The sequence below is a fragment of the Nymphaea colorata genome, chromosome 2, assembly GCF_008831285.2.
Source record: "Nymphaea colorata isolate Beijing-Zhang1983 chromosome 2, ASM883128v2, whole genome shotgun sequence".
In the NCBI taxonomy this organism is placed as follows: Eukaryota; Viridiplantae; Streptophyta; class Magnoliopsida; order Nymphaeales; family Nymphaeaceae; genus Nymphaea; species Nymphaea colorata.
In genome coordinates this window covers 26417553-26560435 of record NC_045139.1, presented here as the reverse complement: position 1 = coordinate 26560435, position 142883 = coordinate 26417553, and the positions used below count along the sequence as shown (strand labels likewise).

The 142883-nt window shown below is 38.0% G+C and overlaps 11 protein-coding genes and 1 long non-coding RNA gene across 18 annotated transcripts in view; 9 read left to right on the top strand and 3 right to left on the bottom strand.

The window, feature by feature from the left end:
- LOC116249117 (peptide chain release factor PrfB3, chloroplastic) overlaps positions 1–1022 on the top strand; it is a 10652-nt gene extending 9630 nt beyond the window's left edge. The window contains exon 6 of the mRNA XM_031622255.2: positions 460–1022. Coding sequence (XP_031478115.1) covers positions 460–746 — 287 coding nt within the window. The 3' untranslated portion in view covers positions 747–1022. The remainder of the gene's footprint in view (positions 1–459) is intronic.
- Positions 1023–4592: 3570 nt separating this feature from the next.
- Positions 4593–13645, top strand: LOC116248466 (kinetochore protein SPC24 homolog). 4 transcript variants are annotated; one of them, XM_050076187.1, is made up of 7 exons: positions 4608–4893; positions 6741–7002; positions 10855–10994; positions 11086–11186; positions 12730–12803; positions 13001–13071; positions 13257–13645. In XM_050076187.1, exons 2-6 carry the CDS (start codon positions 6825–6827, stop codon positions 13039–13041), a joined length of 534 nt encoding a protein of 177 aa, XP_049932144.1. In that variant the 5' UTR covers positions 4608–4893; positions 6741–6824; the 3' UTR covers positions 13042–13071; positions 13257–13645. The 4 variants fall into 4 exon arrangements, with proteins under 4 accessions (XP_049932142.1, XP_049932141.1, XP_049932144.1 ...); XM_050076186.1 differs by lacking the exon at positions 13001–13071 and having other exon boundaries at positions 4615–4893; positions 13268–13645; XM_050076185.1 differs by lacking the exons at positions 12730–12803; positions 13001–13071; positions 13257–13645 and adding an exon at positions 11433–12720 and having other exon boundaries at positions 4593–4893; positions 6718–7002.
- Positions 13646–20462: 6817 nt separating this feature from the next.
- LOC116248323 (uncharacterized) lies at positions 20463–23889 on the top strand. 2 transcript variants are annotated; one of them, XM_031621059.2, is made up of 2 exons: positions 20463–20994; positions 23504–23889. In XM_031621059.2, the coding sequence occupies exons 1-2, from the start codon at positions 20505–20507 to the stop codon at positions 23524–23526; spliced, it is 513 nt and encodes a 170-aa protein (XP_031476919.1). In that variant the 5' UTR covers positions 20463–20504; the 3' UTR covers positions 23527–23889. The 2 variants fall into 2 exon arrangements, with proteins under 2 accessions (XP_031476919.1, XP_031476918.1); XM_031621058.2 differs by lacking the exon at positions 23504–23889 and adding an exon at positions 22724–23156 and having other exon boundaries at positions 20465–20994.
- Positions 23890–27487: 3598 nt separating this feature from the next.
- On the top strand, positions 27488–37076 carry LOC116248112 (U4/U6 small nuclear ribonucleoprotein PRP4-like protein). The gene is made up of 5 exons (XM_031620720.2): positions 27488–28656; positions 31082–31535; positions 31726–31923; positions 36270–36351; positions 36488–37076. The coding sequence occupies exons 1-5, from the start codon at positions 27752–27754 to the stop codon at positions 36583–36585; spliced, it is 1737 nt and encodes a 578-aa protein (XP_031476580.1). The 5' UTR covers positions 27488–27751; the 3' UTR covers positions 36586–37076.
- A 1145-nt stretch (positions 37077–38221) lies between these two features.
- On the top strand, positions 38222–40228 carry LOC116247216 (methyltransferase FGSG_00040). Its single transcript, XM_031619242.2, has one exon. The coding sequence runs from the start codon at positions 38241–38243 to the stop codon at positions 39828–39830; it is 1590 nt and encodes a 529-aa protein (XP_031475102.1). The 5' UTR covers positions 38222–38240; the 3' UTR covers positions 39831–40228.
- Positions 40229–47450: 7222 nt separating this feature from the next.
- Positions 47451–68044, top strand: LOC116247219 (glycosyltransferase-like At2g41451). The gene is made up of 11 exons (XM_031619246.2): positions 47451–47930; positions 49241–49390; positions 49499–49551; positions 52526–52634; positions 54805–54939; positions 55019–55063; positions 62404–62591; positions 62714–62855; positions 66077–66123; positions 66400–66487; positions 67384–68044. Exons 1-11 carry the CDS (start codon positions 47574–47576, stop codon positions 67672–67674), a joined length of 1605 nt encoding a protein of 534 aa, XP_031475106.1. The 5' UTR covers positions 47451–47573; the 3' UTR covers positions 67675–68044.
- A 666-nt stretch (positions 68045–68710) lies between these two features.
- LOC116247220 (uncharacterized) lies at positions 68711–75267 on the top strand. The gene is made up of 4 exons (XM_031619247.2): positions 68711–69004; positions 69153–69233; positions 69325–69382; positions 74889–75267. Exons 1-4 carry the CDS (start codon positions 68763–68765, stop codon positions 74934–74936), a joined length of 429 nt encoding a protein of 142 aa, XP_031475107.1. The 5' UTR covers positions 68711–68762; the 3' UTR covers positions 74937–75267.
- Positions 75268–79673: 4406 nt separating this feature from the next.
- Positions 79674–80801, bottom strand: LOC126409804 (uncharacterized). Its single transcript, XR_007572581.1, has 2 exons — positions 80323–80801; positions 79674–79898 (listed from the first exon to the last, which is right to left on the bottom strand). It is a non-coding gene; the product is annotated as an uncharacterized LOC126409804 (long non-coding RNA).
- Positions 80802–85943: 5142 nt separating this feature from the next.
- On the top strand, positions 85944–88013 carry LOC116248582 (uncharacterized). Of its 2 annotated transcripts, none has more exons than XM_031621459.2 (2): positions 85944–86283; positions 86873–88013. In XM_031621459.2, the coding sequence occupies exons 1-2, from the start codon at positions 86202–86204 to the stop codon at positions 87619–87621; spliced, it is 831 nt and encodes a 276-aa protein (XP_031477319.1). In that variant the 5' UTR covers positions 85944–86201; the 3' UTR covers positions 87622–88013. The 2 variants fall into 2 exon arrangements, with proteins under 2 accessions (XP_031477319.1, XP_031477318.1); XM_031621458.2 differs by having other exon boundaries at positions 86870–88013.
- A 19462-nt stretch (positions 88014–107475) lies between these two features.
- LOC116249332 (uncharacterized) lies at positions 107476–110377 on the top strand. 2 transcript variants are annotated; one of them, XM_031622581.1, is made up of 5 exons: positions 107476–107550; positions 107645–107762; positions 109358–109452; positions 110108–110162; positions 110253–110377. In XM_031622581.1, the coding sequence occupies exons 1-5, from the start codon at positions 107476–107478 to the stop codon at positions 110375–110377; spliced, it is 468 nt and encodes a 155-aa protein (XP_031478441.1). The 2 variants fall into 2 exon arrangements, 1 of the variants encoding a protein (XP_031478441.1); XR_004171122.2 differs by lacking the exons at positions 107476–107550; positions 107645–107762; positions 110108–110162; positions 110253–110377 and adding an exon at positions 109115–109205 and having other exon boundaries at positions 109358–109526.
- A 10925-nt stretch (positions 110378–121302) lies between these two features.
- LOC116248936 (hexokinase-3-like) lies at positions 121303–127080 on the bottom strand. Its single transcript, XM_031621975.2, has 9 exons — positions 126364–127080; positions 125673–125823; positions 125361–125540; positions 124762–124836; positions 123124–123279; positions 122930–123028; positions 122704–122831; positions 121980–122061; positions 121303–121875 (listed from the first exon to the last, which is right to left on the bottom strand). The coding sequence occupies exons 1-9, from the start codon at positions 126633–126635 to the stop codon at positions 121519–121521; spliced, it is 1500 nt and encodes a 499-aa protein (XP_031477835.1). The 5' UTR covers positions 126636–127080; the 3' UTR covers positions 121303–121518.
- A 15020-nt stretch (positions 127081–142100) lies between these two features.
- Positions 142101–142883, bottom strand: part of LOC116248183 (acyl carrier protein 2, mitochondrial) — a 4651-nt gene continuing 3868 nt past the window's right edge. Inside the window, exon 2 of the mRNA XM_031620831.2 lies at positions 142101–142698. Coding sequence (XP_031476691.1) covers positions 142522–142698 — 177 coding nt within the window. The 3' untranslated portion in view covers positions 142101–142521. The remainder of the gene's footprint in view (positions 142699–142883) is intronic.

Here is a 142883-nt window from a genome sequence, read left to right as displayed (position 1 = left end):
CCAAGTTTTGGAAAATAGAAACTTTGATGCAGCTTTACGTATATCTATATGTAGGCACATCTGCAGAGAGAGAGAGTGAGAATCGATATTCATGTTCAAAACTGTCCCACACTTCATGTTTTCAGAAGTGCGCATCCCATACTTCGATGTCTTTAGAAGTGTTCATGTAATAAAGTCGATTAGATTCATCTTTTGCTGTTAATTCCTTTTTTTTTTCTACCTTTCTATTTTGATGCGCTTGTAAGCAATGGAGCTAACTTATCAGAGAGCCTCCAGAAAAACTGGTAATTGAACTTCTGGATTGCGCCTTTTTTAAAATTTGGTCAATCTTTAAGCACCAAATCACAAGGTTTATTGGATGCAACATGCATAGTAAATATTAATGGATGCAGCAGTTTATTGCATTCTTGCAAAGCTGCTAGAATTGATCGGCTTTCATGTTACATGTCTTATTTGTAGGTGAAAGGAGTCATTTTGCTAACAAGATCAAGGCTCTTAAACGCTTGAAAGCAAAACTACTTGTACTTGCAGATCAGCAGGAAGTATCTGATATCACTAAGATTTCTAGAGATGGCATTTTTGATCTTTGGCAGGAAGAGACACGGAGATACATGTTCCATCCATACAAGCTAGTACATGATGTCAAAACAAACACCCAATTACCAGATTTGGTGTCTGTTTTGGATGGTGGTCTTGAACCTGTTCTTCAAGCCCATGTTCGTCACCGGCACACAAGAGACTCGTAGGTGGTCCTCCCACTTTGACATGGTTTGAGTTATTGTGGCTAATATTTTGTACTTTTCACAAAATTTTCTCAGCTAATCATGGGTATATTTGTAAAAGTGTCTTCTTTTTTTTGTGCAAGACGTCCTCAGGCTGGCTATATATATATATATATATATATATATATATATATATATGTTTCTAACTATTCAGAATCACCCAGCCGAGAGTCGTCCGTCTGAAGCAGATGAATGGTTGAGGAAAAAACAAGGAAAAAAATATGTCAACTAATATTAGATAATGAAAATGTTTATGTTTTTTCTTCTTGTTTTTTTTTAACCATCTACCATGTTGGACTATCATGTTGGATTGGACTAAATAGTCATGTTGGATTGAAAGGTTGAATAGTCCTGGCTGGGTGATTCTAAAAAAACAAAGTCACCATCTATAAAAGCACCACTGCTATTGTCTATTGAAATTGGCATGTGGATTATGATCATTACTTTGAGCAACAGACTCTGAGCAACAGCACTCTGCAACATGTTCCATAACACAACAACTAGACGGATGAAACACAAAAAAATGATGCTACTAATATTCCCGGAAAACATTTGGATTATGTTTGCCAGGCGATGAATCCATTGTAGAAGTGGGTTTCTGATCCTAGCTTTTCAAAAGATTCAAAACTCCAGATAAACACGGGATCAAAATCTCGATTTTTCGATGGAAAACCTGGATTTCGATCGCCTTGCGCGTTCGATCAAAATCCCTTGACTTCTTTTTTTTTTCCTTAAATGCCGTTGGCTTCCGTTTGTCTTCCTCCTCACAACTTCTTCCTCTTCTGCCAGCTCTTAGTTAGCAGCTTGGATATGCAAGGCGTAGGGCCGTAGCTAGCGTGAGACTGTGATCACACGGCCGCACAGCGTGGCCGTGATACCAAAGTAATCCTTACGACAGGGCTTGAGTCAAGCAGCTCTAGTTATGAACTACAGCTCTGCCAGCTTACCCAGTGCACCTTCGTGCCAAATTGAAGAGGTAAAGTTCGGCAGATGGAACTGATTGCTCAAAGCCTGAACTTTTCCTTATGCAAGTTGTAACATGGATCTTTTCAATCTCATTCATTTCAGTCCAAGTATCTCCGTAGAAACTCGATTCATTTATAAACTTAAACATATGCAACAGCACTAGTTAAACGTACATAAAGCATTCCTAACAACTTCTCACTGGCCAATCTAACAATCTAGCTGGGAGAGGGGCAGTGACTTCAGTCTTCATGTAGTAAATCCTGCTTATTTAAGAGAGCGTCTAGAACTCGGCATCGTTGACAGGGGCAAAGCCAGAAACTTTTTATGAAGGGGGCAAACTAAAGTTTTTAAATTTTGATTAGGGCCAAAATATTATTTTTCAAATTTTTTATATAAACCAAGTGAAAATTTCTAAAATTTACATGTAATTTTAAAAAAAAAAAAGGTGGGGCCAAGGCCCACGTGGGTCCCTACCTTGGCTCCACTCTTAATCGTAGAAATGGTGCCTGATTTTGGTCATCTTGGGCCGTGCTTCTAAAAACATGTCCGCTGAGTAGCCGTCTGAGATACTATGATCTACGGTGCAAGAAAGAACCATTCCTCCACACTTGAGTTCAGTAAACTGTTCGAAAGTTGTGCATGAACGAGTAGGGATGCCAATATATTCAATTTGAAATAGATAATTTGATCTAACCGTTCCAAAAAGATTCGATGTGAAAAAAAAAATTAATATCCGATTAAAAAATTGGATCAAATTCAGATTTGAGAAATGACATCAGTTTGGACTCGGATGTGGACATACATAAATATCGTATATTCAATGTTCACACATTTTGAAAATCAGCTGGATTCAGTTGAAATTTTGCATTTGAATATGAATGTAAAAATCAGATTCAGATTGTGATGTCAGATTTCGGATTTAGATTCAGACTTGGTTCTGTGAATCCGAGTATATGAATATCTAAGAAAGCAGATACCGTAAAAGTAAAAGTATATTCAATTGATATATATATATGCCATGATTAGGCTGTAAATTATACGTAGGATGATGATATACAAAGACCAACACCATGTTTAAACTGTAAATATTTAAGTCATAAGATGAAATACTAGCACTGACACCAGCAACCAAGCCGGTATGCCAGGTCCAATATTTCAGTAGGGCTCTTATATACTCCCCCAAATGAATTGAACTAAAAATCATTTTAGGTGAATTAATACATTAATCGACTTGACCGAGGCTAGAGCTAAATTAAATGGCGGGGCCAGCGCACAACCTCCCTCAAATTTTCAGATTACTGCATCGATTTTTTTTTTTTCAAAACATATTTTTAAATTAAATGTGTAAAAAAAAAATGTGGCTGAGCTGGTTGTATGTATGCATTAAACGCATGTGCTTGTAATCAAAGCTGGTTATATGCCACTACCCATATACGTACAAAATACTGAGAATACCTGAAAAGCCCTCAGACAAAATTGAAAAGTAAACAAAAAAAAATCCAAATTAAAAATTCATCATGGTTTTTTTACAAAGTAAAAAATGCGGCAAAATCCTTTTTTTACTTATGTGTTCCAACATTGGAGGATCTAAGTGGTGTTTTCCTCTAATTAAGTAAGAAAAGTATTTCATCATACCACCTGAAACTCTATCCTTTTCTTTCATTCCCGCAATTTCTTCCATTCCGGCAATTACCACGCCTATGTCAACTATATGTGCCCATAAAACTTTACTTATCAAAAATATTTATGTGCCCTCAAAATCTATATAAAAAAATTATATAGATCATATTTTAAATGACATCATTTGTTGCCGTCGTTTTAAAACTCAGCTGTCTGACGATATGACCGAACAAGTACGAGGGATCTCCATTCTCCAGTTCCTTATATTTGAACAACTCCCAGTGCAAACATGCTGGTGATGTTGGCTCCCTTGAATTTAAATAACCTTCTCCATCCAATTATGAGTCATTGTGAAAATTTTCATTTTCATAGTTTAGTAGGAGTCGTATTATATTTAGGTAAACATCCAACCCATGCAAATACAACTAATTAACACTAAACAGGTGGGTGGCTCACAGTACCTTGCTTGGATGTCAAAATGATCAATATAACCTTAAGAGAGAAAAAGGAAAAACATCTATCTATGAGGGCAAAAAATGAAAAAAAAAAATCGTGGGTGTTTGACAATAGAAAGACTCTGTGAGTTTTTATGAATCTACACAAACAATTGGGTCAGTTTCGTAGAACAATAGTTTTTAGTATTTTGTGAATCTGTCTCAATTTTTGTGATAGAAAACTTACCTAGTCTCTCCGATGATAAACAGCCCACAGACTTGTCTGTCATCAGGCTAGCTGGTATGTATATATATATATATGTAAGTACAGTCAAATCTTATCTTTCATATGTAAAATGTTGCCAATTATAAATTAAAAATCTATTAGTAAAAGGCAGTCACTACCCCCATTAATGACATTTTGTTTGTAGCAGCAGCACACGATACTTTTAGCAACAATCTATGGTACTTTTAACGACAGATGTTCAGTTTTTAACCATCCCGCCAGTATCCAACTTTCGGCATATTTGAATTTCAAAGAGACAGATACAAATGTGTGTATATATATATATATTCAAACTTAAACGGAGCTTAGTCTTCACATTAATCAGCCAAATTGGGCTGACAGACTCGAACCATACGTAGATCTTTAGGCTCCACCATTAAAAGCAAGTCCCGGCGGAGCCCAACAAGTGTGAAGCGCACGCCTCGAAGCGCATCCGGACAGAAAACGCATCGATGCGCATGAGACGCAAACTAGCCTGATGCGCGCCCGCCCGCCCGCATTTCAAAAACACATGTTCAGAACATTTTTTCTTTTAAATTTTAACGAGATTTGCATCCTCTTTCGTTTTTCCAGTTTTCCCCTCGTCGAGAAAAACGGGGCTTCTCGATCTCAAGCCCTTGTCATTCTGTTCTTCCTCCACTCAGCAACCCTCTCCTCTCTCTCCACCAAACACCGGCGACCATCTATCTCCCTCTCTCCGGTGCCCCGGTCTCTCTCCGTCCGGCGAATGCTGGTGGCGCTCTCACTCTCTGGCGAACGTTTATCTCACTCTCTATCCGGCGAGCCCAGATAAAGACACGATCAGGTGAGTTTATCTTTCTTTCTCTCTCTCCCCTTCTCTCCCGGTTGAAGGCTTCCGGCAGAAATGTCAAATTCGCCGCCACATTGCCTCTCTTAGTCGCTTTCTCTTGCAAAGGGTGGGCGGCCGACCGGCAGTGGTCCTTAAATCCGTCTATCTTGTCTGCAACAGGGGCTGCCGGCCGGCAGCTCTTGCCTCTGTTTCTGTTTCATTTCTTTGAGTTTTTTGTATCATGTTCTTACTCTGCTTTTGGTCGTTAATCAAGATGTGTCTGACTATTATTGTGATTTCTTGATTTTAGCCTAGTGTTAATAGACTTCCAATGAATGACCAAAACAGCTGCTGTGTTATTTCTATTTTCGATATGACCACGGATGCCTTCTTTTGGTTCTTAGATCAAGATGATGTTAATTGAATGAAACTTGAGTGTCGTTAGATTTTGGTGTGTATTTAGGATCTCTTGTTATGCTTGGCGTCAAATTAAATGAGGATCTTTATTGTCGCTTGTTTGCTTTCTTTGATGTTGTGTGTAGTTAATTTTATTGAACAAGTTTTGCATCTTAATTGATGGTTCCTTCATTGACAGTTAAGGAGAAGTCTGTGCAGAACTGCTTGTTGAGTGCACATGAAACTTGTTCCCTTCAAATGCTAGATTATGTATATGTTTTGTGGATCTATACATGACCTGTGCATCTGCTTTTGTGGAATATTTACACTTAATCTAAAAACTATGTTAGATCGGCTTATGGCATCTGGAGCAATCTTCTCTGTTCCGACAGTGGTCTTTGAACATAATAAGACTTAATCTTGTCAAGGATAAAAAAGTAATAATTGCCAATGATGTATAACAGTAGCATCTGTTAACTGGTTGTCATGTGCTTGGTTCTCAAATAAGTGGTTAATAGGTTATTTGGGCTCTAGAGGGCAGCATGAACTATATAATTTTAGAATTCCATTCTATTCAGGCTAAGTACACTATCCTGTAGTGTATATAAGAAAAAAAGCTAAATTTTTCTGGTGACAATAATATCCTGATGCATTTCATATGCTTCTTTTTATATATTAATTAGTAGATGGTGTGTGCTCTACTTTGTATATTCTGCTTAGATATGCCTGAATACATGGGGATGGCATCATTTTTCACAAAGTTCACAATGTAACTTCCATGTAAAAGGATACATGGTGGAAGTCAACTTGGAGGATCGTTGTGATATAGATTTTTTGTCGGTTGGATAATGTTTAAAAGTTTTGTAGTCCTATGATCAAATATATCAGATATACGTTCCAAATTTGCAGAACAAAGACTTTAAATTAGTTGTGCATCTTCCTGGCCATCCTAAAAAAAATGTAAATCTGTCCTTCTGACCTTTGTAAGTGGGAATGTAATGAAAATTACATATTTGGGATAGCAGATGCATGTGGGAATCTATTGAATGCAACATGTGGATAAAAAGCATAGAAGGTATTGTTAGGATGTGTTGATTTGGAGATGACCCCACCTCTGTTTGATACTACTTTTTATAAGCTTTTGTTAGGTTAGGTCAATTTGAGGGGGACTCCACATTCATTTCAGCTAGTTTCAATATTTTCTAGTTTGGGATATAAATTTTTTTTTTTGTCTTACATTGTGAATAGAACTTAATTATGATTTGCATGTGCTTGTATGTGCATAAGGTGATTGAGATGAGTTAATTACCTCAAGAAGTACCTATTTTATATAGTTGTTTAATTATATACTTGTCTTGTTAGTTTTTTTTTTAATTTTATTATTTTTGTTGATACTACATATTTTACTATCTTGTCCTGAAACTTATGGTTTAATGCTTTGAGGCTTATGCTTTGCCTCTTGATAGGCTCAACTCCTTGCTTCGTCTCATCACCTTTTTAACAACATTGTTGAAAAGAAGGGCAACACAAGAGGGTGACGACCACCTTTGATGGCGGATCGAACAAGGAAGTTGGGGATCAACGACATAATCTCTTTTGCTGATGATCTCATTGGCATCCTTAAATCTCGGAGAGATGTCGAAGACCTCGCCCACGTCTTTGATTCCATCGCCGAGCTCCAGTCTTCCTGTAGCAGGGACAATTTTGAGTCCTCGATCAACATGGAAGGTCAATCTCATTTTCAATTCTGACCTCGTCATACTAGAAAAAACAATCTACAACGTATTTGATGTTCAAGAAATTACAATATTTATGGGGCCGAAAGTTTCTGTTACCTGTCTATGTGTCAAGGATATTTCCTTCTTCTCTTGGTCCATTTGCATACATTAATGTATATGATGTTTTCTATAGTTTTGATTGATTCAAGGCTACTTTTCAGCCATTGGATGTTGAAGAGAGAGAATCCTATTCTTATAGGTCTGAAGTTGTTTTAATTATGCCTTGGTGTAGAAATGATTGTTTCTTCTTTTTAGATTCACTTGCACATATGTATATGTGTGTTGTCTGTTGCTTCAGTTTGATTTACAGCTGTCCTTAGCCCTTGGCTGTCAGAGGGCATCCTAAGTTTATTTGAAAGAGTTTTGTTGTGCCTCTCTTTGTAGTAGAGATTTTTCGCTTTCCCTTGATTCATTTTATGTGGATATGTTTTCATACCTGTTGGTGTCATAGGGGTTTGATTTGGTTCGAAGGCATGTTGCTTGGCCTGGTTCTGGAGGAGCAAATGCATCATGTGCCTTGTCTTTCACGTGCTCCAATGTTGTCTTTTAGAGTTTAAAATTAACTTGGTTTAGCTGGGTTTTTCATGTAACTTTCAATTGCTGTTATAGGTGTTTAAGCAGACCTTTTGCTTCGTATCTATGTGCTTGAGTTTATTGTTGTATAGATGATTTCGGAATCCTGGTTTTCTTTTGCACTTTTATGGTTTGATTTAGCATAGTAAGCAATCTTATCCAGTTATCCTTCATTTGCTTTTGGGTTGTGGAGGCGTGAATGCTCAGTTTGGTTTTAAATTGTATATTTATGCTTGTGTGTGTGCATGTGTGTGTTAATATCTCAATCTATAGAGGTCTAGGTCTTCCATTTGACATTCTAGCATTTCTGGGTGTGCATTTTTGCTCTAGAGGTTCAAGTCCTTTAGTTGCTTTGCTGTATAGGTTTTGCATTGGAGAGTTTCAAAATGCTTTGATTCTTCTATTGGAGGTTATTGGTTATGTGTCCTTGAGAGTCCAATTTGTTTGTGCTTGTGGAGGTACTCAAGTTGCAGTCACTTTTTATAGGCTTCATTCTCTTGCTGAGAAAGTTTGAGCCATTCGAATGCCCTTTCTTGGTAGCTGCATCTGTTCATGGGAGGGATTTAGGAAACCTGGGTTTTTGCACTGGTTTAGGATATGTTGTTTGAGATAGGAAGAGTGGTATATGCTGATGTTGGTTTAGATTCTAGAATTACAGTGGAACTAAAACCTTTGAGATTTATGGGAATGTGGTGGTACACTTAGTGTTCATGACATTGAATGTCAAAGGAAGCATAAGTTGTCCTGTTATGTGGCATTGATATGTGCAATCTTTGCATCATTTTGATGTCTCAGCTGCTGGAAACTAATAAATTTTGGATGTTGTAAGTATGCTTTGAATTTTGTAGGGTTCTTTCCAACGTCTTTCTACTTTCTAGGCCATTATCTTTGATTTCTATTGTGTGGTTGGTCTATTTGATGTTTTTCGACTCTGAGAAGTTGGAGTAAATAGTCAGGTGCACTGTTGTAAAGTGCATAACTCAACATGTATCAGTTGGGCCAATAGTTAGTTAAACATAAGAAATTGTAAATGTATTTTTTAGATGTTAAAGAAAATGTCACACATAGATATAACAATGAACACTCACCAATTTAATATATATAATGTTGCGACAAAAAAAAAAGAATACGTTTGAGTCTTATACATCACAAAATGAACTTGTTCACTGCAAAATTATATATATATATATATATATATATATATATTATTGGAAATTAGAATATGTATGAGGTATGGCCCTGCCCCGCACCTAAGTTTTCTGAAAATGCTTTGTGCAGGTGTCCGAATTTGCACGTCTCCACAGCCATATCTGCACCCATGTGACATGGATGGCAGGTCTACACTACCAATCATAGTCGCAACTCACAAATAATGTCTCAGAGTTTTAAACGGCGAGGTTTTCTTGGGTGTAATATGGTGGGCTTGAAAATTACGGGAAGGAAAAAAATGGTATTTAAAAAAAAATAAAAAAACTAAAATGGGGAAAAATAAAATAAGTGAGAAAAAAATAACACAAACATCAAAAGATAAGATTTTCAACAAATAAAAAATAGAAAATGACAAAAAAAACTGTTTGGCATTAAAAAAATGAAAAAAAGGTGAAAAAACGCGAAAAAAATGCGTTAAAAGCGCATTTTTTCGTTTTTCACGTTTTTTTTAAGTTTTAAATGGCATTTCATTTTCTTGCGTTTTTTCAATACAACACGTTTTTTTGTGACTATGGTTATCAACCAAGTTTAAGACTTTAACTAAGAGTATATTATATTGGTTTTTAATAATCTGAGACATGATTCAGAAATTGACTGTTGAATGCAATATCCAAACTTTCTTTAACTTTCTTCTCTGGGCTCTGAGAATGTGGAAACACAACCCATCCATCACTTCAACATTATAAAAAAGATGGACCAAACAGCGATCACTCTTAAAGTTTCTACCAAATCCTCAAATTCCAAAAGTTGATACCTTTACGACAATATGCAAAATATCTATCAATGTTATTGTTATTGTATCAGTCAATTCAGTTGTCATGAGTTCATGACACTGTATCTTCTATCTTTCCAATTCATGTCAATTCATCAAGTTCTTACTTTTTCAGGATTTGCATCAAGAATTTTTCTTTCAGTTGATGATGAGAAGACATTGCATATTTAAGATGAATTTGCCGCAGTGAATGGAACATATGCATCACAGATTATCTCTCACTGTACTGTTTGTTTCTTTCTAATGTCATGTTGGGAACTTGATGCTGTAGAAGAACGAAAAAGGTTTTTGATTGAGACAAAAAACCCAACGAGCGACCAGGTAGTTGAAACTTGAAAGACCTATCACCTGGCTATGTACTCTAGCATAAGCCTATCACCTGGCAATTTTTTTTCCTGTTAAAAGTTAAAACTATCTTCTGCATACCTCATTTTCCTTTTGCACTTAAACTAGCCACATCTGATCTTGTGCTAACATTGGTAAGGTCAGAAGTACATCTTCATCTTCCAGTTTCTAGGTCTCACCATAGCCAATTTCTGCTAGACTGCTACCAATGTAGGAGCTACATTTTTATGCGTCCTGACTAAATGATGTTTGGTTGAGATTCTTGGGTCAATCTCTTTGCGACGATAGTTACAAACTAATTTCAGCCAATCGTTTTCTTTCACTGGTATGCACCATCATTATGTTGGTCATTTGAAGCCATATCTTCAAAATGTAATAGAAGTCTATGGTAAAAGTGAAAGTATTTTGTACTTTTCACAGTAGAAATAGGTTGTCAGAGATAAAAAAGAAGGGAACCCCTGTTTCTTCAATCACAAATTAGTCTCCGACTCTCCCATGCACAAATCTAGCCTCCATTCATGTTTTCTTCCTTAAACTGCCAAATGCTTTCTCATGTACAACTCCTAAGACTGTCTAAGAGTTGAGTTCAGGTCCCTCGTTTTTTCCACTGTTCCCATATTGTACCTGTACTTTGTTACAACAGTGTAACATAACATTTGAGCCCCTAGTAATGTATGTATCATATGACATGGAACAATCCACAACACTGTTCAAATGTCTATTATGATTTCAGATTTCATTTACCTTGCTTATTAGAATACTGAATCATATATTACTATATATTGTTATTCTGTCCTCTTTAGGATAGCTTGCAATTCTAATCTGAATGATCTGTATTTTATTATGATGCATGTTCCCACTAATTTTGAAGTTTTTTACTCCCATAATTGATTACATTTGCAGATGTTAAACAAAAGATTGACACATGCAGACAGAAGATAGATGGCCAGAAAGAAACCATTGCAGAAGATGAACTAAAGCATCTTCAAAATAAACTAGAGAGTGAACTGCAACAAGAGCAAGAACTCCACCAGAAACTCAGATAAGTAAAGTACAAGTTATACTTGTGAATTTGTGTTATCATGACCCTTCGGATTTCTGTATATCTCTAACAAATGTTTTCCTGCCAACACAAAAATTATGGAGCAGATAGATGATTTTGAAAGTAAAAAGGTCTATATCGAAGAACGCAAGAAAGATTTGATGAGTGTGAACAAGGAAGACTCTCGAGCTCAGTAAGCATTTAGAGTTACTAGTTTAGTTTCTTAATTATATGTTTAAATAGTAAATTTATTTCATTAGTTAGTAAACCCAACCATTGTTGTAAAAAGTCATACTCCATGTTGTATCAAAATTCTAAATCACATGCCATATTGGCCAAAAATAAGGTGAACAAACTTACTTGTTTTTTTGACAATCTATTGGCCCATATTGGTTGATATAAGCTGATTCAGCCTCGTACTGGCTGATTTTTTGAACAGGACCATATTTGCAACAATATTGCATACTTGTGCTTTGATATTGGCGTTGGCAATTTACCAAACTACCGAAAGAATACCCATCTTTAGGGCCCTATTCATTGAAGAACACAAGAAGATAATGACTGTGAAAGAAGGAAAGACAAGAATCTCATTAAGCACTTGGAAGCAGGCAATGCTTGGTTACTAGTTTGGCATTTGTCATATTTTAGCTGGCAGAATTTGTCTCATGAGTTTCAAAGAGAGAATACGTCGACATTGACTTCTAGTATTTCTCATGCATCTGATTTTTGCACCAGTAAAATATGCATAAACAGTAGAGAAACAAACTGACACACACACACACACACAGGCACATGCTTCACATATAGTGGAAAACACATTGGGTCAGGTAATGGAATAAGGATTTGATTGAAATATTTCAGCAGTTTGCTGCAAATGTGAGTGCATTGGTTGATAACTTGATATGCATGTACAGATATGCAACAGCTAATGCATTACCCTTCTCATTCAGGGTCCTTTGGGGTGACCAATGTGGGGCTGAATAATGCTTGGGTGTGTTCATTGTGTTAGATTATTTATCATTGTTTAGTAATAATCCTTCCCTTGTTAGTTGAAGTCTAAATTTTTCTTGTACTAAGTTCTTTTATTCGTCTTCTCCATTTCCTTGACCAGGTTGGACCCATCCCTGAAGTTGTTGACCTTGTTCTATTTGACAAAAGCTGTTTCCCTTACACAAAAGGCGCTTTACTTTTGCATCATGATAGATTTGGAAATAAATGGAAAGGGAGCATTTTTGAGAAATAATAACGACAGTTTTTTTTTTTACTTCTTAACCAACCCAGATTGGTCACTAACCTCCTCTGCTTGGATGGTAGTGGAGAGAAGGATACGAGAGGGAGAGCGTTTTTTTTCTAATTGTTAATTAACCTAGATCAGTGACTAAATTTGGAGGAAATCAAACAATGGGATGAACATTCTTAGCATCCGAAAAGGTGAGGATCAAGCAGTGGGATGAACATGTCTTAGCAGCCGAAAAGGTGAGAATGAGTTTGGAGAACAAGAAAATGATGAGAGTTTTGGGAAGGAAGTTGCTAATAAGGGACTCTTAAAGAAAAGATAAATTTGTTAGTCATTAGGTCATATTGTGGTCCATGATTTCTTTTGTCAAGTCATACGCTTGCGGTTTAGTTTGTATTTTATTATTCCATAGTGATTATGAATCACCCCAAAGGTAATTTTGCTGATGATTTGACAGAATAACATCTAAGTTTCTAACTAAACTTCCCTATTATTGTAGGAGTGAGATTTCATTGTATGCATCTGTGACACATGTTATACCAGATATGGCGGATAAAACGGGGATTTCTGGCTGTATCCTCTTAATTGCTAATCTTGCATGATTTTCTTCTGTCATTTCTTTTCCTTATGCAAATTTCTTTCTCCAACATGCCTGCTTCCTGGATCTTCATTGATGCCGACATCTAAACAAAGAAAATATTGTAGACCTCATTTAAATTAGGCATGGGCAGTCCCTATTATCCTAGTGCTCCTTATTTAGTTTGACTCAGGTCAACTCTCATGTGATCGGTGGAGTTGTAAAGATAACTAAGTTGATTGGTATCCGGTTCGAAAATAATAGGTATGCTGCTCTTCGTGCTTTGCGTTGATGCTCGGTCTATTAATTTTTTTCATGTCAACAAGAAAAGCAAATTTACCTTTGCACTCCTTGAACTCATCCAACATTTGGACTGGTTCTTTAGGTGAGCCGGGGAACCTAAAACTGTGTACCACTGTCTTTTGTTCTCCTTTTTGTTTTCCTTTAAGATATGCTACAGATATTGTTGATCGAGACAAGAGAAAAATTGACAAGTTCAGTTTTGATCCTGCAAAGACATCTGATTTTGAGCTATGCAATTCTCTCTGGAGGATGGGGGATATCTGAAGTTCACTTGCACAGCTATTTCCTGAAGCATTTACAAGTGAGAAGGGAATTAAAAGCAGAGCACCAAGAAAAACTAGCTTACCATAACTACTTTACTTATCTTCTCGTTGAACACTCTGAAGCATTTATTTAAAGATCCACTGATCAATTGTCGTGGTTGTTATGATCAGTGGTAGTGAAGATGTGTTCATAGGTTAATTTAACCTGTAAACATGTAAAGATGGTTTGATTACTGGAAATGTATCCGGTTATAAGAATAGTATGTTCTGCAGCATGCGTTATCAAATATTGGACGTCAAGAACACCAAAACGTTTTCTTGGAAAACCCTTTAAAGCATTGCAGGCATTCCATCTCTCGCCTGGAATGCCTAGAGCGCAGCAATCAAATTGGACTCGTACGCAAGGCCTTTGATAGGAACACATGGAACAGGCATATGCCGTTATGTGATGTTCCACGTCTTCCTGTGGTAAACCATGCAACACGAGGACGCTTCTCCATGTTCTTATGTCTATTGCTTGCATGCACGGGGGAGGAGCACACCCATGTTCTGTTCTCAATATCCTCCTGAGACCGCTAACCAGACGACCTTGTAGGAGAGCTTCCTAGGGCCATTAGATTTGAGACCAACCTATTCGTTCCCACTTGAAAATGGAAAATGTATCCCGGGATGCCTCATCCTGTCCAATGATCTGCTCCCGTAACCTCTTAAAGTATGAACTGATTATGCACTAAGAATTGAATCGGATATGTTGACCCAGATTTGTGTTAAATTTTGGACAAATATCTTGGTCTAAATTGAAAACCAATCTGGTTTGGGCTTCTTTTGCATGCTGCAAGAGCATCTTATTTTCCTCAGGCCCGTTACACATTTTGTGCTTGAATTTAGCGATACTCAAATCCAGATTCAGGTTCTAACGTTTGCATTTTGGAACAAAGATAACTCATAATTTAGCACTGATGTGCGTTCGATCCACGTTACGTATGGTTCAAGATGTCTGAGTAAGTAGGATGACATGGACATACACAGATGATGCAGCTAGTGAGGTAAAACTGTGGCTCATCAATTGCTGGTTGAAGACTTGGATCTACACTGGTGATGGTGAATAATCTAGCAGTGAATTTATGGAAAATAAACAATGGCATGTCTGGGATGGGATGGGGGGGAAGTGGGAGGCTTTGACCGAAACAACTGCTTCTGCATTTGAATTTGAATATGTAGGTGTTAAGTTACAAAAGTAGAATGGAGGGCAAGGGTGTCCTTCTTCCTCGTTGGCCCCTATGTGCCCATGTTGGGACATAGTTTCTTGAACTAAAGAATGCAAAAGTGGGCTTCTATTTCGTTCTTTTATGCATTGGCATAATCTTCAGTGTCCTGCACACCGCCAATCAAAGGTCCTTACTGTGAGCCCAAGCACGACCTTGTCACTTGACATGTTGCAATCAAAAGGGTCTTACCATGAGCCCAAGGACTCGACCTGCCACATGGGTTGCTCCCTCTTTGGCGATCTTCATTATTGAATGCGTGTTTTTAATGCATTGTCAACTTTATTGCACTTGCGCAGATATATTTTTGCCTTAATAATTGCCCAAGGCCCCTTTGATTTTGTTATAGTTAAGCGCATTAGAGCTTTTACTGTGAGGCTAATCCTTGTTAAGTGTTGGCTTAACCTGCTGTACTTATGAAAAAACTGTAGTGTCAAACATTCATGTGAACATGGTTTCGACCTCTAACAGCTTTCGCTAGGGAAAAGGCAGTGAAAGTCATCAGCCCCACAAGAAAGCGACAATGAGGTTTTGATCCCATAATTAATCATCCACCTACTTACTAGACCCTTCTCAATTATTCTAACCCCTTGGATTCTCTCTCTCTCTCACTCATAGTGGTGGCAGAGCTGCATTGTAGCTGGTGTGGGCACTTGTCAAGACCAGCCCACAAAATTTATTTTATTTACATATAAAAACTTCATAATTTTTCAATTTTTTTTTTTATATATATGAGTGTCCTTAAAGTTTAAAATTGAAATTTAAAGTGCCCCCGAACCATAAATTTCTGGCTCCACCACTGGGCTCTCATACACAATGTGTACTTGGACATAAAATTTAAGGTTGCTCCTCTGGTAGACACCAATTTGCAACATAAAATTCAATCTAACTTTCAGAACTCACCTACGTTGACGCCAATGTTATAGAAAAGACATATTTAAGTACGTTCTTATTTTTGTTTAATTTTCACATATTTAGTTGTTTATTGTTTTGAAATGGTTTTTTTTTAGTTTTTTATCCTAATTCAGCTGGATCACAGAATCAACAGCTCGGAGATTGGAAGACCAATTTTTATGACATTGGTTGATACTATTAGAAACACATGCAATCACAGTTAATAGAAAGAAAATCCTAGAGCTTTTGCTGTTGAGTAGTAGTAAAAATGCCAGTCTGCTCGTGACGTACAAAAAGCGTTGTCAAGGCTATAACGATCGATACACATTTTCTTTTTTACATGTTATTAATGAATGAACAGTGAACGTTGCCGAACCATTAAAAGGCTGCAAAGTTTGAAGAAAAGGAAGCCTGAGATGGTAAATATCGACGGGGGTTTTAGCCGTTTTAGCTCATTAACTGACCTCAAGCTTAACATAACTGGGGTTAAATGGGCATCATTCTTCATTAATTTGATTTTCGTTTTTGTGTACCATAAAGTTATATATATATAAGTGTTAGACATGTATATGCTAAACAGATAAGAAACAATCTTAGCTCTTAATTTTTTTTAGATCAGATTATGAAAATGTTTTATTACCTTTTTCTTCTTTTGTTTTAGAATTGTTTCTTTTTTCTTTTTTGTTGAATTGCTGATCTGAAAAATATGAAAATTGAGATTGTTCTTAATTTATCTAGCATCTAAGTGTCTACCACTACTTGGGTTGTTTCATCATGTTCAATTGGACTACACAGAGAAAGAGAGAGAGTAAGTGAATGAGTGAATGGTGATTATGGCTGTCCAGAATAATCTAATTAACCCACGAGGGTTGTCTAACCCGTTGTAAACTTGTAATGGATAGTGAGAGAAAAGCAATAAGAAAAGGATATAATAAGAAAAAGATATAAATTAATATAAATTAATATTAGATAACTAAAATATCTATCTTTTTTTTTGTTATTCTCTTTACCATCCATTATGATGGTAGTAATTAGGTTGCTCTAGATTATCAGAGTCGCCATCCAATATATATATATATATATATATATATATATATATATATATATATATATATATATATATATAGTGAGAGAAACATAAAGAGAGAAAGGAAAAGGTGGTGGATGATAGGCACTTTAATGTCGGACAAATAAGGTCACTTGATCCTTTTACAGATTGGTAGTGAAGAAAAATAAAATGAGCAAGGCGATGGGGTATTTTGGTTATCTGGTATTAAGTCATATATTTTTGTTCTTTTGATGGCCTGCGATTTGCAGAGCCAAGATTTTTTTTTAGGGGTGAGTCAAACGATTCATCTAACTTATTCGGGTAGGGCCAAATTAAATCTGGTATGCTCAAACTAAATCAGAACATAAAAAATATATTACTCAACCAAAATTTTTGAATTTTTGTAATGTAGATTTTTTTTTAAGTAGTTGGGATGGGGCCACGACCTAAGCGCCCCCCCCCCCCCTCCCTCCGCCCCCAATGCTGCCACCAGCGGCAGGCTGTCCCAAGTGGCAGGTGTGGCCTTCAAAATTTGCAAAAAGGAGGCGAGAATTAAGCACCAGGCAACGATGCTTTCCCTGAGCACCTTCATGGGCATCCATATGGACGCCTTCATATTCCCCCCTACACCAATAACTTGGAGTAAGAGAAAATTATATATATATATATATAAAAGGCGTGCATCTACGGCCATATTGGTGTTGTTCTTGTGTTGCATTCTATTGGCTCCTGTGGTTTTGTCCCCCTCTTCTTTTCCTGATAAACAGTGGGCTGTACAACTCAATCAACGACAATTTTTTTAGTTTCAAAACAGAATCGTTCCAGCCTGCCTTAGCGGCCGAAATATAATACTACCACCCTATCTCAGACGATAGGTAATATAAATAAATAAATATGGACATACAATTTACTTGGTTTTGTTTACTTTTCATTTTTTGGTTCTTTTTAATTCAACTTCACTTTCTACATAGAGTTGGTTTAGCAGAAAAACCAACTTTTAGGACAGAGTTTAAACGCCCTTTGAGCATTTGTTACAAATTTTTAAAATTTCATTAAGTTTCATTTTACGGCAAACCTGTAAATGATTTTTATAGAAAATTCATAACTTAAGGCAATATGAAAAATTAACTTTTTTTTTTCCATCAAAGATGAGAATTTAACTTAATGATATTTTTTTACTAGAAATTTTTATAAATCAATAATGGCCTCTGGAAAGGCTGCCCGAGTCTAACCAAATGTAGGGTGAGCTCTTGCTAGGATTTGGATAAACCATATAATTAATGCAAAGAAGTGGGTGCTGATGTCTGCTTTTCAAATTCTTGTAGCATTAACTGTTTATATTCCAAAAGCGAGAGCACCGACGTTCAAGTTAAAACATAACGGGATGTCATCTCAATGCATCAATGCACCGAAAGCAGCTTTTGGATATATGCCAATGGAAGAAAATGAATCGACTTTTATGAGATTTCCTCTGCACAATCACACACCTTCCCCATGTAAAAAAACCTATCACTCTCCAAAGAAAGAAAACATGGAAATACAGAAAGTAGAAAGAAAAAAAAATCTAAAAAGAAATCAAGCTTCAACTCCTGACGAAAGAAATGAAGAAGCATGCGTGCTTTGATTTTGATTAGTTCAATCAAGAAAGGCAATTAAGTAAACTTTTTCTTTTGAAACTTTTTTTTTTTTTGGTTTGTGTATAAAGATAAGTTGGAAGGTAGTGCGAAATTTCAGATTGTTTCAGGACGCCTTTTGACCACAAAACTCGTTTCACATGTTTTGTCGTCTCGCCTGCTGATGGATGATGACAGGCTGAAAAGTACGCGCAGTTTCGAAATTAATTGATGTGATGTGAAAATTTATGGCTTGTCAACTTTTTTTTTAATTTCGAATAAGTTCACTTTTATAATAAAAAAAAATAGACGACGTATTAATATCTTGGCTACGGTCACTAAGTAATGATGCAGACCCAATCTTATTTGGCCGTTTGTGAAAAAGCGGTAATTTTTCCTAGAAGATAAGTACACGCTTTACCGACGGAAAGAAATGCAGGTGACCGATGCTTTTTACGTTCTAAACCCGCATAAGAACGAGCTTCTCCTCGAGCGTAGCCGTTGAGACTCTGGCGTCACCACTGGTCCTATGTAAAAAGAGGACGATGATGATATCCGTAACGTCGTTCATGCATTTCTCTTTTGTGCATCTTATTTGGACACTTTCATCGTCACCGCAGCTTATGAGCAGAGATGTCTAACATATTTATTTGGATGGAATATTGGATCAAATAGTTTTAGAAAAATTAGATATAAAAAAAAATTAATATTTGATTAAGAAATCAGATCAAATTAATGACAACTGATCAAATTTTGTATAATTGGATTTGGATTGAATTTAATTTTAAATAAATATGATGTACCCAATGTCCTTATGTTTTGAAACTCAGTTAGATTTGATTCAAAATTTAGATTTAAAAATCATGTTCGGATTACAAACTCAGATTTTGGATCAAACATGAATTTTTGTTGTTGGCGATACGCCATATGTATCAGTACATCCGTGCGGGCTAAGCCTATGGTACCATTCTACTGGAGTTTTCCCTTACTTTTATTTTTTCTTTTAATTGCGGAAACGGCGTTTATGTTCCTTCAATTTGCAGGTAACTGGCAGGGTCAGTGAATTTTTTGGACACACGGGTTTATTCGCCAGTTTGAAAGGGCAGCTTTCCCCACGGTATCATTTCTCTCACACCTTAGAACCTGATTTCTAAAAAACCATGCTGATCATAAATCAAGTTGAGGCAACAATGAGACTTAATATAAAATAAGTGCCATTGAGGTCCCAAACGCAAGTTAATAAACAAAAGTTTGAAAGGACTTTCTAAAATATGGCCGGCCTTAAGTGGGAGTTATAATTAGGGTCAGAGTAGAAATTTTTTATGAAGCTGGTGAAGTTAAAGTTTCTAAATTTTGAATAGTGCCGAAATATTATTTTTTTTCAAATTTTGTATATAAAACAAGTAAATTTTTTTGAAAATTTACAAGTAAACTAAAAAAAAAAAAATTGAAGATCCATGTGGGCCCTACCTTGCCTCTTCCCTTGTTTATAATATGACGCTAACTGCTAAATCTAAATGAGTATAACATATAATTTTTGAATGATCAGTGTAATTTTAAATCCTAACATATAACTGAGAGACTTGTGTGTAATGTAGAAGATGAAGTTGGTCCTTGCTTTTTCACGCGTGTGACCAACTTCGGCTTAGGTACACCATTTAACCACGATTTGTAACAAAGCGTCGCATTTTAGAATCTCCTGGCAGAACTTTAACCTATGCTTAGTCTACATTATCATGATGTTCTTAATTAAGCTTAAAGTTTAAGACAAACTAAACCACGAGCTATTGCCAATCTGTTGTTTTGTTCATCAAAACAAAACTAAGGAAGGAAGATTAAGAAATTGGACGTTTTCTTCTTCATACAACAGGTCACTTTTGCTTTTCCAAATTAAAAAGGGAATCCCTTTTTTGTGGCCAGCGAAGGAATTAAAGTGATTTCGGGCCCCCAAGATGATGCCGGCCAGAATAATAGCCCGCTCCAAGCTTCTATTTGGAAAAAATGAATCGGAGGGGCATCTTTTGGAAATTACGGAGAAAGGATGGGCCTAAGGGTTATTCTTTTTGTTCTCTCCACCTTCCAACGAAGGTTGGTCCTGGCCTGGGGAGTCGGTTCATAACCATTAACCAGGGCCGGCGCACACGGCATGGGCCGGTGGGACCCACCCACGGCATTCGGCAGCGATCAACGGTTCCAAGGGGATGTTGCCAAAGCGGGTTGGCCGGCTGCTTCTGATATTTTTCTCGTCCTTAGCCACACACGCTCCCTCTCTCTCTCTAAATCCCATGTGCTGGGCAGGGTCCTCCCTTATATGGTGAGATATGAAGCCGAAGCAGATCGAGAGAGATCGGGAGAGAAAGATTTGAGGGTTGTCGCCATGGCAGTAGCTTGGACGAGTGCCGACTACAGCAGGTCCACTCTCAACCCCAACGCCCCTCCCTTCATCCCCTCTTCCTTCCAAAGAGCCGCCCCCGACTTGTTCTCGTCATCTCCCCGCCGGTCGGAGCCTCATCGTCTCCTCAAGGCGTCGGGGTGGGCGGAGGACTACCACTGGATCGACCACCGCCACCACCAGGGCCAGGTGCCTACGCCCCCTGCTGCTTTTAATGGTGGTCATGGCAAGACTGACGGAGAAGCAGAAGAAGAAGAGGACATAGCCGCCCTTCTGCCGGAGACGTTTGAAGTGGAGGACTTCTCTCTCGGCCTTCAGGAAGAAGCTGCCCCATTTCATACCGACGCTGAGCAGCACAAGCGAGTGGATGCTGCCCTCTTCCTTCACCAGAAGACACCGCCGCGGTTGGGTAATTCCCCCCCTCCCCCTTCTAATCAAGCAATCGATTCAGAGATATAATCAAGTTTATAAATTAGTGTGTATAATCTTCCTATTTACTGGGTTTGCATATTTTTTATGAACTTTTTGTTTATTTTTACTAAGATCTTTTTTAACATATGAATTTTTTTTACCGTAAATATCGTCCGATTGACCAAGAAGGATACTATGCTTGCATTTGGCTTTCTTTTAGTGCCCATGAGGTTGGGATTTTTTGTTTTTGTTTCATATCTTTAACCTTCGGAATTTTGAATTTGGCAGCGATGGTAAACTTTGGGCGTTCCATGGATGTTCTGTCTGCAATATTACTTTGCTTCAGGACCAAACGTTCTTTTTTCTCATTTGTCCTAATGTTCCGGTTCCTCGTGATAAATTTATCATTGGAGTTACCCACAGAAAGAAAAATCTTTCAATCTAAAGACAAAAACGGTTTTGCCAGCACAACCAAAAGGGAAATTTTCATCTTGGCTTTACCTTTTACCAATAATCTCTGAAAGCCTTGCGCTGCTGGCAACTATGAAATTGCAGCAACAAGTTAAACTTCTGTTACTTTTTAGTACTTATCATTTTCTCTTCTCCTTTGAAGATAATATGTATTTTTCTACTTTTCAACTAGTTCTCGTTATTTAGCCAGGCTTAACTTAATATAACCTGTTTTAGTTATTATTATAAGGTATGTAGTTGCAGGGGCGAAGGGAGGGGGGCGCCTTAAAAAAATATATTTTTTTAATAGAGCCATGTATTTTTTGGATTTGAATTTAATTTGGCCCTACCCCCAAATCCACCAGTTGTAAGCGAGCGTAAGGTTTAAAAAACCGAAGCTCTTTTCTGGATTATCGTCAAAAGTTTGGCCTTCAAATTAACATTTTTTTGTAAATAAAAATAGATTTTTCATTTCAAGACTAGTTTTGAAAAATGATATTACCAGAAATGGATATACACTCTGTTTTGCACTTGAAACTGCTCATATTTGTAGGTTATTTTTCTTCGCAAAATTAGTAATACGAATACGATCTCCCAATCCAAAACAATTTTGGGTGGGAATTTACTTCATATACTTTCTTAATTTATGGGAACTTATTTACACGTTAAAAGCACGTTTTTTTTCTTGTTTACGTCTTTAACTATAAATATCATATTCGAGCAATTAGTTCTTAAAAAAGTACTGCAAATATGAGCTTCAGCTGGCTAGAATAAATGATTTTCTTGAGTATATGAGATTTGCATGTGCGTCTCTCTCTCAATGCATTATATATATATATATATATATATATCAGAGACAAAGAATGGCGTCTGTCTATAGCCAAAGTCACATATCTCCCATAACGGCTGTCTGATCTATGAATGGTGATGGATGGGTTGAGAAAAAAATGATGGTTGAGAAAAAAAGTGAAGGATGAGTTGAAAAAAAATAAAAATGTGAACTGATACTTAAATGTAGAAAATGCCCATCATATTTTTCTCTTCATTTTTCTTTCAATCCTTCTTCATGATGAATTAGACTGTCGTCATGAGTGTGCTGAGTCAATTCATATATATATATATATATATATATATATATATACGTAAAAGTATGTATGTACGGGACATGGATTTTTCGTTCGTCCTGATGCTATAGCCTCTCATACGCAATGCAGCAGTACATTTGCTTGTTGGATGATAAATGTAGTACTGGAGGCCTTTTTAACTGTTCTTCGCAGATATCATGGCTGCCGAGAGTTTGACAACGAGGGAAAGAGGAAGAGTCATGAGTTGGTCTGCGGTGGAGCTGCCGCGCCAATACTGGGAGGAAGCAGCTGCTCGGTCTCAGTGGCATAATCTCCAGCCCTACTCGCCGTCCACTTTCCTCGATTTCAGTATGCTAGCATCCGCAAACCAATGAAAGAAAAACAAGAGAACAACCATTTCAGATGTTAGCATATGAAACTAAGCTGTGAAGCTTTGTTTTTTGCTGTTTGTTGTGTGCATAAATAAGCTTAAAATCGTTACATTATGTCTGCTCATGTATGCTTAGTGAATGTGCCTACTCAGCTTACGGTAATTATAGATGTCGTTCTGTAAATCCAACAACATTGACAGATTTGAGTCATTCTAAATGTTCGTTTGTAAATCTAACAAACACATTTCTTATCACCATGCATAGACACATTAATTTGTTATAGGTGATAGTTGCTTCTTTAAAAGTAGATCAATAGAATACGCGTATGTTGCTCATGCCAAACGGCCGCTTAGAGTACTTGTCTAAGCATTTATTCGTATTTGCTCTGCCTTTGCATGTTGAGAGTAGTAGGCATCTGTGCCTTGTAAGTTTCTTATTGTGTGTGTTGCTTGAACCTGTGTTGTTTGTTGGGCTGATTTAAACAGTTTCTTGCATGGATAGTGGAAGGAGAAAGAAAACGCTGGCTTTTATTCAGTTGTTGTTCAAGTACTACTTTTGTAGAGCTAAAATTTTTGACCTTCTAACATTTAGACAACAACAGGAAACAATTTCATGGGGGCATAGACCTGCTTATCTCCATTAATATCGACCATGCAATTTTTCCATGAATTTTGCTTCGAGGACTCCATGGCCATTACTAGCTGCGGTGACTTTGTTGGTGGTCTCATGAAATTGATTGAGCGGTGCTTCCTGCATTCTGCGTATCATGGTCTCCCAACTATGTCATGACCACCTTGCTCTCTTTCTTCATGGCCTGCATTTTAACTTGAGGGGTTGGTCACCCTCGGCACCTAAAGGACAAGTTCATTCAATCGTCTCCTATCACTCTTGCATATAAAGATGGCTCAAGATAGGTTGGTGTAAAAAATGTTGTTGGAAGTCGTTGGCATCGTGAATATTTTATGGAGTACATTCATTAAGCTCTCACCTAGCGTTTCTGCTGCTAAATTGGGTCAACATAGAATTGACGCAAACTGATTGTGATATGTCGAATTCCCATCGCAGAATTTGTATGTCCCATCAAAAGCTTCAACCAAGCCTCTTCTTAACTACATGGTCCCAATGGTAGGGTAGGGCCACATGTGTGCAGGTGTGGGCAGTTGCCTACACGGCAACACGGAATTCTTCTTTTTTGCATATTAATGCTTTCAAGTATTTGCTCATGCGTGGGCACACACACATGTTTGTGTAGTGCCCTGAAATTTGTTGTTCAGGGCCAAATACTAAAAAGCCTACCCAGTTCGGATTGGATCAGGTCTTGGACCAGCCTGACTCAATTTGACCCGACAATATATATATATATATATATATATATATATATATATATATATATATATATATATATATATTTCAAACATTGTTTTTATTAAAATGAGGTTGAACTGAGCTTGGCCTCGGCTCGGGCCGTAGGTATGAGCCCCAGGTTGGCCTGAACCCGATTTGGATCGACCGGAGCTGGGCTGCGCACCCTAATGGAGGGGTCTAAACCACCTTCCTCACTTCATCCTATACTTGAGGATCTCCGGGCAGAAAGGGATTTACAACTGAACAAAGTTGGAGTACTACAACTATCTTTTTATCATTTCAAACAAATGCTTTGATACTGATTGTGGGGAAAATATTAATCCTGGTTTACACCATTCTATGGACAAAAAAACAAGCAACAAAAAAAAAAAAAAAAAAAGATGACAGTAATTGACGTGGTTGGAGAAAATTAATCCTCTATATCCCTGCTAAAATTTGTCTTTATAATTTTTTTTTTTTGAAACAAGATGCAAAAATATGAACAAATTTCCATTTCTTATGCCCCTTATTAACTTACTATCAATCAATTGGATCTGCAACAATTTTGGAAACACCTCTAAAAATCAGTGGACAGCATCCTTAAACGCCAAGCTTGTCTGCAGGGAGAACCATCTTATTGACTGTGATCTTTCAACTGCTATTGCTTATGCAGGTAATGAAAGTAGTGAAATGACCTAACTTACATGACACATCAATTAGGTTTGAAAGACAATAGAGATAAGCTAAAATTCTCTATTCCTCAAAATGCACTTAACTGAAGATAAGTGACATACTTAAGAGTATTAATGTGATAGAGATATTTTGAGGGAACATTATTGCTGTGGATTTTGATAAGACTGATTTTTAAAAGATAATATTCAATAATTCATAGGGAAAATCCTGCCACCAAATAATTAAAAACTGAACTCCCAATAATTCAGTGAGACAAGCCGCATCCACAGAGAATGGATCGATCCAATTCACTTGTATTAATACTTGAAAAGTCCATGGGTACACTATCCAACCAATAATGATCACACTTGAAATCAAGCAAAAACACTACAAAAAGAGAATAAAGTCCCAACTGTTGCATAGCAATCTACATCAAGGGGAAAATCAACTTTTTGTATTTTCCTTGACATCTTCAACTCAACACCAAATGTATACATCGTAGCCTGCAGGCAGGGGGAGCCAGAAATTTTTCATGAGGTGGGCCGAATTAAAGTTTTTAAATTTTGACTAGAGCCGAAATATCATTTCTCAAATTTTTTGATATAAAACAAGTGAAATTTTTTAAAATTTAGATATAAATTAAAAAAAAAAATCAAGTGGGGCCAGGGCCTGAAGGAGCACTTTAAGATAGCAAGACAACTCATAAAAGCCGCTAAAACAAATGATTCAAAAAACCCTAGATCTTGGTATTTCTTAATTAAATTACTTAGATAATAAGGCTAAAACCTAGGTAAATGCAATTAAATAACTAACTTCAATCAAACTAACTAACTGATCTTCTATAGGCCTAAATAAAATTGAAATTCACCTATCTAAAACAATAAAATAAACTATCTAATTGAATTTCTTAACTAGCTTTAATATAGTTCGGAACATGTTTCTGAAAACAGTGAACTTCAAAGACATTGTTCAAATTCAATAAAATTGGTCTTGTTTGAAAGATAACAAATTTAAGAAAAATACCCTTTTATATAAATGAAAAGTTCTTTTTAAATCTTTTGATATTACCGTTTAAAAGTCCCCTAAAAATTCATCCCTAAGCATTTCCCGGAATTTGGAAACCCCATAATCCAATTCTTGAGCAACATTTAAAACCTGGACGAAATAAACTCTAACTGAGTTCAAACTTGGTCTGCAGTCAGCAGACTTGTGAAGAAAGAGAACGAAATCGCTTTCACCGCAAAGCTAAAAAAATTATCGCATGTAATGATGAGTACAATAGTGCTGAAATTTCAGGTCTCAAAGCAGAGTTACAGAAGCACCAATTCTCACATAGTATTTCTCTATTCTAAGCCCTAAGCTACGCCAAATAGAACAGTAAGCGAACTAAACTTCTATACCATTGATGCTCTAAGAAACAAATATCACCAGCAACCAAAAACTAAAGTCATGCAGCAAATCAAATAAGAAAAACCCATAAAAAATTACACAAAATCACAACATGCATAATATAAATCAACATGTAAAAGACCACTCAATCAAATGCTAATCTATGTTGGGCGTGCATCAAAATTAACTTAAAACTATTGCTGAACATAAAAATAAGACATGTCTATTTTAACCTTTTAAACAAGCCACGAATATAATTGTAATATAGAACTACAGTAGGCAATGAATGTAAAGGCAGTCTGAAGATAGCCAACACTTAGAACTTTTTATAACAAAATTGGAGACTATATGTCCTACACACCCCCACTGCCGGCAAAAAGTAGAAGCTCTCAACTAACCCCTTATTCTCATAGGACACATAACCTGCTTTCAATGCTTTGAAGTGCCATCCTCATTCGCTGTGCTTCAACTTGTGCATCAGTGACCCCTCTTTTACGAGTAACTAAGCCTTTCTTAACTAAATAAACAAATTAGAAGATTTTTCTTTTAGTAATGCACATTCCTCAAGTGTTACAATTACTGGCATGACAAAAGCACAAGGTGTTAGAGAAACTGATCGATCATCACATTCCTGTACTGCAATGTCTCTTATGCACCACATAATACTTGTTATGGTTGGCCTTGTCTGATGCAGGTGGAAGCTCTACTTTTTTCTTTTTTTTTGCATCATTTCTCTGTGTTGCAGGGTTTGCAAATGAGATCCTCCTCAATAGAGATCAACGTTGCAGGGTTTGCAAATGAGATCCTCCTCAATAGAGATCAACAGAGAGGTAGGGACAAGCATTACCTTCAGGCTTCTTCTCTGTCTTCCACTGGTTGAAGAGAGAGAGAGAGAGAGAGAGAGCTCCACCATCTATTGACCCATCTACATTCATATGTATGTGCGCATGTTCGTATGCATATAATAGTGAAATTGTTTTATCTCTTGCGTGCACCATTTTGAAAAATAAAGTTGTTTGTTTATATTTATGCATATTCGATGACCCTAATATAGGGAGTTTTCAAACGTCTTTCGTCTCGAAGATACACCAACTTCAAGTTGGCAATCTGATACACGGATCCACCTGTGAATTTGGAACTTTGGTTTGACCCGCTTTGATACGCCAGGGGCAGACCCTGCTGCTCCCCTCCCTTCCCCCATTTCCCTTTCGTCTTCGACCCCTCAGCCCTCTCTCTCTCTTACCGTGGCTTTTCTGCAAATAGGGTATCACTCTTTCTTTCCTTACAGAGTTGGCCCTCTGTTCCGTTGATTCGCTTAGTCCAAGTCTGAAGAAGAAGAAGAGTAGGGAAAGTTGGGTAGTTGATTGATTTATATGCAGAGGCCAGTGGCTGTGGCAGCTATCTAAACTCCACTTCTCTGGTTTAGATCCTTCCCATTCTCATAATGGAAGACGACGATGTCCCAGACGCTTCTAGAAACACGACACCACCACCACCGCCGCCTCCACCACCTTCCTCTACGTTGGGGAGCAGCAGTGCGTCCCCAAACCCAAATGCTCCTCTTGTCCTGCCCGCCGCAGTGCCGCCACAGCCCCTTCCAGCTCTCCACCCTATCCCTCCTCCTCCTCCCCCTGGCGCTCGACCCGTCGCTCCTCTTCCTATCCGACCGCCGCCACCGCCAAAGCCCCGGCAGGATGCTGCCAATGTCGATGATTCCGGTTCCAGCGACGAGGACGAGGCCTCTGCCGCCGGGGGTGCGTCCGCGGAGTTCCATATTTCGGAGGAGAGTCGCCGCGTCCGGGAGCGGCATGAGCAGGCAATGCAGGAGCTGCTGATGAAGCGGCGGAGCTATGCCCTCGCTGTCCCCACCAACGACTCGGCCGTCCGCGCCCGCCTGCGCCGCCTCGGCGAGCCTGTCACCCTGTTCGGTGAGAGGGAGATGGAGCGGAGGGACCGGCTTCGCACCATCATGGCCAAGCTGGACTCCGAGGGGCAGCTGGAGAAGCTCATGAAGGTCCACGAGGAGGAGGAGACTGCTGCCTTGGCGGCTGCGGCTGGAGAGGATGGGCGGGAGGAGGAGGAGCCGCAGAGCTACCCCTTCTTCACGGAGGGACCAAGGGAACTCTTAGATGCAAGGATTGAGATTGCAAAGTATTCTTTGACGAGAGCGAAGGCCAGGCTCCGTCGGGCAAGGAGGAAGAGGGAAGACCCGGACGAAGACGAGGACGCGGAGTCGGATTATGTGTTGAAACAGATGAATGATTTGACTCTTGATTGTAGCGAGATAGGAGATGACAGGCCGCTAACAGGTTGCTCGTTCTCGCGGGATTCGACAATGCTAGCTACCTGGTAATAGTTCGTTATATACCATCCTTGATTTCGATTTATTTTGCATTGCTTTGCTTTGGTTTGATGAAGTACTCATCAGCTCGAATATGCAAACTATTAGAGCTTCTAAGTTTGTTTTTATATTACTAAGTGGGAGAAGCTGGGCAATTGTTAGTGGGAGCTTGCTTAATGAAATATCATGCTACCTGCCACCTCTGTAACTAGGACATGGCTAGGTGGATGCATCCGAAGAACGTTCTCAACAACGATATCCAGCTTTGATGTCATTTAATTTGCAATCCGATTTGGTAGATTGGGTACCATACATAAGCTCTCGAAGGAATTAGCCTGTATACAAATCCAATTGTAGCACTTCCTTCCTTGCTGAAATGGTCACAGCTTGTCATGGCGGATGAAGGGGCAGGTGGTTTCTGTGTACATCTGATCTGATACTTCCAGCTGATTAGGATCAATGGTCCTTGTGTAATGTATATATGGTCCATGCATGAATGATGAATGTGTAGGGTATAGAGTTATACGAGTGCAAGCACATATACAAGTACAAAGACACCACAAGTGAGTATACGTGCACATGTAGTAGGTGGTAGATTGCGTTTACACTAGATTGATCCACAGAAGTTGGATGTATCTCTAGCTAATCTGTCTGTTTCCTATAAGAGGGAGTTGTGATAAGTTAACCATGTGTTTATCTTCTGTAATGAGGTAAATATGTTTGGAAAAAGGTCAGTAGTCTGTTCATTTTAAGGTGAGAGATGCATCGACCGTTTTGGAGCTATGGGAACGGTGAAAAAGGCAACATTTCAGATTTAGATGGGGAAAAAAAGCGTTGGATGTCATCCTTTCCCATGGTCTTGTGTACTGGCAGAGCCACAGATAGGCAGTTGCCCACACCATCCTCATAAAAAGTCTTTACTTTTTTGGTGCTTTAAAAATTTTGCTTATTTATATATAGTGGTGCCTCTTAAGACTTGCAGGTAAATAATGCCAAAATTCACCTGGTTCCACCACTAGTCGTGTGGGAGATGAAGATCTGATTCTTTGCTTCTATGATCTTGATTATTTCCTTTCGAAGGATAGTGGATTGTGTGCCTCTCTTTACCTCGACTTGCTATTTCCATATCAGTCAAGTAGACAGTTATCTTGGTGAACTTTGAGAGTGTGTCCTGTTAAGAAATATGCAAATTTGCGACTGTATTTCTTTTGCAGATACAATGTTATGGAGTTGTAAACCTATTTTAAAAATGTTCGGAACGTGTTAGGAGGTGCTTGTTTTAAGAAAAGAGAGCTTTATCTCAGGTAATTGTGAATTTTAGTTGGCAATCCAACTTTTTTTTTTTTTTGGATATGCAAGTGGGTTTAGGCCCTCTACCAATTTATGCCAAGATTCAGATTCCACGTATTGGTCTTTCATTTCCTTCAGCTTAAAGGTCTCAAAGGGGGATGGATCACTTGTTGGCTTTCCATCTGTTAGTTGGAAGTGGAACTATCTTTTTAGCATCTTTAAGATTGTTTCAGCTCTGGACATCTTGTTTTTCTAAGCAAAAAGACCATGAACAAGCTTTAGAACGTTGTTTTTATTATGTGGAATTTATCCATATTAACAGGGTCTAGGTGAAGAAATCCTTGTTGTGTAACCTTTGGCTTCAGGACTCGAGTCCAGGAATTAAAGTCCTAGGATCAAGTTCTTGCACTCTTCAGGTCTTTCATTTTATGTTTCTTTCTTTCTTTCTTTCGTTCTTTTTTTTTTTTGGTGTTACTACTGCTTTTGGCAGAGTATTTGTGAATATTCTTGTTCTTACAATGTTCACTAGAAAGCTAGTGTTGGATAGCCCCCTGGCTTAGGCAATTTTAGTCATGTTGGTATGACTTACATGTACATTCATCATGGAGAATCTCTCCAGATGTTATTTTGTTCCCGTATTTTATCATTATCCACCACATGTTCTATATCCAAGTGATGGGAAAGTCTAGTTACAGTCATCACTTAAATTTGGGAATCCAAGGCCAATCTACTAAGCCTGCTAACCACTCCCTCCTAATACTTGATCTAATTTTAACACAATTCCTTTTCTTGAGGACTTCAAATGGCTTGAGTAAGAACTGGAATTTCCCCCTATTTATTTCTGTCATCCTCATTTATGGTGGTTGATTCCTTGTCTAACAGAACATTGAAAGAATAAGTGCAACACTGGACATCTTGCATGGTGAAATCAACAGGCCACTTGTCCAGACTAGGCTATAACTATTGAATTTAATATGTTGAGCCTCAGTTTAACTATGAAGCTTAACTCAATGGTCTATTCCCAAACTAGTGCTTTTGTGTGGATTGCTGCCATGCCTGTCTGCTATTAGTTGTACTTATTGACTTGATGAATATCCAGCGCTGTCTTAAGGTTTGCATAAAAATTTCTTATTTTTCTTATAGTGCTTGGAGTGGTATAGTGAAGCTATGGAGTGTGCCTCAAGTCAAAAAAATTGCTACATTGAAGCATCACACCGAGCGTGCAACTGATGTGGCATTTTCACCTTTAAACAATCTTTTGGCCACTGCTTCTGCCGACAAAACTGCAGTACTGTGGAACAGTGAAGGGTCTGTTTTAAGGGTATTTCAGGGCCATCTGGATCGTCTTGCCCGTGTCTCATTCCATCCTTCTGGAAAGTTCTTGGGAACTGCTAGTTATGACAAAACATGGCGACTGTGGGATGTTGAAAATGGAGTTGAGTTACTTCTCCAGGAAGGACACAGCAGAAGTGTTTACAGTATTTGTTTTCATACTGATGGTTCTTTAGTGGCATCATGTGGCTTAGATGCACTTGCTCGTGTTTGGGATCTCCGCACAGGAAGAAGCATCCTTGCCTTGGAGGGCCACGTGAAACCTGTGAGCTCAAATCTTCAACTTGATGCTTGCATTCTATATTTTGTTGCTCAAATTTAAATTTCCAGCTGTCACTGTTAATATAAACAGTAGCTTTTAATTTTCTTTGTCAGTTTTCTCATAATTTGCTGGAAGATGAACCACCTGTTGTTCACCATTTACTGAGAGCCTTTCTGTGGTTGTTGCCTTACAGATCCTTGGTATTGATTTCTCCCCAAATGGCTATCATTTGGCCACTGGTGGAGAAGATAATACATGCCGCATATGGGATTTAAGAAAAAGAAAGGCTATCTATGTTATACCAGCTCATACCAATCTTGTTTCGCAAGTCAAATACGAACGTCAAGAAGGGTTTTTCCTGGTCTCATCTTCCTTTGATTGTACTGCTAAGGTAGTCTTCTTGGAATTTATGGTTTCTTTATTTACATCCTCATTTTAGTATCGGTTTTTCCTGGTCTCATCTTCCTTTGATTGTACTGCTAAGGTAGTCTTCTTGGAATTTAGGGTTTCTTTATTTACATCCTCATTTTAGTTTTGTCTTTATCTATTGATGAATCAGCATGCTGTGTGCATCTATACAAGTCTCATTTGAAATAGATCAATGCAATGCACACTGCTGTTCTGGTACTCGTTTTTTATTGGATAATTTGAAAATTGTTTCACTTGCATTTATTTTAAAAAGCTTGTTATTTTCTTAGTTTTTCGCCAATATTTACCTAGTGCAGAGGCCTTGCAATCCTCTTTCTCTGATGATGAATTCTGCTTGGAGTAATTTCTAAGAATGTTGTAAATTTCTCTGTATTTTGATTAGCTTTAATTTTTCTGGAAACACTAAAAATAAAATGTTTACAGCAAAAAAAATTCCCGAATTTTCTGTAAAGATTTTATTTTAATGTTTCCGAACTGTCAAATAATTCTTTGACTTGTGGTGACATTATTATGCTAGTGCCTATCAGTTTTAATTCTCAACTTAAATGGGAATAAACTTTTTTGGCCTTGAAAATGAAAAAAGAAAAGGTAAAGGAAAGAAAAAATATTGCCATGTTTGCCTTTTTCGTTTTTCTGTTGCCAATGTTATTAAAAACAGTTTGAATCGGCCTGAATTGGCTTATTCAATTCAAATCAGCATTACATCGATTCGATTTTTAGGCAATTCGAAGCTGGTCCTAAATTGGTCGATTTTCTCAAAAATTGCTGGAAACGGGTGAAAATCAAGCGATTCATCTTGAATAGCCTGATTTTGCTCTGGGAAAAATGCAAGAATGCAAGTTTGTTGCCCAATAGCCTGAAGTTTTTCTCTCGACTCGTCTTCTCCTGGCCTTCTCCCATTATCCATTCTCTCTGTTTCCCAGTAAGTGAAGCCTGACGTGCAACTGACGATGACAAACTGCAAAGGACAAATGCTAAGCCGTTGAAGCACAGCAGCAAATGGAGGAAACACTGAAGCATACCAGTGCTGGTGGCTGAAGCAAAATCGCCCATTTTTCACCGTAGAAAATAAAAAAATGACATTGATGCCTTGAGGGTTTTTCCTTGCCTCCCTTCATTTCAAGCTTTAGCACACAATAGCCAGTTTTTCATTGCCTGCCTTCAACTTTTTAGATCTTTCTTCTTTTCAAGCTTTAGTATTTCAACCAGTGGCAGCCCTATTTACAACTCCAACCCATCTACTGTCTACCGTTGCTCCCTCCACCCATCCGCCGTCAGCTCCAGCCACTCCTCATTTGTGGATTGTGGATGGAAATGACATTGTCGCTGCTCTAACCCATCCGCCGTCAGCTCCAGCCACTCCAACCCATCTATTGCTACTCGCCGGAGTTCATGTTATTTTTTAAATTTAATTTGATTTTTTAAATTACAAACATATTTTTTTAATCTGATTCAGAAATGATTGAGATTCTGATTTGTTTTGCAATTCATTGAATGTGAGTCATTTAGGTTTCTGGATAGATTCAAAAACTGATTTTAATGACGTTGGCTGTTGTTATGCTCTCACCAATTTTGGTGTTCATATTTTGCCTTACCCTTTTCCACTGGTGGCATCAACATTGTTTAAACTTTAAAACATGCTCAGTTCCAGGCTCAACATGCTTAGAAGCATGGAAGAAGAGGAAGAAGAAAAGAATGAATGAAAATATAGCCACATTGAAATAAACGTTTGACTGTTCGTTTCTAAACAGATATGAGCATGGGGCTTGTTGTTGAGTGCAGCCACAGCCACATCCAACCCGAGCCACTTTTACAGTTTTACCTATGTCACATGGTTGTGGGGTACTGCCGTACTGGTGCCAATGTGGGTGCAGATGCGGGTGCTGTTGTGGCACATGCCAAAAAACTTGGGTGTGGTGAGGATGTATATATATATATATATATATATATATATATATATATATATATATATATATATATAATTATATGGTTGTTTCTTAGCTTAATCTGTCTTTTTTTAAAAAAACTTCTTTTTTTACTATAAATAATGGTTTAAAGAAAGAGGAAAAAAATTTTGAAAGTGAATAGGAGAGGGTGAGGTTTGGGTGTGTGTCAGAGCCGCACCCGCATCTGCACCTAGACCTGCATCTTGCCCATGTGGCTGCCCCTTTTTTGAAGAGTCCATGTGTAATAGACTTTTACATCTCATATGTTATGGCACTGCACTTGCATGTATTAAAATGGTACTTCCTTTTAGAAGTGTCCAGGTTACTTAGCTGATCGAATATTGACTTCAAATGATTCTCAAGAAAGCATCCTCATGTTCAGAAGCTTTGGGATAAAATTCCTTCTTTTATGTGAATTTTTCATCCACCTTAGAAGAACATGTGCATACTATTCTTTATTAAGTGTCATCAGTATCAAACCGTCAAATTTTATCTAGTAAGAAGTGACAGCAGTTGTGCCCGCTATATTACGTGCCAAATTACCACCTCATCTTTACGGCAATTTCCACTTGGAAAAGGGATTTATACTGCTTACTTTTCTAATCTGTCCAACCTTGTTAGGAGCTTGGTGTATATCAGTATTGACCTTTAGGGGCGTTTGATTGCCTCTGATCTAAAATCCTCAAGGTTTCCAAACTGTGGATTTAAGACCTGACCCTTCCCCCTTTGATCTTAAATCCAACTTTTTCTCAATGTAAGAAAGTAAAGTATCTTAGGTCTGAACTAAGATCCTTAGTTTGATAAACCATAGATTTTGCCATATTAGATCCACATCCGATCTCTGGATTTTAAATCCGACATAATCAAATGCCCTCTTAGTTTATCCATGTTAAATCCTGTGTCCTCATTGTTACCATTTTCACTGCTCACATTGCAATGCTTTACTAATCACAAATTTTAAAATACTTTGGTCTCAGGAATTTCTTGCTTAGAGTCGGTCACCTGTGACCATAGAAGAAGGGTCAGAAAATTCTAAATATTTTGGTCTCAAGACTCTGCTTGTTGGGAGGACGTGTCATTTTTTTCATGGCCCTTAAGGTGCCTTTATCTACATAAGCCACATCATCTTCTTCATCAAGTGATTTGAACACCTTGTTGGGCTGCAGCCGTTCTTTTGATTCTTTTTTCCTTTTCATTTGTGCAATGTGTAAATTTTTGTTTGTGGTGGTGGTTAGATATGTTTATTTCTCCACATCTGTCTCTTAAAGAGCCTGAAAGGGTGCATACGAGTTTTATGTAGTTGGCTTACCCTAACCATTTTACCTAAAATAATGTATGATCATAGCCATGAGGATGTAAAGAGGATGAGAGAGATGTATACTTGATTCACCTCATTGCATGTGTGTGGAAAACTTGTGCATCAAAGTTCAAACACAATACAAACAAGAAGACCCTTTATTGCTTCATTGTCTGGGCTAGCTGGCATTGGTAATGGTTGGAGCAGCAACTTTGGATACAGAAAGAATCTAACTCTTTTGGTAGTTTGAAGGGGAAATTTTTCATAAACTACATGTTGTGGTCTATTTGGCACAATCTAGATCTCCATCTTAGAGCTCAGACAACTACTACAGACTCTGTAGCTCTATCTGTATGTAGAGTGGGGTTTTGGTAGGTATATGTATTGTCCGGCTTAATATCAGGGAAGGGTGGTCCAAGCACTTAGCATTAGGAAATTAAAAGCCATCAGCAGCAGGGGCAATATAGCAATGGGGAAATGAAAGGATTCGATTACAGGAGAATTAATTATTTCCCTATGCCCATACCTCTAGGGTTTCTTCTATGTAATGTCACATTTATCTCCAAAGTGGCAGTTGGCATAAACGTCTTGTTGAGCTTGGTTTGTAAGGAAGAAAATGAAAAGGATTAAGAACAGAAGATTTTATTTAGAGAGGAAGCTTACAACTTAGTGATATGCCAGTAAGCATCTACCCCTATTTGCGGGGTGATTAATAATTTTCTAGGTAGGTGATTAAATGCTAATTTTGTGGTTTAATTTCAAGAGAGTTCCTCTGGCGATGGTTTCAGTCAGTGATCTTCTCTGGAATTTTCCAGTTTATTTGGATGCTTCTACACATTCAGTGTCCCCAAGAGCCTAATTTTCAAAGGACATCTACCTCAAGGCCAGCTATTCCTCTCTTATTTTTAGCTGATCTAACCAATCCTTGGGGCTTGGGTATAGCTTTAACTTTTATGCATGGATTGTGTTGTTCTCTTTTTCTTTTTCTTTTTTTTTTAGTTCTGCATTATTATTTGCTTGGTTTCTATGGCAGTACTATTGACAGTAAAAGCTTGTCTAATGCAGATATGGTCAGCCAAGGATTTCAAGCATGTCAAGACATTATCTGGGCATGAAGCGAAAGTTACCTGTGCAGATGTTGCAGAAGGTAAGAACAATGTGCATGCCTCTGTATGTTCCGAGGGGAGAGAGATAGAGAGGGAGAAATTGCCAATCCCTTAACGGGGAGGGCGGTGAGAGAGAGAGAGATTGCTAATCCCATAACGAATTATCTGTGCATGCAGATGGACAGTATATAGCAACGGTTGCACATGATCGGACAATCAAGCTGTGGACAGTTAGCAAAACAAATGGAAGGGAGAAAAGTATGGATATTGACTGAAAGCTGAAATGATTGTGCTCAAACAACTCAAGTGCACCAGTTCTCTGCTGGACTATTCTGCGTCTGACAGCTGAAATTATTATTCTCAAACAAATCAAGTTCACCAGTTCTCTGCTTGACCGCTCTGCACCTGTAACATAGTTGCTCCACTATTTTCTGGTTAATGTAGTTTGATCTTCATGAAATGACTGCTCTTCTTTTGAGTGGCATGTTGATCTTGTCATAAAAATTTCGTTGTTCAATTGTAATGCTAGAGTTGACGAAGCGCAGCGGCATCTGGAAGGTTCTTTCCATTATTTACAACAAAGTGGAATGCTTTACATTTGGCCTGATGTCGTCTTAAGATGTTATTTTAATGATTTACATGACCTGAAGAATGCTAATCGATCGGCAGGAGGGTTCAACAATGGTGTGCAACATCCACAACCATGGGGACTTTTAAATGAGTGCATTGTCAATTAAACTCTATAAAGGGAACTTTTGTTATTTAATGCTGCTTTACATCATACAAACTTATGTACTTAGACGACATTGCTTTCCGATATTTTGGATGCATCATTAACCTTTTCAGTGGAAACGTTCGAGATATAGCGATCAAGCTACATTAATCAATTATAAGAAACAATTGCACAATTTTCTGATTATTGAAAATTTTGTCGAAGAACAAGATCATAGATGTTCATCCTATGACTGCACCTCCCATCTTTATCATGCACGTTCACTTTTTAGTCGACTAAACGAATGTGGAGAATTGAACCTGAAAATTTCACCCATTTCCTGAGGTTGAATGATGGGCTGCGTATGGTTTAGAAACTTTGCACCAAGCCTAGGTTTAGTCTGAACCTGAAATCCAAACGTGTCCTATATGCTTCTAATTGGCGCCTTTTTGTTTCTTATCTAATAGTTAGATAAAAATCTGGATACTAGGTCCTGTACCTCCCGAATACTATGGTAAAGCATTTTCTTAAAATTAAGTAAGAGAAAAGTAGAGCTTCCGTTGGGACTAAGAAGCCTAAATAACACTTTCACTTCGATCTTCTTTTCTCCCTCTTTTTCGAACCCTAGACGTTTCAATGTACATCATTTCGTGTTGCCACAAAGCCAGGGGCCAACCGGTTTCCACTCTCTTTTATTATTCACAGTTTTGGTTTTTTCTAAAACGCAAAACATCCCAAAAGAAGTTCATTTTTTCAGCCGGTGAATGGGAGGAAGCCAGCTGGCTCTTTTTTTCTTTCTCAAAGCCACTTTGAAAAGATTTTGAGAGTTTGAGCTGACTATCTTATAACAATATTATTTTTATAGAAATAACTTGAATTGAGACATGCTTGATACTAAAATAGTGTTTAATAAATATGTTGAAGTGATTGATGTTTTGTTTAAAATATTTTTAACAGAATTAGATCCGGTTTTGATATATAGAGGGAGAAGATGTCTTATGTAAATCGGAACAAATTCAATCAAATGCATTTCTTAAAAGAAGCGATAATTATCGACCGGATAATTTACGTTGGGCACCGCCTATCCAGGACCTAGCCGTTGCGAGTTTGAAGAGGGTAAAACGGAAAAATGACCGTTAACTGGACCAGGAAGCCCAATCGTCTTAAGAATTCTTTTCGAGAGGAGGGAGGGAGGGAGAGAGAGAGAGAGAGTCCGTGATGAACGGGGAGTTGCAGGAGGTGAGATCAAGGGCAAACGAGCTCCTGTTGAGGGGAGAATGGAAAGATTGCATCGATGCTTACTCGCAGTTGACTGTTCTCTTGGAACACCAAGAGCCTTGCGATGACGGAGCGTCAAAGAAGGCGCTCTGCTTGGCCTTCTCCAACAGAGCCGAAGCTCGCTTCCGTCTCAGGGACTTCTGCGCTTCGATACAGGACTGCGGCAGAGCGCTGCAGATCGACCCCAACCATTTGAAGTCCATCGTCTGCATGGGAAAGGCACTGCTAGAGATTGACCAGTATTCGAAAGCCTCCAAGTGTTTCGAAAGGGCGGTGGCCCTTCAGCCTCATGGCCACAGGGGCGACTCAGTCGGTTGCCTTCTCCGTCGAAGCAGAAAGCTTGATGCTCAGTCAAGGACCGGCCGTTTTGACCTGACGGACTGGATACTGAATGGATTTGACGGGCCTTCGCCGGACCTGGCAGGGTACATCGAAGGCCCAGTCGAGATCAGGCGGTCTGACATTAGCGGCCGGGGACTGTTTGTGACGAAGAACGTCAGTGCTGGAACTCTGCTGTTTGTATCAAAGGCGGTCGCGGTCGGCAGGGCGATCTTACCGGGATCGACCGACGACGGCCTCACAGGTGAACAGGGTAACAGATTGGTTGTGTGGAAAGACTTCGTGGACCAAGTACGTGATGCTGCATTGAGATCGGAGAAGACCCTGAAGCAGCTCTACACACTGCCGACGGGGGACGAAGATGAAGGAAGCCATGATCTTGGGATCCCCAACATGGACATTTTTCGTCCTGATGTAGAAGAAACGACGATTGGCGAGGTCAAACTCGACATGGGCAGGATCCTGAAGATTTTAGACGCAAATGCTCTTACAGAAAATCCAGTCCTGGGGAAGAAATCTGTTAACGGAGAAGAGGAAGTCTGTGGAGTAGGGCTTTGGATCTTGGCTTCCTTCATCAATCATTCCTGCAACCCAAATGCTAGACGGCTGCACGTTGGTGACCGGATCCTCGTTCACTCTTCCAAGGACTTGAGAAAAGGAGAGGAGATAACTTTCAGCTATTTCGACACCTTCTTACCGCTGAAGAAGAGGCAGGAGCTGGGCAAGAACTGGGGTTTCCTGTGCAAGTGCGAGAGGTGCAAAGTTGAGGAAATTCACAGGCAGGACTTGGAGGCGATTGAGAAGGAAATGGAATGCGCGTCGGATTTGACCGACATGGTGGTCAGGCTGGAGGACGAGGTGTTGAGGAAGAAGGTGAAGGGCACAAGGGAGAAGGCATTCGTTAGAGTTTCCTATTGGGAGGCCTACTGCAGAGTTCTTCGGTCCGGCAGGGTCGTCAAGAGATGGGGAAGGCGAATCCCAGAAGCAGGTTCTTTGATAGATGCAGCAGAGGCGGTGGTTGGTGGAGATGACCGGGTGCTAGCGGCGGCGTATGAGTTCAAGGATGTCAATGGCAGCTATGGTCGTCTGATCGTGGACGACATGTCAAGGGTGTCGAAGATTGGCAGAGCCATATATGGAAAGCACATGAAGAAACAGGCCATCAGAGCTCTCCTGCAGAAATACTACTGATTTCCCATGATTGAGTCAGCAAACGCGCTGAAACCTCTGATCTTTGGAAGAAATAACATGCTTCAATAGCCCCTCTCAAACAAATCGATTGAAAAACAATAAATGGTAGGGATGAACTCCTTTTCCCTATCCCGTTCCCGCAGGTTCTTCTCTTCCCCATCTCCTTCAGCTTGTTCTATTTGAAATCATTCGCTCTAATTAGAGTGAACGATTTAGCTTGCAGAGAGCAATCTCGTTCAAGCGCATAGGACATACCTATTTAAATCTGTTGTTCCACGGAACTGAAACACGAAGAGAGCATCCTCCTCTCACATTTGTTTCGAGATTTGATAGCTTCAGTAGTCCAGTTGTTCATGCTATTTGGTTTGATCAAGCATTACGAGATCCACTCACATTTATATTGATGGCGAAATATTATGCATCCAGCGATGAATTAATTGTAGAGTTTGTTTTTTTCCTCCGAGAAAGGAGAAAGCATGCCATGCTGCTCCACTATAAGCCAATTGATCCTTTGTATCAGAGTGAGCTTATGACTGATCGCTGGTGATGTTCAGCAATGCTATTGTCGCGCTACAAAGTGAAAAGTTTATCACATAAACGATAGCTTTCAGGTGAGCTAGAGTGATTCATCCTTAACGCCCTGTTTGGTTGGAGGGAAATGGACGCCCTGTTTGGTTGGAGGGAAATGGAGGATTGAGGTTGACTAATTAGAAAGGAAGGAAAGAAAGAGAAATGGAGAAAGTTTGTTTGGCTGGGAAGGAAGGAAAAGAAATGAGAGTGTAGTGTAAATGCAATCTCTTCAATTTTGGATGGAGGGATAGAAGAAGAAATGAAAAGAAAGGAAAGGAAAAGTAGAGTGTAATGTAAATTCAATTCTTTCAAAATTAGAGGGATCAAAAAGAAAATGAAAGGAAAGGGAATATGGTAATGGGATAGCATGCCGTATAGGTTTTTTAAACCTATACGATACACATACATATTGTATGTTATGAATAACATTACCCTAAAACCTAGAAAGCACCATAATAGAGAAGCAACAAATCAAATCAAATGAATAAAAAAATAAAAGTAGATCTCCCAACTAAGAGTAATTGCCTTCTCATAATAAAAGTCATCTTTCTTTTATCCCAATCTTTACAAACAAGTTGAAAATAATAAGAAGTAAGCTCTGCTCTGAACCTCTCAATTTTAAATATCTTTTGTGGCTTGAAAATGAGGAGAACTAGTCTCCACATTTATTTTCTCCTTTTCTCTCCTCAAGAGGAGGCCTGAGAGCAAGAGAACCCAAAGCTTAAAAACCAGTTTCCCCATCATGCTTCCCCTTTCTTCTAAGCATTCTTTAACTTTTCAAAATAAGTCCACATTTTTTTTACAAATTTGCACCTTTTCATCTCTTTCTAGAACGAGGGATGTAAAAGGAAACATTTAACCAGTTCAAGGTAGAAGGGCACATTTAACCTAAGGATGAGCACAGGGCTGAGATGCTACCGGGTGCTCGGTGCTCGGTATTCTGCTTGACTTGGGCCTAGGCCCAAGCCTAAGAAAAAGGGACCCCAGTGGGCTGACAAGTTATCAGGCCAGCCCGGGTCTATAGGACCCGATAAGTTATTTTTTTAATTATATATATATATATATATATATATATATATATATATATATATATATATATATATATATATATATATATATATATATATATATATATATATATATATATATATATATATATATATATATATATATATATAATTAGGTCGGGCCCGAGCTTGGGCTCTATTGGACAGGGCCTGGGCCGAACCGAGCCGGCTAACCATCCTAGAATTGAGTCCTCCAGAAGAGGGGATCCAACCAAATAGTGGACAACAAACAATGATTATGTAAAGAAGTGAAGCATAATAGAGAGTGTCCATAAAGTATATTTTTTTGAAGAAAAAGATCACCACAACCCAAATTCTATAAAACCTCCAACACCATATAAGGAACCTATTCACATGAGAAATCTATTGGATTTTTGTATATTTTCATTTGGAGGATCCTTTGTCTTAAATTTATCTGTATAAAGTCAAATGATGGAGGTTCATACTTGTATATAGTTTGTGCCATAAATTAATCTCTTTATATCGAAAATTGAAATCAATTGGCCATAGATATGACCAGCTGATTTGGATCAAAGTTATCCTATCTAGAAATATCATAGGTCTCTCCTGCTTTTTTTTTTCTCATTTCCTCTGTCCTTTTATCTTCATGCCAGCCCCCATCTCTCTTCATCTCCTTGAGTTGCGATTTTTTTGTCTAAAAAGCAAGTAAAGCAAAGACTTTTAATCCACTCCCAGTCGACACCGACAAAAAAAAGAACGAGAAACATAGGGATCATTGATTGATTGTTTGTTAGAGACATAAGGCTGAACTTATTGCTATTCTTCATGGTTTGAAATTAGTCTGGGAACGTGGCTTTCGTAAAGTTATTGTTGAATCAGATTCCTTGTGAACAAGGTTTTAAAAGAACTGCAGCCTCGTGATCCTTTTATTCCAGATAGTGAAGCAGTGTTAAGATTTACTGTAACGAGATTAAGAGTGTGTCTTACGTCATATATACAGAGAAGCTAATATGTGTGTGGATTTTCTTGGCTCATGAGTCTTTTAAGGATTTTTTGGAGTGACCATTCTTACCAATTCACCTGGTCATTTGTATCGATTGATTGAGGATGATCTGATTGGTGTAACTCGACCACGTGCTATAGTTAGTTAATGCGGTTCTAAACCTCTCCTATGTACCCAAAAAAAAGATACTCTTTTATTTTGGCTTAAACAACATGATTCCCTTATTATGGCCAACTATTGGGGCATTAGTTTGAGAAAACATATGTTAATATGAGTTGGTTAGTCTCTTTTACCTTTTTAAAACTATATTTTACAATACTGATGCATGATTAATAATATTCAAATAATTTACGTAGTTTTTGTAGTAGTATTTAAACAGATTATGTGTTATCTTGTTTATTAATGTTAGAAAGTTACGTTCTTCAAGGAAGTTTTAATTGCATTAGCTATGTGAAGCATATGTCACATGTAACTTTTCACAACATAAATGGTAAATTTTACCTACTGAACAGTAAAATTTTCCACAAACAATCTTATGAAGCTTTTTATTAGTAATAGAAAAACTTAAGCGTGTTTTCAACAATAAGAAAAGGCTAAGTGTATTTTTCATGATTTTCAACTCTCTAAAAGCGCTTTTGAATATTTCACTGTCCTGAAATTTCCATCAGCCACATAAAAGATGATGCATTTTAAAAAGTCCACTGCAACATTGAAAGTTTCACTTTTTGTTCCCAAGATTTTGAATGGGATCCAAGACAGCGATGGCTGCTACCGTGGCTCTCTTTTTTCACTCAGCTGTCTAATTTAGTGCTGTTCTGGTGGTGACTATATATTCTAATATGTTGACCAGTCATGCCTCATCATACTTTGGGTCTTTCATTATAATTCATACATATATGCTCCTATAACTATAATATAACTATGCATATACATATTTATCTATTTACTGAAGAGCATGGTTTGTATAATTTTACATCAACAAAAATAAAAATTTTAGAAGAAAAGAACTAACTTTTAATGGTATAATTCAAATAAAAAATTTTGCAAGAACACAACTAACTTTTAATGCTATAATTCAAATATGCTTAAACCTCAAAGGGTTGTAGCATGTTCCAATGGGCTCTTTCTCTAAACCATAATAAGTCTTAAAAGAGCAAGCTCTGGTAGGGATGTCAATATATTCGATTTGAATCGGATATCCGACCGATCTGATATGAAAAAATTGGATATGAAAAAAAAATTTAATATTCGATTAAGAAATCGGATCGGATTCAGATTTTAATAAGTGGCATCTGATCAGATTCAGATTTGGATATACATAAATATCCGATCAGATTCAGATGAGATTCACTTTTAGACAAATATCCTGTAACTAATGCTATTAAATTTTGAAAATTGGCAAAATCTGGTTTAAAAATCAGATTTGGATTCAAATATATATATAAAAATCAGATTCAGATTGTAAAATTGGATCTTGGTTTTGGATTCGGATTCAAATATGAATTTTCTTTAGTCAAATTTGAATCCTAATTCGAATCTGAATATGTGAATCCTAATTCAACTTGAACATCTCTTAATAAGTCCTTCAAAAGTTGAGTGTGCTTTTTTTTTTTTTTTTTTTTTTTTGTAAGTAAGATATTCAATGACATCCTGATTTTAGTCATTAACCTTTTGACACTAATTTGTAACTTTTCAAGAAAGGAGATCCGTCATAGTTATCTTCTACACCATACTCGCTTTGTTCTGATTGTGTCCTGATGTTCCAACTCCATCTTTAACTTGGACAAATCCAGAAACTCAGAAATTTAAATTAAAAAAGACAGTTTGACTAAGGATAAGAATAAAATGTAAACAGTTATATTTTTCTGAAACTTACAGTGTTGGTTTCTATGTTGAAAACACTATGGTTGGACTTCTCAAAGAAGTCAGCTTTTTTATTTTATATGTAGTTATACAGTTAAGGGGCAAAACCCTTGTTTACTTCTAAAGCTGGACCATCACAACATTGCTAGAAAACTTAGAGAGAAGGATAACAAACGCACGCACCCAAACGTTTGAAAATAAGGCCGTGAATTTGAAAAGTTCAAAATGAAAGGCATGCATATGAAAACAAGATAAGGCAAAGGACTGATTTTGAAAGACCTGTAAGAGCAAGAGGACATATAAGTATCTGAGCAGCTAACTTTTTATATAGTTTCCAAATATATATAATGAGTGCACCAATCAAGTTAATTTGGATTAAAAATAAAAAGCACTAAAGGGTAGGGATGAGCGCATTCCTCTCCTAACTTATATGAGCATTTATTTATTTTAGTATTCTTTTCCCACATATAAAGCAGCTTGGTACAATTTTCTTTTCAAAGGTAGGAGGATGATGTAGATGCCATTAATGGATGGATTGAACTTCAAGCATTATTCTCCACTAACAACCAATAAGTTTTGGCCAAGAGAACCCCATTGAGTGTGGTGTTATGGATATACATTGAGAAATTGGGGGTGGGGAGAGAGAGATCCTTTTAGGGATGTCAATAAATCGAATTCGAATCGATGATATCGATGAGATTGATATTCAAATATTTTTCTTAGAAGGTTTTCATTGATCCTATGGGTAGGACCACCACTCAACATGTTGCCGCCAGAAGCATAACTTCGAATATGAATTAAAAAATGATATATCCGAATCCAAATCCAAAATTTGAAATCTGATTTCACAGCCCAAATTTGATTTGAATCTGATTTTAGCATTCATATCTGGACCCGAATTTGGCCTACTTTTAAAATATAGATATATGATATTTGTTTAAAAAAATAAATCCAATCCATAATATGATCGAATATTTATGTAGATCAAAATTGGAATATGAGTCCAATCAAATGTCATTTTTTAAAATCTGAATCTGATTCGATTTCTTAATAAAGATTGATTCGATTTATATGATTACAAATATAAATATAAGGAAGTTTAAAACCATAACAACCACTTTTTGATAGTAGTATTAGATTTTTCACAGTTTTGAACCAAACAATTAAGCCAATGAATTGAGAAATTTGGAGACATTGATAACATAACTTTCTACATACACCTCTAACATAAGAAAACGCAGATTCAGGTATCTCATCCCTTTCATCCTGGCTTTGAAGATGCAAGTTGAGGGAAGATGACAACAAACAATGAGAAAGACACTTTGGAACTTCCTGCATTTTTGGAAAACATGCTTGAAGTTTAGATAAAACAAAAAGCACTTAGCATTCAGAAATTCTGATATTATAAGATCTTACATGCAGGAGTTGTGTTTAAGTCTGGGCATCAGGCTTGGGTACCTGGTACTTGGCCTGATCGGACCGGGGTTCGGGCTCAAAAAGTTCGGCCCTGGTCTGCCTTATAATATAATGGGTCAGTTCTATTTATTTTTTTAATATTATTTTTATTTAATAATGATATATATTTTATTATTAAAAATATATTTAGTATTAATTTTATTTATTTTTTATTTAAAAAAAATATTTTTCTATTTTAACTGGGTCGAGCCAGGCCGGATCAGGGCTTGGATGTTGGGTATCGAGCCAAGCAAACTCTATTTTTGGGTGTCGAGGTGGTCCAGGTCGGACCAGCCCAATGCCCAAGCCTAGTTGAGTCAGAAACTTTTTCATTAAGGGACCAAACTATAGTTTCAAAATTTTGATAGGATCTGAAATATATATATTTTTTAAATTTTTATATAGGCTGAATTAAACTTTTTAAAATTGCAAATAGAGTTTTATTTTTTTTTGTCCTTTTGAAAATTTGAGGAGTCAAGGGAGAGGGGGCCACCGCTCCTGCCAGCTTCCTTGGCTCCGCTCTTGCTTATGCTCATGGACAAGTTTAACTTGTCCATTGATTGAGACTTTGAACATAAAATGACATAGCAATATATGCAGTTTCGCTAAAAGGTGCTAAAAGATACGCTAAGATTTGAAGGATACAACCATTAATTGTCTCATATGTTGCACTAGCTCCTGGTCTTACCCATTAATGATATATAGAAACACATACACACACATTTTTTATTGCTTCAAGGGCTGGGACAAAGCTAGAAATTTTTCGTAAATGAGATCAAATTAAAGTTTTTAAATTTTGATAAGGTCAAAATATCATTTTTCAAAATTTTTGTATAAATTTTTTTAAAAATTTACATGTCAATTAAAAAAAAAAATTGAGGTGGGCCCAGGTGAGGCTTTGGCCCTATCCACAAATGCATGGAGTTTTGCTGACTATAATAAATTTGCTTCTTATTTTACCTTAGTTTTTTTTTTTTTAATATTCAGGGATCATTTTTTTTCCTGCCATGTGAAAATGGTAAAAAATTCAGCCGCTTGATTGCAGGATGTCTTACTTTACCTCTTTGTGACAAATTCTTTCGTTAATCACATCAAGTTAAGCAGTGAACAAATACAATGAGATGTCAGGTTTTATATTCTCATTGAATGCGCTTTTACTTTCACCATATTTTTCTCAGCTTAATCGCTTTGTAATAAAGATCGGGGTCTTATAGTATCAGTTTTATTCTCATTAAATGTATTTTTTTCTTAATTTCTTTAACACATTTTATTGGCCTTAATTTGTTCATAAAAAAAACAGTGTTTTAATCCGGACAGTAAGGAATTTGAGGTTTAAATCTTGTGGTCGCTGTTACACACCAACATACCATGAAAAAGTAACCCCATTTTTAACTGAAAAACAAATATCATGTAACGAAGTTGGGTTGTGATGAAACAAATTTTTATATTAATAGTAAGTATTTTGTTAAATTCTGGTTAATTTAACTAGATTCGTGTGGTTATTAATAAAAAAAAAACATCTCATTCAACTGGTTTTGTGCTGTTTAGACAGATTCGGGTGTTTTTTGGGTTAATCAGAAAAGGACCAATGCTTGTTTGAATTGGAGATATAATTATGCCGTGACGTTGAAATAGAGGAAATTACTGAAGCAGTGCCGGCAAGAAGGTTTTCTGATTTATTTATTTTTTAAAAAGAATAGCAAACGCCAATCTGGGGATTTTGCAACTCCCAAAGTTCCTTCTCGCAACAGTTTGACAGCAGCGGAAGGAAGAAGAAGTGCGGCAGAGAGAGAGAGAGAGAGAGAGAGAGAGCAGCCGTCCACAATGCCGGGGCACTATGGCCCCTTGAGAAGCTCTCCTCCTCCTCAGCAAGGGCTGGCGTCAAGGCTGCTGCTCCTCCTCACCCTACTTCCTCTCTCTCTCGCCGCCTTTGCGTTCGTGCTTCAGTGGCGCGGCGGCCTCACCGATCTCTCCACTAGATGGCCCGGCGACGCCTCGGGGTTTCCCGGGATGGGGAGTAGTCCCCTCGGTTCTAACCCTTCTTCCCTCCTCTCGTCCTCCTCCTCGTCGACGTCCTCCTCCGGCAGCGATTGCTTCGATCATTTCGGCCGCGGTTCATCCTCTGGATTCCCGTATTTGAATGGTTGGGGTTTCGATTTCCAGGCAGAACAGCACCCTAAGGTCACAATTTAAACGATCTCTCTTCTTTTCACGTTGACGTACTTTTTCCTACCTTGCTGATTTTAGTTGCACGGCACTTTCTTTCCCTAATAGCTTACTTTGTTTCTCCTTTTATTCTCCCTTTGTTGGGAGGAATTATATGAATGTTTGATCTACTTGCAAATAATATAGATCCGGAAGACTCTTTGATATGTGATTATGGGTCTCGGGGTCCCGCATTTTTTGAAATTCAATAACATGAGCACCGGTTTTTTTTCTTTTAACGGCATTATTTGTACTTGCCAATTCTGGGTTTACCGTGTGTTGGGTCCAAGTGAACGTTTTCCGGATTAGATCTCTTTGTTATGAATCGTCATAATTCTTTACCTTTAGAGGTTGTGGATGGATGAGTTGCAATGTCATATTGCTTTGTGATTGCGATCCGGATTTGGTACATACTGTGTTCATGGTCATTCGGAGAATCAAAGGGACGTTCCAGGAACGTGATCCTTTTTTAATGAATTTATACTTTGTTGCTTTTTATATGATTTCTGCATGCCATAACCTATGGGGTTTTGATGGCATAACCTTCGTTTTTTGCTCGCAAGCCTTGCTCATTTAGGCCTGCAGAATGTCTGCATTTTCGTTATCTAGTTCAGTTGGTTTATGCGCTTGAACTGTTGATAAGGAATTTGGAGGAGTTTATGGAGTTGATGGAACTACACATGTGGAACTACACATGAACACATCCCTATGTAGCAAATATTTTGGTCTCAATCAATACATCTGAATTTTCTGTAAGCTGAACGTGTTAAAGTAGATTATCAAAAACATCGACTATATTAGCATGCTTTAAACTACACAAGTAGTCAAAGGTACAAACATCAAAGGATCGAGATGAGAATTGGCACTGACAAGAAAACCTTGAACAAGAAGAACAAGAGAGGGGGAGGTGAATGTGGCACAGGAAGAGGAGGGAGGGCTGCCACTATTCCAGCTTTTCTTCTTGATAAGCTGCATGAGTCTGGGAAGCAGAAAATAAGAGGAGGTAAAATGGGGAAAAGATGGCTTCTACATAAACTGCAACCATGCAAATTATTTTCTTCTTGTCTAAAGTGCAATAACTTTCTCGTAAATGCAAATACCCAACTAATGATTTAGGTATATTATGCACAATTTTCATTTGTTACCATGTTATTGTGGTGATGATTCACGTTTTGGAAACATTCCTTTCCGCTAATCTGTATTATTATCATTTTATGCGATGTTGTTTTTTTTTTAATGTTAGATTGATTGAAAATCCACCTTTTACTAAAATTAATGACATCCAGATATGCATAACAACAAGCACATCAGCTGGTCTAGATCAGATCCTGCCGTGGTTATTTTACCATAAAGTCATGGGTGTTACAAACTTCTTTTTGTTTGTGGAAGGAAAGGCAGCATCTTCAAATGTGTCTGCTGTTTTGGAAGCCATTCCTGTGAGAATAGTTCTCTTTCTTCCCCCCTTTTTATTGAAAGAGTTCCGGAAACCCCTTTTAACAACACCTTTTACAATTTCCTAGACCTTATTTCTACTCTTCCTGCAGGGGGTGAAAGTGGTATATAGAACAAAAGAGCTGGAGGAGCAGCAAGCTAGAAGGTATTTGGAATAGTGAAGTTATTGTTATTTTTCATTCTGTTTATGATTTTCTTGACTTTAAACTTGAGCTTTTGTTTACTACTTTTCCTCTATCTTCCCTTTACTGTTTAAGGTGTGATGGTGCCCATAATTGGAATCTAATACCAAATTAAACTTAAAATAAAATGATAAGAAAGCAAATTCTTGTGCTGAACTGCTTATGCATCAGTGAGTGACTTTAAAATGTGCCCATTCTTTCTAATGGAGTGCCAAATACTATAATCTGTAGTCATGCTTTAGTGGCTTAGTTCCAAGTATGTTGTTAAAAAAGGCACGGGTATGTGTGGACTAGGCTCCCTAGCAGGCCAGGTTTATCTGGTCCTATGCTGGCTGTTCCTTGGTGACCCATACCTAGGTGCTTAACATAAAAAAGAGAAAAAAACTTAAGTAGCATTCAGACAACGAAGGTAGGAAACTGGGTTTTTCTAAAGCCAAGTTTTGTGAATGCCTGGTACTGTAACTTGGTTTCATTATGGTTGAAGACTTGGTTTTGATTGTGTGGATGACAAGACAAAATTCAGTTTCTGGTTCTTGCTAACCAACTTATTGCTTTGATGCTCATAACTGGTTCCTTAAATTAAAAAGGAATTACAGTTAGTTTATATTGGATCTAGACAATGACAATCAAGAACCAAATTTTGTAGGTGCATAAAGGTACTGGCTGTCAATTTTAAAATCAGATCTAAGACCAAACCCAAGTAGCTGAAACAATTAATTTGTAATGCAAATAACATAATTTATTCTAATCACAAATCAAATTAATATCAGGATACTTGGTAAAACAAAGGAAGATTCTCAAATTTTAATGTGTTACATAAAAGAACAAATTCTCCAAGGCTCGAAGAATGTGAATTGCCTTTTCTTTTACCAATATTTCATATGAAAACTAGTAGAAAACTCCAACTTAAATTTTCCATAATTTTTATTTTCTTTGAATTTTTGAAATCCTGAGAATTTGTTAAGAAAACAAGTTTAATACCCAAGAAAAATCTTGCTGATAAAATGCAAGTCGATATTTGTGACTGTGTAATATAAATGCACACACTGACACACTTATACATAATTTCACAATTTACATCCTATTCATTTTTTCTATGACAATTTTTATTGAATATTGGAGTGATTTACATGCATAACCAATATTTGTATCTTTGATGTTTATTGTTCATAACTTCATGGTAAGCCTCAAACTTTAATTATGCAACTACATTAAGTTTGAAGTTTTATACTTGTAATTATTGTCATTGTTATGTTATGACATGATTATTGTGTGTGTTTTTAGTCCTTTTGTCGTTATAGCATGCTATAGTGATAAATTTTATTGGTTTCCTTCTTTTCGGAACTACACGTTGCTGCCTAGCCCCACTAGGGTCTAGGCACCACTCACCGCGTAGGCTGTATCTGCTGCGCTTTGACTACATACATCACATGTGGAGTCCTCTAAATTTTCACTTTGGGAACTTAATTTAATTAAAACTATCTGGTGGTTGCTTGTTGTGTATCATAAGTATACTCAATCAAACCTGTCTCCATTCAATAGAAGCCTAGGGAAGTGAATTTATATAGACAATATGTAAAATGTAGTCAAATGACTCAAATAATTTATTTTCGTAACCCTAGACTCTGTAATCAATAATATCTTAACATTAACACACCCTAGTTCCTTAGGGGACATCTGATGGCAAAACACTACTTTGACAAAAAAATTATTCCTGTCTACAGGAGGAGAATTTTTTAGGAAAAATATAGTTCACCTCTCCGATGTTTTTTTCCCATTTTTTTGCCTTGAAAAATTTCACCCTGTTCGATTTCAGGATGTATGACTCAGTACACCCTGAAATCTTTTTCAGGGTTACCAAATGCCCCCTTAGTGAACTGACCATTTGAACAATTTCAGCATATAATTTTGCGTATTTATTTTGATTCTTTGATGCTGTCATGGTTCCATGGGTATTGATGATGTGATGTTGCACTTTGTATAAGTGCCATGATAACATTTTGATCACTTTGTTTATATATTGCGGAATTGCTGTTAGTTTGATATATTTTACAAATTTATTTTATAGGTGCCCTAGTATTGGAGCATTTGAAGTAGGATGTTTTGCTAACCTAGACAACTATGACATGATTTCTTGAACATAGTTTTACCTCTTCCTTTTTCTCGTTGGATAGTAGCAAAACAATCATAATTATACCCCCATTAACTAGGAAGAGCATGACTTATTAGCTGGACGAGTGGACTAATCAAGATTTCAGGTGTACTCTGACTTTATTCCTGAGACTAATCAGTTTTGTTGTAGCTTAATTGATGAGTTGATTTGTTGTTATTTTGACAACTTAGCATAAACTATGACAGCACTTTTACACCTTTTTAGCTTGGTGATATGGTGCCAATCTGGAGAACCTTTTTCCATTTGGTGTGATAATAATGAAATATTAAAACTATAGTTTCAGAGTGTGCCAAGCACATCAAGTTCAACCATTACCTCATGAAGATATGTGTATAGATTAGGACTTTATCCACTCAACGTTTAGCAATTTTTTTCTCAAAGAAGCTTATCTGCTTTCGTGCAACCTCATCTTCAAAACAACAAGAACACCTATTTCATCCTTGAATTTGAGGGCAAGTGTGAAAACTGATTGTGTGCATATCGTATTTTTATTGTGTTGGACATGTTCTATTTTTTTTTGTATTGTATAACCATTTCATTTTGTGCACCCAGGTGATATTGCCATTTCATAAATTTTGTCGTGGTGTATATGAATGTTTTTGTCCATTCTTTGAAAAGCAAAAAAGTTTGACCTTCATTTGTTTGTACACTATGACCCAAAAATTAATTACAGATGGCATGGAGTTCCTCTTATTCTTCGTTCCTTGGATGGTTTTCACATTGAAAAGTCCAATGCTTATGGAATTTTCATCTTTCAATTACAGCCGTATTTGGAACGAGACTTGGTTGGCATCCTTTTTTTACAAGCCATGCAACTATGAACTTTTTGTCAAACAGTCGCTTAACATGGAGATGGCTATTGTCATGGCACGGGTATGGTGTTGTTGTTTTTCTTTTACCTATCTGGATTCTGTACAATTCAACCATAACTACTCTGTTAGTAGTTGGTTACATAGAAAAGCTAATTTTGGTTAAGAAAGCCCGATGTGTAACTTGATTAAGTTTGTAATTCTCATTGTCGTACTTTTTTGGTAGCTTGGCAGGGCTTCCCTATATAAATTGAAAAGTAATAATGAGAACTATAGGAAAAGGAAAAAGGGAAAAACCAAAGGTTGCTCTTAAGCTTTATCACACAAATACTCCTATTTGAACAATACACAGGGCACAGAAAAAGTTAGTGCAGTCCACAACCTCATGACTATTTCTATTCAAAGTTGAACTCTGTCAAATTTGACCAGATTTTTTCTTTTTCCATTTTGGCATCTAGTGTTAGCTTGTGAATTTATCTTAGATATTAAAATTTTTTAGCACCATGCATTGTTCTTTGTTATTTGACTTATCTGTTGTTCATTGATTAAGTTTGTTGTAGTTGTGAAATGTGTGTTGATGTTTTTAGGTTCAGCTATTTAACTTATTTTACTGCTTTTATTTGTTGGTGAATGTTGAAAGCAAATTAGTAATCATAATTGTTTGTGTGTGTATTGGCTATTTATTGACAATCATGTTGTTAAAGCATGCATGGGCCCCTAGGCTTGGCTGGTCAACTAGGATTGTAGCTTCTAGGTCCTGTCATTTGAAAATTCCAGTCTGCCTAGATATTGTTTTCAACAACGTAGTTTTTTCTTTTTTCTTTCTATTCTTCTTCTTTTTCTTCTTTTTGTACCATCTAAGGTAGCGCCTTTTTTTTTTTTTTTTTTTTTGCCTTCTTGTTGTTCCATCACCATTTGAATTTTGAAGAGTGTTTTCTTTTTCATCTTTTGTTTATATGCAGATTTTCTTTCCTCATTCTTTTTAGTGTGTGTCTGTGTGTATATATATGTATGTATGTATCTATGATTCTATGTATGTATGTATATATATGGTATATGTATGCATGCATGCATGTGTGTGGAAGGAATGAACAAGTGCGAGGGATGTTAAGTGCTTCTCGAAATTGATTTATCCTGACAAGGTACAAAATTAAGCTATTTAATTTTCATGTAAAAGTTAAAACCAATCATGCTTGATACTATGCAGTGTGCGTCATTATTGCATACAATTATTAACTAAGGCAGCAGCTTTTCCTTTTTTTTTTTGGTGTGGGGGGATGGGGGGAGGGGGTTTGTGTGGAGGGGTTTGACCTCATTGCAGCTTGGTGCTGCTGAAAAAAGTGAGGCTGAATATCTTTCGATGGTTTGACATATCTCATAGATTCATAATGTTGTACAAAAGAGTGCATGTTTCCTGAGGATGTAAGTGGCCAATTAAGTCATGACTGTTAGAAGAGACATGAATTTGAGAGAGTTTGGTTCAAGATAAAACAACTAAAGACATGGAAGTGCATCTACAGACAGCAAAAATTAATACAAAGTGATTGGATGACTAAAGGCTGCGGTCGTGTCTCAGCCCTCGGGTGTAGAAGGATCTTGACCATTGACCCTGGTAATTATGTTGCATGCTTGATGGGTGTTGCATAAATGTCACTGGAACTTCCCAACTAAAAGAATTCGAAGTTTCAGCCCATACGAAGTGCAAACTTTATGACCTTATTTATTGCTGTAGCTGAAGTGGAGGCACGTGCAAACAATCATTTTGTCTTATCATTTCTTCGGAAAAGTTTGACACGTCTGGGGACAACCAAGACTAATGTTGCTTTTTATCTACAAATAGAAATTAATTTGAAATCAACTGTCCCTTGGAAAGACAATTCCACATTCTTGAGCTGCAGTAAGTACTAGTTTACTTTGTCTGACCTAAAGACAAAGTTGGTTCTTCTTAATTTTTTATAGGTGATTTCTAGAAAAATGTGTCAAAATGCTTGAACCTATGGTTTTCTTTTTGCTGCTGTTGCCATAGCTGGAAGCTTGGATAGCTGTATATGATTATCAACTTCCACTGCAGGTTTTTTTCTATTTTTGGCTGCATGATGAACTTTTATATTCTTGTGCAGTTGTATTAGTTTCATGTCTATATTACTTATCAAAGTCGAGTTTTGGTGATGATGCAAACTATGATTGGAAGAATGTCTTTTTTGATAAATATTCTATTAGTATCTGTTCCACAGGATACTGGCATGGATTGGATCATCCATCTGGATACAGATGAGCTCATTCATCCAGCTGGTGCTCAGGAATACTCACTCAGGCGATTACTCTTGGACATGCCTGAGAATGTTGATATGGTTATTTTCCCGAATTATGTGAGCAACATGTTCCAAAATTTCCCATTCTGTTTTTAGCGTTTTCACATCTTATGGTGTCATCTTCTTCTTTTTTCAGGAAAGTTGTGTTGAAAGGGATGATATAAAGGAACCATTCAGTGAGGTATACTCATGTCCAGGACATTTTGTTTGTTTACAGAATCTTGTATCCACTTTGTAGTTGTTGACATTGGATTTTGGATTGGATGGTAAACGTAGTTTTTAGTTAGTTGCATGTGGTACCATTCTCATGATTGTGTGGTATAGTTCAAATTATTAAAGTTTCACCCTGATGGAAGCTTTCTATCCTTCATGAAAAATGCTTCTTGCAAGTTATGAACAAAAAAGTATGGTCCTTGTTTTCTATACTCAAAGGAACTTTACCGTGCATCATATAATTTGTCTAAAGGGAATTATCTGGTTGTGCTTTCTAGAAGTGTTTGTGCATCAACATAATGCTGTCAATCCCTTAGAACTTTGTTAACTCATGGGTCAGTGTCTGTTCAAAAATGAAAATGCAGTGTCTAGAGAATCTAGACTAATTGAATAGCTTGGTTATCAACTTCTCATTATGGCAAATATAAACCTTGACCTGCTAGTTTCTTTATCTGACTCAAATGGTTGTATGCAATCTATAGCCAAAAGATCAATCAATCTTGGCATACACCAAGAAAATATTTCTTATAAAGTTCATTTATAGACCTAAGTTCCTAACCCATTGATGCACAAATCTTATCTAAACACAAAACCCGTTCCGAACCTGAGCTGCTACATTTTTGTTGCCTAAGTCAGTAATTTTTCATTCCATTGATGTGTTCAAAGGACACATCAATTCCTAACCCTGTGATGAAATCGACAAAGGTTACCCATCTGACCCTGGAGGGCTTGTTGATGTTGGTCTTGTTGAAGAAGCTTATAATAGCCTGGCAATCAGTCCGTATTAGAATCTCATTTTGTTTCAGATAGTAGATCTTTAGGGAGCCTGAGCCAATGCCAAAATATGACTCCGATAAAGAACCCGAGGAATTCTTAAACCCTTGGGCATGTCAAGAGCAAGTGTTCGTACTTAATGAATATGAATATATCCTGAGATGAAGGAATTATCTTCAATAATCGCTTCGGCAACCTCAGGAACAACTACCGCACAATCTCCATACAATCCTCCGGCAGATGTATCCATGAGCATGCCAGGATACCCCCCAGCTACAGGGAGAACACCCCCCATCAGGCCAACTATAGATGTTCCTTCCAGCAGTCGCACAAAATTTCGAGGAGGAAGAAATGACGAAATGTGGAATTTGCCAACTGCTGCCCAATCAACAGGGGCAATCTTCGTCATCCCAACTCAAATAGGTCTATTCCATGATGTGTTTTCCAGATGGGAGTCCATAACCAAAAATTTGGTTTCGGAAAAAGGATTCTCAGATGCCAGAGATAAAGCAAAATTTATGGAAAACTTGCTCGGTGAAATCGAAAAATTAATCTGGATACAATGGAGAATGGAATATCGAATCGAGTATGAAGCCCTAATTGCCACTGCAGATGGTAGAGAGGGCACCCAAAATATCCTGTCACAAATGCGCAGGGTTTTCTCATTGGAGGATCCAACACAAGGAACAACGGGGATACAGGAACAACGGGGATACAGGACCAAGCATATCGAGACCTTGAAAAATTATCCTGTGCCAACGTGAAGAATATCATTCTGTACATGAATGATTACCTCCGATTAGCAGCAAAATCTGGGAGAATGTTTATTAGCCCAGAATGATTTCATCCAGTATTTTTCTGATGGACTCCCATCTGGAAAACACATCATGGAATAGACCTATTTGAGTTGGGATGACGAAGATTGCCCCTGTTGATTGGGCAGCAGTTGGCAAATTCCACATTTCGTCATTTCTTCCTCCTCGAAATTTTGTGCGACTGCTGGAAGGAACATCTATAGTTGGCCTGATGGGGGGTGTTCTCCCTGTAGCTGGGGGGTATCCTGGCATGCTCATGGATACATTTGCCGGAGGATTGCATGGAGATTGTGCGGTAGTTGTTCCTGAGGTTGCCGAAGCGATTATTGAAGATAATTCCTTCATCTCAGGATATTCATATTCATTAAGTACGAACACTTGCTCTTGACATGCCCAAGGGTTTAGGAATTCCTCAGGTTCTTTATCGGAGTCATATTTTGGCATTGGCTCAGGCTCCTGTCGAATGGCGAGGTATTGGTAATATGCCATATCGTCTTCCTCCTCCTCTTCTTCTAGGAGAGCTAAAACGGTGTGTTCCGTGATTTCAGCTTCGTTTTCTCCTTCAACAATAGCCGGTTCATATTCGGAAAACCGAAGGGATATGCGTCCGTCAAAAAGGTTTGATGACTCCATTTCTGTTGGTTGCATGGGGATCGAAGCTGATGAGGGTCGGATAATCCAGTTGAGACCCTGCATGTCTTGATTGTTTATTCTTCTTCCCGGGATGGCAGTTACTCCATGGCTCGTCAGATAATCAGTGACATGGCTGATTTGATAAGCAAAGGCCATATTAGGTGTGTTGGAGAGTCTGCCTATTAATCCTCTTGTAAGGATTAGGTTTGCCTCCCCATTTCTCCAATTAGCGTATCCTCGGGTCTGAATTGAGATTTGGAAGTGACGGTAGAAGTCTCCAAGGGTTAAGATCGTGTCGGGGATGATAAAAATAATTTGATTTCCCCTTGACAAATCTACTTCCATAGTGACGAATATGGCTTGGTCATTCTGCCACCTATTGTCTCGGAAGACAACTAACGCTTGCGTGCCTTCGTCCCTCCTATGTAGGATTTGTAGCCTGATTTGCGCTAATCCGATGTGGATAAATCGGAAATTGCTTCGATACAACGCCTGATAGCTTTCTGGTTGTATGAATGGCCTATCTACCTGTTGATCGTCGAGGCAAGAGATTGCTTCCTCCGATAAGTGTTGGTTGGTATTGCCGCGAGCAGAGTATAAAACTTCGGCTGGTACCATGTTTGCTCTTTCTCGCAAGGATCTTGCCAGCTGCTGTTCCCGTTGCAACTGTTCTTCTAGAATCTCCTGATGGTTACGCCGTATCAGCGAATTAATTCTTCGCTGAAAATTCAGGCGTCTCCTTTGCCCGGTGCGGTAGCCTCAGATCTGATCTTCAAACTCTGGCTGTGAGTTTGAGACTTGAGTTCGAGAGGAGCTAACCGATGGTCGTCGATCCATCCTTAAGTTTCTTTTTCTCGTCTGCTAGGATGGTGTAGGGATCTTTGACGACGTGAAGTTTGCCTTTCTTTTCGACTGGTTTGCCTATTGAAAGGTTCTTGAATTTTCTTCCGAGTTCGTCTATCAAGGACTCTGATAGAGCGTCTTCTTTGGAAGTTGTTGCCTTGAGTATGTTCGAGAGCTCACCTATTGTAGCTGCGAGCTGTACTTGGTTGTCAATCACTTGGGTGATTAACTGAATCAAGGTATTGTTTTGCTTGATCAGAGTAGAAGTTGCAGCTCCTACTGTGGAATTGTCCGATGGTTTGGCGTAAGCAATAGCCGGTGGTTCAACAGTATTTGTGATTGAAAGGGCTTTCTTGATGGCAAGATTGTCATTCATGAGAGTTGCCTCTGGATTTTTGTAACTTTGGTTTCTATTGTTTGGGTTCGTTCTTCGAGAGAAACCAAGTGATTCAGAATGGTATTCTGAACGGGGCTTTCTGAAGAGGTATATGAAGAAATAGATTTGGCTTGTGAAAATAAGCTTGAGAGATGACTAATCTGAGCTTCTAATCGTAGACAATGGTTTTCCAAGTTAAGAAGTTTGGTCTGGATGTCTGCAAGTGCAGAGAGTATCCTTTGAGTTTCTTCTATCTTGCCTGAATAGGATTTAGTGTTTTAGGTTTAGTTTTCAAAAGCAAGGTGGTGCGCAACTTATGACCTCTGTGAAGGCTTATTCTCTTAGCCTGAAGGGTCTGGGTCTTTAACACGTACTTGCCTGACCACTAAACTTTAACCAAAAACTTAAACAAGAAGGAAGGAAGAAGATCAAAGGTCGGGCTCTTACTTGTAGATGTTAAGCTCTGATACCAAACAGCGTGGCTTTGAATAATCCGAATCCGTAGAACGAGAGTGCGCAAGCTAGAATGAAGGAAAAGCTTGAGTAGAACAGAACGGAATGCTGGAATTTTATTTGAAAGAGGAGACGATGCTCAGAACGAGAGTGCGCAAGCTAGAATGAAGGAAAAGCCTGAGTAGAACAGAACGGAATGCTGGAATTTTATTTGAAAGAGGAGACGATGCTCCAAGCTTTCGGAAATACAAGTAAGAACTTAGACACTGGAGGAGAAGAATCCTTGAGAGCTTCAAGATGATCCTTCACCTTCAGCTAAAGCTCCTTATATAGAATAAGAGAGCCGTTCACTACGCGTTGAGAAAACGCGTGAAAGGATAAGGGTAACGCGTGGCACAGACGCCGACGCTACCCGACAAAAGTACAAAAGCAAAGACGCCTAAAATAAAGTGGGACGCGTGGCACAGACGCCGACGCTACCCGACAAAAGTACAAAAGCAAAAGACGCGTAAAATAAAGTGGGACGCGTGGCACAAACGCCGACGCTACCCGACAAAAGTACAAAAGCAAAAGACGCGTAAAATAAAGTGGGACGCGTGGCACAGACGCCGACGCTACCCGACAAAGCACTGTTTATATGCTAATTTTTTTGCCATTGAGGAGAAGAACGAGATAATGAGTTAGTGTTCTGAATCGCTCCAGGTGGGTCTGAAGGCATCCTCTAATGTCAGACCAATAGTTGTCTTTGGACGAGCATTTGGTGCGCACAGTAAGCTTAATCTTTAATAATTCTTCAAGACTTTCAAGGTTGGCTTGAGCTTGGATGCATAAGGCTTTCTCAAGACGGTCCATTTCTCGTCCAAGTTCATTGAAGCGGTCTAGAGGAATGCTTTTGGACTCGGCTTCGTCTTGGTATCCCCAGTATTTGGCAACTTCTGGGTGACGCTGCTTGGCTAGCATTTTGTACCTGTTGACGAGCATCGGTCCTGGTTGCATGAAGGCTAGTCCTTCCCATTCTGGCTCGAAAATTCGTCTGGCTTGAGCCATGCTTTCTGGGCTGTAAGGAGATGTTAATTTACACAGATTAATGTTTGCAGAAAATAAAACTAATTTGTACAAACTGTTGGGGCTAAAGCATTAAATGTTGACTCTGTGAATTCTCTGTATGATCTCTTTGAGGTGGGAGATTATATCTTCGATCTCCAGCATATCATGGCACATAGGTTGGCGTGTGATACGCCAGTGGTTGGTTTTGCTGGCTGATCGAAAATTTGCCGTCCATTTGAGTTCTTGTATCTTCTGAAACCTTTCAAGATCTTCAAGGACACTTGTGAGGATCTCGGTTTCTATTTTGGATAGCTCTTCTAGTATCTCGTACTTGCGAGGCTTGGGCAGCTCCCAGTCTTCATTGATGTTTGCCGGATGTAGTTCATTGAGAATGTCTTTGTAACGTTCAGCAGTTGACTCACTTGATTGCATAGGCAATGGAACTTCTGTTGGTGGGATATTGGTCCCGGATGGTCCTGCCATTAGAAGGTACACCCTCCTTTTGGAAATAGACCCAGACCCTTCAGGCTAAGAGAATTTGATACCAAACAGCGTGGCTTTGAATAATTTGTTGCCTGCAATCTCTTACCGGCGTTAACTCCAAGCACGACGCCAACAAGAAGCTAAAGTACGGGCAGATGATCATAGGGGAAAACCAGTTCAGAGTTCCCTACACATACGCCTTTCCTATGAGCCTAGGAGGCGAAATTCAAATGATCATTGGCTGTAACTTTATCCGAGCTATGCAAGGTGGACTAAGAATCGAAGGAGATACTATCACCTTCTACAAGAATGTCACCACCATCAATACGCAGCAGCAGACGATCCTTTCTTCGTTCATTGAAGAATGAGTTCTTCGCCTTCCTGGACAGAAACAATGTCATGATCTTCTGGTAGATCAAGTCCCTCAAAAATAGCTACCCTTACTGAAGCTAGGAGTGATTCGGCCATCAAAGAGTCAACACAGAACAACTGCCATAATAGTGTATTCTGGAACTACCCAAGATCCCAAAACAGGAGAAGTAAAGAAGGGGAAAGAAAGAATGGTCTTCAACTACAAACGCCTCAATGACAATACAGAAAAGGACCAGTACTCGCTACCAGGTATCAATACAATTATCAGAAAAGTATCAGGTAGCAAAATCTATTCTAAATTTGATTTAAAGAGTGGTTTCCATCAAGTCATGATGGATCCAGAGTCTATACCACTCACGGCATTCTGGGTACCCCAGGGACTGTTTGAATGGCTGGTGATGCCATTTGGGTTAAAGAATGCCCCTGCAATCTTCCAAAGAAAAATGGATAACTGCTTTAGGGGAACAGAAAACTTCATTGCCGTTTACATAGATGATATTCTAGTTTTCTCTGAAACAGAAGATGCGCATGCAAAGCATCTACGCATCCTGCTAGAAAGATGCAAGGATAATGGACTCGTTCTAAGCCCGACCAAAATGACAATAGCCTGAATGGTCTGGGTCTTTAACACGTACTTGCCTGACCACTAAACTTTAACCAAAAACTTAAACAAGAAGGAAGGAAGAAGATCAAAGGTCGGGCTCTTGTAGATGTTAAGCTCTGATACCAAACAGCGTTTTCTCATGAACAAAGTTTCCTAGTCTACAAGGGAAAACAAAAGCCTGATGAGAATAAAATTTTTTTATGGCAGGTTGTTTATCAATAGTAACATTCTCTACACAAGCCATTGCTTGTGTGACGTAGTAGCCTGATATTGTTATGTCATTTTTGTACTCGGTTTGAATCTAACTACTAATTCACCTGTTCAAGTGCTTATAGTTAAATATTTTGTCTGGTTTGATACCTAAATTCTGTACCTGAATGAGAACTGACACCTGAACCATTATGGTGGGCTTGGTCATATTTTGGGTCTATTCAAGTGGGTTATTTGAGAAACAATCTGTTTTCCTCCTGAACCTGTTTAAAAAGATGTAGAGTTTTCAGTCATGAGCCCATGCTTAGACCTGAATGAAAGTCTGATATTGACAACACAGCAAGAAAGCATGCGATGAGCCCTGGGTTTACCAGTCAGATTCGACCTCTGCTGCTTTAAAGCATGGTCCACCCCTTCAAGTGGGAATTCTTTTTTATATATAATTAGTTAAAATTATAGAGCAGTATGCACTGTTTTATAAATTTTCTTTCTTGGAGGTGGTTGGGGAATTTCTAACCTTTTTCTTTGCTGCTACATATTTTTCTTCTCTGTGGACAGTTAAATTATTTTCCTGCTTGCAAGTATGACACACAACCAAGCATTTTCTGTAACTTTGAATTTCAGTTGCCTTTCCATCTGATTATTGGACATGTCATTTTGTCTGATCCACTCTAAAGCCTTCACATATTTGCCTTTAGGTGTCCATGTTCAAGAAGAACTATGATCACCTTTTAAAGGAAACATACTTTGGGATGTATAAGGAAGCTACACGTGGTAATCCTAATTACTTTTTGACTTATGGCAATGGAAAATCCGCTGCTCGCATCCAAGACCATCTTCGTCCTAATGGGGCACATAGATGGCATAATTATATGAAGACACCAAAGTAAGATTTTCCTAGTTGTTATCATCAGAGGACATAGTTTTTTCTTAAGTTGGTTGATGCCTTGTTAACTTTTCGCTGGCTACTGACTGTTATGCAACATTATACTGCAATTTCTTTTTTAGTGAAGTTAAGCTGGATGAGGCTGCCGTTCTGCATTTTACTTATACCAAATTCTCAGACCTTACTTCTAGACGTGACCGTTGTGGTTGCAAACCTACTAAGGAGGATGTCAAGAGATGTTTCATGTTGGAGTTTGATAGATCTGTAAGCTCCTTTTGTCATTTGGTTGTTCCCTTATTCATACTGTCTGCTTGATTTGCTTTACTTTGATTCTCTACCTTACCACAGAAATATTGCAAGAAGAACTAGCATTGCTCCTGTTTCATACTTCTGTAGAATGTTTGCATGACTATGATCTTTCACTAGTTCTGCATTTGGGTTTTGAAGTACTAATTCCTTCAGGAAACAACTGAAAATAAAAATCAAGATACATCATACATCCAAGAAATCTGTCTTTATTGTGTTATTGATTGCAGATATATGCTCGTGGAATTTTGTCCCTTCATCTGGTAAAGGGCTTCTCAGTTTTCGCCTTCTCTGTTTTCTCTCCACACAACAATGCATGCTTTTGTGATTTTTTGTGTTCACTATGCTTGATGAACTATGTTAGGGCTGAGGACAAAAATTGTTAGATACTTCTTACATTAGGATAAAATTGTTACATACTTCTTACAAATTGCGCGCTGATATGCCAATTTATAACAGCTTAGAAGATCCCAAAGACCATGGAAATATGCCAGATTGCGCTTTTATATCTGAGTGATCTTGACCCTTGATGAGTATGAATGAGTTCTTCTTCGAGAATTTTTTGCTTTCCCTTTTAACAAAAAGGAAAATTAAGGAATTTACCACATCAAAGGTGATAAGGATTTATGAACTATTACAAAGATCCTATTTGATAGAGAGTGCTCAATCCACAATTGATCAAAGTACACATGATTAGTTGTTGCACAAGCTGCAATACCCAGTCATGTTTTGTCATGGACCTTTAACAAAAAGGAAAATTAAGGAATTTACCACATCAAAGGTGACAAGAATTTATGAACTATTAGAAAGATCCTATTTGATAGAGAGTGCTCAATCCACAATTGATCAAAGTAACTGCAATACCCAGTCATGTTTTGTCATGGACCTTTCTTAGAAACCAAACCTATTTGCCTTCTCAGTTTTCGCCTTCTCTGTTTTCTCTCCAAGACAGAAATGCATGCTTTTGTGATTTTTTGTGTTCAATATGCTTGATGAACTATGTTAGGGCTGAGGACAAAAATTGTTAGATACTTCTTAGTTTAGGATAAAATTGTTAGATACTTCTTACATTAGGATAAAATTGTTACATACTTCTTACAAATTGCGTGCTGATATGCCAATTTATAACAGCTTAGAACATCCCAAAGACCATGGAAATATGCCAGATTGCGCTTTTATATCTGAATAATCTTGACCCATGATGAGTATGAATGAGTTCTTCTTGGAGAACTTTTGCTTTCCCTTTTAACAAAAAGGAAAATTAAGGAATTTACCACATCAAAGGTGACAAGAATTTATGAACTATTAGAAAGATCCTATTTGATAGAGTGCTCAATCTGCAATTGATCAAAGTACACAGGATTAGTTGTTGCACAAGCTGCAATACCCAGTCACGTTTTGTCATGGACCTTTCTTAGAAACCAAACCTATTTGCCTGTCCTATTGTTTCTTCCAATGAAACAAGTGACCAGGCCTATGATGCAACATGGCCGGTGGCATGGGGGTGTGGTGCTGCTTGGGTGCGATCATCACCAGAGAAAAAGAAAAAGAAAAACAGAGGATGAAAGAGCAGGAGGAGGAGAGAGAAGGGGAAGAGGAAGAGAAAGGATAGAGAACTGAGTAAGAAAGAAGTGGAGGAGGAAGAGGAGCAAGAAGAGAGAAAATACCTGGTGGTGGGAGAATGCAAGCAGCCATGAGAATGTAAGCGACATGCTGGACTTTTTCATAAAACTCTTTTCTCTTTTTAGTTTTTGATTGCAAATTCTCTTTTGTTACAATAAGAGGTTGGTTATAAAAAGTAGTCTGTGTTTGTATATATATATATATATATATATATATATATATATATATATTACCACACCTGAACCCAAGTTTTTCTAGGAGGTGCTACACCAGCACCGGGCACCCATGAGAACCAGGCTTAAATGTGCCACTTGCCCTTTGCCAAAGGGCCTGATATGGAGTTTCTGTATGCAAAGGTCGTTTGAATTGAACCTTGTCTCAGGCCAATAGGAAGAGAGGGTTTACCTGAATGGTCAATACCTTTGTGGCTTGTGGATTCTCTTCTCTCGGAGCCTCAGCAATAGTGAGTGAAATGGCTTTTCCTTTTACTGATTTTTTCAGGTGGCCCCTTTTTTTGAGATTCAATTGAGTATTTATCTTGTCAAGAGGAAAACCATTAACCATTGAACTGTTCAAGCTTTCTGCAGTGACCAGTGCTCTAGATAGAGTTTTTGGTAAGCCAATTGCTCTAGAATTTCTCATCAGCCTATACAAATAATTAATGGAATATCATTCAAGATTAATTAAGTCATTTTGTCATCAACAGTCCACAAGTTTACTCAAGTTCGCAATCTCAAAATTGATCATGCTTAAGATGTCTAAGACATTTAACAGGGGAAAAGAGAGACCAACAATTACCTTGTGGTTGTGGTCTATCACTGTGAGAGATTCCTTTGCTAAGGTGTATATACAGCATTGAATTGTGAGCAACTACCCTTGTCCATGTTCGGGCCCATTTGGAATGTCTATATTATAATGGTTGTCATTGCAAGGTTGCCAATTGTTGGAGCTGAACTTTGTTGGTGACAGTGAATGTGAAAATTGAAATTGTTGTTATAATGGAATAATTGTGTTAATATGGTACGTGCAGAGTTGCTGACTAATTTAATGTCTGACTGCAAGCTGAACAGATGGTCTGAGTTTTTTTTGGTTATAAATGACATTCTAGGGTGTCAAACTAAAATTTCAGACCATCACATGCATACTAGCATCATTGAGGGTGATGCTATGCATTATGTAGGTAATTCTTTAAAGTTACAGAATAATAAACTCACTAGAGAAAGTCTCGATCTGGATAGGAAAGATCAAATTTGACCATCATGACACAAATATGGTCATTAAGCCTCTGCATCAGATGGATGTCACTCCGTTCAATGGTGAATGTGACATCTGCAACATGAGTGGGGTTAAGGCTTGAAGTGTTAGTGTCATGGAAGTTTTCTATTCTTGAGGCGCAGTCTTTTTTAATAATGATGATATGTGTTAGAAAGTGTTTAAAGAAGTTGCTTAAGTGGTTCTGATTGTTTCTTTTGGTGTATCTGATAGAGGGAAGCTGTTAATTTTTCTGTAGCAGATTGTTTCCTCCCTTGACTGTCTTCTTCGTCTCTCTGGTGCAGGCATTCATAATTGCTTCAACTGCAACTGAAGGGGAGATGCTTCAATGGTATCATAGACTTGTCAGAGTGACGCAATTTTGTTTCGTGGTGCCAGATATGCACTTTGTTAAATAGAATAAATTTTTGTCTGGATATAGGCACCAAATGGGTGCATGTGCATTTGGGAAACTGCTCTCATAGTCACTACCAGCATATTGTTGAAATATGGGTTACCCATGCATGTGCTCTTGAATGGCAAGATACTAGGATATAGAAAAAGAAATGCTTGGATCAGACAGACTCTTCTTACTGGTGTTGATTTTTGTCTTTTTCTGTTATTTAAGGTATCGAGAACATGTAGTCTGGAATGATCAAGCTTTGAAAATAAAGCTTCTGAGAAAGGGTATCTTGACACGAATCTCTGCTCCTATGGTAAGTTGCACATGACGTCTTTTCATTTTTCTATGTTGTTGGCCACTGGAGCTTTCTTGATACGTCTCAATAACTTTTTCTGGTGCTTTGAAAATCAATTGGCAAGACAGTAAATAGTTTACCAGGCAAAAGAAAATATTTTTTATATCCTTCATCTGCAGGACCTGGAATTCTAGTATCGCAGCTCCTTTGCGGCTTTGCCATGGACAACAGTTTTGAGATAAAGATGCCTACCACTTGTGCCCCCACTATAGGGTTGTCAACTAGTTGGACCTACAATGCACCAGACATTATCTAGTTTAGAAGCTTTGCTGATACTGGATCCAGGAGGTCCAGTCAAGATAAAACCAGCCCTCATGAAATTTTAGTTTCATGTTTTTTCAGAAAACTAGATATTAATTGGAGTTGTGATCAGACCTAGCTCAGGTTTGTCATGCCTGGTTTGATGTACAACTTGGAGGCTGTAGTCTCAACCCGAATAGCTCATACATATCTATTTGATTGTCCTCAAAGAGGGTTGTGTAAAAAGTCCCATTTGGGTCAAAATTAAGCTGTGTAACAAAAAGTTGACAGGTATTAATATTGTGACCTAGGTGAGAATGTGAAGTTACCTATCCAAAGACTTACCCTTTGCCTATGTGGAACAAAACAAGTAGCCTCAACCTCAGGAATTGGAAAAGCAAGTCCAACAGCCTGGTCTCCCATTGCTGTGCCTCCAGACACACTGGAAGTGGAGAAGCTCAAAAAGGCTCACTGGTCTCACTTGTTTACTTGTTTTAGCAATGACATTAAATGCTGTCATATTTCACTATGCCTTGCAATTGGGCAGCCAGCTCTGTTTCTAATTTTCTACATTGATAATTTTCTTACATTTATTTTTATTGTTGACTTGGCAGGTTATAATTCAAGGCTTGAGAGAGTCTGGAATTTTCAAGGCGTTACTTGAGTCTACTAAAAACTCAATATCAAAGGAGAAATTCTTATCATCCATAGGGCACAGCAGCAACATATCTGAGGTACCAAATATAAGGGCAGGACGCAAGACACTTCCTTTGAAACCCATGAACAGAGGGGGTAGCTACCAAGCAGCTTCTCGGAGAACCTTGGCAATGACTGATGCTTTACCGGAAGCAGTGCCTCCACTGTCTCCGCCAGCTGTGGATGATGATCTATTGAGGGGAACATGAGAAGACTCGGACGTCATGATTGCCTCTTCTGATTTAGTGATAATGAGAGAGATTTTGAAAAGAATATGCACAATTAGGAGAGAGAGCAGTCTGATATGTGATGCGGGTTCGCTCAGCTGTTAACCTTTTGGGATCTTCCCGATCATTACCCAAGCGCTGGTGTACATTTTCTGGTTTCTGTTCCTGTGTCAGAATTGTTGGCCTGTGCTCGCCTAACTCTGATACAGATTGTTCATTATGGAATTCCTGACTCGGCCACTTGATGTATAAAAGGAATATTGTTGAGACAGAAGGGTACGATGACACATTCTTAACTAGAAGTTGTAGTTCATTATATATAATTTTTTTTTGAAGGCCCTCTTATGTGACACTGTTTCCATTTTTCGCCTTACGTACGGGTTGGCTTCTGTAACTTAGCTCAAGTGCATTTCCTGAAACTGGGGTCGTAAAATGAGCCAAATTGAACAATGCGTGGAGTGCCCTCAAACTTTGGCTCATGTTTGTCATGAGTCAGCTGTGGTCGTTTGATAATAAATATGGCTTGTTCTGACTCGTGATCTGTTCAATTTATATGGTAAGCCGATTTTGGGAACTCGATTCAAGCTTAAGTTCAAGATGGTGAGATCATATTAGCAAGTGACATAAATTTAAAACTATAAGTGAATATGGCATAAAATGACTCAATAGATTAAAGCATATGAATACGTTAGGAGGCAGTATGTAAGGAGGACCAAAGTTTGAACGACCACCACATATTCATACCCTGTAACTCATTAGACCCGGTGAGCTATGTCGGCGCAAGCTTGTTGAACTGAGTTTGGGATGAGAAAAATACGAGTCAGAACGTGTTCAAACCATGAACTAGCTGGTTCCACATGCCACTCGAGACTAATCGCTCACGTCGTGTGATAACCTCAATTATGAGATTTTGAACCTCTGAAGAAGGTGTTACTATTTTCGCGTTCGGATACAGATCTAACATGTTGTTTCTATCCGATCTGTTTGCCCTTTGGCCCGATGGTAAAGTTGCAGGGAGTGACTAGTGAGAGGGGGGTGTGTGTGTGTGTGAGAGAGAGAGAGAGAGAGGCATGGCGTGGAACGCCGCTAAAGCGGCGGCAGCCAAGGTGGGAACGATGGCGGCGGGGCGCGGAGCAGCAGTCGCAGATGGCGGTGGTGGGTTGTCGTACCCGTGGAGGGAGAAGCTGTGCAAGTACAAGGACGAGCTGGCCAAGGGAGTATGGGGTTACTGGCATCTCGGCGCATGGAAGCCGCTTGCCATCAGCGGCCGTCGCCGTGCTCGTCTAAGGAAGGAGGTCTTGCTTGCAGGAGAGTGCGTCTCTCTCTCTCTCTCCCCCATCCCCCTCTCTCTCTTTCTATCTGACACATACACGCACGCGCACCCCACCCCTCATGGCTTCCGTTGTCACTTCTTGATCGGGACGGTGGTGCTGATTAATGGTTGTTCGGCTTAATGCAAGGGATTGGCCGTACGATCCACCGAGGAAAGAGATGAGGAGCAAGAGGAAGGGTCACAAATGCGACAGAGTGTCTGCAGAGAAGTTAGTTACTCTGCTTAGCATTCTTTATCCAATTGAGCCTATTCTTGCGGTTCTTTATGGAATCCTTTTTGTTGGTTGTTGCGTTTTTTAGGAGAGCAAATACTGCTGAGCTGATGAGGAAGATGCCCGAGATGCTGCTTGAGTACAAGGTATATTGGTTTTGTTCATAATGTGCCTTTTTGCTTTCTTCTCCTTTTAGAATCATGAATAAGCAGGACCATAAAAGTTCTGATTTTTTGGCTCCATTGTTCACTGGGAGAAAACGTGAGATTTGAATTGCTGACCATAAGCGGAAAGCTAAAATGGGTATACATTGCCGGCAGCGGTCTTCTCTATGGACATAGAGATATAATGTTAGAAGTTTAAAGCGCTTAAGTTTTCTCTACGTCTTTATCTTATACTGGAAAAGTTCTAGAAATTTATATCATAAATTCGTTCTTCTTTAAATGGTTGTGAGTGTAGGAATGTCTTGGTTAAAACCTTTTAACTTAGCCTACTTTAGTCATAACGGGTCTCGGTACAAATTACCACGATGGTTCTTTGAGCATCCCAGAAAAATCAAAGTCTTTTGGTGAATGATGTAGCAACATTTTGTAACAGCTGCCCCTGTGAATAGGATCCTGTCCGATACTTGTCGTTATCATTACCATGAAATTGATGGTTAGCCAAATGCAATTCTTTATATTTCACTTGTAACAGTAGTTCTATGATTTTATCTTAAACTCAGCAGGATGTTTGTCCATTTCGTTGCTTTTCTGTTTTGCCATTGGTAAAATGTATCAGCGAGATATTGAAACACGATCCAGATCCCTGTGTCTTGTGAGTGTTTGGGGAACCCAAAATGAGGTGGTTTCAACTATCAGTTCTCATGCTTATTATATATTCTTAGATGGTCTAATTTTGTGAAAGGGCGACAATAGCTGGATGTGAAGAAGAACACTAAACAAATATACAAGTGACAAGATTCCACTACCTTTGGAACAATATGTTTAGCTAAATATCTTTCTTAGAAGCTCCTGACCATGGCATGGCAGTTTGAGACTCTTTGAGTACACTCAACTAAAATATTTTCAAATGTTTAGCTCCTTACAGAGACAAACTCATTGATCTGATATTCTTATGGCTATTCTGCCAAGATCATTAGATGAACCTCTGAAAGGCAGCATGAGAAACTTCTGAACTCATACTAGTTGCTTGCAGATTAGTAAAGTTAATAAGTACTGGAAATTATCCAATTTGTTGGTTCTTATTCTTAGAAGCACACAAAAACAAGGGTTATTGAATTGGGTTATCATGTCTTTTTGATCATTTTTGCATGGGAAGTTTAAACTGTCATGTTGCATGTGACATGCATATAGTTGCATAACAAGGGAAAATTTGTCAGGCATGTGACCTCTCTCTCTCTCTCTTTGTCTCTCTACACACACACACACACACACACACACATATACATGCATATATATATATATATATATATATATATATATATATATATATATATATATATATATATATATATATATATATATATAGATTATTTGAATATCTTGTTATTTTCAAATTACAATAAAAACAAAAATTCATGATATTATCCGAAGACATTCCTTAAAATTTTCAAAGACTTCAAAGTCGCTCTTTTTATATTTTTAAGCATGTGATTCTTTTTTCTGTGCTCTTTCTTTCTTAGTTTTTACTTGTTTCTTTATATGTTTTTACAAGAAAAATAATAGAAAACTTATTATTTTATAACTATTTTCTTCCTTATGTTTGAAGTTTTTTAATTCCTGAGACTTATGGGAGAAGAAACACATTTAGTTCCTGATAAAAACCTTCCCAAGAAATTAATGGGAATAACGTTGTTATTATATATTGGGCTTAGATTAAGATTGGTGTTTATCCACTTTATCTGCCAGCTACTGTGCTACTGTGCCCATTTAGCATGTCAATGCTCTCGTGCTATTTTTTACATATCTAACAGTATAGCTTCCATATTCAGTCACAGATTAGCTTGTATAAGGGTTTAAAAATGAAGAACATTTTTTTTCTGCTTAAAAATTAGTTAAGACATCGAAAATTCATAATTTTTCTTTTTTATTTTCCTTATTTTTTGGAAGTTTTAAGTCTATTTATGCAGTTAGTTGGAAAAAGAAACCCTTAAATGAACAGTTGAACACTTCAGAGGTATAGACTGGATGACATGATTTAGGTCCTTTATATATTTAAAAGTTTGAAAATTTACTCTTTGTGTACCATACCCAAGTGACTAGGTGCATGAGATAGACCAGTTGTTCTCACTGCTAAGGTCAATAAGCCTAGGCAGCCAAGCTACCCTACCTCACCCTAGGAGCGTAGGCAGGCTTTTGACTAGATAGATTCAGAAAATTGAAAATGGTTACGGAAAATCCCATTTGGTTAAAAAGTAGTATACGCCTCACTTTTTGCAAGTTGTATGCTTTTTGTGAAATACACTGTCTTGTAGTGCTGTGTAACACCACGTGCTAGGCCTCATGCTGCCCTTTTTGTGCTTGAAAGTAAGTTTTGTTAATGAATTTTCAATGCGATTGTCTTATACAGGGTGTTCTTTACTTAGATGATCTACTTAATCTTCAACCACCAACAAAACTTTATAGTTAGACATAAGGAACTTCTTTTAGCTCTTCATATAAGAGGCCTGTTTTATGTTTATGTATTACAATGCTAGATCAAGATCATGGTAGAGCCAAGAAGCCAAGCTAGGGTGGGTACAAATTTGTAGTCAAACAAAAACTAAATTAGTAAAATTGAACACATGGACCTGCTGCATATCTTTAGCTGTGTCAAATATCCTTGTGGAGAACCAGAAAATCAACAAGATAACTTACTACAATTGGAACAGATCCACATTTCCATATTTTGAACCTAAGAGATCAGTAAATTTAAGTAGATCTTAGTGAAAAGGCATAATGATACTATTTTGTTCCCATAAACTATTAGTAAATGGAAATGAAATGAAAACAAAATCGGTGCTAGAGATTGGAATCTGAACTATGGTGGGTCGGGCACAAATGAATAATGCAAAAGATAAAGCAACTTGAGCATCATGTGCTTTTTTTTATCTTTGGCATGTCAAATATTCCTAGAAGGAATAAAAAAAATTGAAAAGGCAACTTGTTATGGTAGAAACATATCCAATAGTAAAACCTCTCCAGCCATAGCTAGTCAACTGTGGTGTTGACTTGGTGGGATTAATGAAAGATGACAGTAGAGGAGACTGATGGACAGTGGCAGGGAAAAAGCTAGAGGAGAAGGTGCCATTGCTGCACCAGGATTAGGTCAGGGTAGACAGTGTCCTTCCAAAATGGGTTTTTTTCTTTCTGAATGAAGGTGGGCATGTGCTTATAGTTTTTTGATCATCTAATTGTTCTTGCATCCATGTTTCAAAATATCACAATGTGGCCAAAGAATCCACGGATAGATTTGACTCACCATTGTTCAGGATCATCCACTGAAGTAATGTACAAATCCGACCAACGTGTGTTGTCAAGCTGTACATTTTGCTATTCTTGTGTGCTTAAGATATCCTTTTGTAACTAACCTAGCTGTGGACTTCTCAGCTGTTTTTGGTTTATATTTCTTTCTGAGAATCGATGTACGGCAGTTGCACTCTGATTATATGAAAATTGTTCATCCTGTTCATTATTTTCTTCGGAATTAATTTCCTTTTGCTATTTTTTACACTTGTGAGGAGTAATAGTATCATATAAATCTAGATGGTCTATAGTTTCCTCTCTGTCCATGAACTTATAGGTAGTTTCATTTGGTATAGAGAAGGAACTAGTTCTTCTTCTTCTTGACCAACTATATTATGTGGATACTGCTTATCTGTTATATCTGGACCATTATTTCAATTGGTGGGTTCTGATTCTTTTGATGGTATATGCCTGTATCATATGACCCTAAAGATCATTTTGTTGATGACCTGAACTTCCCCTTTCCTCTAAAAGCTCATCTTTCTCCTCTCTTATATCCTTTTCTGGTTTATAGTCTACAGTTTTACCTTTCTGGGAGTTACTTGAAGATGTATTAGATATGTTTGGTCTGCAATTTTCTTTAAACTGTTAGGAATTATTATGTGAAGGCCAGCTGCTCTTTGCAGACGTCTATGATGTCTGCCATTGCTTTGCTCCATGATGCTATCAGGAACAGCTCTATGTCAAAATGCCTGCACCCGTGTGACATAGGACCAGATTTGATTTCATTTCCACACATGCCTAGTGAACTAAACCTAATTCTGCCCCAAATGGCATGAGATCATGCAGCGAAGTAAATAAAAGGACCAGTCTTCTTTTCAACCAACACCAACATATATTCTTGTGCAGAAGTTGACTCTAAAACTTACATGGTACTTCATAAGTGTAATTTGCCGCTGCAGGACTGCACAAGAATGCTGCCAGTGAGTGAACGAAGAATGCTATCTATGACCTGGATGTCTTCAATAATCCAACTAAAATTCCTCACCATGCACAAATCAAACAATGAGACAGAACAAACATTACAAGTTTAGGCAAGCATATTGGAACGTATTAGGGTACTTGAGATCAGTTGCAATTCTCTTTATCGTGGAATAATGGACTTGAACACAAAATATATATTAAGGAAATGAACACGGTATGTTCTTACACTTAACTCATTAAAATAATCAACCTCAGCCATGCCGACCTAGTGTAATTTTTTTTTTCTTTGTAAAAGTCTGTTGTGCTTTTACGATCAGAAGATATCCTGGAGAGAGCATTATTTATTGACATGTTGAGGCTAATGGAGGTGACAGCGATGGCCCTTATTGATATTTGAAGGGGAGACCTTTCTGGTGATTCACTTCATGATAAAGAGCGTCATGGCTATGTTCTGTCTTTTTGAGTTGGGCAGTCAATCCCAATAATTGCATAAAAAGATATTGAGAATATACAAGAGGAAAGGTGGTCCTTCTAACATAGTTGAAAACTTTAGCATGGTCATTTTTATTGTGGTGTCCCAATCTCACTTGAGCACATGGTTCTAATTGCACATACAATGCTGGTTTTGAGGCATGATTTACCTTGCTATCAAGTTCTAAATTTTTAGCGGTTGTCGATCGACGATCCAAGGCCCTTGTAGAGTACTCATCTCAGTTGTCAAGATCCGAACTAGTCTGGCTAGTCGGTTGAGTCAGTTGTTGACTGACTTGATTTGCAAACCAGCGACTAGTTGTTCAGACTAGTCGACTAGTCAGCCTACTAATCCCTGACCTCTCTCTCTCTCTCTCTATATATATATATATATGTACAAACTCTCTCTTTCTCTCTCTTTTTGTATTTATTTCTGTATAACTAGATGTAATTTATTTGTTTGTAGTCTATTTACTTCGATCATGTTGGACTGGGAGTAGTCCTGCCTAATCTTTTTAAGGTCTAAACGACTGTCTTTTAAGTTTTACAAATTAGGTACTTACCGTACTGATAGCATTCTTTGGATGGTTGGGAAACCATTAAGAAGCATGTTACTTTGAAAGCCATGCATGCTCTGGTGCCTCTGCAATGTCGATGTTGAATGGTGTTTATGTCCACTTATTATCATTAACTAAATTCAGGTTTATTGTGCATTGGAGATATTGACATGGTTTTGATCTGGTTTTCTCAGAAGCGTAGATGGGAAAAGAAAATGAAAGAGGAAGAAGCAAAAGATTAGTGCAGTTTCGTAGAGGCTTTCCCTTGACATAGAAGCATCTTGATGCCTGTATTATACTCATCCTTGACATTTTAGAGACCTATTCGGGAGAAATTTTTTTCCATTTTGTATTTTTTTCTTGCTGAAACGTAAGTTGGTACTGCAAAAAGGGAAGGATTATTCAGGTTGGCTGGATTTTTAATGGTCGGACGTATGTAAAAACTGCTCTTCTGGGGCAAAAGAGCTACTTTTTTTGGTAGCGTAGTCTGTCGATGGAGAATCTGTATTTTACTTAGTTAGACACTCCTCTCATCATGCTGATCGACGTATGAAAGAATGCTTTTACATTGCATTTGGTAGTGAAACTTCTCATATTGGTCGGGTATTTTGAGCTGTTTCATTGTACCGTTTATAGCTGTATTGAGACCGCAGTCTCGGAGCCCTTTGTGTGTCGCCTTTTTTCGGTCTTCTTGATGGCAAAGAAACTTTCGAGGGCCAAATCATTTGACAGGCCTTTCGACCTGGGAGGCTTATTCCGAGCAAGTCTTTAACACTGTAACTATGGGAACAGATTTATAGAATTAGAACTTGTTCAACGGTCAACCTCAACACCCTGACTCCTCTCTTTATCTTTCAATTGTTTATACTCAGAAATGTTGGAACAACTCAGGGGAGTCTGCATTTTGAGAGAGTCACATTTCCTGAAAGGTAGGTCAGTTTGTATCTGCAGATTTGATGCATAATTACTGGAGCATCATGATAGGGGGCACTTTTCCTTGTGAGACTTTTGTTGCATATATGTGCTTAAATTTTAAGGACTTGCATATAAAAAGACCGCAGCAAATTGAAGGTCAATAAATGATGCCTTGGACGTAGTAGTGACTACGGTTTAGGCATGATTTTTACTTCCAATGAACATCTGCTGAAAGCAGGCTCCCCACCTTTATTCCAATGAAATGGTTATATACTGCAGCAATCAACACAAAAAACAAACCGAAAGACCACTTCATGGAAAAAAACCTGTACACAAAATACGAAACCAAGGGTCACAGAGGGATACTAAGCATCAGCCAGTTACAGGGCAATCAAGAAAAACCAAGATAGGGAGCAAGAACGCTGTCCCCTAAAGCGATATCTTCTAGAGCCGCATAAGGCAACTGCAAAATTACCCTTTTACTTTGTCCCCAAAAGTCGATCTCTTCCAGAGCCCCATAAGCCAACTGCAAAATTACCATGTTCAATTTCATCTGTTATCAGCTTCTCTATACTTCGTTATCCTCTTACCAATGTTAGCAGGAATCCCATCATCCCTTATACTGCACTCTTGACAGCTCAGGCCATCTTCTCCTCTCCTCCATCTATGGTTATTGGTGATGAAAAACCATTATTTTTGTTGCATTTTTAGGTTGCAAAAAAAAAAAATGCGAACTTAATTTCAATTCAGGAAAGCAGCATGATTTCTCATAAATGCGAACAAATGTGACCCATTGATTTCCTACAATATAATTATTTCAGTCTGTCGTTCACTTTTTTTTCCTAATTCCTGATTTTTTTGGAATTTTATCTGAGAGAGATTAGTGAAAAGTGTTCAAGGAACTGGGATGGATTGAAATCATGTCGATATAAAATGAGATTGAATTTTCAATTCTTAAAACCCTCATTTACCATACTTAGTAGAAAGCATCTGCGCCATCCATTTAAGCATATCAGACGGGCATCTAATTAAGGAAACTAATTTATTCCTCCTTTGACGGGTACATATTTCTCTCTTGAAAAAACGAGGGTGCTTTCCATGTTATGACATGTTCCCATCTTTTATCATAGGGATATTTTAGCAATTTTATAAGCAAAAAGCTTTCAGGGTTCTGCTTGCCCCTATAAGGAAAGGTTTTCTTACTTATCCAATGGAACATTTTAGTCATTTGCAGCCCATAACACATGATCCTTTGTTGTGGCCCATAACATATAACCCACTTCATGAAAAAACTGCTATATATCAATGTGATTTTTTTACAAAAACATACATCCACACACCACTTCCACTTCAGCACTTTGAAACAGCATCGCTATTTTGGTGAAGTTCCCCTCATCCTCCATCTTGCTGTAAATGCCTGCATAACTCTTCACCTCTAGGACATAAGTTGCTAGATAATCCTCTATAACCTCACATCCATCGATACATCTGAGATCCAAATTGGGCCACAACATTTTATCCACCTCCGTCCAGTTTATCGTCAGGAATGATTTTTTTGCACCATGGCCATATTATATTAGAAACATGGATACTATAGTGTTGCTTTGATTTTGGTTTGGTCGAAGATAATTGCATCCATCGTCTCACTAAAGGAAACTTGGTACAGTCTACTTACAAGATGCACATTTAGGAAATGGTTCACCAAATATTTTTCTCCTCAGCTTTGGCAGATTAAGAGACAATCAACAACTATGTTTCCATACATGTCACCCATAACCCCACTCATGCTCAAACTATTCGACCATCTCTCTATTTCAAAACTTCACCCTCTCTCCATTCCCAATCTTCTATTTCACATTGTCTTGAATACAAGACCATGCACAACCCTAGCTGGTCCAAACCCAATCTTCTATTTCAGTGGACGCAATCCCACACCCTCTTCCTCTTTGGGCTTTCAAAGCTGGTCCCGCTTGATCAAATGCAGTTTTTCTGGTCACCACCTACTTTAACCCATAAGAATTGCATCATGATTTTCTCCACTTTCAAGACAACTTCTTTTATGATTTGATATACTTGTACCCAGTAAATGGGGTTAGCTTAAAGATTGTGGTTAATAAGGCACACACATCCACCATAAGTAGCATGTTTGCATGTCATTTCTCCATTTCCCTCTCAAGTTTGTCAACCAAATTCTTGCAATTGTCTACAGTGAGCTCGTCATGGAAGGATGGGCCAGTGCTAAGTATGTTATGAGAAGCTCTTCCACACTCCACCTTAGAATGTTAGCTAGTTTGCATGCATCAATGTTAATAGCTATTAGTTTAGACTTTCTCTAATGATTTTGTCAGTACAACATGAATTTCTAGTGCTTGGAAGAAGTCCTCAATGTCTCTCACAGATTGGCTGCTACTCATGCTAAATAACAACACATTATCTACAAATAGGATAAAAGCAATTCCCTTTGATGGTCTTAGGGTTCTAGAGATGCCAATACTCTGGTCTTCCACCTTCGCCGTTAGCCTTGTCGTAAAAGCTTCCACAACAACTATGAAAGGTAACAAATCATAAAGTCTCTTTGGTAGAGTTCTATCTTACTCTTAAAATTATAGACTTCATTCCCATTGATTAGGTTTGGGTACGATACCAAAGTCACACATGCCATAATTCTCCTAACTCAATCTTTTTGGAATTCTAGAATCACCATTATTTTCTCCAGGAAGCTCCAAGAGAGTCTGCTGTATGCACCAAAGAGGTCAATTTTTAGTTCTATTACTTCCCCTTCTTGAACTAGTCCTACACATCATTGATCAAAGTGAACTGATCATGAATGACTCTACTTTATAAGAATGTACCTTGCTTCCCATTGATAGCCCTCGTAAGAATGTCTTGCATTCTTTGGACAATCGCCATTGCCATAATCTTATATATACTACTGTAGATGACCATTGGTCTCTAGTATTCAATATTTTTCTGTTCATGGGTGGAGATACATGAGGCCTACGTGGGGTGTATGACCCAGGAAGCCTACTTTGAAACCTTAATTCAGTGGTTGGATGTGGGTCTAGTTATATGGGGTAGCTCCACGAGACACAAGTCACAGCCCCACAACCCACCACTATTCAAAACAACAATTAAACGAGTTTTTGTTCTTCAACCCCAATAAAAAAAAAAAAAAGATTCTCCCTCCTTGTTTAACTCATTTTCTCTCTTTTTTCTTATCAGTTCTTGCCTCTCGACTTTTCCCCTCCCTCAAGCTTGTGGACAAAATTTTGCATATTAATGGTGGCCAGACCACTAGTGGGTGATGTTGTGGAGTTGGAAGTTTGTCCTCCACCGGTGACCGAACCACCGGCGGTGAGTCTCTCTTCTTTGATCTCTTACACCCTTTTTCTCCTTCAGTTCTTCCAGGTTCTCCTTAAGTTTTTAAATGTCACATTGTGAATTAAGGTGATTCTTGTAAAATGTGAACCATCGGTAATAGAGGTGCAAAGAAGAGCACCAGAGATGGAGGTGGAAAAATTTTGCCTCAGCTCACCAGATGCCCCACAACACAAAGATCAAACCACAATCTCGGACAACAAATTACACAGGTGATTAGGTTGATGGCAGGAGCACACAATGCTCACAAACATCATCAGCTGCAGATAAGATCATGACTGTCATGCTGAGGTACCAAGACCAGGCTTATCAAACCGACCTGCGGCTCATGCATCTCTGTCTCTTGTTGACGATAGGACACCTTACCTTATATAAGGCCTTTGGTAAACAATGTTTCTTACCGTGGTGATTGGCTGCCAAAAAGATGGGGAAGGGGCTTAGTTAGGAAGATAATGAACCATTTGTCGCTGCGAAGAGCGAAATTCACAAAGGAGAGCAACATTATCTCTGTTTATCAAAAAGAAACAAAAGAAGCTGCACAATCGTTCCACCCAATGAGGTAGACTATCATTAGGAGCAATCAAATCCAACAGTATGAAGTTGGTGCGAGAAACGACAGAAAATTTGGAGCGACCAAGAAATCTGTCAGTAAACTTCAGCATGAAACATTGCCACAAGAAAGCAAATGAAAACAGGAATTGATTCTACTGCTATAAACACCAACAGATCTGAATAAGCTTCTGTTTTACCTAATTGTATCTTCCGCGTTCGTCATATGAAAATTAACGACACACCATAAAAATATACAGTAAAATATTCCAAGAAATGAAGCTTCGGCATCTACCACTATAGTTTGTAAACATGTAATTGGTTAGGAATGAAGACATGGTTGTCATTGAAAGTTTGATTTCCTGCAAAGAGAGAGCAACCTTCTTATAAGCATCCGGATGCACGACAGAAGCGCATAGATCAACGATCAGAATATTGTGAGGTCTTAAAAAGTTTCTGATAATCATGTGCCCCTAAATTAGGAAAATTAGAATGATAAATAGAAGGATTTCACTGAAACATCGTATAAAGGAACTAATTTCAATCCAATATCAAGAAATAGAATTAACCGTCCAAGGATTTCAGAACAATAAGAGGAACAAGTATACGCAGAAAATCAATAAGAATTCAGAGAAACTATATGAACCAAAACGTTTTCATTTCTTCAGAAAGAAAATTATACAATAACAATTATCAAATGTGTGAGCCTGAGTGAATGTACAGATACTATATAGAAGACGTGAAAACTAGACAAGAAGATTCATAATTCGTCCAAATTAAGTATACCAACAAAGAATCATTAATAGTTCGACCCGTCAGAGAGGGGATGAAGGCTATCCTGGACGCCCAAGATGGAGAGTAACGCGCTCGCCTTGCTCCTGGCCCTCTCGCTCCCAACATCAACGAGATCGGTGATGGAGGCAATAGTAGGCAGCAGTGATGATCGATGCGGCCATTCTAGGAAGCCACCTATTCCCAAATTTTTCAGCTTGGAGAGATGGAGAGGGGAAGAGGCGACGAAGGGGAAAAGGTCAGCGAGAGAGGAGGCGAAGGAGAGAGCAAGAGAAGAGAGGCTCTGCGAGAGGAGGGGAAGGAGAGAGCAAGAGAGGAGAGGGGAAGAGGCGACGAAGGGGAAAGAGCGAGCAAGAGAGGAGGGGAAGGATTGAGCAAGAGAAAAGAGGCTCTGAGAGAGGAGAGGGGTGAAACGAGGAGATGCGTCGAAAAGGTCATAAGAAAGGGTCGAGCGGGTGAAATTTCACCCGAAAGTCCGAGGTGTGAGCTCGGACTTTTGAGCGGGTGATCACACTTCTGACTTTCGAGCGGGTGAACGCTTTAACGTAAAACGAGGTTTGATACGTTGTGAGATGGGTGAAATTTTACTGTTCATACAAATTTCACCCTCCCCACGAAATTTAACTTCATCATCAAACAGTTTCATTAGGGCCCGTTTGATTGCCCAAAAATTTGGTGGAGGGGTTGAAATATGTACGGACGGAGTGAAATTTCACTCGCCCGACGCAAAAACCATCAAACGGGGTGAAATTTCACCCCGTTTACGATAAAGTGAGTGGGTGAAATTTCACCCGCTCAAAAGTCCGAGCTCACAGCTCGGAGCTCGGACTTTCGAGCGGGTGAAATTTCACCCGCTCGACATTTTCCTTTCGAAGGCATTCACCCGCGCGTCTTCCTCCGCAGTCGACGATCTCCCTCACATTTGAGAATAGCTGCCTGCTCACCGTCGCCGCTCCGCCATCGCCGCTCTCACCGCCGCCGCTCCACCGTCGCCACCCTCACCGTTGCCGCTCCGCCGTCGCTGCTCAACCCTCGCCGCTCTCCTCGGGTTCCATCTACTTCCCCTCCTTCATCGCTGCTGCTCAACCCTCACAGCTTCCCTCAGGTTCCTTTTTCACACTGACTGGTTTTGTCAATGGATCAATTCATGGGTTCGTCTTCTCTCTTGGAGATGTGAGTGTCAAGACTCTTGAGTAGTTAATGGATGTTCAGTCCAACTTAGAAACTTCCCCAAAATCTGCTTCGTTTTGGACAGAGGCTGATGGCGATGAGTTTTTGTTTTTGGGGATCTTCGTTTTTTGGATCAATTAGCAGGAATTTTGTGTAATTCAGTAACTTAATTATTTTGGAAGAAATATGGCGATTGGAGATGAATTGGGTGCTTCCAAGAAGAAATTGAAGAATGGTAACATTGATGTGCCTATCTTCAATGCTGAGAATTTGCAGAACAATATGAAAACTATCTCTTACAGGTTCTTTTTTGAATCCCTGCGATTCTGGATGTCTTGTTTTTTTCCTTGAAGCGTGCATATTTTTTTAGATCAATTCATCAACTAGTTTCATAATATGTAGCCAGATCTGGTGTTTTCACGACGTCGTTCACAGATTTGGAGCTGAAAAACGAGAGTCAAGTTGAATGCATTTCGACCTAGGCTAATTCGGTTTTTCCCTTCTTGGCATAGAGGATCTCCTCCGAATGCAATGTCTGCAACTTTATGAAGCCACAAGAGCAGATAAAGCAAGTCATCAAGATCAATGACTACCAGAAGAGCCGGTTCGTTAACTGGTAGTTTCGTCCATGTTCAACACTGCTCCTGGTAAAAAAATTGCGGTTCTCGGCTTTGCATTCAAGAAAGACACAGAGAGACATCAGTTCCTGGGTTAGTGACAGTGCACTGGACGAAAAGCTTGTTGGTTTGTTGGGACCAGAGAGACATCAGTTCTTCGGCGTCCTGAAAAATTGCCTTTTGCTTCTAGAGAGTGGACAATCTTCTGCTGATTCTGATGTTCTTTAGCACTTGAATGTATACAGTGAAGTAAAGGCAATTTTTTCTCTCTGATGTTCAACAGGTTTCAAGTAAACTGCAATTTGATTGACCTTCATAAACAGAAATTTGATTGACCTTCCTGTAAACTGCAGTACCAATTTCATATTATGTTAGTGTTTGCTGCATTCTCTGCTTTCATGTTGTTGCACCTTAGGTAGCCAACTAGTAACGGTTGCCTGCTAGCAAATAGCTGCGTTTTGAGTAATGGTGTGCTTTGATTTAATACATTTTTGTCATGTGAAAATCTTCACATCAGAAACAAAAAACTTTGTCATGGCAGTGCCTCTCTTCATATGATTCATTAGCATATAGATATGGTAAAATGCTTTATGGATCACATTTAGCTGTTACTTTTGCAATTATGTTTGGTTTGGCTAATGTTATATCATGTGAAGGATTTTGCAAGTTACTGCTTGTTGAACTGAATTAAAGCACTGGAAGTTGAAAGTCACTTTTTTGCACTCAACTGGGTTTTCATGCTTGATTGCAACCTCAATTCGTTGCTAAATAAATAGGCCATTCCATTGGTTGTGTGTCTAGAATTTGGTTTTAGATGACCAAAAAAAAATAGACCATGCTTGTCTGCACGGGTTATATAAACAAAGAGGAAATTGAGGAGGAGAAGGAAAAGAAAAACAACTACTACTAACAGTCTTAAAAAAAAATCTCTCAAATTTTCTACCTTGTGCATCAAACAGGGTTAATTTTACCACGTTAAATTCTACCCTGTCATCAAACAGAGCCTCAGATTGGAAGATGGAGAAATTTCATCCTGTAAATTTTTTCAGAAAAATTTATCATGATAAATTTACCACGTTAAATTCTTCCTGTGCATCAAATTCTCTTAAGCCTATTTAAAACTTTCAAAAAATCATGACAAGTCAATACTGTGTTTGCCATTTTCATTGCTGAAATGCATTCATTGATTGAAAGTTACTATACTAAAAGAAGAAACATGAAATTTTCATTGCCCAGTGGAAACTGTATGATTGTTGCTTTTTTGCCTCCCAAAAAAAAAACAGATTGGTATCTAAAAATACTTTATCCAATTTACTGTTTTATAAGTAATGAATTATACATTTTCCATGCAGCATGTTATTTTAGTCACTTTTCAGTATTTTGATGAAATTCACTTATGGAACTTGAGTTCTTATTAACAGTAATGCCCTTTAGGAGCTCAGAGTTTCTATACATTCTGTTATATATTGAGAAGCCTCTTAACATTAAATAACAACTATAATGTTGTTGTTTGATTTGAGCATGCTTTCTTTTCTTATAGATAACTTCTTTGAACATTCTTTATTATTCAGAAAGGTAGAAAATAGTCTCATTTTATTTGGAACCTTATAAGGGAGGTTGCTGGATTTGTTCCCTATGAGAAGAGGATAACTAAGCTTATGAAGGTTGGTAGATAAACTTGTAATATTTACTAAGAAGAAGATAGGCTTTATGACGATTTCTTGTAGATGATCTAAGTACCATTTGACAGTTTTTTAATTGAATTGTATAACAATGTCAACAATCTTGTATTAAAATTAATTGGTCTGGTCTCCTCAGTGGATGTCAGCCGAGGGTGTGGATTCCTGAAGACGAACAGTGAATCAAGCATGGAAGGGCTGAGAACACTCTCATTCTCAATCCGACTCACAGCATCGGGAAGCCGTAGAACCTGAGAATGGAGCTTCAGGCGATCCAAAACAGGATTCAAGCAGACATGAATTGGGACGTCAACTTGGAGTGGATCTTGAGGCATGAGATTGAGTCATCGTTAAAGGAAGAAGCTTCTCTGTGGCGTCAGAAGGCTAGAACAAAGTGGCTCTGTGAAGACGACAACAACACAAACTTTTTCCAAGCACAGGTCAATCTGAGGCAGGGTCGCAATACCATTGTCGATGTGAGATCCAACTGTGCACACATTGTTCTCATCACTAATTTGTAAGGGCTAAGATTAAGTCCGGGTATCGGACCGAACCGATTAAGGAGTCAGGCCAGCCCGGAACCTGGGTTCGGGTTCTGACACTTAAAACTCTTGAAACTTGAATTTGAACTCGACTATATATATATATATATATATATATATATATATATATATAATTAATCATAATAAAATATTATAATGATATATAAACATTAATAAATTATATATATAAAAAATCTTATCAGTTCAAATCGGCCTGTACCCGTCGGGTACACGACTGATGTCCAACCCTTACTAAGGATATCAAAGATTTTAGGCCTATTGTATCTATGCAATAAAGTTTGTAAGTTCCCCTGTTGGCCCCATTCATCTTGGCTGCGCACCTGCCAATGATGATATCAGTCATCATAAATTTGTTGCTTGAAATGTTTTTTTAAACTAATAACTTTGTACGAGAGATGTACTCATCGTTTTACTTGAACATTTATGACGTGAAAACTTTTGGATCGTGATTAAATCTTTTACCAAAAGTGCATTGGCTTAGATAGACAACATTCTCAGCCAACAAACCGTAAATCATGTGAATGATGTCTTGCATTAAATCACATTAAACATATTAAAAATTAAACTTCTCCCCTTTAATTTCTTTTATAAATCATGGCATGTACAATGACGAACATTTTTGTTTAAAAATACGAAGTCCAAAGTAAAATCTCCTTTTATGATACATAGAATGGCCATATTAGTTGCACATTAATCTCTTGCTGCATTACTCAAAACCTTCATAGGCTCGAATCAAACTCCAGTCTTTCTCACATTGACTCGCCATTTTAGTTGTGAATCTCTCGTGTCACCTGTAGACTAACGTGTGTTCTCGGGAGACGTGCCGATTTATCAATAAGGCAAAAGTTCAAACGAGTTTCTACTTATATCACATGGACTCATGATACACGTAAAATGATCAATATATAATGACTCGTGTCATCATCAATCCAGTACCTTTGAAGAGTTTTTGTGCTTATAAAGAGTCCCAACCAGTGGCCATCAGCCAAATTTTCTAACTCTGCTACTTATCTCTACCATGATTTAGAGATTGCCTAAAACGGGTAGCGATTGGAAATTTGGAACTATCAAACGTTAACACAGTTTGAGTTAATCATAATAGAAACATTTGTAGAAGCATGGCATGAATGCTAATTAATACTGCTGTGTTCATCACTAAAAAAGACAGTTCAACAATCCTTTTATTTCTACCATAAAGGTTTTTACATTGTTTAACATTTTGGCAACAATAAAATGACATTTTGTAAGAAAAAAAATTTTGATTTCTTGTTTCAGAAACCATGATGCGATCATAGATTTTCTGCTTAATTCAAACACTGAATGTAATCACATTATATTTCCTAGAACAAGAACATCATGCTGTGACGATCGAAGTTGGGGACGAAATTTCAGAAACCGCAAGAGACCGAGTGAACGGAAAATAGAAAGCAGCTATGGGTCCCAGCAGTTGATGGCTTTCCGGTAATTATTCCCCGAAGTAGGGCTGTACGTTGAAACGCGAACTCCTATAAACGCTTCCCCACTCATGCTCGCGTATAAATAGACGAAGCAGTTATAAATAAATATCGCGTGGGGATCAATCAACCCGTAAGAGAGAAACAAGCGGCAAAATCAACCGTCGTTCCTCCTCACTCTCCCCTCCTTTGTTCAGCTTCGCTTCCTCCTCATCCCCTGCTTCTCCCTCTATTAGTCCTGCTTTTCCTCACCATCCTGTCTGGTGAGAAACTTTATTCCGTGGAGACCGCTGGATGTGATCGTTTCGTGTTGTCATTATTCGTTTTCGGTCTTCTCCGGTGATTGGATTCGAAAGCGAGTCCGGGAGGGTTCCCGTGGGGTTTTGGGAGATGCGTGATCGGTGGGGATCGCGGGAGACGCCGGCGATGAGCTCGATGACGGCCAAACAGAGATACAGGAAGCCGCCTAGAGGTAGTTACTGGTTTATGTTTGCTCCCCTTGTATTGTTCTTGGAATTGGCGTTGTCTTGCTCGTTTGGGTGTTTGGGGAGTCTGGTTTTTGACCGGCGGTTCTGGTTGCGTCTCTGGGATTTTTGGAGTTGGTTTCTTGATCTTGCACGGGTGTTCTGGTCGGTGGAGACGGTTCCTCTGTTTCATCTGGGTCTTCTTTCCGAGTGAGATTCGAACGCCGAACGGGGAACAAAGAATTTGTTAGTTGCAATCGTCAATCTGTTAAATTGTTCTCTCTCTCTCTCTCTTTCAAACAAAGCTAACAAACGCGTTTCTAAACGCTTCTGTCCTTTTGAGTTTCTTAATTCGTTTTCCCAATCTATTCCTCCATTCAAATGAAATAGATTAGGAAACATATTTTTTTATTTCAAAGTGGAGTTCCTATCTCTGTTTCTATCTCAGTTGCTGGTATATGTGATGTTGACGTGGTATGATATCCTTGCGTTCCAATTGTTCTTGACAGTTGACAACGTTCTGTTTTCTCCTTCACTTCTTCTTCTCTTTTTCCAATTGTGGTTGTACGATTCTAACTTTCCGGCGTCTATCAGTAGGCAGTTTAGGCTACTGGAAGCCAACGGTTCCATCTTGGGAGAAGGAGTTCTGCGCCAGAGTCTGCTTCATTCCTTGGTCGAAGGTCTTGGAAACCAAGAAGGTCATGTCCTTATTCGCGAACGTGGTTCAGTGGGACGATTCAGCTGGAGAAGAAGCGTTCACCAACGCCAAGAAGCGTTTCTGGGCTAAGATCAACGATCTGCCCTGTGATGTCTCTCTTCCTGACCCTGACATCTTCATCGACAGAATCGACTGGGACTCCGTCGCCGCCGGGACCGACCCCGAGCTCCTAAACTCTATGGAGGAAGAAATCGGAGAGGGAGACAGGCCGGAAGTCTTGAGCATCATCTGGGAGAATCAAGACATCAGTGCCATCCCTTGTTCGGGGTGGGGCGATGACAACGACGACAATCAAGTCCGGGCAGCGGCGATGCAGAGCAAGGACGGAATATTCGATTCGAACTCATGGGATGGTCGCGAGATTCCACCTGATGAGGACAAGGGCAACGCTCCGATCCCCCGTTCAGGTTGGGGCGACGATTGGGCGGTTAACAACCATGGTGCCGCATGTGGCTGGGGAGAAGAGTTCGACGACTGGGCGCCAGAGAAGTACCATCAAGAGAATCAGAGCCTTACTGAGTTCCGCGACAACGACCAATCGTTACGGGCAAAGCGGAACTGGGCCAATGGTAACGGGAATGGCCGGAGAAGAGAAAGGGGGCAGGGAGTGCGGGCCTTGTTGGCATAACAAAACCACAAAGTATCGGCCTTCTCCCGGCCAGGCGCTCCTGGAGAGCAGGGGAGGAGGACGGTGGAATAGCAGTAAGCGGAAGGGAATGTGGTCGGGAAGTAGTTAAACCTGAGAATAAAAGGTGATTAAGGACCATGGCAAGGTCTTTTTGTTGATGGGGACAGCAGAAGCAGATTCTCAAAGAGGCAGTATCTGTCTTTTCTCCTCCTGCAGACATAAATACATTCTTTATTCTTGCCATAAATGTATTCAATTTTTTCTAGTTGTTTTTATTGCTTTGGGATTTTTAGGACAATCAGAGAAGAAAAGGCCAGGAGGGTATTCAAATTCAATCAGTCCCTCTTCTGTTCTGCATCTCTGTTTTCTGCCCGGCCGGAAAAGTTGGGGGCTTTTTCCTCCCTTCCTTCCTTTCAAAGTAAGGAATGGCTTCGTTACTTTACTAGGCTCTTCCAAGTCAATTTTTTAGAGACTTGCGACTCTCTTTCTGTGTCCCCTCTCTCTCTCTCTCAGCTTCGTACGCCGATGGGGACAGGTTTGCCGATACATTCTAGAAATAGGGTTTTTTACATCTTTTTTAAAGTTTTTGACCATCTTGATGTGATCTACGGGAACTTGAAATCAATTTTGATATGGTTTTATTTGATTCGTGACAGGAATTTGTAAACATGGTCCATCTTATTCTTGTTTTGCACATGACTAGGGCTGACGTGGCACGGATCTTTTTAAAGAATAAATTCTTGGAGGTTAAGTTTTTGAAAAAATGATATTAAAAACCTTTTTTTGACATAAAAACTTTTCTTCTATCCTTTGGGGTCCAAAGCCAATTCAAAACTTATGGAAGAAGTAGTAGTATACTTTTCGTGAGAGTAATCCGGCACTAGTTTGTTCATAGAATGAATGATCAGACTACTCATATCAAAATCTCATGTTGCATTTTTTTCTCATTTAATTTGACCGTTTATATTTTTACTATAAAATACTAGGCATGGACTCTCATTACGGCTTCTCCCTCTCTTTGTACTCTTTAATAAAACCTCTGGTTGCCCTGGTTTTGAGATGAAGTTATATATGTTAGGACCCTAATAGGAACCCCTTATAGGGGAAGAAGTAGGCGTAAAAAAGTAAACAAAGAACAAAAAAAAGGAAAAAGTTGACAACGAATAGAACAAGGGTAAAAACCAAAGAATGTTGTTTGTTATGCCCTTTCACCTGCAATGCAATGCAATAATGAAAGGGCTCAACTCAACCACATCGCATGGTTGTAAAGGAGGTTGACCACTTTCACTGTCGCAGATTAAAAGGGCATGCGATGCAATTTGCCATTGGGTAAAACTTATCGCCTTATAAAGGGCAACCCATGCTTAACTAAAAAGGGCTCTCACTTTCTACAATTGAGGGGGCATTTCTGTCATTCTGAGCTTCCAACACCCATTACGTGTTCGGGCCCAAGCATATAACCTTCCCTTGCGTAACTATGGGTTTTCGGATAAATATAAACGAAAAAGCTAGTCTGAGAATTTTTATATGTCAAGAACCGTTTGTAAAAATAGCTTAATGTTGGACGGCTATTTGCAAATTCTTTTAAAACTTGAGCGTAGTTTTATTAATTTCGCTTTCATTATGTGAGAACAAAAGTGGTCGGTCCCCTTTTAGGAAAAAGCCATCTGATTAAGGTTGTCGGGAACAAGCTGATTAGATGTCCGGGTCGCCAAGAAACGAGTTCCTTTGAAAAGATTAAAATGCCCCTGGAAACGGCAAAAAAGACAAAAGGCGGCTTAGCTGAAAACAGAAAAAAAATATATATATATAATTTCATCAACTGCGGCCGGTGCATATAATTTCCTATTTGAAACACGACACAAGGCTAAATATGAACAGTAGTAATAGTACTATAAAAAATTGTCATGATTATGCCATTCATTTGGTTGACAACCAAATATTGGTTATAAATCTTTGGCTCTCGAGTGACTTTGCATCTAATGACATAAATATTTTATAGTACTAAGACTACCAAAAAGACAAAAAAAAGAGATATGCAATCTACAAGGCACATTTAGATACAAAGCTATGCTCTCCACCTAATTTCACAAGTTCCTTACTGACAATTCCTAACTCAAAGCTTAAAAACTAACAAACTCATAGAAGGATTACCATTTGGTCAAGCAACAAGCCATTGAGTCCTCAAATACTAAAATTGAAGCAATGCCATCTATTTGTTGAATTCAATAGATGAACATTTGCTGAATTCAATAGATAAACATTTGAAAAAACTAGGCCAAAGTAAGTGTTAGATTTTCCCTTTTATTTCAATAACAACTCCAATTAAGAGGACTCAATGGCATTTCTTCAATTTTAGTTCAAGCTGTTGTAACTCAGTTCAATGCAAAATCAGAGAAATTAGAGTTCATATTTTACTAAATTTTGATAATCATGCAAACCAAAAGACAATCATGAACTGTGTATTATTCACATTATCTCAACTGCAGTCAAGTTGCTGCAGTTTGGAAAGGTGTTGTTCAAGGATGATCTATTAAGGTGCCTCAAAAAGCAAAGGAAAACTTATCTTATAAGCAAAAGAAAACTTATCTTATAAGCAAAAGAAAACTTATGATACAAGTAGAAACACAAAAAAGGGAATGAAGAATCAAGAGGAAGAGGTTGAAAATGGTGACTAACAACTACTTCAGACAAAGGACAATGAAGAGCAAGAGGCTGGATATTATGTTTTAAAGAACACTTGGATATTTCAGTATCATTATTATCAAAATAAAAAAGTACAGCCCCTTTTCAACTCTCCAAACAAGTCACATGAGCATAACAACAAAACACAAAAAAAAAAAAAGACACAAGGAAAACAACAAACAAAACACCAACACAACAAAAAAGAAACTAGGACACAAGAAAAAAAAATGTAAGAATGAGACACAACAATTAAGTGGAACTGAGGTAGTATATGTTGCTTCCTGGACTTCAGATTTTTCAATATGGTGAACCACCTTTTTTTTTTGAAAAATTTAAAAAAATTAATTTCATAGATAAAAGAAACAAGATGAAATTAAAGAAGAACAAGTCATCAATGACTCCAAGGCAAAACGATAGAAAAAGAAAAAAAGAAAGAAAAAGAAAAGCATGTGCTATCACAAGATGCAGATAATCATAAGCCCAAAACGGATGTCATGATTTCCAATGCATTTGAAGATGGCTTGATATCAAGTGTACTGCTCACAACTTCAATCTTTCCTCCAAATTTGACATGTGCAACAAAAATTGTAACATCTGTCAAGTCAGAGTTGAATTAGAGTTCAAATTTTAGTCAAGGTTAAGCCAGTTTTTTCTATCTTAAACAAACTAAAAACATAGAAGAAAAGTTTAATATAATAACTGTTCGAGTGACTTTTCTTCAATGACTTCTTCACATTGATGGCAAATTGACAGTTATAAACCAATTGTTAGAAATCATTCAAGCAATGAAATGTTGTGATACACAAGTAATGAAACAAAAGATGGGGAAAACTAAAAAGAAACAAGGAGAGAGATAATAGTGACGATAGCTTCAAAAGATTGACAAATTCTGTATAAACATATCACTAATAAGTCAAATTGTTGAGTACAGAAAATTCATAGAAAAAAAAAGTAGTCCCTTCACTTAATAATTAATATTGATAGATAAGATTGATGTCTGCTAATAAAAAGGCACTTTTATGAATCTCCTTCAGAGCCTCTAACAATAAAACCTAACACAGTGGACATAGAAATATTAGTATAAAAAAATGAAAATGTTAGCATGATAAAAAGTGATGATTGAGTGTGTTCAAAAGACTTAGAACTATACCTGGTGTTTTGTTAGCTGTTACAATACCAAAAACTAGGAGAATGGGAATCATGCAGCTCTGCAAACAACATAAACTACAAGAATAATAAAAAAATGAAATTCTTCAAAAGCAGTAACTAACAAAAGTAAAAGTCTAAAGCTTACTGCATAATATGTTTGAATTGATATTGAATCATGCTATCTCATCTTCAGCAGTGTCCTATAAGAAAACCAATAATAATTAATCACTAAACAACTGCTATAACACATAAGCACAAATAAACATGCTAAACTTTGTTATACAAACACTTTAGTATTTACCTTTAGCAATAATTGTACAAAATTCATTGAGTCGCTATACTATCTTATCTAATCACCTGCACAAATTAATTCGTCTACTATCTTTGGATTCAATAAACTCATACATTCATCCACAATTTGACCTCCTATACTAGAAGCAAATTTAGAGGCAACTGACAATATATCTCACGCCATATATGATAAAATGAGGTATTTCAATTCTTTATCTTTTTATCAAATCAATATATCACGAATCATGAGTGGTAACATCACATTTGAGCAATCCATTTTCTAATATATGTCAAGTTCGGACTTAAGAGCTTAGAAAGGAACATTGTCTGCTTTACTTAAAAAGCTAAAAAATCTTACACTCTATTTATTGGAATTGCTACAAGATGATTTAGTCCCTCTCATAAAAGTAGTAACATCACATTCAACAATCATTATTTAAACCTTCAATATTTGTAACATAGCTATTATAAAGTTCTTGCAATGTATTTCTTATTAATGCCATCTGTCTACCTTTTCTTCCATTTGACTAAAAGTCTTTGAAAAGACAAAGTCTATTAAACTTAACTTTATCCTTGGATCTAGTGTAAAATTAATAACCATCAATATATTGTAGGAGCTCTAATGCTAACTTTTCTTTCATTTTATTGTCATTCTCTTCATAAAGCTACATCCATTCACTTCTTCTTCTTGTAATAGTTCTTAAACTCCTCAAATTTCTAAGTAAAATAGGTTTGTTGTAGGATACTTGACCCTGAAAAAAAGCACATAAACATTATAAAATGATTCAAGAAAAGTATATATTTTTGTACTCTCTCTCAATCATCTGCATCCACAAACCAAGTAAGACCAACATCTTCCATATCATATCCATCAAAAACATGCTTGTGCATTAGTGCAAGACTCCAACATCAAATAAGTAGAATTCAATCGAGTTTCAATATCTAATATCAACTTTTTTTTTACTACGAATTTCAAATTCATCTACTATAAGTTGAAAGTTGTGAAGTTTTGATGGAGAACATTTTATATGTTTGACTGCCTCTCTAATCTTTACTAAGTTTGTCACTAATAGTAGACAAACTGTCTTGCATTATCATATTTAAAATATATACACAACAACTGACATGAAAAAATTTACCGCTTTGGTAGATTTACATCACTTTTCTCTATTTTTTTTTCAATATTCTTACAAGGATATCATTAGAAGCAGCATTGTCAACTGTAATGGAGATGATCTTTGTTTTTATTTTATATTTTTGAAGATTTTTAGCAATTACATTTGCTAAATCCTTCCCAATATGAGACGGCTCGACTTGGTTAAAACCAATTATATGCTTTTGAAGTGCCCAAGCATAATATATGAAGTGAGCTGTAATGGAAATATACTTAATTTGTTGGTTAGATGTCCACATATTTGTCGTTAAGACAATAGATATAACATCTTTAAAATATTCCTTCAACTTCTTTTTTTCTATCTCATATAATTTTGTGACATCTCTTTTTACTATTGTCCTCAAAATGTATAACCAATTTGAAATAAAAAAAAACTTTAGTAAAAATATAAATAAGCAACGCTCAACCATATTGAATATGTATTTATGACAAACTACCATATTAGCCAATGTCTTTTTTATTTTTTCGGGATCAAGTTTGGCACACTTACTCATTGGTAAGACCTGAAACTTCACTAACGCCAAAACTCAAGTTATTTTGACTCATATTATGTTTTTTCATTGATGATGTACTCCCTCCTCTACTTATAACAAATATTGCTTTGCCATACTTGTATCTACATTTTTTCACATCACCCACAATTACTTCTTCAAAAGCATTCCAAACTAAAGAAGTCCTTACCTTTTGACTTCTCATAACACTATTAGGAATTACTTCATGAACTTTATCTATACTTACATCCTCATTTCCAACAAACTTCAAACAAATAAGATCAAAGTTGTCATCAACTATAGATTGTTGTGTAGATATTCCTATGATAGGTGGTTCGGTTGAGCCTACTCTTGAATTGCATATTATTTTTTGTCTTTACTTGTAGTATTTTTTCTTAGTGATAACATTCTACTTCTGCATACAAAAAAATCATTTTCCTCATTAGATGGAATTGGTTGTCGATTAGAAAAATGAAATCTCCTTATAAAATAAATGGCCACACGAAACATGTTTGTTTGATGGAAAGGAAAAGACAATCTAGAAAACATTTTTGTCCGCAGAAACCAACTCCCCAAGATACTGTAATGTCTATTTTGTAAAACTACCAGTTTCCAAAGAAAAGACAAAAATTCTTCACTCATAACACAATTTAGAAAGAAGTTTTGGTTCCATTGGTGCTACTAAAGAGGGAGAGATGGCCGGTCATGTTGTGCAACTGATTTTGACATAAGCTAGTGAAACTAATGAGAACACCTTCAGAGAATTGCAGTCTCTCGGTTGTCAAGTTTTGCATGGTTAACACAATGTACGATGAGATGGTAAATTCATGAGTAATGTTGTCAACGCTCCATGATCATGCCCCAAACTTTTCCAACAAAGCATTTGAAGCAAACAAACTTGTTCACATCCATATCGGCATCAAAATAAGTAGTCTACAAACAAGAAAAAACTGTCACAAGCTAATCAATGCTAGGTGGGCATAAATCGTGGCAAAGGACAACAGAGAGAGAACTTTAACCATAGACTAACAAGCCTACTGATGATCACTCAACATAACGGAATAAAGTTATAAACATGAAAAGCAAAAATGGAAACAAAAAAAAAAAGGTAGTAAGAAACATTACCGTAGCGCTTGAGGTGAAAGGAGAAATCGGGAATGTTGTCGTGGGGGATCCTTTAAGCCTTTAACCGTCCTTCCGGTGAAAACCTGCTGAGGGATAGGCCCTCATCCATATTATTAACAAAAAATTGGGATATATACAACAAAAAAATCAGATCCTTGTGAGGATGATTACATTACCAAAAAGAAAGTTGACTGGGATCCCAGCCAACTTGTCCCATAAAGCATTCTTTATATCCCTTATCACCGGAACACAAACACAACATACTACATACTTCCACTGAAGGCTGATGGTACGCCAACTTCAATTTGTTGATAAGCCTCTGTACGTGCAAAAGATGTCTTGCCCTGTCTGTGGTACCTTTGATGACTTTGTCTAACTTATCTTTCCAAGCCTCATTGTTGGCTTGTACAACAATGAGATGCTCAGAAGCATTGATCTTCTCTAGACATTTGTTCAAGATCCAGCTCTCAGAGAATGCTCGCCCTTCTTTCGACCAAGAGCAGACTCCAAACATGTATTCTCCATTGTAACATCTAATCAGTCCTGCAGTACGGTTCAAACCTTCACCATGCCAAGATGCGATGTGGATGTTATAACCAACTCCTTCTTGGAGGCTCCAATCTGCTGCCATGATGCCTTGGCGAAGCCAGATTCCCACTCTTTGACTGTCCATTCTATTGCGATTAACTTTTTTGTATTGTTCTCTGCAATATTCCCAAAATCTAGAGCAGTAGTCACCAACTATATGTTCCTGTTCATGTTTAACCTTGTTCCTCAACTGCCATAGGAACCATATGGCCATGTGAAAAGTTGTTTTCCATATGCTCTCCCACAGTTTTCTTCTAAATTTCCTTCTAAACCACCAAACAAGGCATTGTTTAATGGACTGTTGGCGAGAAATCTTATGATTGAATTTGGCTGCAATGAATTGCCATAAAATTTCCGACCTAGGACATCCAAAAAACAAGTGGCTTTCATCCTCCTCATGGTTTTGGCATAGAACACACCTAGAGGCCAACTGCATCCCTAGTTTTTTGAGTCTGTTTTCAATCATGGTTCTGCCATAACATCCAATATAGACTGTCCAAGTTGCCCTTGGTAATCCATGTTTAACCCATATATACTGTCACCACTTTTCAGTTTCCTTATGCAGCCTGATGGCCTCCCAAATCTGATTCCGATTGATTGGGCAGGAGTGTTGATTAGCCTAGACAAGTGTATCAGCCTGATTATCCACCATGGTGAGTGTCGCAATATCAGGCCTCCATCTGTTCACAGTATCACGCAGCGCTTGATCAGGGCCATACATAACCTCTCTAACAGTGATTCTAGTATTGATAACCTCGAGAATTGGGTCATTAACATCAATCACCGCTGCTAGGGGCTTTCCTGTCCAACTGTCAATCCAAAATTTAGCTCTTGTGCCATCTTTAATTTGCCAGCAGACTTTGTCCTTGATTTGCTTCCAAGAATTAACTATATCTTTCCAAATTAAAGAACTTTTAGTGAAAGACATAGCATGCCACAGACCATGATCCTTGAGGTATTTCTATCTAACATAAACTGCCCAAATGTTGTTGGTGCTAAGCGCTCTGCAAGCTAGATAGGCAAGATTTGTTGTATTAGTGTCCTTGATCCTTCTCAAGCCAACTCCTCCTTCGCTCTTCGGTAAGCAAAGTTGATCCCATTTAATCAAGTGTGCTTTGTTTATGTTATTATTGCTACCCCAGAGGAAGTTAGCACACAGGCTTTCGATTTTTTGCATAAATTTAAGAGGCAGTTTATATACCATGCCTGTGTAAGAGGGGATAGTGGATAAGACATACCTGATTAAGCAAATTCTGCCTGCATAAGAGAGCAAATTGTTCTTCCAGCTGCCCAATTTCAGATCAATTTTAAGCAATAATCCAGAACATTGAGTTTCTACCAACCGTTTGTTTTGAAGAGGTACTCCAAGATATTTGAAGGGGAGCTGGCCATCTTGCCACTCCATAATTCGAGCAGCCTTGCTAAGCTCTACCGGACTGGTGTTGATCCCAATGATAGTGCTTTTTTCTTTGTTTACTTTGAGCCCTGAGCAGTTTTCCAGTTCTTGAAGGATACCCTTGATTGTCTTCAATGACTTCATGTGATAGGCTGCGAACATGAGCAAGTCATCAGCATAAAACAGAGAATCAATGCTTAACCGTCCTTGCTGTTGTTTGCCTCCACGATATTTTCTACTTCTTCTTCTCCTTCAAATTCTACTTCATCTTCTTCACTACCCTCCTCCCCTTTTGCTTCCGTCCAACCCAAAAACCCTGATCCTGCTTTTTAGGTGTCCCTCGTCGTCATTACTGGCATCATTGGGTTGTAGATGAGCTCCTCCAGCCATCTCGGTTCGCTTGGTCAGTTCTCCTTGAGCTACAAGGATGTTGCTGTGTTGGTCAGGGGGCTAGCAGTGGCCGGCGGGGAGGTGATTCGGTGAAGATCGTCGTCGTAACACCCGACAGAAGAGAGAGAGACAGTAGTGGAGACTCGAGATTCATTTCCAAATTTTGAAAGGAGAAAAACTTTTACCCTAACATTCAGTGAATGGGTATTGGTGACGGTGGAAGTGAACTGGTTTAAGTAATATTATATAAAATACTTCTTTGCCAGTCAAGTTGAGTATAAATGAGTAGAGTTCCTAAAACTTGGACTCTACAAACGAGTACCTTTGTAAGCTCGAACTCAGCTTGTTTATGTAGTTCTATGTGCAATGCTGTCATTGCTAGCTAGAAACGAGCTAAGCACGAGCCGAATTTTTTCGAACGAGTTCGAGTCGAGCCCAAGTTGACTCGACTAGTTGTGCAGCAATCCTGCCATCGGCAACGTTATAGTTACAAGACTCTTTGTTGGGGTTTGTTGGGGGAAGGAAGAGAAATCTAGAGGAGAGAGAAAGATTGGGTGAAAGTGAGAGATCGGCTTGAAATGGGTTTGCATACGATTTAAAACAGAGTTTCAAATCTGACCCATGATTTTAGGTCAAGTTACAAAAAGGCTGTTATAATCATAAACTTTCTATCCAGCCTCAACTTTGCAAGATTTTTATTTTCAAAAAGAGGTTTCCAAATCCTTGTTCTGTAATTTTGTGTAGTTATACGTCAATTATTTTTGGAATGGGGGTTTCAATCTCTGGAAAATTTTCTATGTTCTATTCTTAGTTTTCTATAAAAGAAGCCAATACTAGCTCATTCAAATTTAGAAGATGAGACTCATTATTACAAGAATTTATCTACAATGTATATTGAATTGAAAAGAAAGCTTATGACTAACTAATTCACATGTAAACCGACTAAACTACTTTTGAATGTCTCTTTTCTCTTGTTTTTAGAAGAGAAAAAATCCTAAGTAGCAAAGATATGTCTTATGTTCAACCGGACTTGGGATAGATCTGGATCCAATTTGCTTAATGAGCATGTATTTAGTTATTGTGAATAAATTTGGATATGGATCCAACTTATTTTGAAAATGTAAATCTTTATTTGGAAACAATTTTGGATTTGGGCCAACTATCAGACTAAAACATGATAAATAAATGTACTGGACTAACTCTTCATTTTTTTTTCATCAATCTTGATCTGGCTCTTATTTTCTTAATCATGGATCTTTCTTCGGTAATAACAGTCAATCGAAAAAGGTCATGGTTAAGAAATCTTTAACCAGAAGTCGTTTCTTATGCATCCCTAGAGCACTAGTTTACTGCTATCTGATTTATGAGTTCAAGATGATAGGTAATCAAACACCTCTTGATTACCTGACTCCTCCTCAAACAAAAGCAGATAAAACATTCACAAGTTCAAGAACTCAAAAGACAAAAGAGATGTTCAGTTTGGTGGGGATAATCTCAAGCAGACTCATGAAAAAATGATGTCTCTCCTCTCGAATTTCTCATGAAAACTTGAAGAATCTTGCGTTTTACAGTTCTGTCTTTAAATTGACGGATAAAAAACAATGCGTGTCTGGGGTTTTTGGTCGTCGTGTTTCCAAGTCGAAAGAAGCGGGGACAATCTTTCGAGCGTCTCGAGAATTTCTTAAAGCTTTTAATTTAGGCGTCCTCCATCTGCTCTCTCTCTCTCTCTCTCTCTCTCTCTCCCCCCCCACCCTCTGCGCTGCGCCCTCTCTTCTCAGAGGAAGTGGCTGCTTCACCCTCCCTCATCGGTCATGGCATCCAGTGTCTTGGTGTGTTTTTTGTGTGTGACTTTCAGTTAGAAGTGTAAGAAAATGGGGTTCTTTCTTCCCCCCAACCCCCGAATCCTCCCTTCCCAACAGATAGAGAGAGAGAGAGAGAGAGAGCAACTGTGACAAAGATACATGGCAGCAGCGGTGCTTGTTTAGGAAGAATAATCCAGCCTAAACCCTTTAAAACGTATTGTTAAACTACTTTTCATGTAATCTAACCTTGCATATATGACCTTAAGGGTAACTTGATAAAAAACATATACTATGTTAATTATTTTTGGAGTTTAAACGTACTTTTTAATAATAAAAATTTAGCTTCTCTTACCATATCAAACTTTAGATGATAAAAAAATGCATGTTTTTCATAAGTATAATTTGACTTAAAACATGTTTTTTATTAATTATTATTTATAAACATATTGGAATGCTAATAGTTTGTTCCAATTATTTTTAACCAAAATTCAGGAGACCTAGTTTTGGTCCCTAACCTAAGTATATGGGACATACCAATCAAGAACAGAAAAGTAGGTCACTTAAAATAAATTATTAAAGTATGTTTTATACAATCGAATCACCTCAATATGATTTGTAAAAATATATATTAAATTACTTTTTTAGTTTAAATGCATTTTTTTAATCCCAAAAAGCTTTAGGACTTTCATAACTTCAAAATTTTGACGGTAAAAAGTGTGATATTAATTTTTCATAAAGACAACCTAAACTGAAGCATGCTTTCCACTAAATTATCATTGATAAACACATTATCATATTCATATTGGGTTAACAACTGTGACAAAGATGGCTGGACATGGCAGCAGCTTCAGACTGGATGTTATAGCGGTGCTTGTTCTGGTGGCGCTTGTAGCCGTGGTGGCGGAGATGGACCCCGGTCCCACGCGGCGGCCCTGCGGGACCTCGCCAAGTCCATCGACGCCGCAGGCTCCCTTGGCTAGACACCGTCCACGGACCCTTACAGCTGGAAACTCGTCACCTACGACCCCAGTGGCCGCATCACCGCCCTCAATCTGGGTAAGCAGAAGCTGAGTGGCTCTTTGCCGGTGTCTTTCCGGAACCTGACGGCGCTCATTACGCTAGCGCTCCAGAGCAACGCCATTGGCGAGCCGCTGCCGAGCCTCGCCGGAATGAGCTCCCTCCAAGTGGCCTACCTCCATAACAACAACTCCTCCGCCGTCCCGCCGGATTTCTTCGACGGGCTGACCTCTCTTCAGGCAATCTACCTTGACTACAACCCTTTTGCCCCCTGCTCACTGCCGCCGAGCCTCCAGGGGTAGCCTCCCTCGTCAACTTCTCTGCCAACTCCGCTAATCTCAATGGCTCCATTCTGTCTTTCTTCGGCTCCTTCCCGAGTCGCCTTGCTTTCAACTCGCTCTCCGGCAGCATGCCTTTGAGTCTCGCCGGCTCCACGCTCCACGTGCTTTGGCTGAACAACCAGGTGCTACACTTGACTAATAACGAAGGAGGCCATCCTAAATCTTCATTAATGCATAAAAATCTCATTATTATAAGCACACATCCACATAAATGCATTCAGGTCGCGGTAACATATAGTTGGTATATGCTTTAACCTGAAATGGTTGTTCACTGTTCAAGATAAAAAAAAAATTGTACCTTTTGATTTCGAAAAGCGCCGGTTTGTTTTTTACAACAGCATGAGAGGCAGGGCAGTGGAGAAGAAAAGGAAAGGGAGTGAGGAAGGAAGATGGACTCAAGCATTCGGAAGCAAGTACTCGGAAGTGGATGGGTAAGAGGATTGTGAGGATGGATGATAGGATGATGAGTACAGACGCTGGGGTGATGCTTATATAGGCACCAAACTTGAAAACAAATTACAATTTGGAAAAGGAATAGGATTCCTTCCCGAGCAAGCTAAATGCTAACAAAGAAAAGCCGTTACATTCGAAGGAACTTGAAAGAGGACAATTGACATGTGCTGGATGAGGTGGCAGTCGAACGTGTCCAAAAAGACAAAAAGTGCTACAGTGTTCGCCGCAGTGCTACAGTAAGCTACAGTGTCCGCCGCAGTGCTATAGTAAGCTACAGTGTCCGTCGTAATGCTACAGTGTCCGTCGTAGTGCTACATTGCACTACAGTAATTGCTACAGTGACTGCTACAGTAACTCTGTCTTTTCTTCGAGATGCCACGTGTCTTCGTTACCTTTCACTTTTTCGACGCGTGTGAGATTCCTTCTTCTTTATTCACGCAATGTTGCTTTATATTTACATAAATAAGGTCGGCAACTACAACGATCTTCTAGAGGCTCCTCGAGATGATTTGCCTCAAGATGTAACCCAGTGCTTATCTTGTGGAGTGTGTCACAGGGTAAATTTTTATGCCGAAAATTTACAAACGTAAAACTCATATTTATCTTAGGGGGTTTTTTTCAGGGTAGATTTTGAAACGATAATCTACAATGCAAATCCTATTTTTAATTTGGGGGATTTCCCCACAGAGAAGTTTATCACGTTTCTTCTCAAACGGATGATGCTTAAGTTTTACATGGGAAGCATTGTACCCATAAAAAGTTTAACAATAACTTACAATGGTCAAATTTTACCGATCTTGACAAACGTTAGGCTATAGGGTTAAGGACTCAGCAGCTTCGTCCCTACTTCTTTCAAAGAATGTCTACTGCCATGCTGGATCAGTATCTTCTTCGCTATCTGAATGCTGATCAAAATGGAGAACTATTGTAGCACCATCAGTACCATTGTGTCCGAATTCATGAACTTGCCATCCTACATTGATTTGGGCAAAATGTCCTCGTAATTCTGGTTTAATACAAATATGGTTTTGGAATGATATAACCATTTTTACATGTTCAGAGTCAGAGGTGTATATCCTAGTATTTATATCTTCTGAAATGAGCCTATGTGGGTGATGTCATGTTTTCAATTGTTGGGACATCTTGAATTCTCTCCATCTTGTAAGCTCATCATACTATGCATTTGTATTCGCTTCTGTATGTCTGCAAGAGGTAGGGAGGCTTGTAGAGGGGTGGCAAAAGAGTATGTCCTAATGGTTATTTCATGCTTGCATCACATAGATAGTCATATGTTGGCGGGATTGTATTGATGTCTAGGTTTACAAATCCTTTTGTAACCTAGTTATTTCTGTTGTTCTATTATATGAGCCAGATGCCAATTGAATCGCAACATATGAGTCTGCTCTATTGCCGTTACGATAATCTTTCTTACATATCCTAGTTCCATTAATTTTTTCAAGAAAATGTGCATATCAAACATCTCCATGTCTGCCCATCTCTTCAGATTAATACTTGCCAGGATGATCCCAAATCCTTTATGACATTCGTAGAAAGAGTTATCAAGATGTTTTCTTTGCTGGTATTTGACTAAACAAAATTTCAATTCCTTTTTTCGTAATCCAGGGTTTTTGGCAAGAAATCTTAATATCTCCTGAATACGTCCTTGTTCCTTTTTTTGCTTTTGAAGTACTATTTTGTAAACTTGTTCTTTTGCTACATCTATTTCTGGGGAAAAACTTTCTCTTTTTTCTTTCCACTGTTTTTTCATTTCTTTTTTCCCACTACTCTTTCAGTAATTCTACCTCGGCTGTTGACTGTTTCAAATTTTCAGTCATATCTTCTAATTTCTCTTTACAGAGAGTTAGCTCTGTACTAGTATTCTCTAACTGTTTGGCTATGTCCAAAAAAACAGGGTTTGGGGTAGGCTCGGGAAAGAGCTTAAGTTGGCTATGTGTGATTTGGTTTTGTGTATTTTTGATGTTAAGGTAGGTTGCCAGGATGCTAAGGACGAAGGTTGAGTTTTTTTGTATTGTGCCAGAGGTTATCTACTAAAATATGGTCTTTTTGGTAAAGGTTCATGCCAGGCAAGGTTAAGAATGTAAGATTGGAGTTTGGGGGTAATATGGGCAGGCCCAGATTTGGGTCTATTTGGACAATGTGGGTTTGGCTAGAAGAGGCCATGTTTCCTGAAACAAAATGTTGTGTTATATAAAAGAATGCATTTTACTGGCTAATGTCTATTAACAGAAGATCAGAAACCTATCCTATATGATGCTCAAAAGTCTACCAAACATTATTAGTCATTATTCATGTTCTCTAACATGTATTGTAGGTTGGTTAAAGTGAAAATTTTGTCTTAGAATTCTTCACCATATTTTCTACTTGATTAGAGTATGTTATAGCTCATGCGGCTATCACTACAAGGTTCTTCATCAGAGGAATTATGATCATGAAATGATTCATCTATAGAGACAATACTATAGATGCTTTCAGTATCACTAATATATTCATCTAAAGCCAATACATCCTCATTTACACAGTCAACAAGGATTGAAGCGTTATTGTAAGATTTTTTCGTTTTGAACAGTCCCTAGCTAAATGTTCAGGACTGCCACAAGTGAAGCATGTTAATTTATTTTTGTAATCCCTTTGGGTATTATATTTTCTAACATGTCTATGTTTGTCAAGGTAGGGTTTTCTAGCATTAGATTTTCGAAGGTAGTATCTTCGTCGTTTATCTTTATCTCTTGTCTTATAAGTTTTTGGGTGTCTAGGATCGTTATCATATCTTTGTGGTGTATAAATTTGTTTGCAAAAACTATATTCACTTTTTAATTGTTTGGAAATGGTTATTTTAGTACATTTCTTTACTAATTCTTCAATTATGAACTGGTTTCTTATATTAATGTTATCCAGTTCAAGTATAGTTTCCTTCTTTTTGAATTTTTTATGAATCTCAGAGCCCAATGGATCTGGTAACTTAAGAAATAGGCTTTCTCCTATCTCTTTATTATAAAAACATCCTGCTAAGGAACTATAATAAAAGAAATCATGTAAAAAAGGTTTTATATAATGCCAATCTTTAATTTGGAGTGGTTCTAGTTTTCTGATAGAATCCTGCTGTTGTTTATCAAATCCTATGTTTGGCTGGTATCCTAATAAGAGTAATTGTATTTTGTTAGTAAAGTTATAAATATTTTTTCCTAGAAGAATCTCTTTATGTCTGTCTTGAGGGTGTTTTCTCTTGTATGCTTCCCAAGATGCTCTAGCAGTTTCTCCTAAAAATCTTTTTGCCCAAGTATACATTTCTTATGTTGTCTACATTTCTTGGTTCATTTTGTCCCATTTCCTAGCAACTCGTTGAGACCACATATCTATTGCTGAGGGTAATAATTGAGGATCATGGGCACTTATATTCAAAATCCTTCCTTCATCTAATAGATCTTTCCTATTTAGAGTTTCCAAAGGCATCCTTTTACCCTTAGGTTTATAGGCATCTTTCTCCTTATATTCTACATAAGGTCTTATAGGAGGTTGTCCAGGTGAGTAGAATATTATGGGTAGAGTTGGTGGGTGTTGGGTTTGTTGTTGATCTTGTGGTGATCTTCCAGTAGTGACTACAGAGGATTTCTGGAGCATCTATTTCCATAAGATTTTTTGAGATGTTCATAGGCTTCTGTATATAAGTCTCTTTTAGCTTATTTATTCTGACATTTCCCTTGGGATCTATATATGAGTTATCTTCTTCTTGAATTTTTCCTTCTACGACTAATTTTATTTCTAGTCTAAGGATGTCTTCTTTTGACAAGTCAAATCCCTTAAGAAGTAAAATACTATCATGTTCTAAGACTTCTATCAATCTTCTATCTGGCTACGAAATTCTTCAGATTCATTTTCTTCATTGGGTTGTTTTTCCTTATAGTCTAAGAATATCACAGTATAGCTACCATTGGTTTTTTAAACATTAAACTTTCTTCGGGAATTTTGACATTAGTATTTATTTCTAAATTTTTACTAATATTTCAGTCTAATCCTTCTAATTCTTCAAGATGAATAGCCATAGGCTTAATCATTCTTATACCTTTACTAGTCATAGACTCAATGATGGCTTTTGTATCGATTTTATACTTTGTGGTACTGCTATTTGTTACTTTTCCTAGAAATCCTACATTTATAAGTAAATTAGCTTTTCCTCTGAACGTTTCATATCCTTTAGTTTGAATTCCTATGATAATATGTTCTAGATCTCTTATGCTTAGCAAGAAATCAGGTGCACAATAGAATATTCCCTTGTTGTTAGACATGTCATTTCCATACTTGCTATAATGGCTTTCCTATCATTGTTTGCCCATCTCTTATCTAGTAAAGTGATTAAAACTTTTGTTCCTAGATTTCTTCTGGCTAAACCCTTAATTCCTATAATTATTAGACCAAGATGAATAAATCTATTATGGTTTCGTAATAATTGTTTAGTACTGTCTTGACTAACGATGCCAATGTTTTGGTATTCAGTAGGTACACAAACTTCCTCTTCTCTACTTATTCTGACTAATTGTGGGTTTACATTCCAAAACCCTTTCCTATATAAAGTTCTAGGGTTTAACAGAGAGAGTTGATGGTTATTGTAAATTTCTAAATCCCTATTCACATTTATTATTTCTTCCAATGTTCTAGGGCTAGGACCCTAGGTTCAAGATAGAAAAAAGGGCAGCTCGTAAGTTAAGAAGAACATCAGAGTTTTGTATGCATTCTTCACAATTGCATTCAAAATTTAGTGCTTCCACACTGCCTCACCATGAAAGGCTTTCTAAGCTAGTAATTGGGCAAAAAACTACTAACAACTAAAGAGCAGGACAAAGGTAATGAACCACTACACTACCGATGATTTATTTTGTGAAAATTATATTTTTAAGAACTAAAATAAATAGACTGCATTAATTTAACGAGCCTAAATTGAGGGCTCAAAGCAACTCCCTATCAATTAAACCATCTAAAAAAATATTTTCTCTTTCCACATGTTTGATAGTTGCAGGTATCAAATTCTGCCCATCAAAAGTGGACTTTGAAAAACATAAATTTTAGATCCTCAAACCACCTGAAATCTAGGTCTCAGCTCTATAAGAGACATTGTAACAGGAAGATCCTCGTCATGGCCCTTGAGGCCCTGCCCACCTCCTTTTGGTGCAGCAGTCTTACAAACACCCACTAGCGAAGGCATTGCCAAAATAGAATCTTTCTGACCTGCCGGTCATGGTCATGCCATAATTTTTAAAAAATATATTTTTTGGCACACCATAGTAAAAAAATATACTCCAGCAGGGGAAATGAAGTAAACATACACGCTAGTGTCTGATCAGGTAACTCTTCAGTTGAACCACTTCGTGCAAGCAGCTGGTCGACCCAAGGTAGATTAGCGCTGGTCACAACAAACAGTTGATTGCCAAAGTACTAATTTAGAAAATTTCACGTAGTGTGGCGATTGCTAGAATAAATAGATAATAAGAGGACTACTATGAAAAATTTCTTGCGTTAAATCTTTTTCCCCAAGATGATGGTCCAATTCAAAAGTTTGCCACCATCTAAGCGGTTTCCCCTTTCTCTCTTCGCTCTAGGGAAGCTTCCCTCTATTCCTTCTTTCATAGTTAAAGGTGAGAACCAAATCTTCGGGTGTCCGCCATGGCCTCTTTGCAGGTATGGTGGCCTCGCTGACATCCTTGCCTGCCATTGGGGTTCCAGTGAAAACTTCTTCTTTGGATGGACAAGACTCACTTTTGTCGATTCTACAGGTATATGTTGTTGATGTTCTTCAAGTGCAAAGATTTTGTATCTGATGCCTATTTTGTTTCAGACAATGGCCTAATGTCGACGTTGTACCTCATAGTCCAGTTGCCACTGGCTCAATAGCACATGCTTGGTTGATTTTCTTGTTCAGAATATGCCTCTTTTTTGACAGATTTAGGGCATTTGCCTATCGATTTTTGGTTTTTAAATGAAAATGCACGGATAAAGCTTATATGATCAAATCTGAAAATAATCAGAAAATCAGCAAGGCACAAAATCATACACATACACACGCGTGTATATATATGTGTGTGTGTCTGTGTATGTTATATATGTATTTGTAATTTTGTGCAAACCCGCATGCATACATTTAATGTAACAAGTAGGTACTTGATGATGTTCATGGGCTACACAAAAAACACACTCCTGTTGATGTCATCTAGGTATATAGTTATGCCTAGTTCTTGCTGAGATTTCAGAGTTTGTCAACCAAGTAATATGGTGGCCTTTTTCTTTAGAATAATAAATAGGGGTGAAGTTGGCAAGTTTGTTCAACTTATTTTCTAGTTTGAGACTTTCAATAGTTTAGAGCAATTTATTCATCCCCTAGAAAATATTTACTTATTGTTGTGTATTTTCTGTCTCGTGGGATTGTCTCATATGCCGAAAGGAGTTCCAGTTGCCACCGTAGCCATCCAACATGCAACAAATGCAGGTTTGTTGGCTGCAGGATTTTAGGTGTTGCGAATCCCTTTCTACAGAAGAGGTAGGTGGATTTCCACTGCTTAAGTTTATCAATTTACAGCATGTCTATTCCTTGATATCCTAATGGTCTTGTATCTATGTATCTTCTGTATTCAGAATGACCAGTTATCACGATGAAATGAGAGAAATAGTGCCATTGAAGGCTGGAAAACTAGAGAAAAAAGGGTGGCAGAGGTACGTGAACCTATAATTACCACCTTCCATTTGTTTCTACAGTTGACTACTAATTTTGTGAAATCCCGACTCCGTGAGGATGGGTTTTGTTGGTGCTATTGGCTGTTTCATTTTTCGTAGATTACAACTTAATGGGTGCTTTGACAATGTTTCTTTTCTTTTGGTTAGTCATTTCTGCATTAAGCAGTTATATTGTTATCTTGAGTCAGTCATTCCCTGTGTGGGCATTATAATGGGCTCTGATTCAGATACAGCTGTCATGAAGGATGCTGCAATGGTCTTGGAGTCCTTTAACGTGCCTTATGAGGTCTCACTGGAAGTTTATCATTACCAACTCTCTGCATTTGTGTGTTTTTTTTTTTTGTGGATCATTCACATGATTTGTTGTTGCTTGTTAACAGATATCAATTGTTTCAGCTCATCGAACCTCTGAAAGAATGTTTTCTTATGCATTGCATGCTCAGGAGCGAGGTATTCGGGTCATCATTGCAGGTGCTGGTGGTGCTGCCCACTTACCAGGTTTGTTCTGCACCTACATGTGGAAGTTAAGAAATGGATTATTTTAATCTATAAAAAGTAAAGGATTTAAATTTGAAAATGTTTTCCGGGTATGGTGGCCTCGCTGACATCCTTGCCTGTTACTGGGGTTCCAATAAAAACTTCGTGGCCACGCTGACATCCTTGCTTGTTATTGGGGTTCCAGTGAAAACATCTTCTTTGGATGAACAAGACTCACTTTTGTCGATTCTACAGGCATATATTGTTGTTGTTCTTCAAGTGCAAGGATTTTGTGTCTGATGCCTATTTTGTTTTAGACAATGGCGTGATGTCGACGTTGTACCTAATAGTCCAGTTGCCATTGGCTCAATAGCATATGCTTGGTTGATTTCCTTGTTCAGAATATGCTGGTTTGTTGGTTGTCAGGATTTTAGGTATTGTGAATCCCTTTCTACGAAAAAGGTAGGTGGATTTCCACTATTGAAGTTTATCAACTTACAGCATGTCTATTCCTTGATACCCTAACGGTCTTGTATCTATGTATCTTATGTATTCAGAATGACCAGTTATCAGGATGAAATGAGAGAAATAGTGTCATCGAAGGCTGGAAAATTAGAGAAAAAAGGGTGGCAGAGGTATGTGAACATATAATTACCACCTTCCATTTGTTTCTACAGTTGACTACTAATCTTGTGAAATCCCGACTCCGTGAGGATGGGTTTTGTTGGTGCTATTGGTTGTTTCATTTTTCGTAGATTACAACTTAATGGGTGCATTGACAATGTTTCTTTTCTTTTGGTTAGTCATTTCTACATTAAGCAGTTATATTGTTATCTTGAGTCAGTCATTCCATGTGTGGGCATTATAATGGGCTCTGATTCGGATACAACTGTCATGAAGGATGCAATGGTCTTGGAGTCCTTTAACGTGCCTTATGAGGTCTCACTGCAAGTTTATTATTACCAACTCTCTGCATTTGTGTGTATTTTTTTTTTGTGGATCATTCACATGATTTGTTGTTGCTTGTTAACAGATATCAATTGTTTCAGCTCATCGAACCTCTGAAAGAATGTTTTCTTATGCATTTCATGCTCAGGTGCGAGGTATTTGGGTCATCATTGCAGGTGCTGGTGGTGCTACCCACTTACCAGGTTTGTTTTGCACGTACATGTGAAAGTTAAGAAATGAATTATTTTAATCTACAAAAAGCAAATTATTTAAATTTGAAAATGTTTTCCAGGTATGGTGGCCTCGCTGACATCCTTGCCTGTTATTGGGGTTCCAATGAAAACTTCTTCTTTAGGTATGGTGGCCTCGCTGACATCCTTGCCTGTTATTGAGGTTCCAGTGAAAACTTCTTCTTTGGATGAACCTCTGAAAGAATGTTTTCTTATGCATTGCATGCTCAAGAGCGAGGTATTCAGGTCATCATTGCAGGTGCTGGTGGTGCTGCCCACTTACCAGGTTTGTTATGCACCTACATGTGGATGTTAAGAATTGGATTATTTTAATCTACAAAAAGTAAAGGATTTAAATTTGAAAATGTTTTCCAGGTATGGTGGCCTCACTGACATCCTTGCCTGTTATTGGGGTTCCAATGAAAACTTCTTCTTTAGGTATGGTGGCCTCGCTGACATCCTTGCCTGTTATTGGGGTTCCAGTGAAAACTTCTTCTTTGGATGGACAAGACTCACTTTTGTCGATTCTACAGGTATATGTTGTTGATGTTCTTCAAGTGCAAAGATTTTGTATCTGATGCCTATTTTGTTTCAGACAATGGCCTAATGTCGACGTTGTACCTCATAGTCCAGTTGCCACTGGCTCAATAGCACATGCTTTGTTGATTTTCTTGTTCAAAATATGCCTCTTTTTTGACAGATTTAGGGCATTTGCCTATCGATTTTTGGTTTTAAAATGAAAATGCCCGGATAAAGCTTATATGATCAAATCTGAAAATAATCAGAAAATCAGCAAGGCACAAAATCATACACATACACACGCGTGTATATATATGTGTGTGTGTCTGTGTATGTTATATATGTATTTGTAATTTTGTGCAAACCCGCATGCATACATTTAATGTAACAAGTAGGTACTTGATGATGTTCATGGGCTACACAAAAAACACACTCCTGTTGATGTCATCTAGGTATATAGTTATGCCTAGTTCTTGCTGAGATTTCAGAGTTTGTCAACCAAGTAATATGGTGGCCTTTTTCTTTAGAATAATAAATAGGGGTGAAGTTGGCAAGTTTGTTCAACTTATTTTCTAGTTTGAGTCTTTCAATAGTTTAGAGCAATTTATTCATCCCCTAGAAAATATTTACTTATTGTTGTGTATTTTCTGTCTCGTGGGATTGTCTCATATGCCGAAAGGAGTTCCAGTTGCCACCGTAGCCATCCAACATGATACAAATGCAGGTTTGTTGGCTGCAGGATTTTAGGTGTTGCGAATCCCTTTCTACAGAAGAGGTAGGTGGATTTCCACTGCTTAAGTTTTTCAATTTACAGCATGTCTATTCCTTGATATCCTAATGGTCTTGTATCTATCTTCTGTATTCAGAATGACCAGTTATCTGGATGAAATGAGAGAAATGGTGTCGTCAAGGGCTGAAAAACTAGAGAAAGAAGGGTAGCAGGGGTACATGAACCTATGATTACCACCTCTATTAACTTTTTTTAGACCCCATTGTCAAATTGTGTGTGATAACTTACCATTCACATAAATTTTTTAGCTTTTGGGTGAATGGTTGAGCTTCATTATTGAATCCGAATGGCCATTATAGAGCACTTGCTTGAGGTGTATTTATGAAATCAGTCTAATATAGAGAAGGAACTTTATATTTGAATCATTCTTCAGTTATTTCATTCCTTGTGGGCGTTGAATGTGTATCGAATCTTTCAGTTGCTGATTATGCGGACGAGCGTTTCTCTAGAAGTTATTGACGATCATGAATTTGGAGGTGTGAAGCACGTGGTTCTTGTTAGCCAAGGTTTTGTTCAGATAATAGATTAACAGGAACTAGATCTTTGAAGGTGGTCAAAAAGCAAGATGTGGATGCTTTTCTAGCCAACCCTTAGTTCATTTGAGTTTTGACTTGTCCCATAATAATGGCGACTGTGTATATATGGCACATACCTCGAACTCTACAGATCAACTAACAAGTTTGTGTAGGACTGCCATGATGGCCCATCATGGCCGTGTCCTTTGATTCTTCCGCATGACCAAGACTCCCAGAAAACTGAGGAAGTTTTAGAATCATAGACAAAGTGATGATGCCATGCATTACTAAGTTCAGAAAGCTCTTTTCTGCACCCGTGAATTCGTTCGTTGGCCATAACTGAGCATTGCATTAAGGTCAGGTTAATTCAATGTCACTTTAACTGACCATATAGCTGAAGAGCATGGCACCTGTGAGATGTTCATGCCCACCAGCTCGACCAGGTACACTGCCCCTTGTATCTAGCGGTCTCCAACTTCAAATGGCCGGACTAAGACTTGGCATTTCATGAAAATACAGGAGTGCATGAAGAAGATTTTCGCTTTGGTTTGTTCCTTAGGATGCCAAATGTCACTTTGATGTGGACCTCAGTTTACTCATGCCAATATCCACGATATTGACGGGTATTTTGGCTGGATGGAAAACAATGGTCCTGGCCGCGCACTTGGAATTAGGACCTTACGGTCGTTTAAGTTTCCTTTTACCACCAAAACTAATGAGGTATGAACCAGTAACTCAGTACTGAATCTGGGTTGTATTATCAGGACAAGTATCCCATGGCAATGAATCCCTGAGTTGGTTATGTATACAGTCAATAGTAGAAATAACATCCGCTGGTCCATTTGTATTTGGATTTCATTACAAGTGTATCGAATTTCTTATATTTTCTTACCAAATCTGGTGGTTCATTACATGTAAATTTTAGTATTCTGTTCTTGTGCATTCGTATATGAATTTTCAACTGAATCTCAGTAAGGAATATCTGATCAGTCAAACGCCGTAACAGCTACATCCTACCCAAACAATACAAATTTGATCGACCGGAATATGACTACCAAATTTTATTAAAACAACATGTGTAAGTGGCGAACTCTCTGCTTCACTTTAAGTCATACTGGGGCTTGAACTAGAGATTTCTAGCTGAGGGGTACTAATACTTCAAATTTGAGACCTTTAAGGGCGCCAATATGTACATGAAAATATACAAGATCAACATATAAATAAGCAAATTGCATGGCATGTATGGGAATTCGCCCGCTGCCTCCACCACTGGCGGAAATGCACTGACCTATATCCAAATTAGTAGAGTTCTTGCGGGTACCAAAGACCAGGAGCATATGTAATTATATTCTTGGATTCACGTGCATGATTTGGTTGTTCAACCAGACTCCATCTGTAACATGAGCCTTTTTATGGCGTCAGCCTATTGTACTGTGTCTACCCACTTTGTACAAAAAGAAAAAAAAGACAGACTAAATAAATAAGAAATGCAATGTGCCTTCTCAAATTGTGCCTGCTGCCTCTAAGCCTAACCCCCACTTTCTTAAGGCAGGCAAGCTGTGGGTCACGTTGATGTTCAAAAAGGAGCATCTCTCTCTCTCTCTCTCTTTATATATATATATATATATATATATATATATATATATATATATATATATATATATATATATAGCGGGTGTGATATTTTTCTCCCTCTGTCTTTATGTGTAGCCAATCGACGGAGCACTATGACGTATATTAACCATGCCATTGGTTCGACTCAAAGGATTTGTAGAATTTGCCAGCACTTTTTTTTGTGTTGTTCATATTAGATGTAAGACAAGATTACAAATGACCCATAACTGAGAGCCTGGAACTAAGTTGTAGCTGTTTTGACATTTAAATTAGATTTATGTATTGAAAATCATGAGTTTTTTAATCCACTTGTGTAGTTACATTTATCACAAATATTAAAAAAAAAATACGACATCACAAATTTGCAACTGTGTAGCGCCCCCAGAATTCCAATTAAATTACTTATGGGACATCGTCATATTTCTTTCATGATAAACAAAGTCTCTCTTCGTATTTCAAAATATCAAAACACGTGTATAAAAGAAAAGCTAAAATTCTTTAGTTGTAACTTAAGCAATCTCTCCCTCTCTCATGTTCTTTTATGTCAATTTATAAAACTGGTGTTCTTCATTAAAGAAGGAAAAACTGACAAGGCAGTTCTGGAAAGACTTCCATTTGTGAAATTTGACTTGGTTTTTCTCTCTTAAGGGGCTGTTCGACAGAAAATGTGTTGAAGAAAAACGGATGAGACTTTTACTCGCGTAGTTTAGCATTCGGATGCTGTTTAGAATCCCTCTCGGCACGAGCTCGATCAGAATGGGTTGACCATTAATGGCGGCCTTGCTGTTGTTAACGGCACAGAGTCCAGATTCGGTCTGAACCGACCACCATGTGGCGGCATCACCTTTTTTTCAAGCCCCCACCATTCCCGCATGCATACAAAGGAAACACGTTCAGCCATGTTCATTGACATTGCAATCGCAAGAGTAACTTGTTATTGTTTCATAAATTTACCCCATATGTTGGGATAAATTTATAGAGTATCAGTATTTCATGAATATGATTCAATTTTGGAGGTAGATTTATAAAATGATATGTTACTTTTCTCTGTTTCCAAACGATTACAACCAGTTTGACGAGAGAAACAGTTTGTAACTGTTTGATAAATACATTCCAATTTGTTGCAACATGTTCATGCAACAGTTGCAGGTTGTTCTTGTTGCTAAATGGTTCCTTAGAGGCCATTTGGCAATGCAACAGTACGTTAAGTCTTCATAGGGCACATGCCCCCACTGAGCCCAATATGAAACTTTAAATTTAGATGTTGGACTTGGGCGAACCTGGGTCCAGTTATATGGAGCAGCCTCATTAAAGACGCTGGTAGCTGCCTCAAGGTCAATTGAAAATTTATTAACTGCATGAGTGACTCAAGAAAAAGGAAAAAATCTGGCTCAGCCCCCTTATCACTTCATGAGACCTGAGGTCTATTGTATCTTGAAATATAACTATTGATATATGTTGTTTGTTTAAATAGTAGGCTGCTCTTAGCATGAACTTTAGGTTACGTTCAAATCTTAGATCCAAGGCTATATATGTCTCAGATGCTCTTAGAGTGTGTTGATAACCTCTAATTTCATATCTTAAGCTGACTTGAAATTCATTTTATTTGGGAGCCACAAAGTAACAAATATTAGATGTAACCAACTATTAAAAACAAGGATTTGAGATCCTCCATTTGTGGCATAAACCGGGAAGAATGGGTGGTGTCAACCTCAAGCTCGGATCGGAGATAGTGAGAATCCATTTGAGTCTTAAGTCAGAGAGTAATTGTCCATCTTACTATAATATTCATGTGTGTCCATATATGTGTTTTGTTCCTATAAAATCTTTCCAAACGCTCGGCCGCTTAGGGCGCCTTTGATTGCAGACGGTGTGCTCCCCACAAGAACGTTAGTCTCAGTGTGCTCTCATCTTGAATCTGAGAGAGGAATTCAAAATTCTCTTCCTCTTACCTTTTCTCACGTGAGATCCGGCAAGGAAGTCAAAACTTTAACTTCAAAAAATTTTAACTAATTTATTTTGTTGCAAATGTAAATCACTTGGTTAAAAAATTATTTTTGAATTGGGTTTTTTTGTTGTAAATGCATTTTTATCTTGAAATTTCGAAATTTTTATCAATTTTGTTGATGACCAAACTGGATTCGGCTCAAGCCTGGTTACATAAGATCTTGCTTTCTTATGTGTTTATGAGTAGTAGAAACTGCGCACGATGATGGACTTCATCCACTGATTAGAATAGAGCTATTAATTAGATAAATCTTAATTTCCTAGCAATCGGCATCCCAATGGTGGTTTGAGCCCCAACTCCAAACATTTCATTGTACTCACCGGTTTTGTGAAAAAGTTTCGTACATTATTTATGGCCACCTCTTGGTTTCTGTCAGGATTCAGAAATGAAGGTCAAATGGCATCTTAAGGCTGGAATCGAAGCACTTATATTGAAATAAATTGTTTGGAAAGCATATTTTGGATTTTTAATAGTAGATGTAGATTTAAAATCCAATTTGCTTTAAAAGTAGACAAGGTGTAGCTTAAATGAATTCTGATTTGGATCTTGATTATGAATCCAACTCATTCTGAAAATATATTTTAACTGTTGTAAGAAAAATAGATTTGGATAAGAGACCAACTTATTTTAAACATATATTTTGCTTGTTCTAGACTTATTTGGATTTGGATCCACATTGTTTCAAATGTAGATTTTTTGGTTCTTTTGAAATTATATTCAGTTTTGGATTTGAATTTAATATTTCAATATTGTCAATGAACTTGCATTTTTATGTTTGATTTGCTTAAAATATGGATTAGAATCTATCTTGTTTTAAAAGTAGATATTTTAATTGTGGTGAGAGATTTTTGAAAATAGATCTATATTAAAAGCTTCATCCGAATTTTAAATTTTGGGAAAACGTGTGTATTTAGTTATGTTAAACAGATCTGGACCTGAACCCAGTTTGGCCTATACATTTTAATGGTGCGAGTTCGTTAGATTAATAACTTTAAACACAATGAAACTTTCAGAATAATGAAACATGATGATAGCTGCTTATGGACATGGATTTTTATATGTTTCCATTGGATTTGTTGCATGACTAAGTATGAACTTGACTTGCTTAAGCATGCACATATATATGTCTATTAATTTTGCAAACTGATGCATATGAATTGTCATATGGTTATAGAATAATGTCGTATTTGATTTGATTAACCAATATCTATTTATGCATTATTAGAATTGCAAAGATATTTGGATCTGGATCTAGCTAAGTTTGAGACATATATGTCTCACGTGTATGTTTTGCAAAACTATAGATATGTTTGAATTAATGTTTGAGATCTAGATTTCTGTGTTTATACATGAGATGCATCTGCTTGTGAACATATGATCGAGAGTTGGTCATGATGACATTATGCCATTTACCTAAGTTGAGATACGCTATACATGATGCTGTTAATTATGTGTTGAGCACATCTTACAAATGAATCATACGAGTAACACAATATATGCGTCGAAAGTATGCTTAAAAACATATGAACTAAACGATGAATGCTCATAATGATTAATGCATGTCTAGCCTGATCATGACTTTAAAAATTGAGGTCGTTACACGCAATCTACTGTTTGGGAATGTAGCAATTTTCTAAAAGACAAAAAATAGTTGATCAAGTGAAATTATTGCAGGTGGTCGTGTCAAGGTTAGAGTTATGCTCATACTAAACCATCAAGCGGTCTTTGCTATTTAAGAAATACCATCTTCTTTCCAATAACCAAAGACAGATGGGTTGCTCCTTGTGTGACATACACTTAGTCAAAAACGCCATTGCAGCTGCAATGCTTATAACAATGCCGATGCTTGCAAGATGAAGATCTGCCGCTAATAAGAAACAACATTCAAAAGACATTATTGAGATATTTTAGGTTCAAGTCGGTTGTAGCAGTTACCACATTCAACTGATAAATTGACTAATTTGTGATTAGTCACATTCAGGTTTGAATGCAAAAAATATATGGCCAAATCCTCACTCGTCCATGGTAAATTCGATCCAATATCCATATAACTCTAGTTAGAAACAACTAGATCGAACTGGAAGCACTGTCACTGGCCAGATTCAGCCTTCCTCATTGAACCTATCCTTCCTCATTGAACCTATCCAACTAAATCAAATTAAATCCTGCAGTGCATGATATATTGATGCTAGTATCTATGTCGTAGGCAAATCTGGATTCACACTGGACATTCACAGGGTAGCTGATGTCCAATGTTTTCATCAGGAGCACATATTCAACAACTTCAAAATTTTCATGTCTGTACAATTAAATCTGTGCATGTTTTGATTACAACAATTGTTAGAGACTTTGGAGTAGCTACCTTGGAAGAGAGGATCATATTATGGAACAGACCTTCGTTGAGCTACATATTTTCAATGAAAGCAGCTAAGAGAACCTTCCTTAAGAAAAGAATTGACTGGCTTGCACTTCTCGGAGGATCGATCTAGTTCTTGAAGGATTTATTTCTATTTAACATAGCTACTATTGAATAAGAGTCTAATGATAAGAAGATGTCCGGTATGTCCTTAACCTACCTTATATATAATTTTTTTTTTAGACAACAAAGAAGCCACTCTGGGGAACCTAATTTCACCTACCCTAATTGCAGTGTCCTCCTATAAAACTCTGAAGAAAAATCTCTATCAACTTCATAAATCTTACATTAAGAAAGTTCAACAGAATCTAGTCTTACAAGAAGCTACAATGTAGTCCCTTCTCCAACACGACTACAAACTTCAACTTATGAGAACCTAGCTGAATTCAAGTTCAGCTACTTGGCAAGTAAACAGGTGGAAGGAGCACATGGGCTGATATGTCAAGCACAAGTCTTGTGTTAAATCATTGGAAATACACTTTATATTTATTAAAGGGGACTCGAAAACTTAGGTGTAGACCTACTTCTACTCCTTTAGATGTTGGACACAAGCCTAGTCTTAGAGATGGGGAACTTCTTTGTGAAGAAGCCAAGAAAAGATATCAATGTCATGTTGGGAAGTAGATTTATCTTACTCTCACTAGACCTGATATTACCTTTGTTGTAAATGTGATGAGTCAGTTCATGCATGTTCCCACGGAAGCTCACTTGGAGGTTGTCGACATGATTTTATGTTACTTGAAGAGTTGTATTGGCAAGGGTCTCTTGTATGTTAAGCATGACTCTCTGAGATTGAAGGTTATTCAGATGTTGACTAAGCATGATCTGTTGATACAGGAGATCCACCTCATGCTATTGTATTTACTCAGGAGGGAATATCGTAGTGATGAGAAGTAAGAGATAGGACATTTGCTCTTGCTCCAGTGTTGAAGCTAAATATAGAGTTGTGGCCATTGGAGTCTCTGAGTTATTATGGATGAAAGTGTTATTGGCCGACATTAGAATAAAAACTAAGGGACCTATGAAGATGTATTGCGATAACAAGTCTGTAGTCAACTTGACCAACAATCTGGTATTGCATGATAGAATGAAGTATGTGGAGATTGACCATTATTTCATTCGGGAGAGAATTGATGCTAAAGAATTTGTTCTGCCTTACATGAAATCCGAAGACCAGACCGCTGATGTTCTGACGAAGGCCTTGCCATCAACTTCATTTGAGAGAAATGTATTCAAGTTGGGCATGTTTGATCTGTGCGCCAACTTGAGGGGAAGTCTTGACATGTTTGTATGTTTGGGTCAATAAAGGTTAGAATTTGATTACATTCTTGAATTTGATTACGAACCAGCTTGATCATAAGATCAAAGCTCTTCAAACGAAGATAGATAATACTTGTCTAATCAGCTCAAGGAGAGGGATAAATAGACAACTAACGACTCCTTGCGCAACTCAACAAAATGTTTTTGCTGAGAGAAGGAGCCAAACTTTGGTAGGCATGGTCTCATTTATGTTGGCTTAGGCATAGTTGCCAATTTCCTTTTATGGTGATTGCTTACTAACTTCAACATATACCCTTAATTGTATGCTCACAAAATTTGTCTGCTTAACTCCGTATGAATTTATGAACAAGTAGATGGCTTGACCTTAGTCATTTGTGACCCCAAAAACTGTGACATATGTTCACAAACTTCCTCATCAGTATGGTAAATTGAGACCCATGGCAAAAAATGTATTATATGATATTATGAACACACCATGGGTTGCATGTTCTTAGGAGAAACTATAGATGGGAATGTGATCGAGATAGATTCTTGGGAAACTACATTCTTGAAAAATGACTTTTTCAAAAAGGGAGACACAGAGAGAGATGTCCAACTACATGAAATGGATGCTCCAAACATGTAATGACAAATGGTCAATAGATTGAGACACAAGATATTTTCTCTCAACCAAATCATGCAAGTAGGAGCAAACTACATTTAGGTCAACGTGCATTTGTGATACCTCATAAAGAGTATGAGGAAAGGGATTTCATACTATAGATTATAGAAGGTGAAGCCTGATGGCAGTACCTGATTCCATGTTGCAGATTTTTCACTTGTCTAGAAAAGGATGAATGGAAGAAAGCAATGAAAGAGAAGATGAGATCCATAAGCATTAGCAAGGTTTGAGCACTTCTTAATCTTCCTTTAGCATGGAAGACCATTGAGAACAAATGAGTTCTCAATGTCAAAAAAACATGAATGGATCTATCGAGAGATTTAAAACTCACCTTGTGGGAAAATGATGCACACAAAAGAAAGACATTCACTATAATGAAATGTTATCTAGTTGTCAATGTGACTTTGTGTTCACCTTATACTGGCTAAGATTTCATTTATGGACATGGAACTACATCAGATGGATGTAAAGACAACACTTTTGAATGGAGAATTGGATAATAAAATTTATATAGAAAAAATTATGAGGTTTGTCGCCAAATGTTTTGATTAGAGAGGTTGCAAGCTCAAAAGATATCTATGGACCTAAGCAATTGTCCAGTTAGTGGTATATAAAATTTTGTGAGATAATCATGTCCAATGATTTCAAAAAGATTGATGAAGATTACTGTATTATGAAATTAAAAAAAATGAAATCGTCATTCTCTATTTACATGATGATATTCTATTAGTTGGTTATGAGTTGGAGTTAATAAAGTCAACCAAAGATTGGTTGCCTATCCATTTTGAGATGAATTTTGAGATGAAGGACATATGTGAAGCATCATTCATACAGGCATATAAATTAAGGAGATCATTTAAAAAGACTTCTTATTCTCTCACAAAAGTCTAATATTGAGAATGTCTTGAAGTGATTCCATATGCAAAGCCGTGAGTCAATAGACACTATCATGAGTAAAGGAAATAATGTTTCATTCAAGATGTGTCTAGAGACACTAGAAGAAAGTAACTAAATATCGAATGCACCTTATTCAACTGCAATTGTCATTCTAATGTACTTGTTTATGTATACATGTTTTGACACATGCCATGCAGTCAGTATGGTCAATAGATATTAATCAAATCCTAGACAAAGTTACTGAAAGCTTTAAGAGGATCATGTAGGACTTTAAGGGCACTAAGAACTTGGCACTTTGTTATCAAGGTGGTGAGATGTAGCTTAAAGATTACAAAGATGCAAATTGAGAAGGAGTCCCTGATGAATGAAAATTAATGTCTAGATATGTGTTTACACTTAATCATCCTAGATTTCATTTACACTTAATCATCCTAGATTTCATTCTCGTGTTCGTCGCCATTCTGGATGTTTTCCAAAATGTGGATTGGGATCCCACTTGAACAATGGAATCCACACACGACAAACATGCCTATAGAATTCCAGGGGCAACATACAAGGTATTTATATCCTTTGTTCCACCATTTGTGTTGTCTGCCCTATTTGGTGGCAAATTAAGAAAATGCAGCACACCTGTTCGGTTCCGAGGCATTCACGTGCCACCAAACGGCCTTTCAGGTAAAGCTTGACATTTACAAAGACTTCCATGGTATGAAGTAAGCTCCCAAACTGATAGTTTTTTAAAACTTGTGTCCAACCCAACGTTCAAGAGTTCAGAATGCTTTATATTTGAAATCTGTCTTCATTCACTAAATCTATGAATCTCTGATCGGTCAAACGGGGCAGGGGCGTGAACTCAAGCAGACGGATGAAAAAAAAAAAAAAGTCTGGATTACAAGTTCTTGATATAACGCTAATATCAAGCAGGAGATCTAAGAGACTGTAGGATCTAGGATCCCAAGATCTGAAAAAACCTTAAACTAAGTTCGGAGACAAGCAATGGAATCCAGGTATTTCAACCATTTTTGAAGAGAAGCCAAGACGCAAGAAAAGTCTCAAGGGATTGACATGTCGCATTTTGATATGCACGCAAGAAGCAATAAACTGTCTATTGAAAAGACGGGCTCAGTGGAATCATGCCAGCGAACCAACACGAAGCTATAGGTGCACAACCTAGAATATTCGAGGGAGAAGGTTGTCTACGGCTACTTTTCGGAACAGATTCAGGTCTGGTTTTGTCTTGAAGGGAATCCTTGTAAGGTCTAGTTTTCTTGAACTTCTCCCAACAAAAGTCCCACCCTTTCCAACTGAAGTTGAACATCAACTATGTAAGGAATGACCCATTGTACACAAACTTTAATGCACAGAAATGACAAATTACATCTAGAAATAACCATAATTTAAGCACAGTAGCCAAGACCTTTAGGCACATATTCATATGAATCAGTAAATTCAACCACATACTAGCAGAGTTATTAGAATCACTACCCACCGGCCAATATACGGGCAAAACTAATAGAGTTTTGGAGATTTTTCTGATAATCTTTTTAATTCAAATTAGTCTTTTTCTAATGAAACGACATAATGGTCTGGTTAACCCAAAAACAGTGTTTTACGACACAGAACAATGCAGAACGCCCCTACATTCGAATTTCCCCTGGCTACGCCTGTGATGGACAAAAAAATGGCACTAAAGGGAACAGAATCCCAAGTTTATTTACACTTGAAAAAATGTGCAATCAATAGAAAAAATATAGACAAAACATGAACCAAGACAACATATCACACACACACACACACACAACCCACTGACCTAGCTATATGAACATAAATAATAATATCTACAAGCTATATAGAGAAAAAGAGAGAGGAGAGCAACTAAACTATTGACTACCATCAAACTAAGAGGAATAAGAAGCAGCAAGAAGCGCAGCGCCTATACCAGCACCATCATGCGTTAGCCTCAGAAAGACATGCTGAGCCACCTCTTTCCCTAACAATTCTTCTACTGCTGCATGCAAGTACTCTCTAAATCTGGAGTAGCTCTCGTACAGGCCTCCCTCTATTGCAATCACTGTTCTCCTCATTTTACCATGTCCGTCGCCCTTGGACCAACCACCAACGCCACCACTGCCATCTCTGCCTATCTTCTTCAGGATCCCCACAATCCCTGCTGCCACCAATCGCGCAGCTCTGCAGGCCACCACATCGCACACACTCACAATGAGCCTTCGGACTTTCAGAGGAACATCAGAAACCTGAACCAAAACAACAGACAAGGCATTGCTCTCAAAAAGTTTCATGTACCAACACCCCCCGTGAAATAGGAGGCAATATCTTAAGAAATTTGGTTTCTTATTACCCCAAGGTTTTCCTTCATGATTCTTGCTACTTCTCTCAAGTCAGGAGAATCATCTTCGTGCATTGCTGACATCAACGGTGTCCTAGCAGTAGCAATACAAACCAAATTGTAAATAGTATTCAATAAGATCTTGACACTCAAAAGGCCGAAAATGACCAAGTATCAGCCATGTCAAATTATAAAAGTGTGGCTCTGTTGGACACAGCCGAACATTGACACGATGATGAACCTCTGAGGGGAGATTATGGGAGAAACAGTCCAGACATTTGCAAGTGCAGACTAGCACCTACATGGACAAGGGAAAGGAGAAAACGTTCCTCTCACATAAGAACAGGCTCATAAGTATTTAAACAAGACTTGCGCAGGCAAAAATTCAGTCCAGCATGTAGTTCAAATTTGAAAACTGGAAATGACCTTATAGGGGTCGGTCAGGAGCAAATACGAAGCAAAAGATTGAAAAAAGTGTTGCCTGGCAGAAAGGAAGAGAGGGGAGTAGGAAAATGGCAGTTGAGTAGATGAGAGAGAAAGAGACTTGTATATCAATAATTCCTTTTCATTGCGAAGAAGATACATAGGAAAACAAGTATATCAACTATATAGAGCTACCAGCTTTCATCACTCAAAGTAGATTACCAAGTAATATTTTTTGAAAACTGCCAAAGGGATGACGAAGCTGGAATATCTTGCTTAACCTAAACGCTGTTACCATGCAACAGATACAAACCTCAAAATGAAGGGTTCCTCTAGCTTGGAGCCAATATCACCAAAAAGGTTGCACTCCTGTCCCATCCTTAAAATTACCCTTCTTACAATTTCGCCTAAGTACATACCAGAAATCATCTTTTCAAATCCCTGAAGAACCACCATTTACAATAAAAATGACAAATGCATTTAAAGAGGTGAAAACAACAGACATAAAATTAAATGTTTCAACATCTGAAGAGTCTTACCTGCTCTAATGGGTTTGGGCTTTCCTCATCTAAAACTTTATCATATGAAGTTCTTGGAAGATGAGATGACCAAAAATTACCCCATTCAATATTGACAACCTAACAAAAAAAAAAAAGGTTTGTCATCAAAATGACAAAAAAGGAAGCCAACAAAAGATGGTCACATCATAAGTGCCCAATGATGACAACAGTACCATGCTACCAGAGTTAGCTAAAAGCCCCTGGCACTTTGTAATTGCATCTGTGCGCTCAACATAACATGCATTTGTACCAGTTCCAATGATAACTGCTGCAACGATATCTCCATCATAATAATGCCCAACAGCCAGTGTTCCAACAGTGTCATTTACCTAATATTTGGACAAATATTTAGACCAATAATAGTCAGACAGAACAAATTTGAAAAAAAGACTACAAAATAATTATATGAACAATGTAAATGTCAACATACAGACATACAGGTACGCAAGATATTTGCTATAGCTATCGGTTCAAAACCTTCAGCAGAGACAACATGCTTTTTATGTCTAAACTCTAAATCAGAACCAAAGGGTTTTAGAACAACCACCAGGACTTATTTTCTTTATAAAACCTCACCTGCAATTATTATGCCAATTACTAGATCAGAGAAAATCATCGCCAATCGAACTCAAGAACGATATTCGTTTGTGACTATATATATATATATATATATATATATATATATATATATAAACATGACCTCTACAAATATGATGTGTCGACTGGATTTTCCAGAAACCTGAAGTTGCTTCCAGTTAGTCGAAGCATCAGGATGTATTTAGACGTTTAACACTATAAGATAAAAAAATTCACAAAAATCCAACATGTAGATTGCAAATTCATAAAATGGGCTTGTTCTAAAGTTTTAAATTTGTTGTCTCATAAAAGCTGTATTAGGCATCAGATTTTCATAATTTTCTTTCTCAATTCTTTAGTTTTTGCCTGGGGCATTCCGAGTACATTTATAGTTGGATTCACAGAAACAACTTCAGGTGGCTATATTCCTAATCGTCGAGGGGGGGGGGGTGGAGAAAAAAGGGAGTGGGAGAGAGAGTTTCGTTTCAGATATGGTTGAACTTAGGTTCAGATCTCAATGAGTCAGAGCCTCTTCTAAATGACCCAGTCAATTCAAGTCCTTTTCGGATTTATCCAACTTTGACTCCAGACTGAATATCACAGATCAACTTCAGGATCTCAGATGCTCGTAACGCAATCTAATGTAGTCTGTTTAGACCTAAACTGTTGTTGCACAACAAGGTAGCAGGATCTTAGATTTCAAAACTCCACTTTCAAAACTACCTACATTGATGCAATTTTAGGATTAACTAAAAAAAATGTTTCAATTCATACATCACTCTCATAATCAAGAAAGCTCGGATGATTGACCTTTTTCCTGTATAAATTTTGATTTATCCATCAAAGTAGCATGATTTTTTAGCTGACACCTAGATTTTCAGACATCCACATTTGTTTCAGATTTGATCCAAGTTGACTTCAAACTAGAGTAACTTGCATTTGCTTCAAATCTAAACAGCTTTAATATTGCAGATCTAACCTAGATAAACCTTGGGATCTTCTTGAAACTAGTCCAACTTTAACTTCAGACCTAGATCCATCTCTGACCTAAATGTACAAGATCCAGTACAACTTGTTTTGGCAAACCCAGTTCCATCTATCCTGCTGAATCATATTGGAAAGGAGGAGAGGGAGGGGGGAGATACATAACAGTTCAGGCTAGCCAGAATTGATTCCAGCGAAGGCAAAAGAATATACAAAGGCTAAATCTGTAAACCAATAATATTCAATCATACCAGTGCTGCTATATGCATTTCCAGTCCTACTCTGGCCATAGCTTGTCTCAGGCATTCTGCAACGTCTTTCTGGTACTGCCAAAACAAATTATTCACTAAATGTTACTGATTTTAATCTGAATCGTCTAAAAATGTGAAGCTTATAACCAAATGCATGGACCTGCATCGTTAAGTTTAGATGAATATTGCACCTAACTCTCACTCAGCAGATCGATAGACCAATTTAACATTTACATAGAAAACGGCATAAACCTAGAGTCGAGCTATGGTGGCCCAAAATGACACAGATGGCACCAAGCCACAGCTTATGCTAGAAAGCACTACGCATGCAGTATCTAGCGCTTGATCTAGCGCTTGACACTGTGGACATGCTGTGTACAGAGCATGTCCATCAGTAGAATACACGTCCTAAAGTTTGAAATAACATACAAGCTGTCTTACACAGCAGACACGCTTACATTGGCTTCCAACAGTGTCCATTGCCCAGATTACTCTCATCAAATGAAAGAGCACGCAAGCCAGCAACAGATCAACCAATTGGTATGTTCAAAATCGATGACACATTGTCCATTTACTATTCTATTTGACTAGTTACTCACCATATCTTCAATTGCAAAACCTTTTGTCCACTTCACCAGCACACCTGAGGAAACAAGGGTTTGCTTCATGGGAAATGAGAATGTAAATCCAAGCTCCCTCATTCCAGGTTGAAGCCCATTCTCATTATTCTCCTTTTCAACAAAATCTTTCAAAGTAGATGCAATGTAATCGAAAAGAGCCTGCAAGCACCCAGTAAAGAAAAATGTCGAAATCCTTCCAATGGCAACCCACAAAAAAAAAAAAAAAAAAAAAAACATAAAGTATACAGAAGAAGAAGGGATAGAGCGGTTCGAACAAAGATCCCGTGCTACCTCACTTGTACCAGTCATTAGATGAAGGGGGATTGACTGTTTCTCGACTTGAAGGTCGGCAATTCTCTGCTGTTTACCCTCCAACAGCACTCTTAGAACCCTAAAATTGCTTCCTCCCAAATCTAGCGCATAATACACGCCCTTCTCGTCACTGAAACAAAAACATAAAGAGTTAGATGGGATACAACCACATCATATCATACATTTGAATGGCAGCTTTGTACCGTTTCATCCAATAACAGGAGACAGTAAATGGCCACAACGTTGCCAAGTGACTCCAAAATGATAAAAATAAATGAAAGGAAACACAGGGAACCTTATGGCAAGCACCAAATAAGCACCGGTACCATTCTTCCAAACGCTTAAGGACACTGTTCCAGATGTATTATAATGAAACGCAGTTGCCAACAGCCAATGGCAACAATCAATCACATCAATAACGCCATCAACACCAAAGGTAAGAGCCACCAAAAAGCACTTCGGAACGTTCGACAGAAAATGAACGCGTAATAGGGCCTCCTCCTTCAAAAGGCTTACATCTCAAGCGGTGACAGTAATGAAATCTTAATACCCATGACCGTCCGCACAAAGGAAACAGTGAAAGAAGATGGAAAGAGAGAGAGAGAAATAATAATTTTTCCTACTCTTTCAGAAATGAGGAGGAAAAAACGAAAGTTCTGGGTGCACCCACCCGGCGGGGAGCTTGTCGACAAAGGTGAGCAACATCTTGAGCTTGCTGCCGCCCTCGGAGGCCAAACCGGCGTGCATCTCCACAGCCATAGCGTCGACGACCTGTCGCAACCGCCCAACGGGCGTCGAGCACTCCTCCTGGAACTCCCTCAGCACGGCCAACGCCCTGTTCCATTTGGACCTACTCTTGAGCCGCCGTCTCACGAGGATCGCCGCCAACGTGCAGGATACCACAGCGCACCCCACCGCCAGCCCCAGACCCACCTTCCCCATCGAGCGACCGCCACGAAAGAGGAATAATGCAGAAAGAGACCGCTACTCCTCGATCCACCAACACCATCCACCACCACCACCACCGCCACCCATCCCTCCCCTGACGTGGGCGCACCACCATCAACCCCGCAACCCGCCACCACCCATCCCTCTTTTCCAGAAGAAGAAGCGACTAACTTCCGCAGGCACACGAAGCGTCTAGCCAGCCAAAAAGGCGGTGCCCGCAACCAAACCGTTCGACAAAATGCCGCAACGCAACGAAGGAGGGCGCCCGGCAAACAAAAAGAGAGAGAGGACAGCGACCCCCGTCACTTCCGTCTCTCCTTTCTCTTCCGGTGACGAAAGAGAGAGAGGGGTGTCGAGCAGAGGAGAGGGAACTGAGGTGCACGGATATGTACGTATCGAGTATTGACCCTCTGGATATAAATATAGAGAGGCTCCTTTTGGTACCTGTTTCACAATTTCTTTAGTTTACCAAAGTGTTGCTTAGAGTCTTTTGACTGTGATCGAAAGTGTTCGACAATATTATTATCGTGTACACCATATTCTCCATTTATCATTTGCCGTTCACCGGTTCACGTCCACCGGATTATCTTCCATGTTTGAATAGTTGGCGTGAGGCAGAGATTTAGCTGTAACCTGTCTCATCGAGAACTTTTTTTCTTCTACTCGTACTCTCTGCCCACCTACGAGATCTGACCCGACTTTGAGAGATCTTATTTTTGAAACAGTAGATTTAGTCTTAAGATTAGATCTTTTCTTCTTTAACCAAAAAATTGGTTTCTTGCAGAATTGAATTATTGTTGATATGCTGGTCAAAAAGCTGTTTGTTAGGCAAAGTTTACAATTTGACGTGAAAATTTTGGTCATATCAGGCGCATCAAATCCTCCTAATTAAAATTCAAGTCTCACAAATATTATCGATACAATCTCGCCAATCTTATTACAGGAAACTGGAGTTTTTTTGTTATAAATATCTGTGCACGTGTATATTGCATGGTCGGCATGAATAAGTTTAGTCGTTGTGAATGCATCCCAAAATTCATATTACGAATTCCATACATGTGAAATGTTTCACAAATCACCTAGAAGTTTATATCTGTCAAATTTAATACATAAAAATAGTTTTTAAATGACATGCTTGAAAATAATTAATAAATCATACTAAGAAACTTTGGATGATAGCTTAAAACCGAGTCAAACCCAATTTTTTTTTTAAAAAAAAAAATAAACATAACAAAACTTGGTTTTCACAAATCCAAGTTTTTGCGAAACTAAGTTTTGCAGACGTCATGCAAAGTGCCCTCTTTAAAAGAATAAAAATTGATAAAATAGACTTATGAAAAGCAAGAACGTCAATCGCATTATGTCGCCCAATACACTGACACTGAAGAACAACTTTTCATAAATATAACAGAACGGGTTCCTTGTACTCTACATGTTAATAATTCAAACAAAACTATGAATTTCATATGAATAAATTGCATGACAAGGATAATCATCACAAGATACACATTTTAGATCCCGTGATTCATTGAATGTCGAAAAGACGAACCAATAACCTAATTATATTAACGTAGTTAATATGAGCAATCGCCGGAAAAAGGAAGCGAGCAGGACTGTCCGGACAAGGGGCCTGCAGAGTCCGGCCACCTCCGCCGAGTCCTCGTGTTCGCGGCGACAAGTCTTCCCCTCGGTGCCGACTCATTGGCGACGGCAGCTGGGTGTCGGCCATGTACGGTGCCAGCTGTACGCCTACTGCTGCCAGCTAAGCACACAGCTGTTTGTACCTCCGCAGCAAAAAAGAGACCGACCAAACACAAATACCAGAAAAAAAAAAAAGGGAGTTGCAGAGGCACGGAGAGCAGGTGACTTTTTTTTTTTTTTTTTTCCTTGTCTTGGCGTTTTCCTTTTATATGCCCATATGAAAGTTGTGGAGAATCGGATGGATCTTTCGAGTACAAACCGGTATCGGGGCGCCGGATCGGTTTTTTTCCGATACTGCCAGATACGTACGGTTCATCTTATGGGGGTTTTATTTTTGAATTAAATTAATTTAAGATTAAATTTTTCGTTGGAGAAGAACAAAATATAGATCGACCTACCGACACTATGAGGTGACATGACTTTTTTTTTTTTTTTAATCTCTTCATGATAAGACTTAGTTTTGGAATGTTTGGATGTTGTTAAAAACTGAGTTGAAATTTGAGTGAAGTGAGGTTCAATTATATGGAGTAGCTATCGAGATTGAGTTCATTGTTTCGTGACAATTAAAATTTTGTTAACCATATGTGTTTCATGAACTTCTGGCTCTTTACATTGTTGATAGAAAGCTAGTCTTTTCTATATGTAATTTGGATGGGTCCCTAGGAACTTGGAAAGATTATCATTTCATGTATACGCAATCTATCTTGATGTCCTTTTTCACGTGGCCTTTACGATTTCACAATCACTTTATGCAAAATTGTTCCTTGGAGAAATTTTTATACGAAACACAATATTCATCGCTGAGATATCTTGAGAACCATTCGTTTTAGGGTGAAAGGATGAAATCTTATCAAATAAATGAATTTAACTTGTCGGAAATCTGTTGGCTTATAATTTAGATGCGATCTGCTAATTGAAAACAGCTTTAAGTGCCACAAAGCTAAGTCCTTCAATTGTAAAATTCATAAAAATTTGGGCAACGCATTTGATTTTCATAATTTCTTCTTAACTCTCGTAAATGCAGACAAAGAAAAAATTAAATGTCTAAGATTTTATGACATTCAAGAAGAAATTATGAACATTAAATGTATCATTGATTTTTTTTCGTTTAAATTTTTAGAATTGACGGGCTTTAACTTTCTGGGCACGTAAAATTCATTCTCAAGTTCATATTTTTATTCTTTCAATTCATTACATACTTATCCAGACTTTTAAGCTTTTTATATAATAAAAAGGATAAAAAAACACTTGAAAACACGCTAGGACACTCATTTGGGAAGACATAATTCACAATTTCCCCCTCCCTACAGAGTGGGGAGGAGCCAGAAAATTCTAGTTAAACGATATCAGTTATAAAATTTTAAATTAAAAAAAAACATCTATAAATAAAAAAAAATAATTAACCTAAAATAAACATTTTTGTTTGGTTGGTCTGTATGGGCAACTGCCCACACTTGTTCCTGCCACTGCCACTGCCACTGGGGTGGTCGGACCAACATTCAATTAATTACTTTCCGCAACGGGTGGATCTTAGCGGACAAACGGCGACCATTGATCGAAAGTGGGCGAGGGAAGGATCTTAGCGGACAAACGGCGACCATTGATCGAAAGTGGGCGAGGGAAGGATCTTAGCGGACAAACGGCGACCATTGATCTCGGCGCGTGGGGACCCTCGATCGGACAACGCCAAGCTTTACGAGTGGTCAATTCTGGACACGGACGTGCGATCTTGTGAATGATTTTGTAGGACCACCGCACATCGGTGGACTCTTGTTTGTTTCCCTCCTCTTTTGTTCCAAGTGCCTAGCTGTAACTAATCACTGACGTGTTTGAGTGGCGGAGGAAAATGTCTCGAACAGGATCGTCGGACCCGAAATTTGAAAACCAAATCCACGTTCAAAGGGTTGAGCTTCAAAGTTTACATGTAATCGAGTTGGATCAATATTGCTAGTTCGGATTCTATGCGGACTTGAAATCTGATCAGGGCTCAAACCCGTTCTCCTTTACCAGATCTGACTAAATGGATTCGGTTTCAGTCACCTCTCCTCCTTCCTACTTCTTCGTCATTTTTTGTTCCTCTTCTTCGATCCAACTTCTTTTTTCTCATGTTTTACTGTGTTTTATTGTTATTGTTTTTGTTAAACTATTGTCATAAGTTAACCTTATATATTATGTTTTTCGAATACATTTTTCTATTTTTTTACTATTAAGCTATTGTTATTACAGTACAAGTAATATTATCAAGATGTAGACTTCGTGTTTGTTAAGTATTTTTTTTTTTTTCTGATTCTATAATAGTATTCTTCTTCCAATCGTATTAATATTATGTTCTAATGGCAGACCCAGAAATTTCTAGTTAAGCAGCACTAATAGTTTAAATTTTAAATTGTTGTCAGAGTGAGAACTATAACAAAAAGATGAAAACGTGAGAGTTAATGTTTTTTTAACTCATGATCAAAAGATACCTTTTGAAAATGGGGCCCGTAAAACAAAAAAAGAAAAATTAAAAGACATGCATTTGAGATTATATCCAAAAGCTGCGCTTGAGATGGTAATTTTCTTATTTAGTATCCATTTCCATTATCATCATGGGGAACCACTTGGCTGCGCAGAAGATGGAAAGGGAAAAAAAAAAAAAGGAGAAAAGAACGTGCATCCGATAGGAGAAAAAAAAAAACAAATTAACAAAAAAACGTCACTTGTATCTACAGTTGGTGATTTTATCGCCACCATATTGTCTCAAAAAGGAAAAATGCACAGCCTCCACGCATGTGTAAAGTTCCTTTTGTCGGGAGGATTTTTTTTTTTTTTTAAAATATTTTTTGGGCATTATCAGTGGCAAACGGAAGAAAATACCACCAAGCTATCTCTATGAAATACCACAGTTAACGCGAGCGGGCTGCCCGGTAGGTACGCTCTACTCGTGCTCAGAAAAAAGCATTGATATTTTTTTTAAATATTTATTTTATATATAAATATATTATTTTATTATAATTATTTATACTTATATATTAAAAATATATTTTTTAATTTAATCGAGCGAGCTCAGGCAGGAGCTCGGGTTTGAATGGACGGGCTGGACCAAGGCCTAGATTTCAGGTGTCGGTCCGCCTCATGCCCAGGCTTTAACCACAGCCAAAGAGAAACTAAGTCTTCTCTCCTCCGCCTCTATGGGTTCACAATTATGTCGGTGCTTAAATCGGAGTATGTTCGATGCATATTTAGAAATTTTTGTTGGAGAGCATTTAAGTAACCGACACAGGTCCAACTTCGTTCCAATGGAATTCGACCGTCTCTTTCCCCTCGTGACACAAGAAATGTGTAATGCTCATGTCACTCGAACCAGCAACCAAGCGATTGTCTATCATCACTAATCCTAGAGGGCCTTTTGGGCGCAATTTACTTGCTTAACTTGTTAGGTATGTTTTTTGTTCTAAATTTCGATCAGTATATTCATAAATTGCTCTTTTTGATAAAGAATAAATAAAATTTTACAACTTATGATCTTTCTCTTCTTGTATATTAATCTTTCTAAACTTATCCAAACAAGTTAGAAAGTTATCAAGAGAGAAGGATGAAACAAGCCAACATTATTATATTGAGCTACGAATCAGATCCTCGTTGGTAAAAAGATTCATGGAACCGTTTTTCAAATGGTAAAAGATTAATATATTATAAATATTAATCATGGTGCATTGTTCCAAGATTTTAAGCCACTGACTGCAACTGGTATCCGTCGATTAATTTCTATTTCACATTCTCTGCACGATCGGGGGGGTAGTATACAATTAAAAAAAGGGATGGTAAATTTTTAAAGTAAGAAATTAGAGCAATCCTTATTATATAGTATTGAAGACACAATACTGTAAAGTTGCTATTTTAAACCGACCCGTTGCAGCCACTTTTTTCCTTTTTCTGGGATTTTATGAGGTAGAAGTTACACAACTGTGCTCAAATTTCTACTTTTTCTGCAAGTGGGATACACTAAATTAAACAGACTTTATTTTTCTTTTCCTTTCACTCTCTCTTTCTCTCTCCCCATGGCAGAGAACACATAAACCAACTAAAGGTTAAATCTTAAACTTTAAGGGGCACCCACATGTAAATACATAAAAATTATAGAGGTTCTCATTATATAAATAAGGTTCTTTGGGAGCGGTTGCACACATCAGCCTGCATGTGCACTACTACTGTCTTTTAAGTTTGAATAGGATATGATTTCTTAGTTGGAAGTGAAGCTTGCTTTCCCTTATCCACTTTTTTCAAGATATGGTCGGATATCTGTTTCGAATCAGATTAGTCATCGTATATATATTTATATTCCCTTTTCTTTGAAGTCAATTGAGAAGAACTCGATGCTGGGCTGGCCCCTATGTAGCTTTAGACAGTTCTTACTGTCTCATTAATCTGACACAAAAAATGAGACAACTTCATAAATTTTAAAACAAATGTTCGATGAATCTACTTCAACTTTTGGGGTATATTCATGATACAATAACAATGTATTATTGTCGCTCAATGACCCCTTACAATGTCATTGGTAGCTCCACATTATGCGTCCATTGAGGTCCTTGTTGATGCAAAAGTGACCCTTTGGGAATGTCCATGGATCACATTTTAGATTAAATATCTGACCAAACTGCTTCAAAAAAGTTGAATGTGAACAAAGTTAACACTTGGTTAAGAAATAAGATTGGATTCTGATTTAAAAAATGACATCCGATCAAATACAGGTTTGGTTCTAAATAAATATATGATTAGAGATTAAGATTCAAATTTGTATTTCGATTTGGTTGTGAATAAATATTTTTATCTAATATCATCAAACTTGAAATTTGGTTATTAAGATACCATCGAGCTCTGTTGTACATTCGTTAGTTGGATTCAGATTTGGATGTGAAAATAAGAAGGCCGGTTCTATATTAGATGCAGATTGAGAATTTAAAGATCAGATTCATGTAGATTTTTCTTTGTTGGTATATGAATCTGAATATGTAAACATCCAATACATTAACAGGTTTTGTAAAGAGTGCATCTGGTCAATTTGATTCTGATCCATTGTCATCCTCACTTTCAAAGTCACACTTATCATTTCCGTCCATACGACATGGTATGACTGTTTGACAATAAGAACAACAACGGACTGTTCTATAATATGAATCTGACCTGGGACTGATTCATGAAATATTATATTACAGGTGGCGGAGCTATAAATTTTTGGCTATGGGGTACTGTTGTAAAAATTCTCATTTTTAAAAGGGCACAACAAATATAAATAAGTAAATAACTATAAGACATCTATATAAAAATATGTAAAAGTAAATAAAAAATTTGTTGCTGGCATGGTGTTTCCTGAATCTGTCCCTTGGTAAAACTGTCAAAACAAAGCGGTCGGATTAATTATGTTCAGATTTAACGAGAGATGATAATAAGGACATGCCACATGTTACCTTTTCTCTTAAAATATTTTTCTCGAGTGCTGCGTGTTGTCATTTTTTTTAGAAGCTGTCAACTGATTATTTTAAGTTCGGGAGAACGGCTGCTGAGGGAAACACATATTATTTTAGATTATCATGAGCATTGATCTCTGCTGTTTCTATAATATTCTTTGTTAGCGATCGAAGCACTACTGCTCCATTGTTTTATAACGTCTCAATCAGTTGGTTATTGGAAGCACAAAAAGAAATGCGATGCTGCTGAATGATTGCATAGAGAGGTTTGGTCATTTATTTAAAATTAATTAACAAACCAACGCCAAACAAGTGGACTACTTTGGTTGATAGGCAGTTACTTTCAATTTTGAGTTTTCAGAATGATGTCTAAGTTGAAAGTAGAGTACTAGGGGCATTTCAAAGTACCAAAAGCAAACCATCTACCATATAAGAACAAGAGATTGGGTGAGAGTTTTGGCTCTGGACCTTAAACTATCAAGGTGTAAGCCCTTTCAAAGCTTTCTCGTTCACTTGCTTAAGTAAAAACCTCACACGGTTAATAATATGATCTTTGTAATTTTTTTCTTTCTTAGATCCCAACCACTTCCACTAAAAACCTCCAGATATTGTGCCCTTTGCGCTTTATATTTGGAAAATGAAATCTTTGCTTCTCTTTATAAGAAAAAGCTTTCTTCCCATGATGAGAAATAATTTTGTAAAAAGACTTAACAAAAGCGATTATATCCTCTGGATTACACGACTCGTTTTATTTGTTGAAGGCCTAAAAGAGTTCCGTGTTAGAATGAGAAAAGATGATGTCTTGTCACCTCTTCCCTTTAATTCAATAGGGTTGTTCTTCTTTTTTGCTTTTGGCTCTTGGGTCTGATTACAAACTGAGCTCTAGATGGATTTGATAAGTTCCCACAAAAAATATGTTAATCGATCATCTTCCTTCAAGTGCGGTGTGAAATAAAAAAAAAAAAAGGAGAGTTTCTAGTTCATTGATCACTTCATAATTCTTTGTTTTAAATCTTCAGCATTTTTGTACTCTATATTTTCCTCAGAAAGCATGGTAGGAAGCAGTGAAAGAGCCATCAGTCTAGGTTAAGAATTAGGGGGCTGTGGGGAGAGAAGAGGGCTCTTGATGTAGCTGGTTGGGTTTAGGGCGGCACCCCATTACTTGGACTTGACTCCTCAATGATCTTTTAGTGGGTCAGGGGGGGCACATGTGCTTCCCTTTGACCTCAATGTGGCTCCATCACTGGTAGGAGGAGCCAGCTTGCCCCATATTTAGGGCTGTTCATCAGCTGAGCTTGGAATTAATGAGCTCAGCCGGTTCGAACCAGTAGCGGAGCTACATATAGGCTGGTGTGGGCAGTTGCCCACACCAGCAACAAAATTTTTATTTATTTTGATATAGATGTCTTACAATTATTTTACTTATTTATATATGTTGTGCCCATTCAAAAGTGAGAATTTCTACAACAGTACTCCATAGCTAAAAATTTCTGGCTTCGCCACTTGACTCAAACTCGGGTGACCTCGAGCTCCAGTTGGCTAGCTCGAGCTCAGGTCAGCTCAATTTTGGAGGTCTCAAACTCATCTTGGCTATGCTCGAGCCAAGGTTCACCTGGAGATTAATTAGCCGAGACATGAATAAAAAATTCTCGTTTATTATCAAATGAGACGTTCAGGTTTTGGTTTTGAGCCTCATAATACTATTAAGCTAACTTTTTGTAAAAAAGAAGAAGAAGTATTTTTCATGTATTCTTTCTCCGCGAGCTTAATTGAGTTTAGCCGAGTCTCAAGCTCGATTCGTTAAACTGATCAGGTTTATTTTCGACTTGTTGAACAGCCCTACCCACATTTACCTCTTGTGGCAAAGATTGGCTAAGTGGAATTTGGTCTTTGGAGGGTCTCTTTTCTTCTAAATTGAAAGAAGGAAAAACCATTGATCACTTCAACAATATAACCAAATTTGAGGCAGACAAGGAGTTATACATCAGCTACCATCCCCCATATGGGGGCCAGATTAAATCATCTGCCAAATTCATGTCCAAACAGATTTGGCATCCTATGAGTTTGATACCCTCATCCTACCATCCACAATCAAAAGTAGAAAACTAATGCCCAGGACATTCAATAACTATGAAAAAAAAAAAAACAAAGGGTGGGCATTGCAGATCTCATTCAAATTAATCATAATTTTATAGATTATATAACCTTATCATCTCCCCCACAAAGCCTTAGAACGCTTAATTTTCAATGAGCCTAATGAGAGACTAGTACCTAGGAGCGGAGCCAGAAATTTTTTATGAAAGGGGGTGAATTAAAGTTTCTAAATTTTGATTTGGACCGAAATATCATTTTTCAAAATTTTTATATAGGACTAGTGAAATTTTTTAAAGTTTTACATGTAAATTTTTACTTTTTTTTTGAGGTGGGGTCATGAGCCCTTGGGCGGGGCCCTACCTTGGCTCTGCCCCTGCTAGTACCCGTGACCAACACTCAACTGAGCATATATATACATATGGGAAAATGTTGGTTTATAAGTGGGAGCTCAGCACTTCAGCATATTGGTGCCTTGATTAACCAATGCTAGATTGCCAAGATCAATACTACCAACCATGGCTACCAGGAAAGTCGGTTTTTTTTCTCCAGATTCGGCAAGGGAGAGGCTAATCCCAAACAGATTCTCGTTGCCCCCACACCACCCCCATTTGGGGTAGATTTTCAGTTCTCTTTTCCCCTGCCCTTAGAAGGTTTGGTACCCTGATGTTGACTTTGTGGTGCCCTCGGGTAGGTGCTCCGCTATACACTATTTGCATATCGATGCACCCCTTTTGCAGCACACAAGGTTGACGCCATGAGAATAATTTGAAATGGATATTAGCTGCTTATCGGTCGTCTTCTTCCCGGCTGTTCACCAACCCCCTTGGAGATTCTCTTTCTCAAGATTCACTTACTTTCCCATTTTCGTTTGGCTTGATATAGCTTTAGTAACCCAGCATGAACTTGAGTAGTGAGTTGCTGTTCGTAACTCAAATTTTCGTTGCCCAGATAAGTAAATAACCGAAACGTTTCATTAATCGTCAATCATTAGTAACAAATACCATTTTTCTTTACTACCGGATTCAGCATCGTGACTTTGAATAACAGAGCAGCAACTCTTGATAATAGAGAGCTTGTCACAGATTCTTTTGTTTCAGAAAATCTTTAGCGACAAAAATCATAGGGACTACAAGTCACAGATTCTTTCGTTTCAGAAAATCATTGGCGACAAAACACGCGTTACTAAAAGTCTGCAAATTAATTTAATAATGTATCCAAGCATCATCATACATACTTTCCAAGTTCACATATACGGATTTTTCCATTGTTGCCAACTGTATAAGGCGCACTGTTCATCATGCAACAACAAATTCATCTTGGTTTAGGTGAAAAAGAGGAGCCATCCCCACCACCCATTTAAATGCTTAAATTTCCAAGGCAACAATCATTCATTCTCTCTTGTTCCTTTGACTACTAGAACAGTCCTGTCCGTTTGCTAGGAATTTCAAGCGCCCTTCTTCTGCACAAGTGGCTCTGCGATTACAGCTATGCATTGCAATCTCCCCAATACACAGCCTTGAACCATTATTATTATCATTGTTATTATCTCTCGTTGTTATTGCTGTTCTTGTCGAGAAGGTAATGTCCAAAAAGCCACATTGGGATTGGATTTCTAGAGGAGACCAAGAATTCAAAATATTTCCGGATGTGAAATTCCAGAATTGCCATAATGTCAGAACATGTCCACTGTGTGATGCTTACTCAAGACCAGTAAGTGAGAAGAAACATGGAGAAGAAATGTCACAGGCAGAGATGATGGGGTCTGGAGAAGCAGAGGAAAGCGGACAGTGAAGAACAGCAAGTCAGAAACTACAACCAACCTGACAAAGTGAACTGGGCAGCCAACTTTTGGCCCTCTCAATTAGTCTTGAAGACTTTTGAAAGATATCTGTAGACTGATTCTGCAGATCTGGTTACCGAAGACCGAAAAAGAGAGGCCTTTGCTACTGTGAATATATTTTAAATGAGTGCGGGAAGAAAAGCCCAGAGCTGAAGCCTAGATCTTGGGAGCAGTGGTGAGACCAACTAGTTGGAATCTTGACAAACTCATTGTTGATCCTGTTGAATGCAAAATGGTCGGATGTAATCGATCTGTATGTTGCTTCCGTTTTGTACTGTGAAAATGGAAACAGCCCAAATAGCAATATGTATTATGAGCTCAATTAGGCACTGCACTCCCATGCATCCAACACAAAAGGAAGGCTCTCTCTCTCTCTCTCTCTCTCTCTCTCTCTATATATATATATATATATATATATATATATATATATATATATATATATATCTATAGAGAGAGAGAGAGAGAGAGAGAGCTATTTTTTTTAAATTTCAACTGTAGATATGTAACCACATGGTTCAAAGCCCAAAAATCCACTGCCAAATTCGCCGGAAAGAATTTTTGTAATTAAGTATCAAGGCTTGACCAAACTACATTTTATTATTTACATGAAAAGAATTAGCTAATTTCTTCTAGACCTTGCAGCTAGAAAAAGGGAAATCAAACTTAATTTATAATACAAGTACATAAAATTTGCGGAATATAACATCTGAGCAGTACAATCTGTTGTCAAGCAAAGAAAGATGGGTTGGAAAGAGCAGGTAGCAGATCAGACTGCAACCAATTTCGGTGTCCGTGTGGGGCAACCTGTGCAGGTAACACTCCCGCTGCAGCTCTCTCAGAAACTTTCATGAATTCTGCTGTCTGCCCTAAAAGGGAATTCGAAAAAGGAATCCGATGGATAACCGATGTTCTGGCATGCAGCAGCTGCCTCTGGCCTTCTGCTGCATATATTGGCCTTCTGCTGCATATATATATATATATATGACGAGGAATGCTGTACAGAAGTCTTGTCTGGGACATGACAGATGGTTTACAGGTGGAGTTGGCCTCCGCTGTCAATACTTGCAGCGGCGTATCGAACCCAGGAATAGTGCAGGTGCTGTTACAATCTAGAATCAGCCCGTCGAGCCTGTATCGGGCCGTTGCCAACTAAACAATGCAGGTGCAAGTTTGTTTAATTTTCTGCAATTGTATTTTCAAATGAAAGGATTTATATATTTTAGAGACCTTATTTCATGGTGTTAATGTAGTTGTCTTTAGTTAAGTTACTCGACCTAGAAATATCAATTTTCTGAAAATTTCTAAACTATATTTCAAAAGTCGGATTAATCAACATATGATGCATTTTTAAAATAGGATTTACATCGTTAATTTCTAAGGTCCTAGGCAATTGATATATGCATCAAAAATTGCATACAATGTATTGATTAAGATCAGAGATATTTCAATCGAATCAGCCAAGATCCTGTAATCAGCTGATTCAGCGATTGATCAGCTGAATTGGGTTATGAATAATAACCAAACAGAAAGAAATGGTATGCAATTTTTTAAATAAAATAAAAAAATATAAAGAGTAGGAGCAAAAAAAGATTAACACAAACTTTAAAACATTAACAAACTAATAAAAACTTGAATAGTATTGAAACATGGCACACTTCTCTCCAGGGGGGAGCCAAGGTAGCGCCTGCATGGGCTTGGGCTCCACTTCAATTTTTAAAAAAAAAGTTACATGTAAATTTATAAAATTTCACTTGATTTATATAAAAATTTTAAAAAATAATATTTCGGTCCTAATCAAAATTTTAGAAACTTTAATTCGACCTCTCTCTCAACCAGTGAACCGAATCTGCTCGCCAAGGATTGGATTTGAAACGATATTGAACTAACATTGGTCCGAAACAAATATCGAGAAGATGATCAACCAGGGGACCTACCACTTCTCTTTCGGCTACCTGACCCAATTCGGAGTTGGCTGATTCTAAATATTAATGATTCGGCGACTAAGGAAGCTGGCCAACATGTCATATATATATAGAGATGCAAATTAATGGAGGCCAACTAAGTCCAGTATCTTCCCTACCATTGATTAATGCAACAGACGTCGTATAGGAGACTGTTGGCGACAAAGGACTCAGTTGGGAGGATCTGAGACCCACACTTCCCTCACATCTGTTCCTTTATTATATTCTGAAAGGAAGGTTGAGGTGGTTTGATTTTGCTTTTCCTTACCATTTGAGACAAGATTGTAGGCGGCGGGACCAAATGCAGGGGAAAATGGTTCCTTCTTACCTGGCGAAACAAACACGCCTTTGAGACGGCAACTCTTGGAGAGAGAAGCCTTGAATTGGAGTTGGAGATGAAGCTGTTGGATGATTAAAAGGAAAAGACCCCAGGATGGAAAGTGAGTCCCACCAAACAGATACCTTGTTTAGCTATTCGCCAACAGCATCATTATTGCACGTATCCAGTTCAAGAGAACTGACCAGAGCTGCACAACGAGCCGAGTCAACTCGGGCTTGACTCCAACTCGCTCAAAAAAACTCGGCTTGTGCTCAACTCATTTATAAACGAGCCGAATTCGACTTTACAAAGATACTCGAAACGATAAACGAATCGAGTTTGAGTTTCAAGAACTTGACTCATTTATACTCAACTTGATTGGCAAACCGGTACTCTACATAATATTGCTAAAACTGGTTTTTCAAGTTACATGAGTTAAGCAAGTTAATGCTTACATTAGTTAACTCTAAACAAGTTAATGCCTAAATGAGTTAAACGAGTCAAGTTCAAGCTCAATTTTGTGTAGTTGACTTGTTATAAGGAGCTCGACTTGGCTCGAGGTCGAGTTTTTTGAGCCAAGTTGAGCTCGAGCTAGCCAAGCTCAGGCTCGGCTTGGCTCATGTGCAGCCTTAAAATTGACTCTTTCTCTTTCTCTCTCTCAACTTTATCAGGGGCTGCTTAGCTATCAGTAAAATGTGAAGATTATGCAACTCTGATTCATCCCAGGTCTACAGTCAATCTGCAAGTATAATGTCTCAAACTACGCAGGCTCCAAAATACAAGTCCCTAAGCTTCAGTAGAATGTAAATGGCTGTACTACGAGAATTTCATTTTTTTTTTATGTTTTTTTTTTCATTTATTAGTTGTTTATATGTCTTCCATAATTTCCCCCAGACAGGAGAAAAATACTCTAACCTTAGGTATGTCTTCCAACATTGTTTTAAGAGGTCTAAACCCCTCACTTATTTTCTATGTAATTCATTTATATAGCCAATTTGCCTCAAGGGTTGCAGCTTAGTTGCAATGCCGTTCACACTCAAGGATCATAGCGTAATCCTTGTGGTTTTTTCACTGCCTTTGATGGTTTTTCGTAAGTAAACATAAAAAAAAAAGGTATATAGTCAAGTTTATCTGGTTTTAGAAGTAGACCATGTGTTTGCTGTTGAAGAGGTGGATTTTTGAAGACATACACGGTGCTGAGACCATTTGATGACCTCCAGCCGTATCTTTCGCCTGTGAATAGCTGGCGTTTTCTAGCAAGCTGGCAACTTGGATGAATGTAGTTACTGGGAAATTCTATCAAAGGTGGAATCTCGCAGCTTTCACACAAACATGTTTAGAAACGGAGAAACTTCTCATTTATGGGAAGTTTGTTTCGTTGTGGGAACCCACTTCTTCTATAGTTTAAAGCCATAGTTGTGGAAGAAGCGATACGCATGTCGTGTATCCACCATTTATGATCAATTGAAGTAACACCCATGAGAACCAAACTAATGACCGTGTATCCACCATTTACAATCAATTGAAGTAACACCCATGAAAACCAAACTAATGACCAGACTTTCACCAACCTGTCGGTCCAACCAACTACGCTACACCACTGAAGCCAAATGTTATTGTAGGTCATATCTATGCAAAGACGCTTGTCCACCACCTGCACAAATCTGTTGCCATCCCAAAATGAGTCTTTACTGTAACCAAAGAAGGAACACTTCGGGGTCCAGACCACTCCATGCGCACAACAAAGTCCAGGTAATTTGTGACCACCACACAGGCCGCAACAAAACAAATTTCAAGCAAGCCATGGAGTTGGTATGAGAACTTGGTTCAGGCTCTTCCTCTCAACACCCTTCACAAGCCTCTCTACCATCTTTCGTCTTCAACCTCAGAAGGAAACACATCAAGCCAACCAACCCACCAGGCCCCATACAGTACGCACTTTTAGGAGGCACACGAGGCTTCTAACCAACAAGTCTTAAGCTTCTAAGTTGACGGTACATTTACAATTAAAGTTTACAATTATACAGCTTCGAAGTGGAAGGGGATTAAGTTTCGAGTTTTTTTTTCAACACTTTGTCTCTCGCAAGAAGAGAAAACCCCAGGAATCTTAACTCCCATTTAAAATTTAAGCACATAAAGAAGTATAAAGTGTAAAATAAAAGATGGACCTCTAGCATTTTAGTGATAAGAAACACGGCGATAGACTTTGCATAAGCAAGCTATTTCATTGATCTACAAGTCTAAATCCTGCCAGGGAAAAGTAGTTTTGAGGAGAAGAAAACATAAAACGCTCCGTATAGAAGTCTGTCAAAACGTTCTGGGGGTTGGTACAGATTCATGTGCACTTATTTTCACCAAGCGTGCGCAGACGTAAAAGGCACTTCATAACCTTGGTCCGAATGTCCTCTTGGCAAAATATGCATGGGACGCCCACATCTTTTCTCATCAATAACGAAGGAAGCAAAGGAACAGTGTTTAACAACATCAGAGTAGAATCAGAACACTCTGGAGCAAATCATTTTGCTTGAGGGTGAGAAGCTATGAATTCCACTGCAAGGTTGATCGAATCAATCTTATCAGCTTCATTATCTGGAATTTCAAACCCAAATTCTTCTTCTAGTGCCATGACAATTTCCACTGAATCCAAGCTGTCAAGGCCAAGGTCATTCTGGAAATGAGATGTCGGAGTTACCTGAACAATAGCAATAATAAACATTAGTTCTTGCACATATAAAATGTGGACCTGAAAACTCATTATCTAACCATGTTTGCAAGTATCCCTCTGTCAAAACAAGAACGGAAATGATGATAATCCATCCATGCAAGTGGTAGCAGCATTAACGAATGATAGATACTTTATCACCATGAAGCCAACAA

Excerpts from the sequence above, each read along its gene's own strand:
- LOC116247219 (XM_031619246.2), top strand. The coding sequence starts at position 47,574 with ATGCCGGGGCACTATGGCCCCTTGAGAAGCTCTCCTCCTCCTCAGCAA. Across the intron at positions 54,940-55,018 it reads TGGTTATTTTCCCGAATTAT|GAAAGTTGTGTTGAAAGGGA; the intron begins GTGAGCAACATG and ends TTCTTTTTTCAG. Across the intron at positions 55,064-62,403 it reads TAAAGGAACCATTCAGTGAG|GTGTCCATGTTCAAGAAGAA; the intron begins GTATACTCATGT and ends ATTTGCCTTTAG.
- LOC116249332 (XM_031622581.1), top strand. The coding sequence starts at position 107,476 with ATGGGCTCTGATTCAGATACAGCTGTCATGAAGGATGCTGCAATGGTC. Across the intron at positions 107,763-109,357 it reads TGGTGCTGCCCACTTACCAG|GTATGGTGGCCTCGCTGACA; the intron begins GTTTGTTCTGCA and ends CTTCTTCTTTAG. Across the intron at positions 109,453-110,107 it reads CACTTTTGTCGATTCTACAG|ATGCCGAAAGGAGTTCCAGT; the intron begins GTATATGTTGTT and ends GGATTGTCTCAT.
- LOC116247216 (XM_031619242.2), top strand. The coding sequence starts at position 38,241 with ATGAACGGGGAGTTGCAGGAGGTGAGATCAAGGGCAAACGAGCTCCTG.
- LOC116248936 (XM_031621975.2), bottom strand. The coding sequence starts at position 126,635 with ATGGGGAAGGTGGGTCTGGGGCTGGCGGTGGGGTGCGCTGTGGTATCC. Across the intron at positions 123,280-124,761 it reads AAATGCATATAGCAGCACTG|GTAAATGACACTGTTGGAAC; the intron begins GTATGATTGAAT and ends TCCAAATATTAG. Across the intron at positions 123,029-123,123 it reads TAGCTAACTCTGGTAGCATG|GTTGTCAATATTGAATGGGG; the intron begins GTACTGTTGTCA and ends TTTTTTTGTTAG.
- LOC116248466 (XM_050076185.1), top strand. The coding sequence starts at position 6,825 with ATGGCGGATCGAACAAGGAAGTTGGGGATCAACGACATAATCTCTTTT. Across the intron at positions 10,995-11,085 it reads AACTCCACCAGAAACTCAGA|AAAATTATGGAGCAGATAGA; the intron begins TAAGTAAAGTAC and ends CCTGCCAACACA. Across the intron at positions 11,187-11,432 it reads AAGGAAGACTCTCGAGCTCA|GACCATATTTGCAACAATAT; the intron begins GTAAGCATTTAG and ends TTTTTTGAACAG.
- LOC116247220 (XM_031619247.2), top strand. The coding sequence starts at position 68,763 with ATGGCGTGGAACGCCGCTAAAGCGGCGGCAGCCAAGGTGGGAACGATG. Across the intron at positions 69,005-69,152 it reads GAGGTCTTGCTTGCAGGAGA|GGATTGGCCGTACGATCCAC; the intron begins GTGCGTCTCTCT and ends GCTTAATGCAAG. Across the intron at positions 69,234-69,324 it reads GACAGAGTGTCTGCAGAGAA|GAGAGCAAATACTGCTGAGC; the intron begins GTTAGTTACTCT and ends TGCGTTTTTTAG.
- LOC116248582 (XM_031621458.2), top strand. The coding sequence starts at position 86,202 with ATGCGTGATCGGTGGGGATCGCGGGAGACGCCGGCGATGAGCTCGATG. Across the intron at positions 86,284-86,869 it reads ATACAGGAAGCCGCCTAGAG|TAGGCAGTTTAGGCTACTGG; the intron begins GTAGTTACTGGT and ends GGCGTCTATCAG.
- LOC116248323 (XM_031621058.2), top strand. The coding sequence starts at position 20,505 with ATGGTGAGATATGAAGCCGAAGCAGATCGAGAGAGATCGGGAGAGAAA. Across the intron at positions 20,995-22,723 it reads GAAGACACCGCCGCGGTTGG|ATATCATGGCTGCCGAGAGT; the intron begins GTAATTCCCCCC and ends TGTTCTTCGCAG.
- LOC116248112 (XM_031620720.2), top strand. The coding sequence starts at position 27,752 with ATGGAAGACGACGATGTCCCAGACGCTTCTAGAAACACGACACCACCA. Across the intron at positions 31,536-31,725 it reads TGGAGGGCCACGTGAAACCT|ATCCTTGGTATTGATTTCTC; the intron begins GTGAGCTCAAAT and ends GTTGCCTTACAG. Across the intron at positions 36,352-36,487 it reads CTGTGCAGATGTTGCAGAAG|ATGGACAGTATATAGCAACG; the intron begins GTAAGAACAATG and ends CTGTGCATGCAG.